At 39.2% G+C, this 121896-nt stretch overlaps 2 protein-coding genes and 1 non-coding gene across 9 annotated transcripts; 1 reads left to right on the forward strand and 2 right to left on the reverse strand.

The window, feature by feature from the left end:
• Positions 1-58020: 58020 nt before the first annotated feature.
• DIS3L (DIS3 like exosome 3'-5' exoribonuclease) lies at positions 58021-100398 on the forward strand. 7 transcript variants are annotated; one of them, XM_072614532.1, is made up of 17 exons: positions 58021-58314; positions 60229-60382; positions 68384-68512; positions 73079-73214; positions 77992-78168; positions 78937-79015; positions 80095-80274; positions 80760-80929; positions 89390-89551; positions 90562-90809; positions 91483-91575; positions 93035-93568; positions 94418-94572; positions 94668-94846; positions 98332-98477; positions 99812-99986; positions 100067-100398. In XM_072614532.1, exons 1-17 carry the CDS (start codon positions 58176-58178, stop codon positions 100373-100375), a joined length of 3165 nt encoding a protein of 1054 aa, XP_072470633.1. In that variant the 5' UTR covers positions 58021-58175; the 3' UTR covers positions 100376-100398. The 7 variants fall into 7 exon arrangements, with proteins under 7 accessions (XP_072470633.1, XP_072470671.1, XP_072470624.1 ...); XM_072614523.1 differs by lacking the exon at positions 58021-58314 and adding an exon at positions 58574-58629; XM_072614542.1 differs by lacking the exon at positions 58021-58314 and adding an exon at positions 58579-58637.
• A 2703-nt stretch (positions 100399-103101) lies between these two features.
• On the reverse strand, positions 103102-113444 carry TIPIN (TIMELESS interacting protein). Its single transcript, XM_072614587.1, has 8 exons — positions 112928-113444; positions 111982-112116; positions 111586-111673; positions 111308-111383; positions 109920-110042; positions 109146-109209; positions 105461-105667; positions 103102-103718 (listed from the first exon to the last, which is right to left on the reverse strand). Exons 1-8 carry the CDS (start codon positions 113427-113429, stop codon positions 103528-103530), a joined length of 1386 nt encoding a protein of 461 aa, XP_072470688.1. The 5' UTR covers positions 113430-113444; the 3' UTR covers positions 103102-103527.
• LOC140521885 (small Cajal body-specific RNA 14) lies at positions 108414-108551 on the reverse strand. Its single transcript, XR_011973163.1, has one exon.
• Positions 113445-121896: the final 8452 nt, after the last annotated feature.

Raw genomic sequence — 121896 nt, forward strand, 5'->3', positions numbered from 1 at the left:
GACCAGGCTGGTAAAATGGATAGAGCACTGTATTTAAAGCCCAAAGCCCCAGCTTTGGAAAGGAAAAAGGAGGAAGAAAGCTATGCCTATCCACCAAACTAGTTACTATAAAAAGTAGTTACAACATAAAAAGAAAAAATAGCAGAAGCAACACGAAATCCAAGAAAGGAGCCAGCAATAAAGTTCATAGTGTCAAATGCCTACACACAAAAGCAAAAAGCATGAGTAACGAACAAATCGAAATAGATATCCTCACACAAGGAAGCAAATTTGACCTCATGGGTATAGCTGAGATGTGGTAAGATGGGACCCATGACTAGAATATGTCTCTGGAGATGCATGGTTTATTCAAAAGGAACAGAAGAGGCAAAGGAGACAAGACAGACTGACATTTACAAAAAGGAGACATACTCATGTATTCATAAAGTATATTGAATGCCAGAAAGACTGGCATATAATAGGAGCAGATAGATACATACATAAATACTTACATATATAAATATATGGATATGGATAGATATAGATATATGTTGACTATTATTGTTATTATTTATGTGACAAAATCCTGGTACCAAAGGAGTAGAAATATGGTAGAAAACATTTGAGTGAAAAACAATGAAATAAGTAACAGAAGCAATATTGACATTGGTGTAGACTGTAGACCACCTGGACAGAAAAAGGAAATAGATGATGAGTTTGGGAAGTAGATCACAAACTAACAAAGAGGCATGACACAATAATGATGAGGGAATCTCATTTATGTGGACATCTAGGGCTTTCTCTGACAAAAGCAGAGAAGCTAATGGTTTTCTCATTTTCCTTAATGACAATTTCATCCTTTAAAAGGTAGAGAAAGCAAAGAGGGAAACTGTTTCTGGATCTGAATCAACAATAAGAAGGAATTAGTGGCTGAAGTAGAAACAATGAGAACCTGATGGAAGTGATGGGAGAAGTAACCCCCTCAATCTTGGAATTTGTAATAAATAAGAGGAAAATTGTCTGTTATACACCTTAGATTTTGTGAGAACCTATTAGAGAGTTTAGAAAAAAGATAATTGAGAGTCCCATTCTACAGGAGAAGAGAGCTCAGGAACTAATAAGCTAGCATTTATTAAATGCCTACTATGTGCCAGTCACTATACTAAGAACTGGGATACAAAGACAGGCAAAAAAAAATAGTCCCTGCTCTCAAGGAGTTCATAGTCTTATGGGGAGGCAATTTTCAAACTGTGGACAAACAAGGTATATACAGGATAAAGTAGAAGTAAACTCAAGAGAAAGACATTAACATTAAAGGGGATTGGAAAGGGCTTCTTGCAGAAGGGGGAACTTGAACTAAGGCTTCAGAAGACAGTGAACTAAGAGACAGAGATGAGGAGGGAGAAAGTTCCAGGAATGGAGGACAGCCAGGAAAAATGCTTAGTTAAAAGATGGAGTGTCTTGTTCAAGCAGCAAGGAGGCCAGTATTACTGGATGGCAGAGTACCTGGTAAGGACAGTAAAATGTAAGGACATTGGAAAGGTAAGAAGTGACCAGGTTATAAAGGCTTTTAAAAGTCAAAGAGAATGGGGTTTTTTTATTTGATCTTAGAGATAATAGGGAGCCATTAGAAAGGATGGGAAACTGTCAAGAATGGAATTTTGAAGGCACAAAAAAAATTCCAGTGAGGAAGAAAAGGAAACATCTAAAGAGACCAACATAGATGTACTGAAAACTCATAAACAAACTTGTATTTTAAAAGAGACATATAAAGAAGAGTGAAATGAGGGCAGGTCACAGAGTAGGAAAACAAAAGCATAGCACAGCCCTATAAAAATAATGGCAGGATTGCTGAAACTCAAAATGCTAAAACTCAAGATTGGTGGAAAAATGTTAAAGATAAGCGAATGGGGAGTAGAGAAGGTGAAAACCTACTGAGAAAAGAGGAAGATCAAAGAGGGGATAGAGTCCGTTTGAGTGGGCAGAATAATGTTCATGGAAGACTGAAAGAAGGAAAAAATAATTAATTCTTATTCTCTTGCTTTTTCTACCATGGAGAACAATTTATCTGTTGGAAAAGACAGACCAAAAATGACTAATAGGGAAATTCAAATAAATGGGGAGATTGTAAGCAAAGATCTAAACTGCCCTTAATGAATTCAAGTCACTAGACCCAGATGAATTGCAACCCAGGGTGCTGAAAGAAATGACTGAGATGATTCCTGAAGCATCATTAGTGATGTTTTTACTTACATGTTTATATACTGTATCCCTCAGAGAACAGCAATTATTTTTTTTAGCTTTGTGTCTCTGTGACCCAACATAATACCCTAAACATAGATGTGTTTAATAAATGGGGGACAGGGGGCTAATTGAATTGATTAATCGTGAGTTGATAGTCTTGGTAAAAGTCTAGAATGTATTATTAAAGGAATGGCTAGTGATGATCTAGAGAAGTAAGTGGGGTTTGCAAAAAGCCATCTTGGCTTATCAATAACAGGCCATGCCAGACTATCCTCATTTCCATTTTTGACAAAGTTACTGAACTGGTAGATATAGGAAATGGAAATAGGGAGGACTGGACTTGTGATTTCATGGGAACTGGGAATTCCCAGGTAATGAAAATCTCTTTACTAATCCAAGTTGGTACCACCTCTGCATCTCATAGTCTTAGAGAGTTGTCTAGAACATTGAAATGTTCAGTGATTTACCCAGGTCTACGTGGCCAGTATATGTCAAAGGCAATTCTTGAATTTAAGTCTTTCTAGCTTCAGGGCCAGTTCTGTGATTTAAGCTTACCCAGATTGAAGAGATGCATTTGTAGAATCTCTCATGCCATTTCTATGGACAAGAAAAGAGGCACAGGGACTAGAAAAGGAGAGGTGGATTTGGAATTGATTGAATAGCTGGATCCAAAGAGACCCAATGTTTCTGTGGAAGGTTGTGCCTAGTAGAATGCCTGTGAGATCTGTGCTTGCCCATGCTGTTTAATCTCCTAATCAGTGATTTGGGTAAAAAAGCAGGGAATAAAAATAGATTCTAGTCCCCACCCCTCAAATTATCTTGCATTGAATTTATGTATATTTTGTGTTTACTTATATGTGTATGTACTATCTCTACCAATAGAATATAAGTGGGAGGAGCCAAGATGGCAGAGTAGAAAGATACACATATGCTAGCTCCCAACCCACAGCTCATAAAATATCCATAAAGAAGAACTCCCAAAAAATTCTGGAGAGCCCAGAAAACAGACACCAAAGGTCCGTCGCGCACTGGAACGAGAGCGGAGCCCAGCCCTGCCCTGGCCGAGCAGCACCGAGAGGAGCAGATCCAAGCAGGCTTCAGGGATGAAATCTCCAGTGGCCACGCAGGTCCCTCCACCCACAGGCGCTGGGGGTGAGTGAGAGAGTCTTTTTGGCTCTCTGGGAGGGGAGCAGGGTGTCTCCATGGCTCAGGACCCCTCAGGAGGCAGCAGCGGAGGCAGCAGCAGACAAGGGCTCCCCAAACAGGCAAGAGCCTGGATCCATTGTTGAAGGTCTCCACATAAACCCCTTGAGGGAAGTGAGCCCCGTGTGGCAGCCCTGCCCCTACCTGAGCACCTGAACTTAATCTCACATTGAATAGCAGCCCTGCCCCACTGAAAGCCCTGAGGCTGGGAAGCAGCATTTGAATTTCAGACCCCAATTGCTGGCTGGGTGGATCTGGAGGCAAGGAGGGTGTGGAGAGGACATTCAGAAGTCAAGTCACTGGCTGGGAAAATGCCCAGAAAAGGGAAAAAAAATAAGACCATAGAAGGTTACTTTCTTGGTGAACAGATATCTCCTCCCTTCCTTTCTGATGAGGAAGAACAATGCTTACCATCAGAGAAAGACACAGAAGTCAAGGCTTCTGTATCCCAAACATCCAGAATAAATTTCCAATGGGCTCAGGCCATGGAAGAGCTCAAAAAGGATTTTGAAAATCAAGTTAGAGAGGTGAAAGAAAAACCGGGAAGAGAAATGAGAGAGATGAAAGAAAAGCATGAAAAGCAGGTCAACACCTTGCTAAAGGAGACCCCAAAAAATGCTGAAGAAAATAACACCTTAAAAAATAGACTAACTCATTTGGCAAAAGAGGGTCAAAAAGTCAATGAAGAGAAAAATGCTTTAAAAAGCAGAATTAGCCAAATGGAAAAGGACGTTCAAAAGCTCACTGAAGAAAATAGTTATTTCAAAATTAGAATGGAACAGATGGAGGCTAATGACTTTATGAGAAACCAAGAAATCACAAAACAAAACCAAAAGAATGAAAACATGGAAGATAATGTGAAATATCTCATTGGAAAAACAACTGACCTGGAAAATAGACCCAGGAGAGACAATTTAAAAATTATGGGACTACCTGAAAGCCATGATCAAAAAAAGAGCCTAGACATCATCTTTCATGAAATTATCAAGGAAAACTGCCCTGAGATTCTAGAACCAGAGGGCAAAATAAATATTGAAAGAATCCACAGATCCCCTCCTAAAAGAGATCCAAAAAGAGAAACTCCTAGAAACATTGTGGCCAAATTCCAGAGTTCCCTGGTCAAGGAGAAAATATTGCAAGCAGCTAGAAAGAAACAATTCAAGTATTGTGGAAATACAATCAGGATAACACAAGATCTAGCAGCTTCTACATTAAGGGATCAAAGGGCATGGAATAGGATATTCCAGAAGTCAAAGGAACTAGGACTAAAACCCAAGAATCACCTACCCAGCAATACTGAGTATAATACTTCAGGGGAAAAACTGGTCTTTCAATGAAACAGAGGACTTTCAAGCATTCTTGATGAAAAGACCAGAGCTGAAAAGAAAATTTGACTTTCAAACACAAGAATGAAGAGAAGCATGAAAAGGTAAACAGCAAAGAGAAGTAATAAGGGACTTACTAAAGTTGAACTGTTTACATTCCTACATGGAAAGACAATATTTGTAACTCTTTAAACTTTTCAGTATCTGGGTAGTTGCTGGGATTACACACACACATGCACACACACAGAGAGACAAAGAGCACACAGTAAATTGAATAGGATGGGATCATATCTTTAAAAAATGAAATTAAGCAGTGAGAGAGAAATATATTGGGAGAAGAAAGGGAGAAATGGAATGGGGCAAATTATCTCATAAAAGAGGCAAGTAAAAGACTTTTCAGTGGAGGGAAAAAGGGGGGAGGTGAGAGGAAAAAACATGAAGCTTACTCTCATCACATTCTACTAAAAGAAGGAATAAAATGCACACTCATTTTGGTATGAAAACCTATCTTACAATACAGGAAAGTGGGGGAGAAGGGGATAAGCGGGGGGGGGATGTTGATGGAAGGGAGGGCAATGGGAGGAGGGAGCAATTTGAAGTCAACACTTGGGGAGGGACAGGATCAAAAGAGAGAATACAAGCAATGGGGGGCAGGATAGGATGGAGGAAAATATAGTTAGTCTTACACAACACGACTATTATGGAAGTCATTTTCAAAACTACACAGATATGGCCTATATTGAATTGCTTGTCTTCCCAAAGGGAATGGGTGGGGAGGGAAGAATGAAGAGAAGTTGGAACTCAAAGTTTTAGGAACAACTCTTGAGTACTGTTCTTGCTACTAGGAAATAAGAAATACAGGCAATGGGGTATAGAAAGTTATCTGGCCCTACAGGACAAAAGAGAAGATAGGGACAAGGGAAGGGAGGGATGATAGAAGAGAGGGCAGATTGGTGATAGGGGCAATTAGAATGCTTGGTGTTTTGGGGTGGGGGAAGGGGACAAATGGGGAGAAAATTTGGAACCCAAAATTTTGTGAAAATGAACGTTAAAAGTTAAATAAATAAATTTTTTAAAAAAAGAATATAAGCTCCTTCACTTCTGAGACTATCTCTATTCTGAGAGCACAGTTCCTGGTATATAGTAGGCATTTATTAAATGTTTGTCAATTAATTGATTGCACACCTTAGCAGATTTGACAGTAGATGACATTAAGCTTGGGAGCTAACACATTGACTGAGAGAATTATTATCCAAGAACATCTCAATGATATGTCATCAGTTATACAAATATAGGATGGGTAAAATGCAGTATTTTAGCAGTTCATATGGAAAAGATGTGGATGATTCACAACTAGTCACTTGATATCTTAGCATTTAACACAGTGCCTGGCACATAGTAGGTACTCAATAAATAACTGACCAATTGATCTTTTGGGGCTCAGTTTCTTCACCTGCAAAGTAGGGATAATACCTGGTCTACCTAACTCACAGGGCAGTTGTATGGAAAACATTCAGTAATTTAAGAGGTTAAGTGACTTGTCCATGGTTTCATTGCTAGTAAGTGTCAGAGGTGAGTTTTGAGTCTGGATCTTCCTGACTCCAAGTCCAGCACTTGAATCTAGCCCTATACCGCAAGCTCTACACATGTTCAAAAACAGGGAGAAGTAAGAGAAATATCAGAACAAAACTCACAACAAATGATTTTGACAGGCTTCTTATGAACCTACAATCACCAATCAAAGCCTTGATTAACTTGGTTGTATTTATTAAATGGTGTTCAATATTTAATAACATTGAATATGTATTGAATATTTAATGAGATTGGTTTAATGGTGTTTGTGGAAGAACTTGAGAAATGCTGATTGCTTTGGATCAAGAACTGAGTTTGAGTCATTCTCAGAAACTGGCTCTGTAAATCTCTTTTCCACATTTTCACAAGTTTGTCCCAATCATAGCCAATATCATGAGTCTTATAAGTATTATTGTCATTTTTTCTATTTGCTATACAATTCATACAGCTCTTCTAGGAAATTATTGGTAAGGCACCAAGCTTCCCTGGACCCATGTAAACTAAAAGTGAGTTTCTTGGTTTCTTTTTTCTGCTTTCAACTAAAACAGGGACTGACTCAGATCTTATGAGAAGCACCACCCGTTTTAAGCCCTTAGTATTCGCAGCGGGAACAATGAGATCTGGAAGCAATTCATGGAGCAATTCATAATACTGGAGAAAAGAAACAGTAGCACTATTCCTCCTCTGTTCCATAACTACTGGTGAGTTGTCCAGGCACAGTACATGAGCTTCCACATCTTTCTCCAAAATGAAAAAGAATCAGGGGTATCATGTGTATTTATGAGGTTGCTTGGAGAGTTCAAGAGTTAGAAATCAATGAATGAACGAAGCATATCGTTATGAATATGTTTTTACATAGGTTACAGATATACTATTGATATCTTACAGCTAATAAGCAATCAGAATGCAATTTGACAATCGGCCAAAGTTAAATCATTGGAAATATTCCTCATGCCACAGTAGGATGCAACCCAGCAGGATGTAAACTGCTTACTCACAGAAGACAGCAGTGCATTCACCATCAAATAAACTCATCTTGCTGGTGCACCTTGGCCAGATTCTGATTTCTTTCGATTTGGGACCAAATCAGATGCAAATTAATGCTGCAAAAAATAAATAAATAAGGCATTAGGTAGAAACGAAGCACTTTCTTGCTGAAATCAATAGGGCCTTGCTCCTTTTTATATGCTGCTTGTGTTAGCTGCAACATTCACTTGCTGCCTCTGCCCCAACAACACCCACTCACTACCCAGCCCTTTGCATTTTGGCTTATGACCTCTCAAGTCTATGGAAGCTGCTCTCTCCAAGGTCACCAATGATGTCTTAATTGGCAAATCCAGAGGCTTTTTCTCAATATTTATCATCCTCTTTGATCTTTCTGCAACCTGTGATACTCCTGACCAGCTCCCTCCTTCTTAGAGAATCTCTTTTGTTTTTAAATTTCTCTAACACTTTTCTCTGGTTCTCTTCCCTTTCTAATTTCTCTATCTTGATCTCCTTTTCTAATTCATTCTCCATCTCTTACCTATTAAGTGTGGGTATACCCTCAAGGTTCTGTCTTTGTCTTTCAGTTCATCTAACTCTAAATTCTATCACTTGATCATCTCATCCACTCCCAAGGCTTCCATTATTGCTTCCATGCTGATGACTCAAGTTTGTACAGTTCCAGTTATTCCCCTGAGCTGTGGTACCACATCTCTAACTACCTGTAGGGCATCCCCTTAAGCATGACTTGAAAATACTTCAGATTCAATATAGTCAGAACTAAATACATAATCTTCTCCCCAAGTCTTCGCAATTTCTCTCTTTCTGTTAATGGCACTACCATCTTCCAAATCGCAAAGGCTCCAAACCTCAGTAAAATGTCACTTCCTTGAGGGTAGAAACCGTTTTGATTTTTTTTGTATTTCCAGCACAATGTATCTTTGTTTCTCACAATTTGTATCTCTAGCACAATGTCTGGCGCATTTTAGGTGCTTAATAAGTGGTTAGTGAATTGACTCTGCCCTCTCCTTCACATACCCTCCCCTTGTTGAATCACTTACCACGTCTTTTGAATTTTACCTCCATAATTTCTTTCACATATGGTCCTTTTTCTCCATTCTCATTTACTACCACTGCCATTCAGGTCTTTATAACATCTCACCCAAACTTTTCTAATAGTCTCCTAACTGGTTTCTCTACTTTCAGTCTTTCCCCTCACCAACCTATCCCTTCATGTAACAGCCAAAACAGTCTTTCAAATGCTCAGGCATGTGCACATCACCCCCTTATTAATAAGGAGTTCTAGTGGCTCCCTACTGAATGGATGAGTGAATGAATGGAAAAGCATTTATTAAGCATTTACTATGGGCCAAGTACACTGTGTTAAATGCTGGGAATACAATCACAAAAGCCAAGACATTCCTTCTCTCAATTGTTCTAAATGTTAACAGGGAAGACAACACATACAGGTGATTGGTGAATAGGAAGGGACACTTTGTTCTAGAAAATTACAGGGATGGTGAATAGGGCTGGGAATGGAAGAGATGATCATCCACGAGTGGGGATTTTCTTCTATTGCTTGTAGGATTAAAAAACAACCTCCTTAGCTGGACATTTAAAGTCCTCTATAATCTTGTTTTATCTGACCTATCTTTTTATTTTTATTTCACTTTATTAACCTTATTATGTTATATTCTAATCAAATTAATATGCTAAATATTCCTTAATATGATCCTATGCACTCCTATCCACATTTCTTCCTCACCTTTGCCTATCATAGTTCTTATCTTCATTAGACCTCCAGTTTAGGTACCACTTGTTTGAAGAAGCCTTCCCTGATTTCCTGACTCCAAATCTATCACTTTTTCCACCATATCTATGTGCAAATCAGTTATCCTCTCTCCCAGACTCACGAGAATTTGTTGAAGGAAAGAGCTCACAATAGGCAGCAGCCCATATGCCAATTTAGCTGAGGAAGGGAGTGATTTGTCCATTGGCATCATATTCACAGCGAACTTGCTGGGGATTCAGTGAAGGGAGAAAAGAACTCTCAGGGCTAAGTTATGTAGCAGCCACCGTAAATTTGCATTTACTCTCCACGAGGACACAATGGTGTATAACAGGGTGAGTACTTGATTTGGGGAGATATTGTTAAACTTCAGTCCTTGCTATATCTTCTCAGTTTGTTAATTATTTCCTTTGGTTGTTGAGTTGTTTCAGTCATGTCTAACTCTTTGTAACCCCATCTGGGGTTTTCTTGGCAAAGATACTGGACTGGTTTGTCATTTGCTTCTCCATCTCTTTTCACAGATGAGGTAACTGAGGCAAACAGGGTTAAGTGACTTGCTTAGGGTCACACAGCTAGTAAATGTCTGAGGCCAGATTTGAATTCAGGATGAATCTTCCTGACTCCAGCTCCAAGACTGTCCACTGCTACCTAGCTGGCCCTAATTATTTCCTATTTATACTATATATAGCTTGCTTTTTATGTATTTGTTTGCATTTTATCTCCCCCATTAGATTATAAACTCCTCAAGTGCAGGAACTGTCTTTTGCCTTTTTTAATATCACCATCATTTTACCCAGTGCCTGACACATAGTAGGTGTTTAACAAATGTTTATTGACTGACTGTAAAAACTAATTGATGTAACATGACAAAACAGAAAGATGATAAATGCTGGAGAAGATGTGGAAGAGTTGGAACACTAATTCATTGTTGGTGGAGCTGTGAGCTGATCCAACCATTCTGGAGAGCAATTTGGAATTATGCCCAAAGGGCTACAAAAATGTGCATGCCCTTTGACCCAGCAATATCACTTCTAGGACTGCATTCCCAAGAGAGCATAAAAATGGGAAAGGGTTCCACATGTACAAAAATATTTATAGCCGCACTCTTTGTGGTGGCCAAAAACTGGAAATCAAGAGAATGCCGTTCAATTGGGGAATGGCTGAATAAATCGTGGTATACGTATGTAGTGGAATACTATTGTGCCATAAGAAATGATGAACAGGAAGACTTCAGAGAGACCTGGAAAGACTTATATGATCTGATGCTGAGCGAAAGGAGCAGAAGCAGGAGAATTTTGTGCACAGCAACAACCACAGCATGCAAGAGTTTTGTCTGGTAGACTTGGAACTTCATTGCAATGCAAGGACTTAAAAAATTCCCTACGGTCTTTTAAGGCAAAATACATTTCAGGAAGGGTTAAATGCCTGGAACTTAGCAAATTATCCATAAGAGAAAACTTCAACATAGTACAAAAGAACCTTTGAACAAAATCTATCTCAACTTTTTTTTGCACCAGAAGTATCTAAGATTCCTTCTTAGAGAACTCCATTGTACCACTGTACTGACAATCTGCTGAATGCCCTCCAGATTCTCTGTTTCACAGTAAAGCCACCAGAATTTTACTTCCTGAATGAGGCTGCCCATCTGGTGACTATGAACTGTCTATAGTTGTATGAATACATAAATGAATGATTGTGTCTCTCTATATGGGGAGGAGGGGAGTATGTATATACATATACTAGAATTGCTAAGAAGTTGAAGTCCAGCTCTGATCAAGTTTAGGCAGGAAGTCAGATGTTCTAAATGACTGAGTCACTCTTTTGTCCTTTAAGGACTTCAATTTTCCTAACTGCATGGCAAAAATAATACTAATGATCTCCCTCTAATTGTAGGCATACACATAGGGTCTTCACAAGGTCCTAGTATACTTTTAATTTTGTTAACCAGTTTTTAAGTACGGTTTAAAATATCCATGCATGACATTTAAAAACCTGTTCTAAGGTTTAGGACAGCTGTATTACATAGTTTCATACAATGTGTTCATTTTTTAAGCTGCTACTACAAATGAAAATTTTTTGTGGTAGGCAGGAAGGGAAACTGTGTCCTAAGGCTAACAAAACTGAAGACTGTATCAATTGTGCAAAGACGACTCAAGATGTCTTTATATTTACTAGTCAGATTTTTTTTCCCTATTATTCCTACATCCTATGTTATTAAAGACTAAATGTGTGAAATTTTATAACCATACAAGGACTTTGTGAAGAGCATTAGGTACATACATATATACATACATATGTGTATGTGTACATACATATATGCTACACACACACACACACATATATATGTATGGATGTATAGGTAATACAATGGACAGAACACTGGACCCGGAGCTGGGAAGACCTGAACTCAAATCTGGCTTCAGATACTTACTAGCTGTGTGACCTTGAATAAGTCACTTAAAACAGCTGTTTGCCTCTGCTTCCTCTTCTGTAAAATGTGGGCAATAATAGCACCTACCTCCTAAGGTTGTTGTGGGAATCACACGAGATAATAATTGTAAAGCACCTAGTACAGTGCCTAGTGCACAGTAGGTAATATATAAATGTTAGTTATCATTATTATGGATAGATAAGTAGGCATAAATATCTGGATCTATGATTTTGTCAGTGTAGGGAACTCCTAGGGTTCAAACTCCCTCCATCCATGCAGATATGGAACTTGCCTGTAATTCCTACAATTCAAAAGCCGCCTGGATCAGTGAGATGTTAAGTGATTTGCCCATGGTCGTGCAGCTACTGTAATTTAAACCTAGACCTTTTTGACATTAAAGCGGAGAGCTATCTGTTTATGCCACCATCCTTCTTCTATGATATACCTATCGCATAACAAACATATATATTAACAACATCTGAAGACAGAGCACAGACTAACATATTTACAATCCAGAAGAACAATGAGCAAATTAACGAATTAAAGTTCTGCCTGTGATCATTTTTAGCTCAAGGCTTTATGCTTTGACTATAGTATGAGTAAACAAAAGATAAACTAAGCCTGGGACTCTATTGTGAAAGTTAAGAGTGTGGGATTCAAATATACTTTTAGAAAACTGAAACAATTTTCCCCTTGTTTCTGGGCACTCGTATCTGTAACGACAACAGAACATCTCACGAATATCATCTCATGATTTGCCTTGAAAACAAAAATATAAATGCTACAAATAATACAATACATAAAAGATGTAGTATATAATACAATATATTTACATACTATATAATTATGATATATATGCTATATAAAATATGTCATATAAAATAATAAATAAATAACAGGTTTACTAGTCGCTATGTTTGGTCTTAAGTTTGACACATAATCACTGCATCTTGAGACAATCTTTGAAGAAAAAGAACAAACTGGAGCCTTTGGGGCCAGCCTGTACACCTAAGCTAGCTGTCTGGATGGCCCACTGAATCCAGCCATAAGCCTGATTTCCTCTTTCACAGGAAATGGAGCTTCATTTAATAATCTAATTTGGAATAATTTAGAAAGCTTTTTGGAGAAGTTTTTGATTCAGTTGATCTCATCACACATGGGTTTAATGTATAATAATTTGTTCTCAAATGCTAAGATTTTTGTTGGCAATGAAGAAAGGAAGTGGAAATAAGTTTTCTATATGTAAAGCAGATTTATTCCTTGCTTCATATGGAATTGTTCTGGGTCTCAGCTTATGAATCACTCTGTGCTCCCCACAATAAAGAGCTGTCCATGCAGTCAGTAATGATAAATGGTTCATAATTGTGAATCTGATATTGGTTTTCAATATTGAATTTATCATTCTGTCCTCTTAACAGATATTAAATACTTTTAAGAATTTGTACATTTGCCTGATCTATCTGTGATTTTTAAATGTGTAAAATTTATTAGTTTTCTAGTTTTTGAGATTTTCAACGGCTGACAACATCATTAATAACGCTGAGTAATGGAGTTGACCTCTTTTAAACCTCGTTTCTTTCCACTAATCCCCGACGTCTAAATTAAATCAAAATATATTAGACGTAGGGACCTGAAAAGCCAATCACTGTAGTGAAGCACCTGGCTGAGGCTCGTTTGAATGCAGCTCCCACAGGCCTGGAATGGACATCATCTATGTTTCTTCCATCAATGCCCACCTTCCCCTCCCCCCACATTCAAACACACACCCAAGAAGGAGAGCATTGATTCAAAGGCAGTACCTGGCTGGATGCCTGCTCTGTCTCCCACTCTCTGAGAAAGCTTAGGCAGCCTTCCTCTCCTCCCTCCATTTCCTCAGTTTCTTCATTGTTAGGTGATTGATGATAATAATAATACTCCCTGTCTGACTCCCTCTGAGAGCTAGGGGATGTGAATTAATGAGGGAATTCTGACTAAACACTTAGCACTTTCCAGCCTCCAGAAAGGTTCTTTGTAAACACAGAGTATCATTACTTTCACTTACCTTTGCTCTGAGTAAGAGATCCATTCTTTCCTTCCTTTCATTTACCTTTGTTCTGAATGATTGGCTCATTACCAAAACAGGAAGGTGAAAAATCCTAGACACTCCTTTAAGTCAGCTTTACAAATTAACCTGAAAGAAATTAGGCTGAGTACAACAGAAATAAGGCTGTGCAGAAATAAGGAATTAGAAGTTAAATGGGGAGAGGTAGGCACGAGATATGATGTTGTATCCCTGCAATGCTGGAGAGTAGAGGGCAGTCCTAAGGATTTGGGGGCTAGAAGATTCCTTTTGATCTTCCTTACAAGGTTTGGTATCCTATGACCCCTGTGGATGAGTTAAGTAACCAAGTAGAGTAGAAAGGACATGCAGAACTGGGCTTGCAAGGCCAGGGAATGAATGGCTCTGCTGTCAGCCACAGTAGATCTCTACAAACTGCGCACACCTCTGTCAGCCATGGAAAGGGATCGATCTCCTTGTCTCTGCACATATACAGTGGGCTTACCCACCTGGGAAAGAAGCAAAGGAAATAATGAGAGGCTAGCAGGGGTGGGCAAGGAGAGGGTCGTGAAAGGGAATCGGGGGAAGCTGGCCCAATTGGATAAAGATGAACTTCAAACAGACAGAGAATCAGCCTTATCCATAGGCGAAATGGGCAGCCACACATGTGATACAGGCTGAGGAGGACCCCTGGACCCTAAACAGCTCCTGAATTTGTGCTGATGCCTGCAATCTATCTAACAATGGACTGATCACTTTATTCCATCAGAGAAAAAACTTCAATTAATCAAGTATTTATTAAATGCTTGGTATGTGCTAAACTGTGCCAGGATGAAACCACCCCTACTCACTCGAGTCTGACATTCTAATGAGAAAGAAAATAAGTACATATATCAGTATGTAAAAAAGAAAGAACAAATTCAAATAAATGCAAAATGTACATAGCTGCAGTAGAACCAAGTAACTGTGATTTACAAATGTGACCTGGCATAAAAGACTAACAGTATTCACTCTTTTGAAAGTGTTATAACTATTATAGCTTTAAAAAAAAAAAAAAGAAAGAACCTGAGACATCATTCAGGCCTCAATTTACACATGGAGAAAATGAGGGCAAAACTAGTTTTCAAATGGAAGAGAAGAAAGAACTAGAGGCATGGAAAGAGACATTCTGTGGGTAATAGAATGAAGTTGGACCAGGGACTAGAAGTACTGGATTTTAATCCTAGCTTTGACATTAATTTACTGTGACCTTTACATTTCAACACCTGAACCTTGGTTTTTCTCTTGTAGCCTAAGGATAGGGACTGGATTTCATTCGTAGAGAGAGGGAACTCCTGGGTATGGAAATTCCTTGTGCTACTCTGATGGATACTTTCTCTGCCCTTATAGTCTTAGCCTGGAGCATGAAAAGCTGACTTGCCCAGGGCCACACAGCCAATAGGAGTCAGGAGCATGACTTGAACCCAGGTCTTCCTGGCATCTCTTATGCACTGGACCACTCTACTTCTTGTCTGTAAAATGAGAGAACTGGATTGCATGTGCACTTCCAACTCCAATGTTTTGTGGTCCTATGAATGCCTGAAGGTGTATATAGACAATGAATTAAGAGAGGAAAATGATAAAAGACCAGGAATACTGCAACGTCAGTGACAAAACTCACCAACCTATTTGTTTCCCCTGGGAGGACTGCCTCTTCTGTGTAGAGAGTCAAGGCAAGCAAAACGGGATTGTTAGATTTGTCTCCTTCACTCTTCCCATACCTCTCTTCTATCCTCTAGGCAAGGGGCCACAGTCATATGAAAAAGAGCTGACCTTGTTACAGGGCTTTAAGGTTTGAAAAATAATTTCTAAAAACAGAAGGAAGGCCAGAAAGAATTATAGACAAACAGGAAGCTTTGAGTTTCATTTCGAATTTAACCACTGCAAAAAGCTACATTTTTAATTCATTATACAAGGTGTCCCAAAAGTCTTGATGTATTTTAAAATTATTAAGGCCTGAAATCGGACCAAGACTTTTGGGACACTGTTTATACCTAAAAAGAGAAAAAATCTTAACACAATATAGATTTGCAGTTCCATATATAATCTTCTGATCTACAACATATTTCCATATATGGAAATGTTTTACTTAATGTTTGCTAAGTTGAGAATAAAAATTAAGTGACAATTTTTAAAAATTAAATGCTTTACATGTATTTTTTCCCTTCTGGTCCTCTCAACAGTTCTGTGAGGTAGGTACTTCAGGTATTACTACATCCAATTTAGAGAGGCTCAGAGTTGAAGGGAATGTGCCCATGGGCACACAGCTGGTAAAGCATTACAGGAAGATTCTAAACCCAGAATTCTAACTAAAAGTGTACTCATCAATTGGGGAGTGGTTGAACAAATGATAGTCCATAAATGTAATGGAATATTAGCTTAGCATGGCTCCTGGCACATGGTATATTCTTAATAAATACTTCTTTCCATCCATCCATCCTTCCTTCCTTCCTACTATTTTTCTGTAAGAAAATGATGAAGGGAATAATTCCAGAGAAACCTATGAAGATTTGTACAATCTAATACAAAGCTAGTTAAGGGAGCAGAACAAAAACAAAACACCAAATTATACAATAACAGCATTGCAAAGACATATTGTAAAGAGGAACAACTTTGAAGGATTTAAGAACTCTGATCAACCCAATAACTAGCCATGATTCTAGAGAACTGGTGATGAAGCATGCTATCCACCCCCAGATAGAGAAGTGGTGATTTGGAGTACAGAATGAGACATATTTTTTTCCCATGGTCAGTGAGGGAATTTGTTTGGCTTGACTACGCTCGTTTGCTATGAGGATATTGTTTTTCTTTCTTTTTGCTTTCAGTGAGATACAGGAGGAGGTAGAAGAGAGATAATGAATTTTTGTTAATTGAAAAAATATTCAATTAAAAAAACAGGTTTCTCCTGACTCCGATATCAGCTCTATTTCCACTACACAAAGATACTTCTAAATGAGGCTTAAATCTGATCAACAATTCACATTTCCTCCAATACTTTAGAATTTACAAAGCACTTTCCCCACAACTCAAAGAGGCAGACACTGTAGGCATTGTTAACTCCACTTAACAGATTGGTTGGTTGGTTGTTGTCCATCTTTGAAGAGGACCAAAATGATATCACCATTGTAAAGTGAAATTTCAGTGTGTCCGACTGTGGCTGATCAGACCAATACGAACTTGGAATGCTCTACCATAGATTGAGCTCAGATAGTTCATTTGAATATTTGAGATGGATATCCCAAATTTGCATATCCTGCGTTTACTTTGTGCTGTCTCAATTCTGCTTTGCTCAAAGAGCACAGCACCCTTTCTCATGTGGGCATGCCATGTTGAGCAGTGCTGTGTCAGTGTCCCCCATGTTGCACAGTCAAATCCAAAGTTCCTGAGAAAGACCTTGAGAATGTCTTTGTATGGCTTGTTTTGACCACCATGTGATCGCCTGCCCCATGCAAGTACTCCATAAAATAGTCTTTTTGGCAAGCGTACATTTTGCATTCGAACAACGTGGCCAGCCCATCAAAGTTGCACTCTCTGAAGCATAGTTTGAATACTTGGCAGTTCAACTCAAGCAAGGACTTCAGTGTCTGGTAACTTATCCTGCCAGGTGATCTTCAGAATCTTCCAAAGACAGTTCAGATGGAAGCAATTCAGTTTCCTGGAGTGATGCTGGTATACTGTCCATGTTTCACAAGCATATAACAACAAGGTCAGCACAATGGCTCTGTAGACCTTCAATTTGGTAGTCAGTCTAATACCTCTTCTCTCCCAAACCTTTCTTCAGAGCCTCCCAAACACTGAGTTAGCTCTGGCAATGCATTCATCAACCTCACTGTCAATGTGTACATCCCTGGAAAGTACATTACCAAGGTAAGTGAACTTATCCACAGCATTCAAAACTTCTCCATTTCTTGTAACTGATGGTTCCACGAATGGATGGTGTGGTGGCAGCTGACAGAGCACCTGTGTTTTTTTGGTGTTAATTATTAGGCCAAAATTAGCACAGGCAGCAGAGAACTGATCCATACTTTGTTGCATCTCAGCTTCAGAGGCTGCATTGAGTGCACAATCATCTGCAAACAGAAAATCATGCACCAACACTACCTCCACTTTGGTCTTGGCTTGTATGAAGTTAAATGACAAAGCCAGGATCTGAACCAGGTTATTTGATTCCCGAGTCTGAAGCTCCTTCTGAGCTACCTCTTTTAATGAGTCAACTGTAAACCAAGCCAGTTGGCACACCATAGGTGTTTAATAAATGTTTGAGTCAAACTAAATCACTATACATGTGTGACTTGTCCATTTTATGGATTATTTGTGATCATTGTTTAAACCTAGCATCCTTCTGGTTCCTTTGCCCCATTACCACCATCACAGAATATTAGAGTTGAAAAGTAATATGTCTTGATCTGGACAATCCTCCCTTGGAATGAGAGTGAGGTGGGGAGAGGAAAGGGGTACCTCAGTTAGTATAAAAGGCAGCTACAGTCTGATTCTAGAACATAACTCAATCCTGGCATATGATATGTCCAATCCCTGCAGCAGGACCAGCCACAACTCCAGACCAAGATCGATGTGAACATCACACACTCACTGTAAGAAAGACAAAAGAAGAATAAACTTCAGTTGCCCGAACACCAGTAGCAGGTACCACTATTGAACAGCTCTTCCCAGACTCAGACTGGCAGGATTTCAGAGTGGGAGGTAAACTCAGCAAACAAAGAACATTGAATTCATGTCTTGGCTCTGATACTTACCATGTGATATCTTGTATCATCATGCAATAGATTCTAAGCTCTTTAAGGAAAGGAACTATTTTCATTTTTGTCTTCATAGTCCCAGACTACTCTGTCATCAGTATAGGTGATTAAGAATTGACTCTTTGAATGAAAGAATTTATGACCAAGCAAGAGATAGAGAACATTATGAAATATAAAGTGGATAATTTTTTATTACATTAAATTCAAAAGGTTTTGCGCAAGCAAAGACAATGCAACCAAGATTAAAAGGGAAGCAGAAAGCTGGGAAACAAGAGGCCTCATTTCCAGAATATGCAAAAAACTAAGTCAAATTTATAAGAATACAAGTCATTCCCCAACTGATAAATGGTCAAAGGATAGGAAAAGGCAATTTTCAGATGAAGAAATTAAAGCTATCTATAGTCATAGAAAAAAATGCTCTGAATCACTGTTGATGGGAGAAATGCAGATTAAAACAACTCTGAGATACCATATCATACCTATCAGATTGGCTAACATGATAAAAAAGGAAAATGGTAACGGTTGGAAAAGATGTGGGAAAATTGGAACACTAATGCATTGTTGGTGGAGTTGTGAACTGCTCTAGCCATTCTAGAAAAGAGTTTGGAGCTACACCCAAAGGGCTATAGAACAGTGCACACCCTTTGATCCAGCAATACCACTTCCGGGTCTATATTCCAAGGAGATCATAAAAATGGGAAAGGGACCCACATATACAAAAATATTTGTGGTGACTTTTTCTGGTGGAAAAGAGTTGGAAATTGAGGGGATGTCCATCAATTGGGGAATGGCTGAACAAGTTGTGGTATATGCATGTAATGGAATACTATTGTTCCATAAGAAATGATGAACAGGTGAATTTCAGAAAAACCTGGAAAAATTTACATGAACTGATGTTGAGTGCAATGAGCAGAACCAGGAGAACATTGTGCAGAGTTACAGCCACATAGTGCAGTGACCAGCTTTGATAGACTTAGCTCTTCTCAGCATTGCGATGATGTAAGACAATCCAAAGGACTCATAATGGAAAATGAGACCCTTGCAGATCAAAGCATACTATTTTCTCTTTTATTTTCTTTCTCATGGCTTTTCCTTTTGTTCTGATTCTTCTTTCACAATATGACTAATGTGGAAATATGTTTAATATGACTGTACATGTATAGCCTATATCAGATTGCATGCTGTCTTGGGGAGGAAGAAAGGGGGGGAAATTTAGAACTCAAAATCTTATGAAAGTGAATGTTGAAAAGTAAAAATAAATACATTTTTAAAATAAAAATAATTTTAAAAAAGAATTGACTCTTCACCTTGCACTGAGTCTAATTTCACATTCCTGAGCCAGGCAGATTTTTCAATGATTTTCAATCCAATGCAAATCAAGTACTTTGGGAACTTTGTCCATGGAAGTACTATGGACCAAGAGCCCATATGTCTAAAGAAATGGTTATCTATCAAGAGGGTCATTCAAAGGCAAAAAAGCTTAAAAATAAAACTTGGATTCAGATTGCCAAGGTAGTGATATCTGGCAGAAAGAGCCCTGGACTAACATAAACTGACACAGGGCTTCCAAACCTGAAATATTTTGGGCAAGAGAAACCTAATTAGAGGTATGACTTTGGTCAAGTCACTTCACTTGACTTCAGTTTTCTCACCTGTAAAACGGGAGAAATATAACTAGGTGATTTCTAAGATCCTTTTCAGGTGGCTAAGTGATGTAGTGCACAGAATGCTCACCTTCCTGAGTTCAGATCCTGCCTCAAACACTTACTAGTTGTGTGACTCTGGGCAAATGACTTAACCCTGTTTGCCTCAGTTTCCTCATCTACAAAATGAACTAGAGAAGGAAGTGGCCAATTCCAGTATCTTTGCCAAGAAAACCCCAAATGGGGGCATGACAGAAACAACTGCATAGCAACAAGATCCTTTGCAATTCCAATAGTCTATGATTTTAAGGTATTTAGCTACTCTGTGAGTCACTTTCCCAACATGTAAAGGGAGGGTGGTGTTACCTTACTTATCCTTATAGTATAGAACTAGAAAATGGATTAAGTGTTTTGAAAGTGAAAATATTATACAAATGCAAGATATTCATTCACTCAATAGCTATTGACCATCTATGAGCTTAGCCCAGTATTCCCAGGAACTATGGGAATACAAAGAAATATAAAACATGGTCCCTGCCTCAAAGAATATTAGAAGTAATAAATACCAATATTAATCAATAAAGCATTTCTTAAATGCCTACTGCATACTTAATTACCATGCTATCTGCTGTGGGGGGATAAAAAACAGTAATACATAGTCCCTCCCTGGGAACTTACAGTCTACTTAGGGAGATGACTTAAAAGAAAAAGCAAGATTGTGAGACAGTTTATAATAGACTGCTGAATTGTGTGGTACAGACAGCAAACGCAAAATGAGTTCAGAGAATGGACAGATCAATGTATGATTATTATCCGGAATCGTCTAAAAAGACTGCAAGAAGGAAGCAGAACTGGAAGCTGCGCCTAGAAGTATAAGCAGAATTTGGGTAGGTGGAAAGAGGAGAGGTTATTCCAAGCAAGGCAGATGTGTATCCCCGACACCTAGCACATAGTCTTGCACACAGTAGGTGCTTAATGAATTTTATCAAAAACTCAGACGCCTTATATTCTAATGATTTATGGTTACCTTTCCAGCTAAGCCCTCTTTTTCTTTATGAAAGGTAGAAACAAAATTTGGTACCGTCAGAATAGGAGCAAGAGAGAAGAGATCATAGGTCCTATTCATTCATCTTCTCTTTCCCTTTAGGCAAGCACAGTTGAGGTAAAAACAAGTTGGATACTTGAAAAGTAAGAAGGAGATTTGATTAATGTGCCTCTCAAAGAACAACTTACAACCATGAAGTGAGTTACTAAACAGAGAGAGTAACAGCAATGATAATGATGGCAATGCTGTCTTACATTTTTATAGCATTTTATCATTCAGGAAGTATTTTCATGTATATGTGATCTTCACATTGACCCTGGGAGATAGATATCAAGGGCAGATAAGACTTAGACCTTGGACAAGTCACTTAACCTTAGTAACTTGTAGAGTCAGGATCAAAACCTAGGTTTTCTGACTCCTAGCCCAGTGTTTTTCCACCCACCTTCAGGGACTTCCACAGCTGCCCACTTCTTAATCAATCAACGAGTATTTACTAAGTACCTTTCATGTGCTAGGATACAAAGAATGAAACAATGTCTCCTCTCAAGGATCCTGCATTGTATGGGGACATTACATACATACTTGTAATTTGGGGTTGTTGAGAGCATTCACAGAGCTTCCCCTTCTGATTCTGGATGACCAAGCTCAGTGCTTGGGAACTTTGAAGATGACCAAGATTTCCCTTATTGGCCATTGAGCAAGAAGAGCCAATGAATGACCCAGTGGATCTATAAAAAGAAGTGACTCAACTCTTGCCCTTCTTTCCTGCTGAGTATTTGAGCACCCTTTAAGTCTCTCAAAGGAGATGTCAGGGTAAGGGCTGCCTGAACTTCCCACTTTCCCCTACCCCAGCTATAAGGCAGCTCCCCCAATGTGGTAGCTAGTGCAGGATCTCTCAACTAAGAGAGCATGAGTTGGGTTGGGTTTCTGGATGCCTCTTCTGTTTTGTATTTCTTTTCTAGAATAAGTGAAAGACAAAGACTTTAAGAGGGAGGTATCCAGGCTTGGAGGTGCCCTTGTGAGTTTGCGACATCTGGAGATCCTGTATCCATTAAGTAGAGCTGACTGGAAGCAGTGGAAATTTCTTCATTGAAGGAGATAGCCACTAACAAAAAGAGGAACCCAAGATCTGGCCTGGTTCTCCAGTAGATACGGACTTTGAAAGGACAATATAGAGACAAGGTGAAGTGTAACAATGCCTATTCAGCAATCCCATAAGCTGCTTTATGTTCTAATGAGGTTTTATATCTCGATTTACCAGGAGAGTTTAATAATAGTTCTAAGTTAAGCTACTGAATCCTGTTTTAAGTCTTTCTGTCAATATATGCTTGTGGGTTTTGTGCTTAGCATTTTCTTTTGCATCCTATACCTGATTCATAGCGTACATTAAGCATTTTTGTAATTCCTCCTTTAGAGACACCCTGGGCATGAGGAGTGGGAGTGGAAGAAGTCAAAGAAAAAGAATCCAGCACCTCTCACTACAGACCTGACTCCCCTAGGACTGAACCAAGTCTGACTACAAGCAAAGGTCTGGGGCAGGAGGATCCTTTAAGGGAGAAGAATGTACACAGCATTCCAAGAACCATTGGGACCAGTAGCAGGTCCCATGGTTAGATATCCATAAGTACATGCAGAATAAATCCAAAACAAATACAAGGTAATTAAACACAAAGTATTTAGGGAGTAGAGCACTAGCAAGTGTTATCAAGAAAACCTGCAAGTAGAATGTGATTCTTGAGCAGCATCTTGAAGGAAATGAAGGATTTTTATAATTTCTTTCCAGGTATGGGAGGTGGAAAGTCATGAAAACACGAAATAGGAGTATTGTGTGTGAGGAATAGAGAGAAGGCCAGTTTTGCTGGATCAGAGGATTCAGGAAAGGTAGTAATATGCAATGAAACTAGAAAAATAGCTTGGGTCAGGTTGTATGTGGGCTTTAATGGACACCATAAGGAGTTTATATTTTATCCTAGAAGACAATAAGGAGTCACTGGAATTTACTGAGGAGAGGAGCGACATGTTTAATATAGTCCTCGGTGACATAATGAGACATTCCTAATTTAGGAGGAAAAAACTTCAAGCACTGATCCCTCTGACAAAATTTTACATTCCATCCTTTCATGACCACCCTCTGAGGGATCATGCATAACCACAGTTATCTCATCCCTTACCCAGGATAGGACATTGCTAGTCCTGATAATTAGACAGGGACTATTTCTGAACTCTGTCATCTTTCAAGAGGTTGGAATAACAAGCTAAAACATCAAATTATGTGATATGATTAGTAGGAAAATTAAAATTCAAAAATATGTAGCTTCACAGCAATTAAATCTGTCCGTTTTAAGCCAAGACCACTATAACTAAAAATAAGGGGGAATAAAACCAAAGGATACCCCCCACTGTCCTTAATTATAGGAGAGATGAGAAGGAAGCAGCTTTGGTACAACTTACTCAAAACACAACACTGAAAGAAATTTTAAAAAAATTATTAAAATCAAGACATCATTATTGTCTCTTTAAAGGAAGTGGTGGGCAAAGTGATTTGATTTGCACAAACACTCATGAGATTCTGTTTTTAATGTTCCATCAGAAATATGTAGTTCAAAGATGACCATGCAAGATGACCTGCATCCACCTGCTGGTTTTCTGGGTTCCCATTCTCACATTCATTTGCTCTCAGGAAAAAAGCAGTGGGGCCAAGGTCAGCCTCACTGCAAGTTCTGGCTCACGACACCCATCTCATTTCTTCACTCACCCTCAATCACATGAAATGGTTAAATTTCTCTAGCCCACTTGGCATGACCAAAATATAATTACTACATCATCATGGCTATTAGTATCATTATTACTGCTGTTATTAAATACTTATCGAACATCAGCAATGTACATAGAACAGGCATGAAGTATAAAGGAAGATACATCTCCTGCTTTGAAAGTAAGAATCTACATTTTTAACAATGCATTTATATAACAGCAGGGAATCAGTGCCCTGTGACATGGCATTCTTTTGCACTGGTGCTATCTCAGTTCTCTTACTCAACTTCCAGACTTCTGAAAATCTCTTGGTATGTTAAATCTGCTCATTGTTTTCAGGCACTACATGTGCCACTCATCTCTAAATTGATCTTGGAGTCAAAGGTTATTAGCACAGAGGAGTTACAGACATGGCAATGAATTATAGAACCTCAGGGCTGAACAGAATCACCAGAATCATCTCATCCATTGACCTTCAACTTAAATAGAAACTTCCCCTACAACAGCTCTGACCGTGGTCTGTTGGTCGGCCAGACAGTCTCCACTGACTGGGAGTTCACCACCTTCTAGAGTGACCAGAAGAGGCTGTAGTATGTCAAATGATTGAGATGAAAGAAAATTTTGCCAGGGTACATGGGCAGTTTGGTTTCTTTTAACTTCAAGGATTCATGATATGATCAATGTGGAAATACCTTCCACTGACATAAAATGTAATACACATACACACTCACACACACACACACACACACACACACACATTTTGTGCAACTTGGATGGTCTCTAGGAATTCTTGTGACTAAAAAATTCATTAACCTACAGCCAGCCTCTTGGTGAGCCTCTCTGAACTTAGCTAGGCTGGTCTATTCTCATGTGACAGACATATAGCATCTCATCAGATTCATTCCCAAAGCCTTTCTGGCTTGATAAGACCTCCTGTGGCTTGTTCTTTACCCATAACTATTAAGAACCTGGGGCTACATACATGATGATGAACTCACATCAGAGTTTATGGATGGAAGTGACTCAGATATCAACTTATTTGAAGATGTCCTGTTTTGACTATAGCCCCATTTTGAAATTTCACACTTTACAAGCCATAAACTTTTCTTAAAAGTCAAAACTAGCACCATCATAATTTTATTTGTTTGTACAATTCCTTGGAACCTCAAAAAACACAAAACTCTTACAAAGTATTCATGGCTATATTTGAGTATTATTAGTACATGTAGGTTTGTCAAGCAAAGTCCTACTTCCTGATGTCATGTCACGTTTCACAGATGCTAGGTGATATAAGAGGAAGAATATATTTTGCCATCTTGAGCTACTTTTTTAGAGTAAGGTAAAAAAAGCAAACAAACCACCATGCACTTTTATTGCATTTTACCCAACAGAATTTCTGAATGCCAATGAATTAGTCACTTTTATGATTGCTGGCTGGCCGGCTTCCCTTGTCACAAACATGACTTGTATTCTCATGAGCACAAGAGAAGATGAATGACTGACACTGCTACCAGTGAATGATGAGGTTTGTCTTTATCGGTGAAGATAAGGTCATAACTAAGCTCAGCTGTTGCCTATTATATGTACATTATAGCTATGTTTCTGTTTATAATGTAATGTGAGACAGTATCACATGTTGTGCCTGAGTCTTGCAGTGCATAAATTGTCCATTTTTAAAAGCTGCATTAAGTCTTTAAGGCCAACTAGGGTAACATTTAGCACACGGATGCCACTTGTCAATAAACTCCTTTACTTCTGATCTGTTTTTCTGATACCAGACTGGGGGAAAGATCCTTTGGAGAGATTTTTAAATGACACAATGAACTTGGCTGAGGCGGGGAGACGCAGGCTCATGAGTGCACACAGGAAACTCATCTACAACTTATAGTTTTATAGACTGGCCTGGGGCATGAGAAATTAAGTGGTTTGCCTGTGATTACACAGTTTGTATGTGTTAGAAGCAGGACTTGAATCCTTGGTTTTAACTCGATTCCAGGGTCAACCTACTATATATACCACACTGCCTCTCCTATTAAGCCATAACTGGGTTTTCTGAGAATTTAAAGTTTGCTGTCTCATTTCAATGAATTCTTTTTAGCTCTTGGGACTGGGAAGAACAGTGTCCAGTTTCACTCTCCATCCTTTTCTGAAATGTTGAAGAATGGGCTGTATGTAGTTCACACTTGTGAAGATGAGAAAATCAAGGATATTTTATAAAACACAGGATACACAGACACTAAATTCTGGGAAGAGTGATCCGTTTGGTACCCAGGGTTTTCAAGAACCACCTCCAAAAACTGGAAATGGAGTCTTTTTTAATGCTTCTCCTTGATCTGGAGTTTTCAAATTGACATGTTGTAGCAGCGTAATAAGTATACCCACCCTTAGCTGCTTCAGCAAAGACTAGTACATGCAGGTGTTTGAACAACTCAATAAAGTAAAACATTTAACATCATAATCTGAGTGGATTGGCAGGCTTTTTAGGCGCAGCATAATATAAAGGAGGAAACATGGAAAGCAATGGGTTAGGGGTGCGGTGAGGGAAAGATACAAAAGAACATAAATGTACAAAATTGGGAGGAAGGTTTGTTGTTGTTCATTTAGATCTGACTCTCTAAGGCACCAATTGGGATTTTCTTGGCAATGACAGCGAAGTGATTTGTCGTTTCCTTCTCCAACTCATTTTACAGATGAACTGAGGCAAAAAGTGACTTGCCCAGGCTCACACAATTAGAGTCTGAGGCCAGATTTGAACTTGTGAACATGAGTCTTCCTGATAGCAACTCGGTCACTGCCCCAGAAGGAAGATAGGGAGACAATTACTGATTAGTGACACAGCCAGCTAGCTAACCATATGCCTGTATTTAGCATTATTATGCAGAAGCAGTAGGGAGGAGTGAAGAGCACTGGGTTGAAGACCTGGATTTCAGTTTCAACCTTGTGACAGATTTGCTATATGACCCAGGGTAAGTGATTTAACCTCTCAGTTTTTCGCCAAGATGGTGGAGTAGAGAAGCATTCAGCTGAGCTCTCCAAACAACTTTAAAATAATACCTCAAATCAAGTTCTGGAGTGTCAGAGCCAACAAAATTCTTTCAGTCTAGAACAAGTGCTCTCAGAATCACACAGTCCTTTGGATATGGTCAAATAGCCACACTTGAGGACTTAGAGGGCTCCAGGAGTCTCAAGGCCACAGGTTCCCCACTCCTAGTCTAAGACAACGTAGGAGGTAGGAAAGAGATCAGTGGCCTACGGATGGAAGCTGACTCATCCTACATGGACAAAACACCCGTGGTAGTACTAGGTGATGGCAACAGAAGCAGCAGCTTCAGGAGCACTCAAGCAAGGATAGTAAGGGTCAGAAGAAGATTCCAGGGGACTCCCTGTGCTATCACTGGATACAGGACCATATGCTGTTTGGCAGCCCCATTGCCTATACTCACTTCTAGATCACAGAAAGGATCACTTTTGGTTGAGAGAGCAGAAGTCTTTAGAGGCACTTTCACTTCCCCTTCTCCCCCAAAGGAGGAGGGGCCCTGAGATATTGATCACAATCCCAAGGGATCAGGGACCCTTCCCAGATAAGGACCAGAGTGTAGACTAAGAGATCAGTGACCACACCTCTCCCCAGATCACACCCCCTTGGAAACACTGAAAACTTCCAAACCTCCAGAACTAGTTCTGAAAATAGATGTTTCAGGAAAAGGCTGAAGCTGGAGATAGTGTCCCTTTTCATACAAATAAAGACCTAAACAACTGGAGAAATATGAATTGATCATTGGTAGGCCAAGCCAATATAATAAAAATGACAATATACCTAAGTTAATTTAGTTATTCAGTGCCATACCAATCAAACTATCATATAATTATTTTATAAATCTAGAAAAATAGTAACAAAATTCATCTGAAAGAACAAAAGGGCAAGAATATCAAGGGAAATCAATGAAAAAAATGTTAAGGAAGGCAGCCCAGCTGTACCAGATTTCAAACTATATTACCAAGTGGTAATCATCAAAGCAATCTGGTACTGGCTAAGAAATAAAGTAGTGGCTCAGTGAAATGGATTAGGCATATAATACACAGTAATGAAGGATCATAGTAATCTAGTGTTTGATAAACCCAAAGGTTCAAGCTTTTAGGGTAAGAATTCAACATCTGACAAAAATTTCTGGGAAAACTGAAAAGCAATTTGGCAGAAATTAGGTATAGATCAACATTTCACACCAAATAGCAAGCTAAGGTCAAAATGGATAAATGATTTAGACATAAAGGGTGATATCATAAATAAATTAGGAGAATATGGAAAAATATACCTGTCAGATCTCTGAATAAGGAAAGAATTTATGACCAAATATGAGATAGTGAAGATTATAGGAAGTAAAATAAATAATTTTAACTACATTGGATGAAAAAGCTTTCGCACAACCAAAATTAAAGTAGCCAAAATTAGAAGGAAAACAGGAAATTGGGAAAACATTTTTATGGCAAGTTTCGCTGATGAAGGCCTCATTTCTCAAATACATAGGGAACAGGGCCAAACTTATAAAAATAAGAACAATTCTCTAGTTGGTGAGTGGTCAAAGGATAAAAACAGACAATTTTTAGAACAATCAAAATTATCACTAGTCATATGAAAAAATGTTCTAAATCACTATTGATCAGAAGAATGCAAATTAAAACAATTGTGAGATACCACCTCATACCTATCAGATTGGTTAACATGACAGAAAAGGAAAATGACAAATGCTGGGGGAGATGTGGAAAAATAAGGATACTAACGCACTGTTGGTGGAGTTGTGAACTGATCCAACCATTCTGGAGAACAATTTGGAACTATACCCAAAAAGTTATAAAACTATGTATATCCTTTGACCCAGCAATACCACTACTAGGTCTGTATCCCAAAGAGATCAAAGAAAAGGGGAAAAGACTTGTTTGTATACAAATATTTATAGTAGCTCTTTTCGTGATGGCAAAGAATTGGAAATCGGGGGAATGCCCATCAATTGGGGAGTGACTGAACAAGTCGTGGTGTATGATTGTGATGGAACACTATTATGCTTTAAGAAATGATGAGCAGGATGGTTTCAGAAAAGACTGGGAAGATTTTTATGAAGTCATGCAAAGTGAAATGAGCAGAACCAGAAGAGCATTGTACATAGTAACAGTAATATTATAAAGATGATCAATTATAAGGATGAAAGCCTTAGCTACTCTGATTAAGACAATGATTCAAAATAATTCCAAAGGACCCATGATGAAAAATGCTACCAATCTTCAGAAGGAGAACTAATGAACTCTGAATGGAGACTGATGTGTACTTTAAAAAAAAAACAACCTTATTTTATTGTTTTACTTTATGTTTTCTTTTGCAGCATAGCTAATATGGAAATATATTTTTCCTATACCAAACTGTTTGTTTTCTCAAAGAGGAGGGTGGAGTGGGAGAGAGAGAATTTAGAACTCAAAATTTTAAAAAATTAATGTTAAAAATTATTTTTACATGTAACTTTGGAAAAATAAAATGCTAAATAAATATTTTAAAATAATAATCATAAAACCTTATATTTGTATAATACTTCATAGTGTTCCAATGTATTTCCACGTATATTACTTCCGTTGACCCCCACAATATCCCTGCAAGATAGGTAGTGTAGATATCATATCTACTTCACAAGGACTATTATAGGAAAGCACTATGTAAATATTATCAATCCGTCAATCAACAAGCTTTTATTAAGCACTTCCTCCATACCAGGCATTGGGCCAGGTAGTGAGGATACAAAGACAAAACCCTAAAAGTTCCTTCCCTCAAGGTATCAAGGGATCCTGGATAAAGGGAAACTGAGATGTTATTTTTAAAAATTATTTTTATTTATTTCATTAAATATTTCCCAATTACATGGTAAAAAAAAAGTTTAACAATCACTTAAAAAAATAGTTCTAAATTCTCTCCCTCCCTTCTGCCCCACCCCACTTCTTGAGAAGTTTAGCAATTCAATGTAGATTATTCATGTGAAGTCATATAAAACATATTTCCATATTACTCATATTGTAAAAGAAGACATAGACTCAAAAAAACCCTCAAGAAAAATAAAGTAAGAGGGTGGAGCCAAGATGGTGGAGTAGAAGGACCCACCTGCTCTAGCTCTCCCCCCATAACTCATAAAATACCTGTAAAAAATGACTCTAAATGAATTCTAGAGCAGCAGAAGCCACAAAATGACAGAGTGAAACAGATTTCCAGCCCAAGACAGCCTGGAAGGCTGACAGGAAAGGTCTATTGCTCCAGGCTCAGAATGGAGTGCAGGCCAGCCTGGGCCATGAAGCATAGACAGGACTAGACCAGCTTTTAGGGGGAGGAATCACAGGTAGAAGCTGTGGTTTTCAGATTTCTCAACCCACAAAGATCAAAGACAGCTTCTAAGATGAGGAAGAACAAAGCATACCATCAGATGAAGACATCAAAGTCAAGGCTTCTACATCCAAAACCTCTAAAAAAAAATATCCAATGGTCTCAGACCATAGAAGGGCTCAAAAAAGATTTTGAAAATCAAATAAGAGAGGTGGAGGAAAAACTGGGAAGAGAAATGAGAGCCATGCAGGAAAATCATGAAAAGTGAGTCAACAGCTTGGTAAAGGAGACCCAAAGAAATGCTGAAGAAAATAACACCTATAAAAATAGACTAACCCAAATGGCAAAAGAGGTCCAAAAAGCCAATGAGGAGAAGAATGTTTTAAAAAGCAGAATCAGTCTAATGGAAAAGAAGGTTCAAAAGCTCACTGAAGAAAATAGTTCTTTAAAAATTAGAATGGAGTAGATGGAAGCTAATGACATTATGAGAAACCAAGAAATTATAAAACAGAACCAAAAGAATGAAAAAATAGAAGGCAACATGAAATATCTCACAGGAAAAACAACTGACCTGGAAAATAGATCCAGGAGAGATCATTTAAAAATTATTGGCCTACCTGAAAACCATGATCAAAAAAAGAGCCTAGACATCATCTTCCAAGAAATTATCAAGAAAAACTGCCCTGATATTCTAGAACCAGAGGGTAAAATAGAAATGGAAAGAATTCACCAATCACCTTCTGAAAGAGATCCCAAAAGGAATACCTCTAGAAATATTGTAGCCAATTCCAGAGTTCCCAGGTCAAGGAGAAAATATTACAAGCAGCCAGAAACAAACAATTCAAGTATGGGGGAAATACAATCAGGATAACACAGGATTTAGCAGCTTCTAAGGTATTTAAAGGCTTGGAATATGATATTCCAGAGGTCAAAGGAGCTAGGATTAAAAGCAAGAATCACCTACCCAGCAAAACTGAGTATAATACTTCAGGGGAAAAAATGGAATTTCAGTGAAACAGAGGACTTTCAAGCATTCTTGTTGAAAATTTCAGAGCTGAATAGAAAATTTGACTTTCAAAAACAAGAATCAAGAGAAACATGAAAAGGTAAACAGGAAAGAGAAACCTTAAGAAACTCATTAAAGTTTAAAGTTGAACTGTTTATATTCCTACATGGGAATATGTTATTTGTAACTCATGAGACCTTTTTCAGTATTACAGTAGTTAGAGAGAATATGTGTGTGTATATATATATATATATATATATATATACATATATATACACATATATATGTATATATATATATATGTAGGTAGGTAGGTAGGTGTGTATACATATGTATGTATATGTATATTATATATATGTAGGTATGTATATGTACATGAGTGTATATGTGTATGTACATATTTATACATATACACACATAGAGAGCACAGAGTGAGATGAATATAAAGGGAGAATACCTAAAAAAATAAAATTTACTATTGAATGGAATATACTAGGAGTAAGAGAAAGGGAGAGGTAGAATGTAGCAAATCATCTCACATAAAAGAGGGAAGAAAGAACTTTTGCAATGGATGGGAAGAGGGAGGAGATGAAAGGAAATAATTGAGCCTTACTCTCATGGGAGTTGGCTTATGGAGGAATAACACACTCAATTGGATATGGAAATCTATTTTACCCTGCAGGAAGGCAAGGCGGAAGGGGATACAAAAGGGAAGATAATAGAAGGGACAGCAAATTGGGGAAAGGGATAACCAGAAGCAAACACTATTGTGGGGGGACTGGTCAAGGGAGAGAATAGAATAAATGGAGGGCAGGACAGGACAGAGGGAAATGTGGTTAGTCTTTTACAACATAACTATTATAGAAGTGCTTTGCATAATTACACCTGTATGACCTATATTGAATTTCTTGTTTTCTCAATAAGGGTAGGAGGGGAGGGAGGGAGAGAATATGGAATTCAAAGGTTTAATAATGAATGTTAAAAATTGTTTTAGCATGTAACTGGAAATTAAGATATGCAGGCAATGGAGTGTAGAAATCCATTTTGCCTTATAGGAAAATAGAGGGGAAGGGGAATGGAAGAAGGGTGAGTAATAGAAGGGAGGACATACTGAAGGAAAGGGTGGATAGGGTGCATACTGTCCTGGGGTGGGGGTTGGGGAGAGATGGGGAGAAAATTTTGAATTCAAGTTTTTGTGAAAGTGAATGTTGAGAACTGAAAAATAAATTATATATTTAAAAGATTTTTTAAAAAAAGAAAGTAAAAAATATATGCCTCCATCTATATTCTGACACCATCAGTTCTTTCTCTGGGGATGCGCAGCATTTTACATCCTAAGTCCTTCAGAGTTGCCTTGGATCAAGGCAGTGCTGAGAATAGCTAAGTCATTCACAGCTGATCATCTTAAAACATTGCTATTACTATGTACAATATTCTCCTGGTTCTACTCATTTCATTTTGCATCTTTTCATACAAGTCTTCCCAGGTTTTTGTGAAAGCATCCTGCTCATTATTTCTTTTAGCACTATAATATTCCATCACAATCATTTACCACCAAAAAAAAGTTGCTATAAATATTTTTGTACAAATAGGTGCTTTTCTCTTTTATTTGATCACTTTGGGAGACAGATCTAGAAGTAGTATTGCTGGGCCAAAGGGTATACACAGCTTTATAGCTCTTTGGGCATAGTTCCAAACTCTGGTTTGCTACTCCTTCTCCTCACCCTAGGACTGCCATCCAAGACTGTGACCCAGATCTGAGTATGGGCAAAGCAACATATTCCTGCCTCCAGGGCCAGCAAAGAGACTCGTGTAATCCCTTTCTGACCAGGTATTTGACCCCCTTACCATCTATGGGCTGAAAGCTCCAGAAGCAGCTACTGCTCCTGCTGGTTCAGTGGTTCCCAGGGTCTGCTCTTGGTATGCCAGGGCCGGGTCTATGCCAGAGCCAGGTCTGCACAGGTACAGTCATCATTGGACTACATTCCACTCTTGCCCCAATGCACCAGACCTTTCCTGCCAGCCTTCTAAGTTGTATTTGGCTAGAAAATTATTTCATCCCATCTTTTTATGGATTCTGACTCCATGATTTAGGGCATTTAAAGGTATTCAGAGGGGTTTTGGGGAGAGCTCAGGTGAATCCTTGCCTTTTCTCCACCATCTATGATTATGTAGCTAATTATGGCTCCATAAAGTAGACCTTACCAAAAAACCAAGGTCAACTCTTTAAAAATCTGTTCTTTCCCATGTGACATAGTGATTCCCTGTTTTGCTTAAGGGAATAATCCTGGAGAACACTATTGGTATCCACTGTGAAGCTCAAGTCTCTAATTGCAATAAAAATCACATATAGGGAGCACACGAACTGATGAGTTATTTATAATAATGGAATGCAGATAACAAGTTTTTATTTGTAGCTTTTTTGACTCACTGGGGAAAAAAAACTGCTTTGTTGCTTGATTTTTAATGTCCTGGAAATCTAGAGGTAAAAGCAATGGGTCATATTATTGAAGCAAAAAAACAGCAGGAGCTGAGGAGGTAGGGAAAGAAAGGGCCAAATAAATGTCCCTTTTAGGGGGTGAATAATTGACACGTGGGGTTAGGCCACGTTCCAGAAATCCAGACCAAGGACAGAGGGAAAAGAACCACAGCATCTCAAATGTCCACAGAGAGCCTTTGGTTTTAAGTCTCATCTGAAAGACACCCACACACTAAACTGCCTGGTATTCAATTTATTCTCTGCAGAAGAATAAAGGACTGAGTCAATGCTGCAAGGATGTGAACTTGGACTTCCAGGGAGAGGGAAGCTGTTGGTTTAACCACTAAACCAGCCCCTTCAGGCAGGGGTAGGCAGACATTAAAGTATGTGGAAGGCAGTCATATCCTTTATAAAAGGAATGTTTCTGTTTTCATTATCATTTAGGACTGAAGTCAGTATTGAACAATAATAAGAATCTTGCTTGAAAAAAATCTGCCAAAATCATAGGCATACACAATAAAAACTCTATTATGGGCTTTTGTGCATATAAATAGTTTTAAAAATGAGGCTGCTAAGGCAGGCGTCTCAGAGGCAACTAGAGAAAAAGTCATGTTTATATATTCCAACAGTTGTACCAGTCACAGATCTCAGCTTTCTCTATCAAAATGAGTTGGGTATTTTTTTCAGAATGTGTATCAGCAAGACAGGTGGGGGGAAGGAGAAGCGAGATACAAATAGAAGGGAAAGGAGCACAAAAGATATAGACAAAAGACCAGATGTTCTGGGGGAGAATTGGAAAGAAACAAAAAAGGCGACAAGATGGAATTAGGGCTAGTTTACTAGACATTCTTTTATATAATTTGATTGTACATAAACTCAGGCTTCCTTTTGTGATTTTACCTTTAAATAATAATTTAATATAGCTTGGATGCCATTTTCACTGTTTTCCCCTTTATTCAAATTCAAGGCAAGGAACAATTAGTGTTCAGCTGGAACCTAACAATGTCAAAGCTATTAGTATTTCTATTGGGGCAATCCCGTGTACACAAACACATCTGGATATCTTCATCAGGATTATCAATTTAAAAAAAAAGAGAGAGATAGAATGAGTATTGCACTCATTCTATCAGATTTAAGGTTTACTATGAGGAATTTAAGATAGGCAGAAGAAAGAACTTCCTCATATTACTGGTTGTTAGACACTAAAACGAATTATCAGGGAGAGAGTGAAATCTTCTCTGCAAATCTTTAACAGAATAGTGTCATCTATCTGATGATCCTACTTGAAGATAGGAGAAAGGAATGAGTTACCTTTTCAAGGTCCCTTCCAGACCATTAGCTCCCTAACACATGTATGATGAGACTAGGACACACGGCTACCTGTCAGCTAAACATGAAAATATACACTCAAGGAAGAAATTATGAAATGAACATTTTGTTTCTTTACAAGTTTGAGCTGAAGGACTCACTTAAGTTTCCATTATGACAAACTAATTCATGGTTTCTTCGTTTGTTTTCTCTTCTTTATTCTTTATCCATATCTTTTATCCTTCTTTAATCCTCCAAAGAGGTCATTGATCAAAGCTCCGTACCTAGAAAATCTACCAGACAAGTTACCATCACTCCCCACTAACCACCCCACCCCTCGCTCCTAAGTAAGTGATTGAGGGATTCCCTGGGAAGGGGCAGGGAGAGGACTATGTCACTTAACCGAAGTACATCCTTGTGTGTGCTGTTCAGGAACTTTATTATCAGCCCTCCTTACCCTACCCTTCTCTTAGGCCCCTTTCTCCCAGTAATTTCGAGGTTTTAGTGAAATGAAAGGTACCTCTCCCTAATAAAAAACACGAAGATCCCTGCTCTGCAAAATCTCACTTTCAGAACCATAGAATTTGAGAGTTAGATAGGATCCCAGCCATATAGTCTAACCCAGGGGTGGGGTTAGCCTCGATGCCACATGTGGCCTTCTAAAGCCAAACTTCGAAGTTTGGATTCAGTCAAAGGGCCAAACTTGAGGACTAAAGGGTCACATATGGCCTCAAGGCTGCAGATTCTCAACCCCTGGTCTAACCCATATATTAATGAAATCCCCACTCTAACACATATCATATATGGTCTTTCCATTTCTGCTTGAAGAAAAAAACTCAGGGAGGTGGGCAAGTAGGCGGCGCAGTGGATAGAGTGCTGATCCCTGGAGTCAGGGTTCAAATCTGGCCTCCGATTCTTACTAGCTGTGTGACCCTGGGCAAGTCACTTAATTCCTATTGCCTTCTCCCCCCAAAAAAATAAATTAAAAACCTCAAGACAGAGGACCCAACCAGCCAATTCTACTGTTGGAGAGCACTCATCATTAGGAAATTGTTCCTATCATCAAACCTAAATAAGTCTCATTGAGAACTACTCTGTGCTCCAGGATCAGCCCTCTGGGACCAAACAGAACAAGTCTAATCCTCCTTCCAGAGGACAGCCTTTCAGATATTTGAAGACGGTTATCGTGACTCTTCCTCAGGGCAGGCTTCTCTTCTCCAGGCTTCAACCAATCCTCTATAACATGGACTTAAAGCCCTTCACCATTCTGAATGCCCTCCTCTCAACACTCTCCAGCTTATCAATGTTTTTCTTAAACCATGGTAACCAGAAAAGAACACAATACTCCAGATAATTTCCGACCAAGGCAAATGTGATAGCAATAATATTTCCTAGGACCTTGCCACTTAGGATTAGCTTGTCCTAACACCTACCCCATGCAGGATTAGGGAGGGGAAAGGGGGATAAGCATTTCCATAGCACCTTCTCTATCCCAGGCACTATCCCAGGCAGTTGAATTAAAACTAAATGCTTTAAAAATAATATCTCACATGGGAAAATTGGAACACTAATGCATTGTTGATGGAGTTGTGAACTGATCTAACCATTTTGGGGAGCAATTTGGAACTATGCCCAAAGGGCTCTAAAAATGTGCCTTTGACCCAGCAATACCACTTCTAGAGCTATATCCCAAAGAGATCATACCAATGGGAAAAGGACCCATTCATAGCAGTTTTTTGTGGTAGCAAAGAATTGGAAATTGAGGGGATGCCCATCACTTGGGGAATGGCTGAGCAAGTTGTGGTATATGAATGTAATGGAATACTATTGTGCTATAAGAAATGATGAGCAGACAGACTTCAGAAAAACCTGAAAACACTTATACGAATTGATGCTGAATGAGGTGGGCAGAATCAAGAGAACATTGTACACAGTTATAGCCACATTGTACGATGGCTATCTTTGATAGACTTGGCTCTTCTCAGCAAGGCAATGTTCTAAGACAGCTCTAAAAGGTTCATGATGGAAAATGCTATCCCCATCCAGAAAAAGAATTAAGGAGTCTGAATGCAGATTGAAACATATTATTTGCTCTCTCTTGTTTTGTTTTGTTTTTCTTCTTTCTCGTGTTTCTTTCCATAGGCTATAATTCTTCTTTACAACATGACTAAAGTGAAAATATGTTTAATCTGAATGTATATGTAGAGCCTATATCAGACTGCACACTGTCTGGGAGAAGGGGAGGGAGGAGGAGAAAACTAAACTAAAAAAAAAAATTTTCAAAAAAGTAAAGAAAAAAGAAAACTCAAACAAATTTTTAAAAAGATTTGCAAAGCAAAATAAAAATATTATCTCATCTGAGTCTTACACCAACACTTTGAGGTAGGTGTTCTTATAGTCCCTATTTTACAATTAAGAAAAATGAGGCAAACAGGTTAAGTGACTTGCCTAGGGTCAAATAGCTAGAAAGGAGGTCTAATTTGAACTCAGGTCTTCCTGCCTTCAGGCTCTGTTGGGCCTCATAGCCACCTCTAGCTAGGCTAGGCTAGTTTTTCCTTAAAAGGCATCAAAACTGTCTTAATTGGCTTAGTGGACTAAGGCTCTACCCACTCATACAGTTTTCTGGTGGCCACAGGCATGAAGAACTTTAGCTGCTCCCTCAGGCAGACAGATCATCATTGACAACTCCAAGGGAGGGAAATGGTGTTGATCTGAATTAAGGCTCTACCTTTCTTGATTATCCTTTACATTTTATGCAAGTAAAAACCTCCTTTTGCTAACTGTTACATGCTCCACATGTGCCTCATTTCATTCGAATCTTGTGTCTGAAGAACCAGTCTGGCCTGATTCAGGCCTGATTTACTGTAGCAGAGTTATTGTTTAGTCTTTTTCAATCTTATCTGACTCTTCGTGACTCCTTTTAGGGTTTTCTTGGCAAAGATACTAGAGTAGTTTGCCACCTCCTCATTTTCCAGAGGAGGAAATTGAAGCAAACAGGGTGAATGAAGTGACTTGTCCAGGGTGACACAGCTAATAAGTGTCTAAGTCCAGATTTGAACTCAGGAAGATGAGTCTTGCTGACTCCAGACTCAGCACTCTTTCCACTTCACCACCTAGCTGCCTCTCCTGTGTGTGTTTGTCCTTCATTGCCAAAGAAGACCATGCCATCAGAGAAATAATGACATGACTTGCACTTGACTTTGTTTTGAGTGAGAGAGGGATGTGCAGGTCATCGGCCTCACTTCTCCTCCAGAGCCATCTGAATCCAGTGACCAGATATTCACCAGGATGACTGGAGATGACCCAGGATGAGGCAATTGGGGTTAAGTGCCTTGCCCAAGGTCACCCAGCTAGTGAGTGTCAAGTATCTGAGGTGAGATTTGAACTCAGGTCTTCCTGACTCCTGCACTGGTGTTCTATCCACTGCACCACCTAGCTGCCCCAGATGTACTATAGCAGAATAGAATGGGATTATCATTTCCCTATTCCAGGAAGTTATGCCTCTCTTAATTCAACCTTATATTGAATCAGGTTTTTTGACTGCCACATCACTCTGCTGACATATTAAGTTTATAGTCCACTAAAACCCACAGATCTTTTTTAGAACAAATGTTCCCTAACCATGCCAATGTTCTAATCTGTCAAGATTCCTTTGGATCCTAATTCTTTTATCCCATGTGTTAGCTTTCCCTCTCAACTTTGTGTCCCTGAAAATTTTAATGATCATGCCATCTATGGCTCTATCCAAGTCACTAATATTATTTAAGTAGTACAGAGCCAGCCCCGGATCCCTGAGGTAGTCCACTAAAGATCTCTTCCATGCTGACATAGTACCATTAACAATTTCTCCTTGAGCCTAGGCACATGACCAATTCTGAATCCATCTAGTTGCGTTATCATCTGATCTGCATCTTTCCGTGTCCACAAGGATAGTATAAGATACTTTCTCAAAAGCTTTGATAGAATCTAGGTAAACTATAGCCATAGGATTCCTCTCATCTCCTAGTTTAGTAACTATCAAAAAGAGGAAATGAGGTTAGTTCAGCCTAGCCTGTCACTGATGAAGCCATGCTAACCTTTTCGAATCACCACTTTTTCTATCTAGATGCTCACTAACCATTTTTAACAATCCATACTAGAATTTTTCCAGGGGTCAACATCAATCTCATTGGCCTAGAGTTTGCATACTCTGTTCTCATCTGCTTTATGCAAATTAAACATTTGCCCTTCTCTAGTCTTGTGTTACCTACTTCTCCTGTTTTTCCTATTTTTCAACTATCACTGAAAATGACTTGGCAGTCACATCTTCTAATTTGCACAGCCCCCAAGAAGGTTGTTTATCTGGGCCAGGTGATGTAACTTCATCCAGGACCAATAAGTACTCTCTTACTGTCTCCTTACCTTATACTAAATCTCCTTACTACCTATAGGTTGTTTTGGTTCTATCATTTCTAGAGCAAAGGTCATTGTCCTCTACAGATAAAACATTCAAGAATTGAGTAGCCATGTCTTCTCACTGTTATCATTTATCATCATCCCATTCACCTCAAGCAAAGGTCTTATCCTTTTTTTTAATGCTCCTTTTTTTCCCCAAAAGAGTTGAAAAAGAAAACCCATTTTTATTAGCTTTGGCTTTCCCTGACAGCCCCAGCTCATTCTGAGTTGTAGGCCCCTAGGACCTAAAGCTCTTAAATTCACTCATTATTACCTGGCCTTACTTCCATCTTCTGTAAATATGTCTTTTAAATCTATGTTGGTGATTTTCTAATAAGATAGCAATGTGAAAAGTTGTACAGGAGCCCAGTTGTCCCACTCCCTGCCCCTATTCCCAGGAAAAATCTGAAAAATCATCCCAGCTAGAACAATGATAAAGAAAACTGAAGAGAAACAGAAACTCCTTCATCCAGGCCAAAATCACACAAAAGGGTTGCCAAAAGCTGGCAGAGGCTTGGAAAATCAGCATGAGCTCCAGTGAACAGGTCTAAAGTCTATAGGCTCTGGGAGGCAGCTCCTAGAAGATAAGCCAGCACAAGCTCCTGTAAATGGACCAGAAACCTGCAAGTGCTGGGAGAGAGGTTACACTGAGGAAGCCAATGCAAACTCCAAAACTGGGGCCTAAAGACAGATGCCAGCCATGGTGTATCTGAACTCCTACAGAGTACTGTGCAGTGAGATACATCCACTCATGCACTCCTCAGAACTGTGTGAGCCACAGCAGAAGACAAGATCAATTTAGCCCCTTCCCCTTCTCTGATTTTTGAACTTCTACTTATCTTTTAAAACCCAATTCAAGGGGTAGAGCCAAGATGGTGGAGTAGAAAGACATATATACTCTAGCGCTTCCCCCATAGCCCACAAAAATAGCTGTAAAAAAATGACTCTCAACAAATTCTAGAGCAACAGAAGTCAAAGAACAACAGAGTGAAAGAGGTTTCCAGCCAAAACTAACCTGGAAGGCTGACAGGAAAGGTTTACCTCACAGGGTGTGGAGCAGAGCAGAACCCAGCCCTGGCTGTGCAGCACTGAGAGGCACAGGACCTGAACAGACCTCCAGGGCACAATTCCCAGCAGGGATGGTCCCAGATTCCTCAACCCACAGGTGACAAAGAAAACTCCAAAGGTCAGTGTGGGAGGGCTTTCCCAGCTGGGTGAGAAGGGAATGGGGTCCCCCCAGCACTGGTCCCAGGCAGCAGCAGAAGCAGTGGCTGCAGCAGCAGCAGTGGGAGGACAGCAGCTATGGTGGCCTGTGGAAATAGCCTGGGTCCATTGTCCAGACAGCTCAGCTTAAAGCTTCTGGGGGAATTGAGCAGCTGATCTGAATCTCAGCCTTAAGCATGGTACTGGGGGGAGGAGGAGCACTAGGACCCTCCTCTTGACAAAGGATTCAGAAGTCAAGTAACTGGCTGGGAAAATGCCTTAAAAAAGGGGGAAAAATGAGACCATAAAAAGGTTACTTTCTTGGTGAACAGGTGTCTTCTTCCATCCTTTTGGATGAGGAAGAACAAGGCATACTGTCAGAGGAAGTCAAGGCTTCTGCCTCCAGTACCTCCAAAATGAATATGAAATGGACCCAGGCCATAGAAGAGCTTAAAAAGCGAGTCAGCACCTTGCTATAGGAGAACCAAAAAAATGCTGAGGAAAATAACACCTTTAAAAATAGGCTAACTCAATTGGAAAAAAAGATCCAGAAAGCCAATAAGGAGAAGGAGACTTTAAAAAGCAGAATTAACCAAATGGAAAAGAAGGTTCAAAAGCTCACTGAATAAAATAGTTCTTTAAAAGAGAGAGTAGAGTTCAGGGAAGCTAATGACTATGAGAAAACAAAGAAGTTAGAAAACAAAACCAAAAGATTGAAAAAATAGAAGACAATATGAAACATCTCATTGGAAAAACAAGTGACTTGGAAAATAGATCCAGGAGAGATAATTTAAAAATTATGGAACTACCTGAAAGCCAGGATCAAAAAAGAGCCTAGACATTATCTCTCATGAAATTATCAAGAAAAACTGCCCTGATATTCTAGAACCAGAGGGCAAAATAAATATTGAAAGAATTCACCAATCACCTCCTGAAAGAGACCCAAAAAGAGAAACTCCTAGGAATACTGTAGCCAAATTTCAGAGTTCCCAGGTCAAGGAGAAGATATTGCAAGCAGCTAGAGAGAAACAATTCAAGTATTGTGGAAATACAATCAGGTTAACACAGGATCTGGCAGGTTCTACATTAAGGGATCAAAGGACTTGGAATAGGATATTCCAGAAGTCAAAGGAACTGGGATTAAAACCAAGAATCACTTACCCAGCAAAACTGAGTATAATACTTCAAGGGAATAAATGGTCATTCAATGATATAGAGGACTTTCAAGCATTCATGATGACAAGACCAGAACTGAATAGAAAATTTGACTTTCAAACACAAGAATCAAGAGAAGCATCAAAAAATAAACAGGAAAGAGAAATCATAAAAGACTTTCTAAAGCTGAACTCTTTACATTCCTACATGGAAAGATAATATTTGTAACTTGAGACTTTTCTAAGTATTTGGGTAGGTGGAGGGATTATACGCATACACACACACACACACACGCACACACACACACACACACACACACATAGACAAAGAGTACAGGTTGAGTTGAATCAGAAGAGATGATATCCATAAAAAAATAAAATTAAATTAAGGGGTGAGAGAGGAAAGTACTGGAAGGAGAAAGGGAGAAATGGAATGGGGCAGGCTATCACTCATAAAAGAGATAAGAAAAATCTTGTTCATGGAGGAGAAAAGGGAGGAGATGAGAGAGGAAAAGTGAAGCTTACTCTCTTCACATATGGCTTAAGGAGAGAATAACATTTGGTATGAAAATTTATCTTACACTTCAGGAAAGTAAGGGAGAAGGGGACAAGTGGGATGAGGGGGATGATAGAAGGGAGGACAAATAGGAGAAGGGAGTAACTAGAAGTAAACACTTTTGGGAAGGGACAAGATCAAATGACAGAATAGGAAAAAAAGGTGGGGGACAAGGTAGGATGGAGGGCAATATAGTTAGTCTTACACAACATAATTATTATGGAAGTCTTTTGCAAAATGACACATATATAGCCTGTATCGAATTGCTTGCCTTCTCAGTAGGGATGGGGAAGGAGAGAGGAAGGGAGAGAAGTTGGAATTCAAAGTATTAAAAACGAATGTTGAGAATCATTATTGCATATAACTGGGAAATAAGAAATACAGGCAATGGGGTATAGAAATTTATCTATCTTGCCCTACAAGAAAAGAGAGAAGATGGGAATAAGGAAAGAGTGGGGTGTGATAGAAGGGAGGGTACATTGAGGCAAGGGGTAATCAGAATGCAAGGTGTCTTGGGGTGGGGGGAGGGGAGAGATGGGGAGAAAAATTGGAACTCAAAATTTTTTGGAAATGAATGTTGAAATCTAAAAATAAATAAATAAATATTTTTTAAAAAGATCCTAAAAAAAATAAAATAAAATAAAACCCAATTCAAATGCTATCTTCTCCAGTAAGCAGTGATGGCTAGTGTGCTGGACTTGAATGAAGTCCTGAGCTTGAAGTCTGCCTAAGTTAAGCTACTAGGGTTATGACTCTGGGCAAATAATTTAACCTCTTAACCTCAGTTTTCTCATCTGTCAAATGGATTTATATAATAATAGCACCTATCTCAAATGGATATTATGAGATAATGGATGAAAAGGACTTTGTTAATCTTAAAGAACTGTATAAATACTAGCTATTTTTATTATTAAGCTTTCCATGATTCTCTACTTCTACTGAGTAATGACTTTTCTCCCTGTCAGATATCACACAGCACTTTGTTTGTACTTTTTTTAAGCTATCATTTATTATCTTATATGATTATCATTTTTGTATGTCACATCTTCCTACTAGACTACATATGAGCTCCACATAGGCAAGGACTGGGTCTTATTTATACCTTAAAACTCCTCTGTGCTTAATATGTGGTAGGTACTTAACATAATGTTGATCAATTGAATCAAGTTACTAGTGCCATTGATTCTTCCTTTGAAATATAGCCATCTCTTCCTTTTCATTTCTACTATAGTCTTAGTGACATGACAAGGCTCCTTTCTAATCATCTTATTATTCAGCTCAAAAACCCTTACTGGCTCCCCTAGGCCAATAGGATGAAGTCCAAAGGACTAAACCTGGCACTCTAGGCTCCATTATCTGGTCCCAATTTTCCTTTACGGCTTTATCACCTACTACTTCCCTACTCCAAGCCAAATCAGTTGACTTTATTGTACTCAGAACTCAATCAAAGCTTTCCTTCTTCAACACTTTTGCCTAAAACCTTTCCTCATCTCCTAAGTTTATATAAATCTTCACCTGCTTTTAAGAACTAGCTCACCTCCCAACTCCTCAGTAAAATTTTCCTGGAAAATTTCAGCCTAAAGTGATCTCTCCTACTCTGAAGGCATACGACATTTATTATCTATATCATGGGGTAATTTCTCATCTTCTACCTTGTGACATTTCTGCCACTGTTGTCTTATGTTGCCATTTAAGTATCATATCATTTAACTTTTCATGTGATAAATAGATAAGCCTGAACTAGGGGAGGAGGAGCTAGTGATCATGTAGTAGGGATCATGTCACAAGATTTAGAGCCAAAAGCATCCATATCATATTTCTTTGAACCCCCACATATCTAACACAGTATCTTACACAGCAGATACTCAATAAATACTTGTTGATTTAAGAGTGGGAGAACAACAGCGTTCTTTTCAGCTTGTCTCTTTACGGCAATCTCTTCCGTAGATTGCAGGAAAAGGCTGTCTATCAGACACGCTCTGGGGCTCAGGCAACCTAAATCCCAAGGAAAACCTTTCAACCTCTTTTTTTTTTGCCTCCTTCGTTCAAAATTCAGATTAGAAGTTCAGGAGCCTCACCAAAAACAGGAGATTCTAAAGAGGACTTTGTTCAGTCCTTTCCGACTCTTTGTGACCTCATTTGGGGATTTCCTTGGCAAAGATACCACAGTGATTTGCCATTTCCTTCTCTAGTTCATTTTACAGATGAGGAGACTGAGGCAAACAGGATTAAGTGACTTGTCCAGGATCACACAGCTAATAAGTGTCTGAAGTCAAATTTGAACTCATGAAGATGAGTCTTCCTAACTCCAAGTCCAGTGCTCTATCCCCTGCACTACCTCGCTGTTCATTAAGAAGTCCTAAGTTCAAACCAAAAGAGGATGAGATTAGTTTTAACAGATCACATTTATCCTCAAAACTGAGATGAGAAGAACACAATCTAACTTTTCACTGCCTAGCACATATGAAGTACATAGCTGTAGGTGCACACAGGCACACCCTAACCCATCTGAAATAGCATTGACTTTATTGGGCAAAATTCTCAACTTCATTCACATGGTCTATGGAAGGCAATATCTTGATGAGCTGAATGAAGGTGAATATATGGACCTTAAGTTCCTGTACTTGCTTGGACAGAAAATGACACTGTATCATTTAATTTTTCATCTATTAGATTGTAAGATCCTTGAAGGCAGGGCTCATACCATATGATATACAATTATCAAGTTATGAAACAGTTGTGTTCCATGACTTCACTTTTATATTGATCATCTAGAACTTGTAATACATATTTCCATAGGGATAATGCTATGATTTTATGGTCAAGCTCTAATTAACTGTAATAACTCATCTCAGTCACAGACAGAAGATGAAGCATATCTCCCTCCCCCTATTAGAGAAACAGTGCTGCATATATTGACAGTGTCATTGGATTTTACTTAACTGTTTCTCTTTGCTACAAGAAAAAGTTTAAAATGGGGGGAGGAGATTGAGGGATATCAGAAAATAATGAGACTGTAAAAACAAAAGGTATCAAAACTTATTTTTAAAAAAAGAAAAGAGTACTATGATTGTTAGGTTCCCAGTCTGGCTCACAAAAACCATCATAAACCATCCCATGCCTGCACAATGTAATAAAGTTACTTCATCTCTACCTAATTGCCCTTTATAATATTGTTTTTATGCAGCTTTTCTCTCCTCCCTCTTGGCATGATGGAAGGGAAGTGCTATAGATACTCCTAAGTACTAATATCTTATTAAAGCTCCTCATCTGCATCAGAGAAAACATCCGTGAAGCACCAAGGCTTCACTAGAAGTTCTGAATTAATAATTTTTTTTAAAAAGGCAATTGCCCCTCAGATAGTATGATTTTCAGACTCAGCCATCTCTCTAGTGCATGACTTGTAAAGGTGGCTGTTGATAAATTAGGGACCACTTAGCTACATACTAGAGGCCCTGTTGTTCAGTGATGAATGCTGACTTTGGATTTTAGAAAGAGTTTGGATTCTATCTCTGGCACTTAGCAATTCTATAATCATGGGCAAGTTACTAAATTTCTTTGAGATTCAGTTTTCCCACCTGTAACATGAAAATAACCTGGAATTTGTTTTGTGGGTCAAACAAGATCATGTTTATGATGTGTATAATGTGCGATTTCATTGACACAGAGAACTTATGGATAAGGAAGTGCCCTGTGCCAATATGGGTTGGCCCCCTGTCAGTAATTTAGAGTCTTGGACTAAGAGGTCAAGAGACTTGCCCAGGGTCACGGAACCTGAATATATCTGAGTCAAAACTTGGATCCAGATCACTCTGGCTTCAAGGCTAGCCCTCTCTCCTCAATGTCATGCTGCAGCTAACAAACTTTGAAGCACCATAGACATTTTAACCATTATCTGTCAATCATTTAAACCTAGTTACTGAACATAATAATGTTCTTATCACTAGAAGTTTGCAGTCCACAACTGAAATGAGAACAAAACAACAACAAAAAGTAACTGAAAGCAATGTAATTAAAATGCCCAAGCTCAGCATTGAAGAGAGGATAAGACAAAGTAATTCCCTCTCCTCTATGCATAGGTGGGGGACTGTGTGTGGGGTACATTGCATATACATAAGATTCTGGTGATACATGGGTTAGTTTTGTTGAATTTTGTTTTTTGTCTTTTCTTTCTATTTTATTTTTAATCACTTTAATTAATTTTAATTACAAGCAGTGTCTCACTGGTAGTGGAAAGGGGAAAGATATTGGTATGTGAAGATGACCTAAAAACAAAAGATAGCAGCAATTTTTAAAAATTTCATAGTCCTTATTTAGCTGTTACTTGAACTATTTTTTATTTATTAATCTAATTTTTTAAAACATGTACTATGGGTAGCTTCTAAAACTCTGGAAAAATTAAGAAAATTATCCTGAAGGGGAAAAGGTATGGTTTAATATTGCTTACTAAATATTTAATTATCTTCAGTATATAACAATTTACCTTCTGTTTAATAACTTTTCTTACCTTTTATGTAATCTGTTAAATAACAAGTATTTATTAAATGCCTTCTTTGTTCTAGACACTATGTTAGATGCTGGAAAATAGTCTCTGCCTTCAAAGGGTTTACATTCTAAGGGGCAAATTCACAATAGCAAAGAGCAGCTCATCAGAGATATAAGTAGATGGGGATGCCTTGAAAAGACCAGAAGAAAATCTCAACAGTGGGAAAAGAACCTGTAACCAGATGACATCACCAGACAAGTAGATTATGCCAGTGGGACTGTGGATTAATAATCAGCAGCATTAGAGGCAGAAAGATGTTACAACAAGGATGTTGCCCGAGAAGCATGTTACCCTGGCTATGCATGTTCTTTGGCTACATGTTCTCCAAGTGTGAGGTATTTCTTGAGGGAATATATACATATACATGTCTATATTATTTATATATATTATATACACATATAATATATAAACAAATATATAATGTAGGAATTATGTAGATAAACAAATACATGCATGTATAAATCTATTTATTATGTGAGCATATTACATACAATACATATATATGAACATATATACCCTTGTAGGTATAGGGGACTTTTCTTTGCCATTTACTTTGCTATGTTGATTAATTAAATGTCTTTTTGCTTTGAAGTAGAGTGTTCTTGGAGACATCAGCAGGGGTTTATAAACTGTGATTTTAAGTGTATGCTTTGAACTTGGAGTTGCTTTCAAGGAATCTCAAACTACATATAACCATATGTAGTAAATATATGAATTCATGATGCCAGAAAAAAGGGCTAATGCTACCTTTTCCAGCTCTTGGTCAGTGGACCAATTCCAGCTCTTGGTAGACGATTCTACTGAAATATTGTGGGTTTTTTAAGCTTTTACAGAAAGATATTTACTTCAAAGACATAGCAAGAACAGATGTGCAAACATTTCCCCCAACACCTCAATGAAAAGCATTCTCCTCTCTCTCATCTCAGTCTCTGGGGAAAGTGGGATGAGACTTAGCTTAGTTCCTACACAGCACTGGTACCACCAAATTAATGTCCAAAGGCGAAATCACTGCTGAAGGGATCTTACACTCAGTCACTTCTGGGAACAGGGCAAGGATGTACACTGGTAGGATCCCAAGACCCAGGTACTTCCTGGGCTTTCAGAAGCTTACTCTCCAGACCTTTTGGCACTCACAAAGTTAGAGCTTCTGGATTAATTTCCTTTACCTAAAGTGAAAGAACAAAAGGCCCATTTTCACAGGGCTACATGTTAGTCTCAGAGGGAAGAAGACCCAAGGCCTCTTCTTTTACAGCACTCTCTCACCAAATGCTTTCAGTGAAGGTGTCAAAGCAAAAGCAGAGATATACTGAGAAAGCAGCAGAAAGAAAGGCTGAGGGTCTCATTAGCTAGTGTCCCCAGTTCTGGCAGTATACCCAAATGAAAAAGCTTCTCCCAACCTTTTAGTTAGTAGACCAGAACCAGGTACAGAAGATCTAAACATGCTCCAAAGTCTTTCCAAGGCAACTCCACTCCACATTATCGCAAGTATCCCAGAAGCAGGCTCCTCATGCTCTCTCACATAGGAAGACATCAAAGGTTCCCTGTATACATGCCAGTACCCATTCACTATCCCCTGTTTAAAAAACTTATAGTTCTCACCAAATCACTAGGAATAGTTAAAATTGCCATCGTCCACAAATACAAAGTTATGCAGATTCAACAAGGAATATTTTGCAAAGCTTACCAAAGATTACTGATTGCTTAGTACCCAATATGGGCTACCTCGGTGCTTGAAATGCTCTCCTCAACCCAAAAGCAATAAAGCAAATAACAGTTAAAGAAAATCAGCTGCCTGTCTCAGAAGGAAACCTAGTCTTTAACAAGCTTCCCAAGACCCTGGCGTACACAGGAGGGCCTACTGTACAGGTTCTTAGATCTGCTTTTCTAAAAGGGAAGCAACTTTTGAGGGGTCAACAATCTACTTTAATCAAGCACATATATCATTCCCTTAGTTCAAGGGGAAAAGTCAGCACCCTGAACTTCAGAGAAAATACAAACAGAAATTACAAACAGAAAGACCAACAGACAGGGCTTCCAACTGTCTGACCATAAACAATACATACATCATTACCAGAGAGAGAAGCTCCCACATCTGGGTTTTCAAACTGGGGGGCTCCTTAGCAGCTACTCAGAGTCTCATCTGGCACACCAACCTTCACAGGAAACCCTATGTAGAATTTTTTTTAATTAATTAATTTGTTTTCAGTTTTCTACAATCATTTCCGTAAGTCTTAGATTTTTCTCCTCCTCCTTCCCCCCTCCCTCCTCAAGATGGCATGCAATCTTATATGGTTTCTATAACATACATCCTGATTTAGCACATTTTCACATTAGTCATGTTGCAGAGAGGAATTAAAATGAATAGGGGAAACTATGAGAAAAAAACAAACCAAAACATAACACAAGAGAAAATATTCTGCTTCATTCTGCAATTCAATTCCATAATTCTTTCTCTGGATTGGGATGGCATTTTGCCTCAAGAGTCCTTTGGGAATATTTTAGGTCCTTGCATTGCTACGAAGGGCCAAGTCTACCAGAAAATTTCCTCACTCACTGTGAATGTTACTATGTACAATGTTCTCTTGGTTCTGCTCATTTCACTCAGCATCAGTTCATATAAGTCCTTCCAGGCCTCTCTGAAGTCTTCTTGTTCATCATTTCTTATAGTACAATAGTATTCCATTACATTCATATACCACAACCTGTTCAGCCATTCCCCAATTGACGAACATCCTCTAGATTTCCAGTTCTTGGTCACCACAAAGAGAACTGCTAGTAACATTTTTGTACATGTGGGGCCCTTTCCCATTTTTATCATCTCTTTGGGATACAGTCCTAGAAGTGATATTACTTGATCAAAAGATATGCACATTTTTGTAGACCTTTGGGCATAGTTCCAAATCGCTCTCCAGAATGGCTGGATTACCTCACAGCTCCACCAACAGTGAATCAGTGTTCCAGCTCTCCCACATCTTCTTTTATCACCTTCCCATTTTGTCATGTTAGCCAAATTGACAGGTGTGATGTGGTGCCTCAGAGTTATTTTGATTTGCATTTCTTTAATCAATAGCGATTTAGAGCATTTTTTCATATGACTATAGATAGCTTTAATTTCTTCCTCTGAAAACTGCCTATTCATATTCTTTGACCATTTATCAATTGGGGAATGACTTGTAGTCTTCTAAATTTGACTCAGTTCTCTATATATTTTAGAAATGAGGCCTTTATCACAGATACTAGTTGCAAAAATTCTTTCTCAGTTTTCTGCTTCTCTCCTAATCTTGGTTGCATTGGGTTTGTTTGTGCAAAAACTTTTCAATTTAATGTAATCAAAATTATCCATTTGGCACTTCAAAATGTTCTCTCTCTTATGTTTTGTCATAAATTTCTCCATTCTCCATAAATCTGACAAATACACTATTCCTTGCTTCCCTAATTTGTTTATGGTATCAGCCTTTATACCTAGATCACGTATCCATTTGGACTTTATTTTTGTGTATGGTGTCAGGCTTTGGTCTATGCCCAGTGTCCACCACACTATTATCCAGTTTTCTCAGCATTTTTTGTCAGACAGTGAGTTCTTATCCCAGAAGCTGGGGTCCTTGGGCTTATGAAACAGTAGATTGCTATATTCATTGACTACTATGTCTTGAGTACCTAACCTATTCTGCTGGTCTACCTGTATTTCTTAGCCAGTAGTAAGTGGTTGTGATGATTGCTGCTTAATAATAACTGGTAGAGCTAGGCCACCTTCCCTTCATTAATTCCCTTTATATTCTGGACCTTTTGTTCTTCCAGATGAATTTTGATATTATTTTTTTCTAGATCTAGAAAATAATTTTCTGGTAGTTTGATTGGTATGGCACTGAATAAGTAAATTAATTTAGGTAGAATTGTCATTTTTATTACATTGGCTCAGCCTACCCATGAGCAACTGATGCTTTTCCACTTACTTAGATCTGACTTTATTTGTGCAAAAAGTGTTTTGTAAGCTTCAAGAGACAAGTAAGAAGGAAATAATAAATAAGGCCAAATGAGCAAGGTAGGCAAAGTTTTGAGAAAAGGACTTGGGTTTCTAGGCTTGCAAGCAAACCTAGCCCTACATACTTTCAAAAGCAAAATGATCTCACAAAAAGGAAAGTAGTCTAATCTGTTTAAATGCAAAAAGAAAATATGAACATTTCTCAACTAGGCACCAGCATTTTAGCAATGCAAAATTCATACTTCCCTAGTTCTCTTATTAGTCTCAATATTAGTATGTGTACAGAATTCAGTAAAACATGAGATATCACCATATAAACATTGAGCAAATCAACAAATTCCAGTTTGCAAATGACATTTCAAATGGAATTGACTTAAAAGGGAAACACACACTGGAAAAATAACTGAACATACACAAAGAGATAAATTCTTTTTTTTTTTTTTTTTTGGTTAATTTCTCTGTCTAGAGTGAAGAATCTGCCTATAGGTTTCTGCAAATGTAAGGAACCTGATTTTGCCCCCAAAGACGGCCTCAGGTGTAATAGGTGTGTTCTTATTCTTACTATCCCAGAGCCAGGCTGGCTACATCTCCTCATAGAGGTACCCCAAGAGGTTGGGGGCATCTCTTGACCAATGCCATTAGCTTAAGTCCTGTCTGGATTCCCCTAGAGCCAACAGTGACTAACACCACAGTTCTATTTAGTGATTGAACATCTATTAGCTTTCAGAAAGAGATATTCACTTCAAAGATATAGCAAGCATTCAAATACAAACATTTCTTCCTAAGCCTCTGGGGAGAACTGGCTCAGATTTAGCTCAGTTCCTAAATGACATTGCCCCCACCAAGTCTATATCCAAATGTAGTGTTGCTGAGTGCTTGCTGGGTTGGATCCCAAAGATCACTTCTAAAGGTCACTCCATGCTCCTTGGGCCCTTAATACTAGCAAGATTTCTACAAAACCTGGTGTGGACTCAGACTCCTGGAATGCTGAACCAAAGGTAGCTCCCAGACCTCCCAAAGCTCATTCTCCTGACCTTTTAAACCCCTTTAAGCTGTAGTTACTGATCCCTTCATCTAAGAGAGAAAATGAACACAGAACAGAGGATCAGCTGTAGCCCATTTTCATGAGGCCACATGTCAGCCTTAGCGGGGGAAGAAGATGATAGCCTCTTTCTTTATAACATTGTCTCACTAGACACTATGGGGAAGGAGTCAGACCAAGAGCAGAGATACATGAAGAGAGAGCAGCCAAAAAGAATGCTAATCTACTGTTTTCAGTCTGGTAAAAGTTGGCAAAGTTCGTATCCATTAAGTAATGGATTTTAGGATATTTTCAATATTTGCACATAGTTAGAAATGATAGCAATCTTCAGTGGACGGTATAAATTGTGGTCTCAGAGAAGTAGTTTCCTTCTTATCCCCTGGACAAGGGAAAAAAGAAAGTTATTTTCTTCTCCTAACTGGGATCCCTCAAGCTGATTAAGGAGCATAATTTAAAATTTTGAAAATGAACCAAATGCTTTCAGTTCTCTCAGGTCTGGAGAGATGGGGCCTCAAAGGCCAAAAAAGTAAATAGAGCTAGAACCTCATGGTTCAATAAAAAGCATGTAAGCTCCAAACTCTTTTACATTCTAGAAAGAATATTTATTAATGGCACCTCTTAAAATGTCAGATTTAATAAAAAATACAGAAAGAAAAGTCTTTTTTAAATGTTACAAAGAGTTTCTCCATCATGCCTTTGACCCTATTTGAATTCTTCACAAAAACTAGTGGTTTATACTAGCATTCTCTCAGATTTTATCACAGTAACCATCTCTCAATGAGACTAGCCTATAATGATGATATTTTAAACTTAAAATTAATATCTTTTAAGACATGTCTGGGACTCCCGTCATCTGACACTGTGGATCTGCAAAGGTTTCTTTCTCTGAATGAGACAATTCTCCCTCATTCTTGGTGGGCGTGGGAACAGTGAGACAAGGGGTGTGAATCCCACGACATTTTTTTTCTGTGCATATTGCTTTAAATACAAAGAATGGTGGGCTTGAGTCTTTGCAATGTCTTCCTGACTATGTTCTGGGTACAAAATAAATCAATTCTGCTTAAAATGAACATAATGTGGGTTGGTGTAGGTAAGGTTTTGTTTTAACTTTTCCATCAGCCTGGACTAACCAAGCTAATTTGGCTTACATGGACATCATTACCTCCAACTTCACATTGGTATGGTCTCCTGATGAATGCATTGGCACTCTGATTTCTTCTTAAGGCCATTATTTCTGCTGCTTTACATTTCAGATACTCCAACAAATGTGATTGTCTTAAACATATTTTATGAAGTTCAAAATGTTTATTTTAAATCAAATTATGAATTGTACAGGCTGTTTCCTTAGGCATGAAGCTGTTGGGGTAGAATCTTGCATATGTATCAAATTCAGAACTTTCAATATTTACTCCTTCCTTTACATATAGAGACAGCAAAATTATTTAAAGGAATGACATTATTTGATTAAAATTGAACTAATTTGTGAAAATATCCCTCCTGTTTTTTTGCATTGCAGCCCTCCGAGGTTTCCAGGAAGTCCTCTGTTCTTTTCATTACAGCATGCACTTCTTTGTAAGCCACAAAGACAAGAATTCGGGGACTAAAACACAATATCCATCTTTTCCATTTCTAATCTCTCCATTATCTTTCCATTACAAGGTTTTAAATGCATTAGCTGTCATTATAAGATAAGAAATGGAATGCAGGTTTCCAGACAGCTATATTCAGTTATAAAAAACTAAAATGAGTTAAGAAATTCTGTGCAGTATAATCATCAAATTAAATTTAACTATGCATAGTGACCATGTCATAAGACTGACAAATGAAAACTTAATTCTGTCAAATAACACCAGAACAGAAAATGTAAGTAAAAAATAGAGATGCTCATATTTTAAATAATTTTCAGTGGCTAATCACACAACTGCATTTTCCCTGCATGGTAACATGTTTCAAGAGCATAAGACCCCACCCCTCTCACCATTTTCCTTAAATTCAATGAATGAAGTTTAGTTCTCATTAATTTTGAAGCAGCAATTCTTCTGAGCTTCTTGTCAAAAGTCCCAGTCAAAATATGAAAGGTTTCTGAAAAAAAAAAAACAAAAAACAACTGAAAGCATTTTGATAGGAATAACCTACAAGCCTGAATGCCTTCTCCACATGAGGCAGTAGGAGAGTTAGCAATATAACCTTAAAAAAAATGAAATAGCATCCCTTAGTGGTGTAGAAAGAAATTACGTTATAGAAAGAAAAAAGTAAACCGCACAATAAAAATCCTGCTGAGATACACAATTTACACACAGAAAATAATTCTTTTTCTCTTTTAACATACCCGCCCCCCCCCCAAAAAAAAACCCTCTTAAGCAGAACATTTTATGGTAATCACTGCAAAGTGGATTACGGGGATTCATAGTGCTTTCAGAAAGCAAAAAGGGAATTATTATATCTGTAACAAAAAGTGAAAATCAAGGATTAACATCTTTTAATGTATATGAAATTAAATTACCCTTAATACAACAGAGTCATCTTGGCAACCATTTCTCTTTAAGCGAATTTTCTACTGAGTTGGGACACAAATGAAAATAACCTTGTTTTCGGATAAATTTGGTTATTTTAGCTATTTACATGGCATTTAGTCACTGACTAGTTGGTGGTAATACCCAACAAATTCTGAAACACTAGCTAGAGTAACTGAGGCCCAAGAAAGTTAGAGCAGCCATATAGTGTGTGCTATAGAACCCTTACTTGAATTCTGTAGGTCTTAATTATCAGTACTTACAACATCCTGCTGCTGGACTTCTTACAAAGATAATATTTTCATGCCTCCCTTCTTTTGTGCCTCTATACCCTTGGCTACCTGTTCAAAATATCTTTGGCTTGGGCATATCATCAACTTTGAAAAATTTTCGAGAAAATTCCACAAGCTTCTTCAATAACCCATTCAAGCATTGGTACCACCTGAGAAAAGTGTTTTTCCAAATGTGCATCAGTGATATTTGGCCCAGCAGGTTCCCAAACAGGGGTTCTTAACATAGGATTTATGTGAATTGAAAAGAAAATCTTATAACTGTATTTCAATAGTTTCCTTTATAGTTCTCTATTTTATTTTATGTGTTTAAAACCATTATTCTGAGAAGGGGTGAATATGTTTATTTGACTACCAAAGGGATCCATGAAACACTCAAAAAAATAATAAGAATCTCCATTCTAAAAGAAGCTGCCATACTTGGAAGCCTAACTCTTTTCCTCCCACAGATTCCTTTCTTAGAATCAAGATAGAAGAGTGGAATTGCCAAGGGCTGAGCTAAATGAGGATACCCAGAGATCCAGTCAAAATGGTTTAGCAGTCTTCAGCTATGCAAAGGGTTACTGAGGGCTGGAACGTTCTACCATCTACTATTAATTGATTTACAATCAAGAATACAAGAAATATATAATACAAGGATACAAGAAATTGTGAGTTAAAGATTGTCAATTCTGGTATCCCATGAAGATGGCAAATTTAATGTAAATAAACCTAAGTCCCTCAGGAGCAATAAGTTCTATGCCTACCCTTTGAAAAACTGCACATCTGGTCACCACTCATGGTATCACCCTTCATCAGTAGAAATTCAGAAGTTGTTGTTTGCTGATGGCTGCACTCTTGAAACACATGCAAGTAAGCATGCAAATGATTAACAACTCTTTGCAGAATAAGCACACTGATGCTAAGCCTGAAGAAGAAGCAAGTCATGCACCAGGAGAACCCATTCCTAGTCAATTATTTTCATCAGCAATATGGAGTGAAAAGCTGTCACTGAATTTGCTATCCTGGCATCACGCTGTCCAACGATACACTAACTGACAATGAAGTCAAAAACTGAAAATTGAATCAAGATGACCAGCCAGTATGTCTTTTGTAGGGGCAGACAGATCATGTATTGACATGGCGCCATGCTACGGATCAGACTAAAAATGTGCAGAGTGGCAAACATGTCCAACCTCTACAGGACTATAGAACTTAGATCTATCACAGAATTCAAAATTGGTTTCTTGAGTAGATTAATAATATGTAAACTATATTTAACATACAACAAGACTGGAACTTGTGCTAAAATGCTGCTTGAGAGTGAACTGAAGTGAAGGTGATTATAAGCTGGGACAACAAAAGACACCTTGTGGTTCAGCTTTAAGCAGACATAAAGGCATGAAATGCTGACTATACAGACAGACCAGTCTGAAACTAAGGGAGCAGAGACAACAGGGTAGTTTATTTTAAGAAAAGCATTGGGCAATCTTTGAGAAAAAAAAAGAAAGGGCAATATTTTCCATTTTAGATTGTAAATTCTTAGAAAGCAGGGATTTTCCTTTAACATACTCTGCATAGTGCTTATTGGTGCAATGAATGCACAGATGCTTAAGAAGTACTTAAAATTAATGAAGTCGTTTCTCTTTACCTAAAATCATGAACAAAGTATTTTGTACTATGTTCTATCACCAAAAAAAGATGATGAAACATAAAGAAGCATAAAACTACATATAATACTACAAATTATTTTGTTAGGTTTTGTCTTGTCTTTTTATTCATTTTTGCCTCTCCTCGTATGCCTAGTGTTTAATAAAATGCCTATTGACTTGACTTAGTGATTTCAGGTACAAGGAAACTCCAATGATTTTGTTAATCAATCAACAAGAAATTATTACACACCTACAAAAGTACTATACTAAGTGCTGTGGATACAAACACAAATAAATAAATAATCCCTGTATATCAGAGAAACAAAATGTGTGTGCATATATGTTGTATATATATAGTGTGCATATATATATTATATATGTATGTGTACCTTTTTACTTACAGAATAAGTATGAACAGAATTCAAAATAAATACAAAGTTGCATTTATTTTGGAGGCCACTAGAAATTAGAGGAATTATAATAATAGCTAGTATTCATATAGTTCTTTAAAGTTTGCTATATGGTGTATATTATCTCATTTGGTCTTCACAGCCATCCAAAGACTGTCTTATCTGAAATTTCGATCAACTCCATGCCTGAAAGAATTCTACATATAGTAAGATTTTAATAAATGTTTGTTGAATCAATAAATGAATGGAATCCACTGATGATGAAATACTACCAAGCACATCATCTAAGCTCCAAACCCTTAAGGTCTTTTTAAAAATTAATGTAGTATCACCCTCACATGTAAACATCTTGCGCTAGGACAAAGTAGGTGCATAGGCACACATGCTACCTTACTATGCACCCTTTTTCACAAACAGGGCACCACTGAGCAGCCCTTCCGTTATTCCAAGCACAATGAGGGAAGGATCTTCCCCAGTTGCCTAGTGACAAAGCTCAGTTTAGATTCGTGGTGATGGGAGGTTTCAGGTAAGGTGTCCCTTAGAGTCCTACGGTGTATTCTTTGCAGATCCTAGCTACAAAGTTACAGACACGAGAAACTCCATCCCCTCTGTCTCCCAAGCCTGGAACGTTCTGAACTCCCACCCCTGGCTTCTTTCCAAGTCTCTGCTACAGTATCACCTTCTGCCAGAAGTCTTTCATGATCTCCGCAAGTGTGTGTATATAGATAGTCTATATATGTGTATGTATGGAGAAGGCAGGCTGTACATATATACACACATGTATATGTTTATACGGAGAACAGACTATACGGACACACACACACATACATCTGCGTGTACGTAGCTCTTCTAACCTGGTCCCCCCCATTAGAATGGGGGCTCCTTTAGGGAAGGGATTGTTTTTGTCTTTGCTTCTCCAGGGCTTAGCGCAGTGCCTGGTACACAGCTGGTGCTTAATACATGTTTGCTGCCTGACTTCAAGTGGAAAGGAAACAGCTGTGGTAATTAACAGCCACAGTAATTAACCTGCTTTCCCAAGAAGTGGGAGTCTTTCATGTATTTTCTCCTCCCCTCCTTTGTTTCCATAATCTCTTCTTCAGGCATGGGTAGAGTTTTCTCGCCCTGCCCTCCGAGCGCGCACACACACACCCTCTCTCTCACTGCAGGGAGGGTAAACTGAGGCACGGAGCTCCCTCGGGGTCGGCCAGTGACAGAGCTCTGACTCGGACCCCGACTCCGCACGGAGGGAGTTTCTCCGCGAGGCCCCGAGATCGAGGAGGGGGCGGCCGTTGGGCCCCGCAGCGGGGCGGCCCCGGCAGCTGCAGCAGCCCCAGAGGCAGCTCCGGCCTCGGGCCGGGGGGAGGCGCCCCGCCGCGCTCAGGGCCCGGCCTCCAGAGGACGGAAGGGGGCGGGCTCCACGCCGGGGCCTCGCCTCTTCCCGCTGCCGGGCCTTTGCCGCCGCCATGCTGCAGAAGCGGGAGAAGGTGCTGCACCTGAGGACGTTCCAGGGCCGCACTGTGCGCATCGTGAGGGAGCACTACCTGCGGCCCAGCGTGCCCTGCAACAGCCCGCTGTGCCCGCAGCCCGCCCGCTGCCGTAACGGTCAGAGCCGGGGAGGGAGCAGGAAGGGAGCTGGCGGGGGCGGGGGCGTAAACGCGGCCGAGGTTTCCGGCCCTCCCGCAGCTGTGGCGCCCCCTGCAGGGAGGGCCGAGGCGAGGCGTCCAGACGGGGTCTGCGCCTCCTCGTGGCGGCGGGGACGCGGGATGGCCCTGCGGCCTACGCCCGGCCAGGGCTAGGTGGTAAACACTGGGCGTGAGTCCCCGCCTCCCCCCCGGGGGCGGGGCTAGAGCCTGGGCCTGGGCGGGCCTGCGAACTGCGGCCTCCCCCGACTGCCTTCCGATGGGAACGTAGACCCCGGTTTGTGGGTAACGAGGCGTCCTCTGGAGGCGGGGTGGGGGGCGGCGGGAAGCAGGCATGGCCACACTGCGCCTGCGCGCCTGCGGTCGGCGCCCCTGCAGCGGGGGAGGTGGGGGGTTTCTGCTGCTTACCGCGCTCTAGAAAGTTTGCCCTGTATTTCAGCGTAAACGGGGTGGGGCTTTGGGGGTAACTTTTAAATATTTTTTATACGTATATATTATATGTAACGTATTATATCTAGAAACATCAGTCTGAGGCGCAAAAAGATTAGGACCCCCGCTCGTAGAGCTCATTCCCATCTTCTATCTCTCTCCCTTCCCCCTCCCGGCCGTCCTGCCCCCCACTTTCCCTCGGCCTTGTACTGGGGACTGGAGGTACACGTTGCTGCCTCATTAGAAGGTCGTCCTCCCCCCCTCCTCCCGTGTCTGGCCCGCAGTGAGGGCTTAATGAGAGCTTGTTGATTGATTGATCTCAAGTTGATTGATCTGCTTTGGGTTCCAGATTCGTGTTCTTAAAGATGATTCTTGTTTTGGAGCTTAGCACCCTGTAGTCTTATGAAAGGCGATGGCCTGTTGTCCGCCCCCTTAGGAACCGCCTGGCTCCAATGATGACTGGGCTGGAGACCATAGGAGAAGTGCCCTTGCTTTCTAAAGGCTCAGGGACCATTCCTGACTGGGGCAGGGTCTCCCAGAGCAGGCGAAAGGGTGGATTCTAATGGAAAAGTCCCATGGCCACCTGGATGCCCCCTTCCTCATGCTGTGCATGGATCCATACCTTTACCCACCATCATGGTGGCAGGAGACTTGCAGAAGCCATGGTAACCCTTGCTGTTAGTTCTTCCTGAAAAAACTTTGGCCTTTGGTGTGCTCTGCAGGGTCTTCTTTAAGACCACCCTCCAGTTCATACTGCTGAGTTTAATAATAGGTTTTAGAGTTGAAGGAACCTCCAGACTGAGGCCCAGAGGTGTTAAGTAACCAGCCCATATTATCATTCCTCTAGTGGAAGGTGGGTTGCGGAAGTCCTGTTTGGAATCCTTAACTTCAGGGCTTGGTGGAACATGAATGGTCAAAGTTGGGTAGACCCATGAGCTGGATGGAAATTGTATCATTCATTGCCATCCATAATAGTTTATTCAATTAACACCTGCGTTATAGATGACTAGCATTACTCTCTGAAACATAAGGAGAACTCCTGGCTTGAAATTATATTTAGAAATACATGATTCTCTGGAAATTGCCTTTTTCACTCAGTCTTCAGATATGAGTTGTTAGGCAGTAATGAGTTAACCCAGAATATCTAAGTAATCCTAAAAATGTGGTTTTTTTTTTCAGAAAATCCATCAACTTCCCCCAGTGCAGCTCTGGCACCATAATAAACCATGTTATGCTTTTATTTATCCCACCTTTAGAAAAATGAAGCTGCTAAGTTTACCTGGTCTTTGGCCCTCTACCAAAGTAGATCTGTCTTGTCTTTTAAAAACCATGCAAGGTAGTTAAGGTTGTAAGTTATTTTGTACGCTGGGACTCTGCGACATGGCAATGGTAATAAAGCAGCCTTGGAACTGTTGTCTCATCTCTTAAATTTTGCATTATGTTCCAGATGGGAAACTTTTGTCCAGTGATGTGACTCATTATGTTATCCCTGACTGGAAAGTTGTTCAAGATTACCTTGAGATTCTTGAGTTTCCTGAGCTGAAAGGTATTATTTTCATGCAAACAGCCTGTCAAGCTGTACAGCATCAAAGAGGACGAAGGTATATCTGTTTTGCATAATTTTTACTTCTGATTTGAACTTATTAAATAAGAAAGGTCCTGGAGGGGAAAGGGCAGGATAAGAAATCTATTATTTTGGAATAGGGAAAAGGAATTTTGGAACTAATTTGTTATTTACTTTTTTTTAATTTACTTGGAAATAATCTGTTATTTCTTCCTTTAATAAGGGATTATGGAAGGCATTTTTGAAGTTGTTCTATTTTATGGTTTTTGTTTTAGCACATGATCGAAGCATATTCGTTTGGCTCCGTAGCTCATATCCCAGTAGGTTGGTGTTTTAAGGTTACAACCAGCTCAACCTTCACATTATTTTGTTTTCTCTCTTGTGGAAGAAAGCTGATTGGTGATTTCTTTTTAGAGTCTTTAGCACGTTAATCTTGATATATACGTACATGTATACATAGAACTCTGTACATGTATGTGTATATACATATCCATTCTTTCAGAAACTTGCAGCAATTTATTGAAGGAAAACAAGTTCAGTATTTGCTGTAAAATCTATGCTTCTCCATTGCGAGTGCTTACAGATCATACCATCTAATAATTTACTGAAGGAGGCCTAAAATAAACTCATGTTTTGTTCTAGAGTCTCACCATAGCTGCCATCCACAATAATTGTATTTGCCAAACAAAGGCCTTCTGACAAAAGCCAGTCTCTTTCCTTATAAAAATATTTAAATGAAAAAAGTAATTGGCAGACTTTTAAAACAGAAATGCTTTAACAATGTTTTTGCTTCATTTAATGTTTTAAGAGGATTCTGTGATTGAACTCGGAGACCATACTTTGTTGAGAGATAGCATATTAGAGTTATATATCCAACCTAATACCTAAAATCATTTAAATACAGGAGTTATTTATTCTTATTAAACATTGACGTTTCCTCATGACTTGACAGTGAAGGGTGTAAAGTGTTTTTATTTGTATATTAAAATGATAAATTGCCTTTACTACATGTCCTGTTCATAAAAATGTGCATTAAGTAGATTGTGTGCAGGTTTTTCAGATAGAATATTATTAAATGAGTTTGAAGATGATTTTGTTCTGACACTAAGATAGAAATGTTTTTACATTTCCAAGTTTAAATGCAGCTCCAGGTGCCATATTTCACTTTCTCCAACAAAAATCAATTTGTTGTGATCATTTGGATTGCTGACACAGTGCAGAACCTGATAATCTTTTGTTTTTTAAAAATATTTTTATTTTGAAGGATTTTTAAAGCAATACCAAATCCTCCACTTGTAAAGTGATGAGTTTTAAATATAGTTTTCTCCGAAACGTTTCTAAACAAATCTGTCTGTTGAAAAGCTGTTTTGGTTTTCCAGTGCTTGATGTAGTTGTGAATTGTCTTATAATTAGAATTTATGCAGTAGTCCTGTAGATACACCATGGTCACATCGTAGTCAGTAGTCCATATTGAGCCCCTCCTGTGGTACCATTTTTGGGGAGGTATAGAAGGAAGATGTGGACCTTACTTTAGTGACCTTAAAATTCGAGTTGGGAAATGGTGGCTGGGAAGCTCCTAGCTCGTTCTCCTTGTGACTTGGTTAGTGTCTTCTCCTTCGATCCAGTCCAGAGGCTTTCTACTGCCTCCAGGATAAAATAGAAACTCCTCTGTTGAACTTTTAAAGCTCTACACCACCTGGCCCCCTGTTTTCCAGCCTCAGTAGACATCACTCATCTCTTACACGTTGTGATCCAACCAAAGTAGACTTTCTCTTTGTTCTTCCCTCCCAGCGCGCCCTGTCTTTGCTTCTGCACTGGCTGCTCCCCACCTGGAGTGCTTTCGGCCCCTCTTTATCATAGCCTCATAACAACCTTTTCTTCCTTTAAATACTCAACTCCAGTACTGTCTTCTGCATGATACTTTTCCTGATGCCGTCCTCCTCAGCTACTAGTGCCCAACCTCCCAAACTGCCTCATGTTAACTCGTGTGTGTGTGTGTGTGTGTGTGTTTAACTTTATGTTTATGCTGAAAGCTAATCGCCAATGGGAATTGTCTCTTCCTTTGTACTTGTACTCCACAGCAGCTAGTGCGGAGCTTGGAGCATAGTAGGTACTTTATAAATACTTAGTGATTGATTGATTGTTGAGGTAAAATCCAGCTTCTCAAGTTCCCATGCACATGAGCCCCACCCCTTCAGAGTTTCTATGCTGACTTCCCGTTCCTTTTCATTGGGTTCCCTCAAACAAAATTCTGTTCCTTTTAGACCTCTTCCTTCCACATTTTTCCATCTTCTTGCACCTATGGAAACCTGGCTCTGCCCCAAAAACACTCTATCCCTGATCACCCTCTTCAGTATGGGAGGACTCTGCTTTTCTTTTTTCACCACCTCTCCTGTCCATCAGTCTTGGCAGTTCTACATCTACAATGTCTATTATATTTGTCTCTTGCTGTCCAATTCAATTCAGTTACCATTTATTAAACACCAGCTAGGGATGGCTAAAGTACTGAGCCTGGAACCAAGAAGACGAGTCTTCCTGAGTTCAAATACATCTACAGACACTTACTAGCTGTGTGACCCTGGGTGAGTCACTTAACCCTGTTTGCCTCAGTTTGCTCATCTATAAAACTAGCTGGAAAAGGAAATGGGAAAACCACTCTGTTACCTTTGCCAAGAAAATCCCCAAATGGGATCGGGAAGAGTGGGATGCAACTGATAAATGACTGTCCAAGCTTAGCACTTGTGCTAAGTGCTGGGGGTACCAAAGGACAGTCCTTGCCCTCAAGGAAGTTTCTAATGGAGAGGAAACTGGAAAGGACTGGAGGTAGAGGGCAGGCCAGGATGCCAGGAGTGACCCTCAGGCAGGAGCAGGACAGGGGCATCTAGTTCCATGACTTGAAACCAGGCAGGACCACAGATACAAAGTGAAGTGCTCTGGGAGTCCAGCTTCTGCCCTCCACAAAGGAGAACTTTGGGAGGAGTTGAGCCTTCCCCTGTTCTGCCCTCCAGTCAGAGGGGAGAGGAGGCCACGAATCTGGAAGTGACCAGTTTATCCTGGGAGGGGTATCCTGGAATGTCCCCACACCCAGCCACCACTCTAGTTTTTATTACCTTGCCTGAGTTTTTGCAACAGCCTCCTAATTGATCTCTGCTTCCAGCCTGTCGCTTCTCCAATCCATCCTCTGTACAGCTCTGACCATGTCACTCCTCTGCTCAGAAATCTTCAGTAACTCCTTGCTGCTTTGAAGATAAAGTGCCAGCTGCTGAGCCTGGCTCTTAAGGGCTTTCACAGTCTGACTCTAGCCCATTCTTCCTCCCTTATTTTAGCATTAGTCTCCTTTCCATATTCTGTATTTCTGCCAAGTAATCCTGCTAATTGTTTGTTATACTGAACATTCCCTCTCTTGCCTCCATGCCTTTGTATAAAACTGTCATCCCCACCAGCAATGCCCTTCCTCCTCGCCTTTGCTTCTTAGCATCCTCAGCTTTCTTCAGGCATGGCAAAGGTTCCGTAGCTGACTACAGCCTTGCCTGCTTCTCTGGTTGCTGAGTGATCTCTTTCTCCCCAAATCATCCTTCATGTAAAACGAAAGCCCCTTGAGGGCAGAGACAGTTTTTAGTATTCATCTTTGTGTCCCCAGCACCTGGCACGTAGTATTTAACAAATGTTTATGGAATAGAATTGGACTAAAGGACCATTCCACAGCAATTTATAAACAAATACAAGCCAACATAACAACCTCTAAATGCTCCAGAGAGTGATCAGGGTGGGCTTCTCAGAGGAGGCCAAGTTTGAGCCAGACTTTTCTGCTCTGTTGAAGTAATAGATGTGTATCAGGGGAAAGGAGGGAAGGATGAACCTTGGGAGAAATGGCCGGAGTTGAGGCCAAGAGACTGGTGTCTACAGTGCTTCTGTAGCTGTGTTGCTTATTAAGCAGACTTTGAGTTTTTCATTTACTCATTGGTTGATATTACATAGAACATTTAGCTTTGCTTAAGTTTTAGAAAAGTTAGCAGATTGAATGTTTATGGAAAGATGTTGAGTCCCAGATGTATATACATATCAACATACTTAAGATATACTGAATGGGAAGACAGACTTGAAAAATTTTAACTTTTAAGATTCCAACTACAGATTACCTGTACCTTTTCGTATTCCAATTTGGAACAGCTAAGGCTGTGGGTATGTAAGTATTTTTTATTCTTAATGGATGACTCTTGTGACGCTTGTAAATAATGCATGTCATTTGACCTACTTTGGGGAAGCTTTTGATTCAGGGCAGAGAAAGATCTGTTAATTATACAGAGTCTAGTATGAAGCACATTTAACCAGAAGTCAGGAAAACTGGATTCTGCTTTTGTTGTCTTCCTGACTAACTGCACCCTTGGCTGAGTCTCAGCATGTCTGTGCTCACGCTGCCCAGTTCATTTCTTGGGGACTGGGCAAGAAGAGTTTAAATAAAACGTCAGCCCATCCTTTCAAAGGAATGGCACCGAAATAATACTGATAGGTGGTAAAGTATGCTGAAGGACGTCCCAGGTGAAATAAGGAGGGCAAGGAAAACTTCCCCTTTGTTGCTTTTATTGTAGAATTTTAATTTTTTTCTCAATTACATATAGACAAAAATTTTCAATATTTGCTTTTTAAAATTTGAAGTTCTAAATTCTCTCCCTCTCTTCTCTCCCCTCTCCTTGCGGTGCCAAACAACTTGATATAGATAATATATGCACAGTCATACAAATCATTAGGGAAAACTTCCTTGAGGAGGAAGCGTTTGTATTGGGCTTTCAGCAATGGGTGTGAACCACAGATAAGACTTTCCAGGGATGGGGAACAGTGCCAGCAAAGCCCAGAGGCAAACTTTGAAGTTGGGTCTTCTGACTGTGAGTCCTGTGTTCTCTTCACCATCACATATTGGTTAAATGTATTGGGAAGCCATAGAAAAGGGGATGGTCTTGGGATATGAAAATGACACTTGTCCTGGAAGTCAGAAGGCCTCAAGTCTCCTACTTACTAACTGGGTGATGGGGATGACTAGAGGCAAGGCAGGTCAGTCAGGCTCTCTGGAACTCAATTTCCAAATATGTCAGAGGGTGTATGATAACATAGGGTTGTTGTGAGGAAAGCTCTTTGTACTGTGTCAAATGGAAGATACTGTTATTGTTATTATCTTATTAGAGGAACCGGCTGCCTCAAGGCCACATGTGGCCTTCTAGGTCCTCAAGTGAGGCCCTCTAACTCGATTCAAGTTTGGATTCTGTCAATGGGCCACATTGAAGACCTAGAGGGCCACATGTGGCCTCAAGGCCGCAGGTTCCCCACCCCTGATATATAGACCTTAAATATCCTATGAATCTATAATTTTTTGGCTATGGTTGCTTGTACTGCAGTCCAGATCACAGCCACTCTCTAAGTAGGTTGAATCACCAGGCCTGTCCTTGAATCTTTGCCAGGTTTGTGAGAACTTTGCTCCACTGCCTTGGCCTTTGAAAACCATAACATAGAATCACAGTGGAGATTTAAGGCACTAAAAGTGTGTGGTCACATATGAGGCCTGTGACTTCCTTGGTTTGTCACTTAAAGCCCTTTGCAAACCAGCTCCTGCCTGTCTTTCCAGGGTTATTATACTTTATTTCCTTTTCTGTACTCTGCATTCCATCCAGAGCTTCTCATTTACCAGTTCTCATACGAGATATCTCATCTCTCCTCTCCATGCTTTTGCCTAGGTTGGTTGATCGGCCCTCTTGGAATACACTTCGTCCTCACCTCTATCTCTTCAGATCTCTACTTTCCTTCATAACTCAACTTAAATTCTGTCTCCTGTGTGAAGTCTTTCCCAGTCCTTCTGACCTACTAATGCTTCTCCCTCCTCTGAAATTACTGTCTATGTGTGTATGTGTAGGTATATATGTATATGTAATGTGTGTCATAACATATATATGTATAAAACCACAACATATATAGAAAATAATCTGTATGATCATCATAATAATATGTAACACATGCATCTTACATACACACACACACATATACTTATATGTGTACATGTTGTTTTCTTCTATAGACTGTAAGCTTCTTGAGAGCAAAGACTTTGATTTTTGTCTTGGTATACCCTGTGACTCACCTAGGCATGCTGTGCCCTGTGCCTAGTCTGGGTATGGTAAAAGCTGAATCAATGAACTTCAACTGAGTAGATTGTGTTCTGAGGATGCTTAGTCAGCATTTATTTGCAAGGGAGACGATAAAGCGCTTCATCTTTGCTTTCAGAAAAGCTTTTTGTTTTCCCCAGTGTGGATTAGTTGAGCAGTATATGACTCCAGTGTTTTTCATACTGAACCAAGAGTAAATGCTAATTACCTGCCTTGTATAATTTACATGTTAATTTAACATCTGGTTTACTATGAACAATACTTACTTTTTTTCAGAGAAATAATAAATTTTGTTTAAATAGCTATAAATGTCTCCATTCTTCTGTGTTGCTATCTTCTGAAAAGGACTTTCTTTCTTACGAACTTGATCCATTCATCCATGGCTGCAGGCTTGACTTTCAGGTCTGATTGACATGTTCCTCCTTCTTAGGGAGGAAAATCTTATAACCCTGTATTAATGCTCTGGAAAATGTAATTAACTCCCTGTTTTCCACGCACTGAAGCAACAATGTACTGGAGAAAGAGTCCGCCCTAGAGCAGGGAAGACATAGGTCCAGGGTCCCACATCTGACACATGCTAGCAGTGTGACCCTGACAATTCATTTAACCTTTTAGTACCTCAGGCACTACTAAGATTTATGATCTTAGTCTCTAAGACTAAGTTGCAGAACACTTACCAGCCTGCAAGTTTCTCAATGGAAAATGAAATCACAGATCCAGATCAGAAGTCGTGTTTTACAAGGATGGGCCTGCTGACAGACTCTGTGACTATCAGAGGGCCACCTGTGGCAGGAGAAAGATGAAATGACTGAAAAAACAAAGGTTTAATCTCCTAAGTATAATGAATTCTTAAGCAGTATGTGCCAATTGACTAACCAGGACCAGACCTCCTTAGCTTAGAGTTGGACCCCAAATACAGGGTGAGACAGACTTTTATACATTAAAAACAATCAAAGAAGGTCAATTAATTAAAAGGAAACAATAGAGCATTAGGTAATCTGATTTCTAATTGGATGAAAGATTAGGGACTTTCCAAGTGGGGAGGAGAAAAGCAAATAGCTACGGTTCCCTAAATTCAGAAAAAGAGGTATCCCACTCCCCCCAAGTGTCTATAAACAACCAAAGGAACATGGAAACTAACTGGCTGATCAATACAGGGCCAGTTTTCAGATAAAACATACAGGTTACTTCAGGTATACAATAGTGAGAAAACCTCTCGCATCAATCTTTGGATGTGACTGGGTTTCTGGTCAGCTAACCAAGGTCTTGAGTTAAAGGTCTCATTGAGTAGCAGCTACTCTTACTTAGCCAAAGGCCTTTTGAATTGACGAAGAATTCATTACCCTGTAGCCAATATGGTGATGAACCTCTGAATTTAGTTATTTAATGATGGATCTAGTCTAAATTCTGTCTTGTGAGAAAAGTTTATTTAGCTGTTTAGCCCTCCCTCACTTAAAGTCAAGTGCAAGTCATGTCATCATTTCTTGGATTTCATGGCCCTCTTCGAAAACGAAGGACAGACACATCAACAATTCAACTGTGGGAACTGGGAGAAAACCTTGCCTAGTTATTTGTGTTTTGTTTTGTTTGAGTCTACATCCTGTGTGGCCTGGAAACTACTTGCTGCTTAGAGACCTTTAACTAAGGACCTAAAGTCTCAGGAGCTAGAAAAGAGAAAAACTATTGGAGATAAAAGGGCAGATATCACCATGAAACGGTAGCAACACATGTGTAATCAAAAAATGCCAATCTAAGTAAATATTTGTTAATTTAAAAATAATTAGACATTTTCTTTGAAGTGCTTTTTTCTAATTTGATTTTCAGCTAATGTAACCACACTAGGAAAGCACCTGCTTCATTAGATTTTATTTTTCTTCTTTATGTCATAGACAGTATAACAAACTTCGAAATCTCCTAAAGGATGCCCGCCATGATTGTATTCTTTTTGCTAATGAGTTCCAGCAATCCTGCTATCTTCCAAGAGAAAGAGGAGAGTCTATGGAAAAATGGCAGACCAGGTACAGTATGGAATCTCTATGAGTTATCACTTTTTGGTATGATTATTATTTGCAGCTTTGTGACCTTTTAACATTAGGATTTGACTAGAAAATATGACAGGATGAACCAGCAGTTATTCTGCATCTGCAATTTCTACTAAAATGCCTGAAACCTAAATAAAAACAGATTTTTTAAAATACTATTTCAACAATTAATTTCTACAAACATTAAACATCTAATATCTACAAAGTGCTGTGCTAGGTGCTAGAGATATTAAAAAATGGGAAATAGTTTTGCTCTCAAGCAAACTTTTTTTTTCCTGGAAAAGTACTTAGAGATGTGAGTAAATGCAAAGTAATTTGAGGAGGGAGGGGCCACTAACCAAATGATGTAATAAGAAAAGGATTCAGGTAGAAGGTGGCAGCACTCTTGAACCTTGAACAATGGTATGGTTTCTGTTTTGTGAAAGTCTACAGATGTGGGATGTGGCCTGTTGAGTATGAGAAACAGCTGCTGGGACAGTTTGAGGGGTAAATAGAGGGTGTGAAGGAGAGCATTGTGAAATAACACAGGAATAATAGATCGTATCCAAATTGTACAAGACCTTAAATTCCAGGCTAAGAAGTTTGAATTTTGTCTCAAAAGCAAGGGGGAGCCACTGAAGGTTTTGAATAAGGAAGAAACCTGTGCTTTAGGAAGATGATTTTTGGCATCTTTATGAAGACTGGATTGAGCAGGGGAAGAGAATGGAGGCAGACAGACCATTTAAGAGACTCAGGTCAGTGGGCAGGAGGATCTGAACTGAGGTAGTGACAGTGTGAATGGAGCTGTGGAGCCAGATAAAAGAGAGGTTGTCAAGGTAGAAGCAAGAAGACTTGACATCTTGATTTGAACATGGTGGACAAGGGATTGAGACAAGTCAGAAGTGGCTCACAGATTTCAAACCTAAGTGACTAGGAAGATGGTGGTACACTTAAAAATAGGGAAATTTAGAGAAGGAGCTGGTTTGGGAGGTAAATGATGACCGGATTTGGACGCGATCAGTTTGAGATGCTAATGGGGGAACTATATGAAACAGGTAGTTAGGGATGAAGCCTGGAATTCAGGGAAAAGGTTGGGTTTGAAGAGGTAGATTTAAGACAACAGAGAGATGATAATTGAACTTATTTTCATGAAACTAGATGAAATTATGGGAAAAGTGTAAGAAAAAAAGGGAAGGGAGCCTGGGATACCTTCTAGTAGGAGATAGGATGTGAATACTGAACCAACAAAGGAGACTGAGAAGGAAATGGTCATAGAGGTAAAGAAAGAATATTCAGGAGGAGTGGGTGGTCAACAGTATCAAAAACCAGAAAGATTAGGGAGGATAAGAACTGAGAAAAAGCAACCGTATTTCACAATTAAGATGTCACTGAACAAATGGTTTTAGTAGAACAATGGACTTAGAAGCTAGATCGTAAGAGGGTGAGAGTGAAAAAGTCATGAGAAAAGGGGGGTCGTAATTGTAGACTGATCTTCCTAGAAGTTTTGCAATAAAAGGTAGAAGTTAAAAGGGATCATAAACTTGATAAGGGACATTTTTAAGTATGAAGTAAGAAGTAAATAAAAAGCCAGTGGATAAGGAGAGATTGAAGATGAGAAAGAAATGATCAGTTGGGCAAGCTTCAAAAAAGGAATGGGAATGGGAGAGATTAGGAAGAAGACACAAGTAGAGGGCTAACCTTGGCAAAGAGAAGGGCTGTCCTCTGAGTTAAGTCCTTAGAAGATGACTTGGCCACTTACCACATGCTTAACCCTCTACCCAGAGGACAAAATTATAAAAGATAATGTAGCAATCACAGTGAAGGAGAAGAAAGATGCCATTGAATGGAGGAAGAAAGGGAGTTAGGCCCATAGTCCTTTTTTAGAGAAAGAAAATGAAAAAAAAATTGATGAAACATCACAATAATAGCCGATATTTATATAGAACCTTAAGGTTTACAATTATGATCTCTCCATCTAGTCATAACAGCTCTATGAGGAGACATATTGGGTAGATAAATTAAATTGTTGGTGATACTCAAGGTTTTGAAGCATTGAATAGTGGAGAAGAGGGAGCTCACAGTGGATGGCTTCTGTTTTCTCAAGTAGGATTTTGAGGTAATCTGTTCTGAGAGGGTGGGCTGGCATTGAGACCTAGAGAAGAGATGAGGTTTAAAATGACTGCTATAGAGACAGTGGTAGAGAACCAGTTAGCAGTGAATAACATGAGTGCCACATAGCAGTGAGGGCCCACTTGAGGTTTGATAACAACACTTCGTAGTGGGTCTAGTCAGCATGATTGTATGACTTCCTTCAGAACTGTTCAGAATCTTGGGAGTCAGAGCAGAGAAGGCGGGGTATTACCTAGGGTTTGAGAGTGACAGGATGTGAGTGGCAGAAAGACAAGATAGTGCCTTGTTGAACTGGTTAACAAGGCTGTGTAGGAAAGAGAATGCGATTAGAACTAGGGTAATAGATTGGGAAAACATGGAAGGAGAGAGGGACTGAAAGATGTCATTAGGACAAAGTGAGATAATGGGAGAGGTGGAATGATAGAAGACTGTGATCAAAGAGGTGAGTTTTTTAGGTCAAGATCATGAAGATTCAACCAGCTAGGGTTCAACAAAATGCAGTTCACCATCGTGAAGTGTAAGGTAAGACCTTGTCATGACCTGGCTTCTGTTTTGGGGGGTGTTTTTTTTAAACTGTACCTGTGATTTCATTGGTTTAGGGAATTCCCATTGAAGAAACTCCCTCTACCAATGCATATCAGCACCTGCTCTACAACTTAACATTTTAAAGAATTTACTAAAAGCCCTGAGAAGGGTCCCAGGATCACCCAAGCCAGTACGTGTCAGAGATAGCATTTAAACCCAGGTTTTCCGGGCTCTGATTTATAGCTGAATAAGTAATTTAAAAATTTCATCCTCAGAGTCTTTGTAGCCATCTCTGAGAGTTGAGGTTTCTGTACTGGAGGCACATCCTCAGAATTTCCATTACACCAGGTAGCATGGCAAACGTTTCTTCTGATCCTGTCACCATGTGAGCAGATGAGATCATCACCATCAGTATGAAAATACTGCTGTAAATCACAAGTCAGATCTCTCTTCCTCTGTTTGACACGAGTTCAGTGACTGAGACCAAAATGTGTTTCTTCATACGTGAATATAGCTTGGCTTACCGATCCTTCGAGGGTGGCCTGGGTACTCACCACATGCCTAGCCCTCTGTCCAAAGGACAAGGTTATGAAAGGTACAAAAAAGCAGTCACAGTGAAGGAGAAGAAAGGGTCTATTGGATGGAGGAGGAAAGGATATTAGACTCATAGGCTTTTATTAGGGAAAGGAAATGAAAAAAAATCTGATCCAGCATCATAATAATAGCCGATACTTACACAGAACCTTAAGGCTTACAACTGTATGATTTCTCTGGCTACTCCTAACAGCTCTGTGAGGTGGTATATTGGGAAGACAAATTCAGTTGTTGGTGACACTATACCCTTACCATATGCAAGCTTTTGCTACTATTCCTGTGACATTCAGATAATCATTTTAGATAATGGAGGAAACCCACCTAGGCATTGCCCTCCTCTTGCTTGTTTGGCTCAGGCTTATCGCTAGGGTTTCACACACTCAGTTAATCGATTGGTACTGCTAATAAGTATATTCCACAAGCATAGCATGAATTTGGGTAACAAATGGGCATAGTGCAGCATTTGAAAGGACCTATCAGATGTTACCACAGTCTCCAAGTGTACCATAAGAATTCAGTTCCACAGTCACTCAGTGAAGCTGTCCAGCATGTGGTCAAGCCTGCCCTTGAATCTCCACCAATCAAGCAGAGTCCAGGGATGACTGCACAGGAATCCCAAAAGAGGACCATCTGAGGGGCTGCCAGCTTGGGCACAAGAGCTCTTTATCGCAGTACATGAGCAGTATGCTTTGAATACTATCTGAGCTCTTTGGTGCCTTGTGAAAACTATATAGCTTTTAAGTCATGTGGACAGTTTTCTTGTTATATTTCCACAGCCCATCCTTGTGGTATTGATTGTTTTCCAGTGTTGAGTAGTATCAGTGTGCATGCGTGTGTGTGTGTGTGTGTGTGTGTGTGTGTGTATCAGGTTTTTTTTAAAGACCCTAGTAAGTGCTTTTGGGATTTGAATCATAGATTTAGAATTGGAAGGAAGCTTAGAGACTTTCTAAGGCCCCTCCTTTTATAGATAAACAAACCAAGGCCCCATAAGTCACTTATTACTTTTTGGAAACCTAAATAAGAGTTAACAAACAAAATAAGGCAGTGACTACAAGTGACTTGCCCATGGTCATATGACTGGTTGGCTTTGGAGGCAAGAGTTGAATCCTGAGCTCTCATCTCCAAATCAAGCTGTTTTTCTGCTGTACAGTGCTATATGGTGGTATTGCTTCTCAATTCAGAACAAAATTCAGAACACAATATCAATCAGAACAAAATCAATTCAGAACAAAATATGAAATTGTAAGCAACAAGCTGTATTTTCTAACATCTCTGTGTTTGGGGGTGGGGGGTGCCCATGGGTTGTTTTTCTAGGAGCATTTACAATGCAGCTGCGTGGTACTATCACCACTGTCGAGATAGGATGCCCATTGTGATGGTGACAGAAGATGAGGAGGCAATTCAGCAATATGGAAGTGAAACTGAAGGTGTATTTGTGATTTCATTCAAGGTATTTCAGATTGTTATTCAGTGAGTGTGCATGTGTGTGTGTATGCATGCATGGATGTGCAAGGTGTCCTCCCTGAGCCACGCACAAGGCTCCAGATGTCTTTGGTCAAGGGGTGACAGGATAGGAAAGAATGGGGAAAGACACTTGGAGATTTTGTGTCACCCTTGCCCTCGTTCAGCCTGACACTGGTGATTCTGAGCAAGACCACATAGCTCCCAGAATCTTGCCCAGTTTGAGAGTCCAGGCCAGCCCCACTATGTCAGTGTCAGCACCCTATACGCGCATCTCCAAGGAGAACCCAGTGTTTTGGATGCCAGAACGAAAGGCTGAATAAGTTAAAATGTTAAAGTCTAGACTTGTGCTTTTCAGCTGCCCTTCACCTTTGGTTGCACACAAATGAATGGAGAGATTTGTAAGAGTAAATAATAGAATTGCAGTGTGGCAGTATTTGTTTTAGTCCATCCCATCAAGCCATGGTAGAGAGTATCATTGACCTTCTGTCCTGGGCTGCCCTTGTACTATAGTGCTATCTCCTGGGCACCTTTGGAGGCCATAAAAAGACAATGCATTTGTTAATAGATAATTAATCTGCATTTTCTTGTCAAGATCTTCAACCAAAGGACATCTGATTGCTGTCATTCTTGATGTAGAGCCTTGAACAAGACCACCCATTTCTCCTTGTCAGTTCTCAGAGATTCTTATTGAACCTTAATTAGAGATTTTATAAGAGCTTCTAGTTATCTTATGTTTCTGTTGCTGAAATTTGCCAGTTGAATTTCCTTGCACTCCACAAAACAGCGTTCTCAGATGCCAGAGGATTCTAGGGGCCCTGGATATTAATGTTGGTGTCACCTCTTTTTTCTTCTGTAATGTATCATGACTTGTTCCTGCAGAGGACCGTTGACTAAAATTACGATTTTCTCCTCATGTGAAAAATCACTTCTCTCTGTAGCCAAGTGTTACAATGCAGTTTCATTTTGTACAACTTTTCTTACACAAACCATGTGACCAAGGGCTTCACAAAGTTGAACTAGAGCAGAAGAAAAAAGTAACATGGGCTCAAGGTGAGGAGGCTGATAAGTTCTTTCTGGAAGGGGATTTGGACCTAAGTCCAAAAATAATGAGGAAGAAGACTGCAAAAGCTTAGAAGAAGGTTTGAGAGGTGGATGTGTTTAATATACTTGAGGATTGAGGACCAAGAACAAAGAAGAGTCATGACTTCTGGGAAGACCAAAAAAAGAAGAAAGCAATTTCAATCAAACTCCCAGATGGTTAGAAGAGATGCTGGCATAAATTCAAAAGATAATATGGTTTGACTTCCTTATGAATTTGAATAGAGACCATATTGGGAGTCCAAAGATTTTGGCTCAACTTTGACTAAAAACTTAGACAAAATCACACATTCATTGAACAGAGATAAGAATGTACATAGATTCTTTGTGGAAACTGAAAAATATCATATTGGTGGGTCAGCCAGGCAGTCTGTAATTATTTATTAAGCCCCTACTTTCTGCCAAGCACTGTGCTACACTCTGGAGATACACAGAAGAGCAAGGCCACTGTCACAGCCCTTGAACTCTCATTCTAATAGAGGAGGCAGCATGAATATAACTACGTATATTTGACATACAGGGAGAGTAAATGGAAGGCCATTGAAGAAGGAAGGCAGGAACTAGAAAGGCTTCCCTCAGCAGGTAGCATTTGATCTGAGTCTTGGAAGAAGCCAGAGAAGCTAAGAGCCTGACCATAAGCAATGATCACAGATCAACAGACAGATAACTGTCTGACCATTATATACATAACATAGTTACCAGAGAGAGAAGCACCAATGTCTGGGTTTTCAGGGCGGGGGGGCCTTTAGTGGCTCCCCAGAGTCTCGTCTGGCCAACCAAACACTTCCAAAGAGTAAGCCCGGAAGTAAAACCTCACCTCAGAGTACTTATACACTTTTCTGAGCCAGAGGGCATCACTACGCTTGAGAACCAGTGCCTCATTAACAAAAGGTGTGGGCCTTCCTACAAATCTCCCCTAAGCAAATTCCCCTTAATGGGCACACCCATTAATGGGTGGGGAAGATCTTTAATCTTATTAACATTACAGACTGCTGATGAAAAGGCGTGGCGTCTGTACTGGGAGCAGGGGAGCTGGATCATACTATGTAAGGATGGCAATAAAATGTTAGCAAACTGGGAAGGTAGGAAGGAACTAGAGTTTTAAGTGCCATACAGGATTTTATATTTGAACCTGAAGGCAATAGGAAGCCACTAGAGTTGACTGAGTACATGGTGGTTTGGGAGGTGGGAAGGGAGTGATGTGGTCAGGCCTGCACTTAGGGAACATCACTTTGGCATATGTGTGGGGATGGATTAGAGTGGGGAGAGACCTGAGGGAGGGACGCCAACCGGAGGCAGTTGTAATAGGCAAGGTATAAGGTGATGAGGGCCTGCACCAAGGGCAGCTATGGGGGCAGAGAGAAGGGGACCTATTTGAGAAGTGATAGGAAAGTACCACAAAGGAGACTTGACAAAAGATTGACTACATGAAGTGGCTGTGAGTGAGGAATCAAGCATGATACTGAGGGTTTGAGTCTGAGTGACAGGGAAGATGGTGACAATAATAGAAAAGTAGGAAAGACAGAAGAGTGCAGAGAGAAAGATAATGAGTTGGTCTTAGACATGTTGAAGCTGAAATGCCTGTGGAATGTCCACCTCGAAATGTCCAAAAAGCATTTTGTAATTCAAGACTACAACTCAAGAGTGAAATTAGGACTGGATAGAGAGAGGTTCCCATCAGAGCTAATGAAATCCCCAGTTGAGATGGTGTAGAGAAGAGGGCTTAGGACAGACTTGGGTGAAAGTAGTCAGTCATGGTTACGGGGCATGACCTGGAGGAAGATCTAAGAAAGGAGTGGTCATGTAGGTAGGAGAACCAGGAGAGAGCAATGTCATGAAAACCTGGAGAGGAGAAGGTGACAGTCTTCAGTGTCAGAGATAACAGAGAGGTGAAAAAGGATGAGGACTGAGAAAGGACTGCCAGATTTACCAATTAAGAGATCATTGTCCACTTTGGCAGTATCAGCTGAATGATGCCAGGCAGATGTAGAGGACCTAGAAGAGAGTGAATGAAGGGGAAGTGGAGGCACTTAGGATAGACAGCTTCCTCCAGGAGTTTAGCCAAGAAAGGGGAGGAGATGTGTAGCCTAATAGCTATTGAGAACAAGAGATCAGGAACCTGGGCATACATTCCAAAATGGTGCAAAAATTCAAAGAGGAGCCATGAAACTCTGGGGGTTTAAGTGAAGGTGTACGCGCTGGTGATCTCAAACTCAACATTAACACTCTTATTTGCCTTCTTTTTTGGATGCTGCCATTTGTCTAGAGAAATAATCATAGTGAGTATACCAGCAATGGTTCTATGCCCAGGATCTCTGTGAAGAATTGAGAGCTAAATGATGCTGGAATTCATCAGTTGCCTCTTATGGATTACTGGTGCCCTGGCCACTTCTAAAGATACAGTTTGAAATTAATTTAGTTAACAATATTTACTGACTGCTGTATGCAGAGCATTGTATTAAGGAAAGAGAATTCCTAAGGAGCTTATGGTCTATCCAAGGAAGAAAGTCCCAGTGCAGATATGTAAACCCAGGTAGTCATTCCCCCACTTTTCACCTTCTTTCATGATAACCACTGAAGATCTATATTGCTCTCAGGACCAGGAAAGCATTGTACACAGTAACAGCAACATTGTGCGATAGCCAACTTTGACAGACTTAGCTCTTCCCAGCAATGCAATGATCCAAGACAATTCCAGAGGACTCATAATGGAAAATGCTAATGAAGTCTGAAGGCAGATCAAAGCGTTCTCTTTTTTCCTTTCTTGTGGTTTTTCCCTTTTGTTCTGATTCTTCTTTCATAACATGTCTAATGTTTAACATGATTGTACATGTGTAATCTATATCAGATTGCATGCCATCTTGGGGAATGTAGAGGTGATGGAGGGGAAAAATTTAGAATTTTCAGTCTTATAAAAGTGAATGCTGAAAACGAATAAATAAATAATTTTTTAAAAGGGGGAAAAAGATCTATATTGCTCTCCCTGTCGCTTTTACTGAATCAGTCAAACATTTTTCACCGCTGACCCCAAACATGGCCAAACTGGGCCTACACAGCCAGATTTAGCTATATGATGATCCTTTTTAAGACAGTCTCCAGAAACAGGATGTTCTGTCTCCTACCTTCTGCCTTTACTAGCTTTGGAGATAGTATGTGCACATTTATATGCATGAAAATGCAAAGTAATCAAGTACGCAAATATTAAGATATGAAGGAGCCTCACTAGTCCTTCTAAAAAGACTTTGTGGAATAAGAGGAAATCCCTGACAACCTGCATGACCTTGAATGAGGTCTTTCACCTCTCTTAAATCTCAGCTCTTTTATCAGTAAAGTGAAGGGTTGCACTCCAGGATAATGAAAGTCCTTACAGTTCTAAATGTCTGCTCCTCTTAGAATCACCTTCTCACTCACTCCCCGGAACCTTTCTAGACTAACTAGGAAGCTCATTCATCCATTGAATAAACATTCATTAAACGCTTCTTATGTTTAAGATCCTCTAATGGGTCTTGGGAATGCAAAGACAAAAACAACAAATGTCGGCTAATATGTCCTCAAAGTGGTGTACTAGCAGCTTTTGTTTAAGAAAATGAGTTTTTAAAATGGAACTGAAATGAAGGTTTTTATAGGTTGTCTGGTTGTTGTTTTTTGTAATTTTGACTACACAGAATTATCTGGACAACTTTTGGCCCGACTTAAAGGCTGCCCATGAGCTGTGCGATTCTATACTTCAGGCTCGTCGTGAGAGGGAGCTTGAGAGCCAGGAGAACAATGGGAAAGAATATCCAGAGCATCTTCCTCTGGAAGTATTAGAGGCTGGAATCAAGTCTGGGAGATACATCCAGGTAAGGAAAGTGACAACGACATCGTCAGGAACAAGCTGCCAGACTCTCGGTTGTTTTCTTTTCTTCCTTAATGGCCTATGACATCCCCAAGAGAGCTGGATAGATGGACAGTCGGTCTAACCAATGAGTAGCTGTCACTGTTGACAGCTGTTTGTTGATGGGGTATGCAGTCAGACATGACTCTACCTATAGAATCTAGTCATCGAATCAAAAGCCATCATTCTGGTGATGATTTTTAGTTGTAGGGTTATAGTTGAAGAGGAAGTTGGAAATGGCCTTGCATATGTCTCCTCACACTGAGGAAGAAACAAATATTTGAAATCTAGGTTAAGAGGCTGGGCTGGTCTTGTATGTCCTGTTCTCACCTTCCTCTTTTTATTTCTGCCAGGGTTTCTTCTATCAGAAATGGATATGATCAACTTAATCTCACTGATATATTAAGAATTTAATAATGTTATACCTTTCAGTGATATCTACGTTTTCTGCATAATTTAAAGGAATATGTCACAAATGGTAGCATTTTAGGAGTAAACATATGGGATATATTTGGGGATAGGAGCTTTCCTGGGCTCTTTATGCTACGTAGTTAAGGCTGACTCAGTCCAGTCAGGAATAATGTCATTATGCCTAGGAAGAGCCCTACTGAGTCATTTCCTTTTAAGGGAAAAAAAATCCTCATTGTCACATCACTCTCAGATTACAAAGCTAAACTGAATTTTCTTCCTCCACTATCATGGCCATCTCATTGACTGTTAATTTTGATTTTAGGGAATTCTCAATGTCAATAAACATAGAGCACAAATAGAAGCTTTTGTCCGACTCCAGGGAGCCAGCAGTAAAGACTCAGGTTCCGTATATTCACTTTCTTTCGGGAACATTTGTACCCTTATTTTACTAAGGTATTCCAAAGTGGAAAAAAGTAGGATTTTTATTCTGTTACCCTTTTTATTTGTCATCTCAGCCAGTGATTACATAAAATAGAAATTGTGGTAGGTTCACTTTGTTGTGGACCAGACTGTCAAGGTTAAGAGATGATAGACTTTTATGGTCTTTTCCTTTTGAAAATGGTCCTTTCAAATCAGAGGATTTAGAAGTGAATGAATGGAGAGGAAGTGGAGGCACTTAGGACATGTGCCACATCCACCTGCCCTTGAATCTCCACCAGGCCAAAGCTGATTCTGTCTCCAGAAACAAGCAGAGTTCAGGGATGACTACACAGGAATCCCCACAAAGGACCATCTGAGGGGTGCCAGCTTGGGCCCAAGGATACTTACTTTATAACAGTACATGAGCATTCATGGAAGACTGTCTCTAATGCAGCTGATTGATATGCTGGAGAGTGTGATCAGAGGATAGTTACATTTAAGTAGGATGGGTTGCTTAAATGTGTTTGCAGAGGTTCTGATGTAGACTTGTGATGTTAAATGAAGATAATAATGCCTGTGTACTTTATGGGCTTATTATAAGGCTACAATAAGTGCTGTGTAGTTGTGATAATAGTTTGGGGTCAGACCCCATCTCTGACATTCACTCTTTGACCATGGGGAAACCATTTAATTTCTCTGAGCCTTATTTTCCTCATCTGTAAAATGGGAGAAATAACAGCACCTACTTTAGGTGATTATTGATGGTAACAAGGAAGTATTGTATATGAAGCACTTTTCAAACCTTAAAGGAATATCATGTTATCTATTATCATCATTATCATTATTACAATGAGATAATAGTTCTGAAATTATTTGATGCTCTGTCAAATAGTGCTAAAGAAATACTAGTTGATAGTTAATAACTTTCCAGACAACGCAAGTTTGTCTTCATCTTTAGAAGTACAAAGCTACTGAGTGCAGGACTATTGCATTTGAAATGTCTTACTGATATGGAAGAGCTTTGGGACTTTCTGTGTATCTTTGCCTCCTTAAAAAACAGATTTAATTAGTGACATCCTTGTTCATGGCATGAAAGCTCGCAACCGCTCAATTCATGGTGACGTGGTAGTGGTGGAACTCCTCCCCAAAAATGAATGGAAAGGAAGGACGGCTGCATTATGTGAGAATGAAAATGATGACAAAACACCAGGGGAGTCTCCCAGTGAACCTATGCCCACAGGTAAGTGATAGAAAGGACAACAGACTTAGTAAGCGGCTTAGTGAGCCTCTGGGAGAGTTTCTCTTTTTAGATACATGAAATAACATAACTTTTCTTCTGGTAATTCTTCTGTCAGAGTTTCACATAGGTATACATATGTATACCCCACATACTTATTAACTCTGAATTGGTAGATAGGGAGCAAAAGAGAAGAGAGAGCAACTGTATGCTAAATACACACCTCGGATATGGCAATAGGAGGGCAAAAAGAGTGAGTTAGGGGATTTCCATCTTGTAAATTGAATGTTCTTGATAAATGAGATTTTGTGTGCAATTATAACTACTTGAAAATAGCAGAATGCTGAGCTAGCCCCTGAATTCCTTCTGTGCCACTTTACAAGTAATATTAGCATTAATTGAAACATCATTTGTTCATATGGTAGACTGTTACATCTTAGCCCCTGGGTGTACCTACCTCAGTAGGCAATATTGTTTCTTTTTCAAAGGCAGAGTGGTAGGAATTCTTCAGAAGAACTGGCGGGATTATGTGGTGACCTTTCCATCTAAAGAAGAGGTTCAGTCCCAGGGCAAGAATGCCCAGAAAATCCTAGTTACCCCTTGGGATTACAGAATTCCCAAAATCAGAATCAGTACTCAACAAGCAGAAGCACTACAGGTAACTAGTAGACATTTATTTGATTTTATCCGAATTTAGTTATGTTTGTTCAGTAGCAGTAGACACAAGTATTTCCTTTAGCGAAGGAGGCAATAAATAATGAATGACTCCAAACCATACATCTGGTGTTACGGATACTGTTTTTAAGAAGTTCTGAATATAGAAGAAGCCGCTTTTGAGTAGTCTTCAGTTAATAAATGAAGGGCAGAAAGAAGCTGTCCTAGATAGAACTGCGTAGGACAACCAAAGAGAACATACATTATCCAACTGTCCAAATCAGAAACTAGTGCCGTATGTGTGTGTATGTGTATACACACATACATAAAAATCTTGTTAGTATTGTTGGCAAAGTATAGGTATGTATATTTATTTACATACATTTGTGTGTGTATGTGTGTGTATGTATGTATACTTTGCCAACAACCCTAACAAGCTTTCAACAAATCATAGATAAAATAATTTTCATGCCCTGTAATAATGATTTGATTTAATATTACTTCACAGAATCAGTTGCCTAGAGAAGAATGTAGCAGTGAAGAAAGACATCCTAGGGGGAAAATCAAAAATAAATTCCTCACTTGACTCATAGACTTCAGGCTTTGCCTTGCTTAGTTGTCTGCTCTCCACAGCATAATGAGGCTCATCACCAGTAGGTTTGGCCACTAGGTGATGTTGGCTATTATAGCCCATGAAATACAACTTCACAATGGCCCTTTAGTCCTGTGTAGCTCCTTCTGTCTCTGTAACCTGGTGCATAATGGCAGAAAAGGGGACAGATGCTACTAAGAATCACAATTTTTAGGCCCTTGATAAAAATTAATTCATCTTTCTGAAAATTAATTAAAAAATTTATTTATTGGTATTCTAAATATAAAATCCTTGTCTAATGATGAACAAGTTGACATTTTATTAAAGAGAAATAAAGCCGTATCATAATTGACATTCTAAATGTGAAGCCTCTGTCTATTGATTAATGGCCTGACATTCTATTAAAGAGAAACAGAATCATATCAAAATTGACATTCTTGATAAAAATGAAACTGAAAAACAAGGAAATTGAAGCTAAGTGGTAGACTTACAGTGTGTCCTTGGAGAAACAGGTGATAGATTTGGCAGAAAGGGTTTTATTGTTCACACAGGCAAGAAGAATCATCATTTTGTAGAACGACTGTACTCGTGATCAACAATTATAGTCATGACCACCAAAAAAAACCAAAACAAAACCCTGAAGATCGTTACACCTAAAATCTGTTGCAGAAAGGCAACTAGGGGACTCAGTCGATAGAGCACTGGCCTTGGAGTCAAGAGGACCTGAATTCAAATCCAGGCTTAGACATTTGACACTAGCTGTATGACTCTGGACAAGTCACTTAACCCCAATTGCCTTAAAAAAAAACCTATAAAATAAATAAGAATAAAAAAATAATCTGTTGCAGAAAACAAAATCTTATACACCAAAATCTGTTGCAGAGAAATTTAATGGAGACCTTAATAAAGTCCTCTAATCTAAATCAGCATTATATAGTAATGCCCAGTGATTTCATTTCAAAGGGAAGGTTGGTTTTAGAAAGTGTGGTTCAGGATGAAGAAATGAAAGAGACCAAAGATTTGTCCACTACTTAGAGCCTCCTACCTGTATATCATAAGTCATTTCTTCAAGAAACTACACAAAAAATGAAGCTGATTATATTATTAATAAACAGAACATAACTGGTTATTGATTTGGGAGTCAGTTCCAGATCAGCTGTGTTTCCTGCAGGTGATGAGTTAATTAGAGCAAAACCAATGCCAAACTAGAAGAAAATATAAAAATTAGAAAATGACACTGTAAATAACTACAGTAGTTCCAATCTGACACTTCCATACAAGCTAAAAAAATGGGAAATGGATAAAAGAAAAGACATAAGCCCCAGTTATCAACTTACTGGGTTTCTTGTTTTTAAGAAATTCAACTAGTACAAAACAGTCTTCATAATTATAAGGCCAAAAGAGATTTCAGTATTCAGTAAGCACCTGTTACATGTAAGATACTGTGCTGAGTTCTGGGGACACAAATGCAAAACCAGAAAAAAAAAATTCTGCTTTTTAGGAACAGCAGCCAGCAAAATTTGATTTTGCCAAGAAAGACATAACAAGCATAATTTAGAATATAAACACATTTGAAAACTATTGTAGTGGGAGGATACTGGAGGTTATGAGCAATATCACTTCAAAAAACAGGTAAGAATGGTGAAAGAGAAAATGATTTTGTAACAAGCTTGGCAGGAGACCTAAGTAAGCCTTATCTTCCTGAAAACACTAATCAAACAACAAAGAGAAGAAAGAAAATTAGAACAGATGTGCCAGTGTTTCCTTTAGCAATATTTTCATCATTGATGATGGAATCATCATATCTGGACTCTTAAATAACTCATTCTCTTGTGTATTATGTGAGGAAATGGAATTGGTACATTAGACCAAATACACACGAAGTAAATCTGTGCTGGAAGGAATGCAGTTTTGAAAGCATTAAGGGATTGATTTTCAAGATCTTCTGAAAGTGAAGATAGGAAATGATTTCAAAAAATAAGGGATGCCATCATTGCCAGTGGGCAAGTAGGTGGCAGAGTGGGTAGAGCGTCAAGCCTGAAGTTAGGAAAACTCATCTTCCCAAGTTCAAATCTGGCCTGAAACATGTACCAGCTATGTGACCCTGGAAAAACCACTTAATCCTGTTTGCCTCAGTTTCCTCATCTGTAAAAATGACCTGGAGAAGGAAATGGTAAACCACTCCACTATCTTTGTCAAGAAAACTCCAAATGGGGTCATGAAGAGTCAGCCATGACTGAGCTGAACTGAACTGAAAGAATCTTTGAGAGTGATAAATATATCTATTGCAATTCCTCTTAAGGAATGCATGAGAAGCCAACAGTTTTGAGGATGTTGTAGTCATACAATTGATTGGAAGTTCATCGCAAGATCCTTCTGTGGGTTTTGATTGTTGATGTAAGAAAATATTTTTAAAAAGGCGTTTTACTCAGTAAAGGTGAACGTAACATTAAAGGTCCTCCTCCAGCAAGATCAAACGAGGTAACAATTGTAAAGTGCACGTTGTCTTGCACGTAGTAAACACCATAAAACTGTTAGTGATGATGGTGATGATGTCTAACAGATTTATTCAAATGTGAGCTTCTTTGGTAAAAGATAACCCAGTTCAGTGATCCTGTGCCAAGCAAGGCATAAAACGGGGAGATGTATTCTTACAAAGCCAGTGTGCCACTGGCATGAGTGTCCTTTACCCTTTAGAGTAAAATGGAGAGTGAATCCCTATGGAAAGTAAGTTTCTCGAAATTTTCTATGTGCAGATGACATATACCAGTCTCATTTGAGTCCCAGAATATGCAGGACCTCCTTGATACAATCCATGACCTTTCAAAAGAAATCAGAAAAACCAAAGGAATGAAAAATGCCTGTTGCCCTGATTATGACATAGGATCATAGCATTTAGATCTGCAAGGGACTTTAAAGACCATCTAAAGGGTTGGAGCCAAATTGGCAGACAGAAGGCAAAGACTCACCTGAACTTTACCTCAAACCCCTCCCATAGACATTTAAATAAATTTAAATTAAATTTGCCACAAAGCAAATTCTGGAGTGGCAAAACTCATGAAAGGACAAGATAAAACAATTTTCTGGCCCAAGAGAACTTGGAAGTTTGGCAAGAAAGGTCTGCTGCACCATGGTGAGAGTGGAGTACAGTCTAGAGCAAGGCTGTTCCCAGTGCAGACTGGGCCCCAGAAAACTAGGTGCAGTCCTTAGGAGTGAATGAATCAGCAACAGGGGCTGCTTCTGGAGCTTTTGGTCCACTGACTGTAAGGGGATCAAACAACTGTTCAGAAGGAGATTGCAGGGCTCTCTTTCCTGGCGTTGGGGGCAGGACTGTGTTGCTTTGCTCATGCTTGGATCAGGGTCACCGTCCTGGGTAGCAGTCTCAGGGCAGGAAGGAACAGTAGCACACCAGAGCTTTCAGCTACAGGAGAACAGTGGGACCCTCATCAAAGTTCCAGGGCATAAAAGAGTACTTGTGATAGTTCACAGACCAGAGCATTTGCCAGGACAACAGTAAACATACCTCCCCTCAAATCATACCACTTTGGAACAACTGAGAACTTAAAGGTCCCTAGAAGTATCTCTAAAAACAGTTGCACAAAACCCCTGAAGCTTAGGACAGTGTGTCCTCCACACTGAAAGCAGAGACCCACTTTAGCGAAGTGCTAAAATTAAGAAATAGGTCGGGAAAATGAGTAAACAACAGAAAAAAATTCTGACCATAAAAAGTTACTGTGGTGACAAGGAAGATCAAAACACATATTCAGAAGAAAACAAAGTGAAAACTCCTACATCAAAAGCCTCAAAGAAAAATATGATTTGGATTCAGGCCATGAAGAGCTCAAAAAGTATTTTAAAAATCAAGTAAGCAAGGTAGAAGAAAAATTGGGAAGAGATGTGAGTGATTCAAGAAAATACTGAAGAAAGAGTCAACAGCTTGGTAAAGGAGACAAAAAATACTGAAGAAAATAACACCTTAAAAAACAGAATAGGCCAAATGGTAAAAGAGATTACAAAAATCCAATGAGGAGAAGAATGCCTTGAAAAGCAGCATTAGCCAATAGGAAAAAAAATAAAAATTCACTGAAGAGAACTCCTTAAAAAGCAGAATTAGCCAAATAGGAAAAGGCACAAAAATTCACTGAAGAAAAGAATTCATTAAAAAATAGAATTGGCCAAATGAAAAAGGAGGTACAAAACCTCACTGAAGAAAATAATATCCTAAAAATTAGGATTGGGCAAGTGGAAGCTAATGACTCCATGAGACATCAAGAAAAATTTAAAAAAACAAAAAGAATGAAAAAATAGAGACAGTGTGAAATAATCTCATTGGAAAAACAACTGAAATATAACTGAAAATACATCCAGGAGAGATAATTTTAAAATTATTGGACTTCCTTAAAGCCATGATTAAAAAAAGAGCCTAGACATCACCTTTCAAGGAATTATCAAGGAAAACTGCCCTGTGATATTCTTGTGTCAGGGGATAAAATAGAAATTGAAAGAATCCACGGATCCTCTCCTGAAAGAGGTTCCCACATGAAATCTTGTAGACAAATTCCAGAGCTCCCAGGTGAAGGAGAAAATATTGTAAGCAGCCAGAAAGAAAACAATTCAAGTATTTGGAATCACTGTCAGGATAACACAAGATTTAGTGGTCACTACATTAAAAGATCAGAGGGCTTAGAATTATATTCTTAAGGGCACGGGAGTTAGGATTATTGAGTATAATCCTTTAGGGGGAAAAATGGACATTCAGTGAAATAGAGGACTTTCAAGCATTCTTGATGGAAAGACCAGATCTGAATAGAAAATTTGATTTTCAAATACAAGACTCAAGAGAAGCAGAAAAAGGTAAACCTAAAAGAGAAGTCATAAGGGACTTTAATAAGGTTAAACTGTTTTACATTCCTACATGGGAAGATGATACTTGTAACTCATAAAGAATTTCTCTAGTCAATAGGTCATCATCTACCTGTGTCCTCAATTGCTGCATCTGTTAAGTTCTCTTGCTACTACCACACTCCTCCCCTGCTCTAGGTTGTAGCACTTTCTTGGTAAAGAAGGGAATATGTGGTTAGCAATGGCAGCCTCTTCCAATTCAGTGACTCCACTGTAATAGCATCCCCAAATCTTGAAAGAAATAAAAAGTAGCTTATCCTCACAAAGTTTGGAACCTCTGTCCTATAATTTTACTGAACTACTGAAAAATATGTTTTTCTTCATACATCTAGAAGAGTATTTACTATGGTATATCATAATCAAGATGATTTCTAATTGCCTGTTTACAGCAGGTTGTTATGCCTCACCTCTAGAATTGGAATAATGGTCTCATACCCACCTGGTGTTTCAGGAGCCTATCAAGAAACAGTGTTGGTAGGGGACAGAGCCAAGAGGGCAGAGTAAAAGCAGGGATTTGCTAGAGCTCTCCCCCCAAACCCAGCCAGATACCTGTAAAAAAATTACTTTAAACAAATTCAGCCAAATACCTGTAAAAAAATTACTTTAAACAAATTCTGGAACTGCAGAATCCACAGAATGATGGAGTGAAGCAAATCTTCAGCCCAAGACAGCCTAGAAGATTGACAGGAAGCATCTGTCAAGCCAGGCTAGGAGCAGAGCGCAATCCAGCATGGGCCACACCAGCACAGACCAGATTTGAGCAGACCTCGGAGGGGAGGGAGTACTGAATCACTGTCACCTATGGTGGTTTTCAGACTTCTCGACCCCAAAATGCTGAGAGAAAATTGGAAGGTCAGGGGAAAAAACCTGTCTGATCTATGTGAGAGAGTAGAGTGGTCCGACCCCAGCCCTAGGATGGCGGAGGGAATGGGGGAGCCTATAGCAGCCACAGCAGCAGCTCTGGTGCTCTAGGCCCACAGATTGTGAGGGGATTGAATGGTTGACAGTACACCCCTCCCTCCCAACTCCACTGGAAGCAGAGAACTGCCTTGACAAAGAGCTCATAAGTCAAGTAATTGGCTGGGAAAATGAGCAAAAACAGGGGGAAAAATCAGACTATAGAATCTTACTTTGGTGACAAGGAAGATCAAAACATACAATTAGAAGGAGACAATGAAGTCGAAACTCCTACATCTAAAGCCTCCAAGAAAAATAGGAATTGGTCTCAGGCTGTGGAAAAGCTCAGAAAGGATTTTGAAAATCAAGTAAGAGAAGTAGAGCAAAAATTGGGAAGAGAAATGAGAGTGATGCAAGAAAATCATAAAAAACAAGTCAACTGCTTGCTAAAGGAGACACCAAAAAAATGCTGACAAAAATAACACCTTAAAAAATAGACTAACCCAAATGGCAAAAGAGAGTCAAAAAGTCAACGAGGAAAAGAATACCTTAAAAAGCAGAGTTGGCCAGATGGAAAAGGAGGTCCAAAAGCTCAGAGGAAAATAATTCCTTAAAGATTAGAATGGAGCAAATGGAAGCTAATGAGTGAGTTGAATATGAAGGGATGATATCTAAAAAAATAAAATTAAAAGGTGAGAAAGGAATATATTGGGAGAAGGAAAAAAGGAGAAATAGAATGAGGTAAATTATCTCTCACATAAAAGAGGCAAGAAAAAGCTTTTTCAATGGAGGGGAAGGGGGGGAGGTGAGAGGAAAAGAGTGAACCTTATTCTCATTGGATTTGGCTTAAGAAGAGAATAATACACATGCTCAATTTGGTATGAAAATCTGTCTTACACTACAGGAAAGTTGGGGGGAAGGGGATGAGCAGGGTGTGTGTAGGGGGTATGGTAGAAGGGAGGGCAAATGGGAGGAGGGGGCAATTAGAAGTAAGCACTTTTGAGGAGGGACAGGGTCAAAAGAGAGAATGGAATAAATGGGGGGCAGGACAGGGTGGGGAGGGATATATAGTTAGTCTTTCACAACATGACTGTTTTGGAAGTGTTTTGCATGACTACACATGTATAGCCTATATCGAATTGCTTGCCTTCTCAATGGTGGTGGGTGGGGATGGAGGAAGAGAGAGAAGTTGAAACACAAAGGTTTAAAAACGAATGTTAAAAATTGTTTTTACATGCAATTGGGAAATAAGACATAGGGACAATGGGGTATAGAAATCTATCTTGCCCTATAAGAAAATAGAAGGGAAGGGGATAAGAAAAGGCAGGGATGTGATAGAAGGGAGGGCAGATTAGGAGAAGGGCTAATCAGAATGCATGCTCTCTTGGGGTGGAAGGAGGGGAGATATGGGGAGAAACTTTGGAACTCAATCTTGTGGAAGTGAATGTTGAAAACTAAAAATTGATTAATAAAAGAAATAGTGTTGGTAAAAATGCCATTTTCTTTGGATTGTGGTACTGCTTCATCCTGCTCCCTATCTGTGGTATGACATGGTGTTTATGCCAATTCCATCAGCTCTGAAATTTCAGAATACCTTGAAGGAACAAGTAGTGTCAATTGATGCAGTGCCATTTTGTTTTTTAATAATTAAGGCATAGAAAGCAGATTGGATGAATTTTTTTTATTTATGTCAAAGTAAAATTTTTGTATCAGTTGACACACCTGGTCCTTCAAGTGCTGGGATGCCCTGTGGTGGGAAGAGCACTGGACTTGGAATCAAGAAAGATTTGGGTTTGAATCCTGCTTCTGACACTACCTGTGTGATATATAGGCCAGTCACTTAACCTTCAGTTTCATCATCTGTAAATTGAGGATACTAATACCTCCAGTATATACTTTGTTGGGTTCTTGTGAGAATCATATGATGATGTAATATATGTGAAGCAATTTGCAGACCTCCAAGTGCTATATAAAGGTCAGCTATGATTACTTTTTGTGTTTATTTAAAGTGCTTCTTATTGAACAATTTAACATCTAATCCTGGAATGTCTGTACTTTTTCTTCTAACTTCAGGACTTCAGGGTGGTTGTACGTATTGATTCTTGGGAGTCAACATCCGTCTATCCAAATGGACATTTTGTACGAGTTTTAGGAAGAATACGAGATCTTGAAGGGGAAATTGCAACAATCCTGGTAGAGAACAGTATTTCTGTTGCCCCTTTCTCAGAAGCCCAGGTTAGTTTATCTTGTAATTCTATGTTCTAATAGCTTCTAGTGTTTCTTTTTACTTTTTCTTTTATTTTGCTGTGAAAATAAAACTCTGGAAACAAAACTTCTTGAACCCATAAAAGGAGAAAACTCACATTTCCCTTTGTTTGGTATTTGAGACAGCTCATCCTACTTCTGTTATGGAGTCATTATTTTATGATCTGTGTTCCTGACAGTGATCAGTTTTGAAATTTTTCCATGTAGCTAAAAAGTAGCTTCCTTAAAGGGCATGTAGTGAGAATGTAACCTTCCCCTTGTATTTTCTGGTTGCATTTCTGACCAAACCACACCTTCTACACCAACTTAGAAGTATGTGAATCAAGCTCTTCCAAAACCCAAAAATATGAGAAGATTCTTCTGCTAATTTTCACAAGTGTCTTGTCTCCTCGCCAGACAAAGGAACATAACACAATCTGACTTAAAGAGACAAAATGGTTTCTGTAATATTATGGTATTTCAGAATACTTTACATTATAAAATCAGTGTGTTGATATAAATATAGATCTTAACTTGAATGCAGTGAGCCAGGCTTGACAAGACTAGAATGTTTTTCATCTCTTAACAAAATTAGCTGAGATTTGACAGGTCTAAACAGATGATAGCAGAGAGAAAATAATGTACAGGTCTTGGTCTAAATGACAGTGTTTTAAGGGACTTTTAAAGAATATTAGCCTATCACAATGGTGAGTGACGTTGATTTTTCACTACTTGAACTTTGATCTAAAATTCTACAAAATCTGAAAAAAAATATAGCTGCTTTTGGGAACAGTAGGTAGGGGAGGAGAACACACATTAACCATCTGTTAAAAGGAGCAATTGGAAGGGAGTAAAAATGACTATGGGAGGTAATCGGGGAGATACAGAATTGGAGTAACGTGTGAAAGGATAGTTGGAGTGATATTTAATATGAGAAAGAGCAGGTGGATGATTCTTAAAGCCTGAAGCCCCCAATTGCTGACTCAGGTCTCCTCATACAGATGTGTGAAATGCCAGTCAACAACCCAGAGAATCCCTGGAAAGTGAATCCTGAGGAGGAACGAGAGCGCGTTGATTTGAGGAAAACGCATCTTGTGTTCAGCATTGACCCTAAAGGCTGTGAAGATGTGGATGATGCTCTATCAGTCAGAACCTTAATTAATGGCAACTTGGAACTTGGGGTTCATATTGCAGATGTAACTTATTTTGTGACAGCAAATTCTTATACTGATATTGAAGCTAGAACCAGGTAATACTCTTAGTTAGGTGTGGATCAGGAAATTAAATAACATTTTAAGTAAGCATTATTATTGAATGTAGGTGAGGCTGCACTTTAATCTTTCGGATCTGGTAACTGTGAAAGTTGGATCTTTACAAAAAAAGAATATGCATGAGGGAAAGAGCATTAGGTTCCCCAGTTCTGAAAATCCTTGGAGAAGGAGTTGGAAGTCTACTTCCCCCTTTTCCCTTAGGAAAATAGGATCCTTGATAATCCTACCTTTTATTATACATGGCTAACCTCTTCATACTTTTTTATAGTAAATTAAAATTAGTTTAATATTCCACAAATTAATATGGAATTATTTTACATAAATATCGGATTATTACATTCTAACTTTTCCTGATATTCAGAATTTTAGTAAGATTCACATCAGCAAAGAAAGCAATTTTCTGATTTCTTTATGCAAAGTGAAAAATATGGATACCAAAAGTACTCACCCACAAGGTGGTATGCTCTGGTATAACAGACAAGCTTTGTTACGGGGCATGCCACCTTGTATGAAAAGCTGCCAGGCTGTGGTGGGTTGCACTGGTCCTTTGGTCCTTTGACTAACCATAGACTAGACTGTTTCCTAAAGCAATAAATTCCTTGGTATTCCTGTACTTACTGTGTTATGTATGTATGTGTATGTTATTTACAGGGCAACCACATACTATTTAGCAGATCGTCGTTATGACATGCTACCCTCCATCCTGAGTGCTGATTTGTGTTCCCTGCTTGGAGGAGTTGATCGGTGAGATTTACTCAAACTACTAAGACTCCTCTGTCTTCTGCTCATCTCTGCACTGCTCTCTTTTCACTTGTGCACCAGTCTGTGCTTTTAACTCCTACTTGTTTTTTATATATATATATATATATATATATATATATATATATATATATATATATATATATATATATATATATATATATATAGGTAATATATATGGGTTTCTGTGCATGTATACATTTCTTTGGAGGACTCAGTGAAAACATTTTTTTTTTACAACAGCCATGTATCTTTTAAAAATGCACTACCAGGATTGCTTTTTGCTTACTGTATGTTTCTGGTTATCATTCCCTCAAAACTAGTGGGCTGTCACAAACACTGTGGATCAGTATGATTTTGCATACTTAGTTTTGCTTTCCTTTACTGTGGAGTCAACATTAACAGATTGATCTCAGTTGGAAGCTGTTCTAATCAAGATGAAAAACTGTAAGCTAGAATTTGTACTCCGCCTGCAGGTTAAATATGAGATAACCAAGGGTTACCACTCATTTCAGTTACATTAGGGCCTCATTGAAACCAAGTTTGACTTTGTTTTCTTCATTTAAAAATGGCTGTTTTCAGTAGTGCACTCAGCGTCTCATTGTGGCACAAATGGAACCCTGCATTCTGGAAGGCTCTGCCCATAGATCACAAGCCCTAGCAGGTCCTGCCCAGTTAGAACAGAGAAGAGGTTAGGTGATAGCAGAGAACAGAGTGTACAAGCCTTGATCTAGAGGACATTGTTTAAGTTGTTTTTAAAGAATTAGCCCAAATGCAACAATCCAGGACAGTCCCAAAGGACTCCAGATGAAAAGTGCTGTTCATATCCAAAGTACTGATGGAGTCTGAATGCAGATCAAAGCATGCTATTTTTCAATTTCTTTATTTTTTTGTGTTGTTTTAATTTGGTCTATTTCTTCTTTCACAACATGACTAAAAACATATTTTACATGATTGTACATATATAGCCTATATCATTGCTTACTGTCTTAGGGAGGGAGGAGATAAGGGAAGGAAGGAGAAAATTGGGGACTTTTAAAAAATTATTTTTAAAGATTGAATTTACATGTAATTGGAAAAAGGTAAAATACTATTTAAAAAAGAAAGAATTATCCTATTATGATGAAGGCATGTTGATTTTTTTTTCCCTACTTGGACTTTGATTTAATATTGTACAAAATTTGAAGAAAATAGAGCAGTCTTTAGGGGAAGGAGAATACTCATTAATCATCCAAACATTCACATTCTACCTTATGTGTTGAAAGTATCAAGTTGGAATATAAACCCAGCAGTGATGGACTATGTGCTATTAAAGTATAGAGCCGATGGGGTGAGAAACTAGACCAGAATCTATAGAAATGACATCTATCCTAAATTTTGAATAGCAGAATTTGTAATTCAACATAAGCTGATACTCTAAAAAAACGGTAATTTTTTTTTTCAGATATGCTGTGAGTGTCTTGTGGGAACTGGACAAAATTTCCTTCGAAATAAAAAAAGTATGGTATGGCAGAACCATTATTCAGTCAGCATATAAGCTGTATTATGAGGCTGCACAAGACTTATTAGATGGAAACTTTAGTGTTATCAATGATATTCCAGAATTCAAAGAAATGGATGAGAAAAGCAGACAAGCCAAACAGGATGAACTGGTGCAGGCAATTGGAAAGCTGACTGATATAGCCCGTCATGTGCGGGCGAAACGAGACAGTTGTGGTGCCCTAGAACTGGAAGGTGTGGAAGTCCATGTACAGCTGGATGATAAGAAGAACATTCACGATCTCATTCCCAAGCAGCCCCTGGAAGTTCATGAGACTGTTGCTGAATGTATGATCCTGGCCAATCACTGGGTAGCCAAGAAGATCTGGGAGAACTTCCCTCATCAGGCACTGTTGCGACAGCACCCACCTCCACATCAGGAGTTTTTTTCTGAGCTCCGGGAATGTGCTAAAGCCAAAGGCTTTTCCATGGATACACGGTATTCCTCTCTTTAGGGGATGGGATGCCCTTAGGAGTTTTGTACCCATTTCAGTTTATGGGACTGCAATACGTCCCTAGAGGTTTGGGCGAAGCTGGAAGGCTCACTTTATGGTTGAGTCATTCCAGTCATGTCTGCCTTTTCATGAAGGTGAAGGTCCTTGTATGGAAGAAAAGTCCCTTGCTTCATCACAGGGAGTAATAATCTTAAGAAATGTTATATTCGTGTCAACAAGTATTTATTGAATACTTAGCAAAGAATTGAGAGCTTGAATGGGGCCAACCTCTCATGATACAGATGAGAAAAAAAGAGACCCAGATGTTTGAAATGACATACCCATAGTACCACCCTAATTCATGAGAGAACTGTATCCAGGACACAGGTGACCTGATTTCTAGCTGAGTATTCTTACTGTTTGCTATGCTGTACTGTTTTTCATGCATACAGTTCTGGGTTAGTTACAAGAAAGAGAGACCTTGCTGTAGAAGAATTGAAATATTTAATTTTAGATTTTTCTTTGAGGACCATCATTTTGACAAGTTTAGTTCCAGAAAGTATACATGTACTTCTTTGTTAAATTAAGTATTAACTTTACCACCATATCAACACATTACTCCTTCCCAGATGGCTTATTTAGAATCTGGTCCAATTTCTCTATTTCAACCATAAAGAAAAATTAGATTTTTCTGCTTTCTTTTAAACATTGCCCCCCCCAAAATGAGGACATTGTCAAAAAATGATGATAGCTATGCAGACCAAAGCCATTAGAAAGACAAGTCGTTTTCATCTTAAAGCTCTGATTTGCAGACTCATTTGAGCCCTAAGACACTTTCTTTTTTTGCTTGGTAGGTCTAATAAGACTCTGGCTGATTCCCTTGATCGTGCCAATGACCCACGGGATCCCCTGGTGAACAGAATACTGCGCTCTATGGCTACCCAGGCCATGTCCAACGCCTTGTACTTCTCCACTGGTTCCTGTGCAGAGGATGAGTTCCACCATTATGGTAGGATACGGACATCTCCCTGGCTTCCAGGATATGTTCTAACATCCATTTTAATGTTCTTTTCTCATCATTCAAATCTTCTTTTTTCTCTTAAGGACTTGCATTAGATAAGTATACCCACTTCACTTCTCCAATTAGAAGATACTCAGATATTGTTGTGCACCGATTATTAATGGCAGCAATTTCAAAAGACAATAAAACAGAGATTAAGGAAAATTTGTTCAGCAGCAAAGACCTGGAGGAATTATGCCGACACATCAACAACAGGAACAGGGTAAGAGTGTGTATTGGATGTCCTCCCTGCACTGCTTTCGTTAGTGATGACAGTGACCAGGTTCTACTCATCACAACTGCATTCACGATGACAGAAGCAGCACAGTGCTTTGCAGTTTGCAGAGCTGGCCTTTGTTCTCTCATCTGACCATCGCCACGCCTCTGTGACACTTGGAGCTGTTGTGACCCTGGTTTTACAGATGAGAAAATTAAGGCTCAGAGAAATTTAGTGACTTGCCTGTAGTCACACAACTAGCAAGTGTCAGAGGTAGGACTCAAACCCAGGGCTTCCTGATTCCTTCACTGTCCCATGCTTCCAATTCAGCTTTACTGTACAATAGGATTAACAAATAATTGACCTTTTTTTTTAACAGTATTATATTCCAGCAATTTAAAATTAGAATTTTTCGTAACAATGAATTCATATTAAAGTTCTATGAAGTAATTTAATAGATACACAAATGTTCCCTAGTAGATGTAGTCAATAGCCTGTGGAAACTTAGAAAAATTTTCTTTGGGACACTGCTTACAGTAGAGATAAGATCAAGGTGTTTCTCCTCTGTCTGCTCCCTTCTTGGTTTGGGCTATGCTGGCTTATAAGAGGTCACGATACCACATTTTATTTGTAAGTCAGTTCAGAACTTGGAATATATTTTGTCATGGAAACAGTGTTAATAATGGCTAGTTCAGTTCTCTGGTTGCCCACAGAAGGCTTTTTACTCTGAAATACAGCCTAGCAATTATATTAATATTTTGTTATATGCATGTATATGAATATGTAAAGCATGCATATGTATAATTTACGACCTGGGTGCATGTGTGGGAATGTTTTCCATGTACACATTTATAAAAATACGTATACTGATAGGTAAAGCATACACGTGCTATTTCTTCCTGAATATTACTGTGGTTATACTATTTATATACATTTGTATGTGCATGTAAAATCACACTAAGATTTTTCAGACACTCTTTGTTTACATATACATGTATGTGTCTATGTAAGTCAGTTGTAGTATGGATTGAACGAGTCTTTTAGAGGCAGCCAGGTGAGGTAGTAGAGTGACTGCTAGGCTTGGAGTCAGGAATTCTTGAGTTCATATCCAATCTCAGACCTAGGTCTGTGACCCTCAGCAAATCATTTAACCTTTGTTAGCCTTGATTTTCTCAATTTTAAAATGGAAATAATAATAATAGTGACCTCTCAAGGCTGTTGTGAGGATAAAATGAGATGCTCCCTGTAAAACTGCCAAAATCTAAATGCCATGGACTTACCAAAAAACCCAACATCTGAAAAGTTTTCTTGTTAAAATTCAACATAACCACCATCCTACTTAAGCATCGCTCTGAACATTGCCGCTCAGTAACTGAGGAGATTGTATTTGTAGTCCTAGCTTTAAGATCATTCAGAGGAACAGGGTTGTGATGCACACCAGACAAGAAAAAGTCTAATGGAGCTAGATAAGGTGCCAGGGGTGGGGAAAGAAGAGGACCTCCTCTACCCATACAGCTGAAAAAATGTCATCCAGAAATGGTCGCAACATGCCATCTTAGCGAAAGGGTGCTGCAGCTTGTTAAAATTAAAATGAAACATTCATTAGTCAAAATTTACAAAACTAAGAATACAAGAAATTTGAATTATTCAACTTTCAATTCATGGTTTTTGTAAGTTTGTAGCATTCACACTTCTGAGACCTTAAAATTGCACTAAGGCTTTTGAGACACAGCATTGGCTTTCTAGCGGGCACATTGCAGTAAATAAGTGAAGTGTCGTCCGGTGGAAAGATCACTGGCTTTGGCGTCAAAGGACTTGAGTTCAAATACCAACTCTCACACTTATTACTCTGTGACCTTAGTCAAGTGAGTTAATTACTCTGGGCCTCAGTCTCCTCATCTGTTTAAATGAGGGAATTTGACTAGATGACTTTTCTTTAAGGGAAAATTTTTATATTTTTTGCCAATTATATGTAATAATAATTTCTCACACCTTTTTTTAAATTTTGAGTTTCAAATTCTCTTCTTTGAGAAGGCAAGCAATTTGATATAAATTATACATGTGCATTCATGTTAAACACATTTTTCCATATCAGCCATGCTGCAAAAGATAACACAGACCAAAAACGGCAAGATAAACAAAGGAAGAAAGCATGAATGCAAATGGAAGCATACTTTTCTTTTTAACTTCCTTTATTTGGAGGTAGATGACTCCTATCGTCCCCTCCAGCCTCCTCACTTGGGCTGGAACTAAAGAAGCTTGACTACTGTATAAACACAATATTCCATCCCACTTGGAGACTTCTTTTAATTCCCTGGATAGTAACTGGCCAGGGTGTGGGTGAAAAATGCTTCTGATTCCGAGAGAGGGGCTCTTTCCTGGCTAACTGAGAGAGGACTATGAAAGTTTAAGATTGATCTTTATAGAGATGGACTGAGTGACTAAATTAGATACATTAACTTCTCTAACACACCAGATCATTCTAGGGATCCCTAAGGTTTGAGGCAGAGGAGTGGAAAAGGTGGTGGTCGGTAAGGAAAGAAGTCAGTAAAATCCAGTAACAATCTGGAAAAGAGAGAAGACAGTCAATTCTTTACTCCCCAGAAATCCTCTAACTTCTAGTATTAAAATCTGCTGAGAAATGACAACTTTCAGATAAGCTTGAATGTTGTTGCTGGGGCTAAAAAATCCTGAATGGGAATTGGGACCTGGTTGTTGAGGTGCCAAACTCCCCTGACTTCCCTTCCTCAGAAGTCTAAATTCCCATTCTCAGAATGAGAATTCCCATTCTCAGAAATCTAAAGGAGAAAAACAACTTACAGAAATAGATGGAAAGTTTTAAAATCTCTGGGCTTTTTTTTTTTTCCAATTATGTTTCAGAAGCAGCTGAGCTAAGCCGAATGGAACAGTTTTGTTTGATGTGGTTTTATTGTGATTGTGGCTGTTTATATAAAAAAAAAGAGATACATTATCTTCTCACTATGATATTTAACAAACCAAGTAAAGAATAAAGATTCAGACGAGGTGTCAGGGCTGAGCTGGGCCAGCCTCTGGGCATTTGTTGAAAGGTAATATTAGCCTCAAGTTTAGGTTGGAACTTGCTGAAAAAAGGCATTGATTATGTCTATTTTTATAATGACTATGCATGCCTGTAGTAGAACTCAGTGAATTGTCAACATATGGCATCATCTGTCTCATGGAGTTTTTGTAAGGATCATATGAACATATACTTTGTAACTGTAATAAAGGATGCACTTATCAGTTATTATCATCGTAAACTCTACTTGTTAAAGTGATCCGTTAGAAAATATTGTTTTCCATTAGACTAACTTGCGTCATCATGACTGAATGAGTTTGATTAGGCGTTGCTTACTGTTATTTAGTGTTTTTTCTACGAGTCCAGTACTAATGCTAAGAATATTTTAGCTCATGAAACATCTTTCTCATTCATTTTTAAAAGCTTGCTTTGGGGATTGTCCTTGTTCTCACAGGCAGCCCAGCATGCCCAAAAACAGTCTACCGAACTTTTCCAGTGTATGTATTTCAAAGACAAAGATCCCGAAATTGAGGAGCGCTGCATAGCAGATGGTGTCATTTATTCAATTAGAACAAATGGTGTGCTTGTATTTATACCAAGGTAAGTTATATTCACCAAAATATTAATACAGAATTATATTTAAAATAAAGTCTAGAAGATCTGTATTCAGTACTCCTAAAGTCATTTCAGACTTTGGCTCCGTTTGATTTGCTCACAAAGCAGAGTACTTTTGGTGGGGAGGAAGATAGAGCAGTGTTTCCCATCTTATTCTGCTGGGTAAAATATGTGTAAATTATGGTTCATATTTATAATAAACGATATATGAACAATATGACATTTGGGCATTTACAAACACTATATGTGTACTTTATCTCTTTTGATCCTTGCAATAGAAATATAGTGAAATAGCAGAGAAAACAACGTATTTTGTAGCTTACCTGACTGCTGCTCCATGTGTGATCTTGGCTTGCCACTTTTTTTCCTGGGATGTAGTTTCCTCATTTATATAAAGTGGACTTGGAGTCAAATAATCTTTATGGCCCCTTCCAGCTTGTAGTGCAGATGTTGTTATACTTATTTTACAGGTAAGGAGACTATAGCTTTGCTGAGGCTGTGATTCCCCTAAAGTCTGGGGGTGTGCTAGAGCTCCCACCAGAGCTGGTTATTAAATCTTCAGCGTGAGCATTTACACCTTGGAAATCAGCAAACACCACAAATCAGGGCTTGATCATTTTGCAATTGTCTAGGCTTAAGCAAAAGTGGAGGTGGCAGGGTGGAGTGCAGAGAAGAAATGTTAATAATGCAGATGAAACTTAAACATGTGGTGTATTACACTTTTTTCCTGGAGAGTCAGTTAAGCATTTACTTGCACACCTCTGCCAAGGTCATACAGAAAGTGTAAAAACCAGGATTCAGACCCATTTTTACTGAACTTGTCAGAATTCCTTACATTATTCCATGGTGGCGCTACAGTCACAAAAGGTACTCCTTAAAGAATTTCAGGTCAAAAGTATCCAGTGAGGCTCGTGGGTCACATGTGGCTCCCAAGTACAGCCTGAACCAGATTAAAATGAAATGTTAAGATTCAATATTAATATTAAAATGAATTCTAGGGGCAGCTAGGTGGCACAGTGAATAGACCCCCAGCCCTGGAGTCAAGAAGATCGGAGTTCATACGCTTGACACTTACTAACTGTTTGATCCTGGGCAAGTCACTTAACCCCAATTGCCTGAATCCTAACACTAAAATTAAAATACAGTAGAATATATGTAATAATAATGTGTGGTTTTCTCAGCCATTACGCAGCTCACAGGCCTTCTTCTGTATGGTTCAGTGGCCCCCATGTCAATTTCAGTTTAACGCCATTGATCCGAAGGCTTGCCTGTGTACAATGTGGCACCTCTGAATTTGTATTCTCCATCTGTGATCCAAGGTTTGGGATTAAAGGTGCAGCCTACCTGAAGAATAAAGACGGCCTGGTTATCTCATGCTGTCAGGATGGAGGTTCCGAATGGAAGCCTGGATCACTTCAGCGATTTCAAGACAAAATCACTTCCACCACAGCTGGAGGAGAAGCAGTCACATTTAGCTTGTTTGATCATGTTACGGTAAGTGCAGCTCCGTATCAGGTATTTAATGCAAAGAGCACAGAAGGCAGTAACATGACATGGCCCTTCTTCTCTGACAGGTACGGATATCCGTGCAGGCCTCTCGCTGCCACGCCGACACAGTCAGACTTGAGATCATCAGCAACAAACCACACAAGGTATCGGAGACGGAACTTTCTCAGCAGAATTCTCTTTTAATGAAAAACGAGCTAGTGAAAGAAGTGACCAGGTCTGTTGAAGAAGCTCAGCTTGCCCAAGAAGCCAAAGTCAAAATCATTCAGGAAGAATATCAGGAATATTGCCAAACAAAAGGGACTAGCTTGTACATGCTTCTAGAGGAAATAAGGGACTTGGCTCTTCTGGACTTGTCCTCCAATTATGGAATGTAAAATATACTTCGTTATTCCATCTACGGAGTTTTGCCTCATGAATTTCTTTTATGCTTTTCTTGGAACATAATTATTTTACATAGATGGTATTATAGATTATTCTAGTTAGAATTAGGTAAACATTGTAGTTTCATTTTTAGATTGAACAGTTTATTGACAGAGGGAAATCCCCATGAGTCATCTGTTCCATTATTTATAGAGTAGCCTGGAAAACAGAATTTAAGCTGAGGTTTTTTTAAACCTGTTTTGGGTCACAGGCACCTGTGGCAATCTGGTAGTCCATGGATTCCTTCTTGGGATAAGGTTTTTAAGTAGAAGTACACAGGGGAACAGAGAAAATCAATCATATTGAAATAATTATCTGTCCATCCACCTATCTATATCTATTGATTTTTTTTTAAACAAGTTCATGGACCCCAGGTAAAGAACCCCTCGGGTTGAATGATTTGCTTTTGCTCATACAACCAGTACGAGACAGGAATTCAGGTCTTCCTGCCTTAGAATCTAACCTTTTCCCACTATACCACCAGCTACCTCTCAAATACTCTTTGAATATACAAATTATTTATTAGTGACTTGAGTTCCTATTGAGTACAAATAAATCTTTTGTAAAAACAGTGAACACATAGAAAATGATAGCTCTAAAAGCCAGATTATCAACTACCTTTTTGGAAACTATCAGTATCAATTTCCTGTGTCCTGATTCACTATCCATCTCTCATTATTCTTCTAGAAAGATTTTCCTAGGAGCAGAAAGAACAAAATCTTACCTTTTGTATAAGAATGGTCAATTCTTAACATTCTAGCCAAATGGGGTCAGAATCTTTGAACAAGATGTAGGGATATTAGCTCATCTCATAAGTATGAACTATTGCACGTAGACTAGTGGCTGCCACAGATAGAGGACACAGAAAAACATTAGATACGATCATCAATCCCTGCTGTCTTGGAACTTATAGTAGAGGGATATTCACAAATAATTTATTTATAACAACTTTGGATTCACAGACTATTCAAAGTAGGATATGTTTTAGAACATAAAATGTCTCTAAATTGGATCAAACCCCCATCTGGGAATCATTTCAACTGTTTATACCTTATTAGGTAACATGTAATCAGAATTCAAAAGTTGGCAAATCTACAGGATTACATACTCTAAATTCCTAGGAAGGGATTTTTTTAAGAGGGACAGCGAGGTGGTACAATGGATAGTGCTCTAGGCCTGGAGTCAGGGAAACCTGAGTTCAGAACTGATTTTGGACACTTACTAGCTGTGTGACTGGACAAATCAGTTAACCCTGTTTGCCTCAGTTTCCCCGTCTATACAATAAGAAAATGGCAAAGCACTCCACTATCTTTGCCAAGAAAACCCCAAGTGGGCTTACAAAGAATTGGACACGATGGAAAAACAATCTGACCCTCATTTTATCAGTCAGGACCTAAGGCTCAGGAGATTTTGACTTATCCAAAATCAAGTACATAACAGATGACAGAACTAGAATTCATCCATAACCAGGTTCTTGATTCCAAATCCAACATGCTTTCCTCTGTACTAGACTTTCAATACACACATATACATTTCAGGGTTTAGTCTCATCCTGAGTGAGTGTCCTTCAAGAGAAAAAGAGGGGAAAACTCAGGGGGCAGTATCCATACTCGAGATAACATCCTTCAAAAGAACCAATTTTACATACATACCCAACACCTAACAGGCAACTAGTTGGTGATGTAGTGGATAAAGTCAGTCTGGAAGAACTGGGTTCATTTCCTAAATGTAAAAACTTTTGACTTAGGATGACCTGAGCAAGTCACTTAAGCAACTCTTTAAAGACTATAAACTGCAGAACTGAGGGTGGAGCCTCCTCCATTGATGAAATCCCGGGCTCCAGTTTGGAGACAGCCAGGTGAAAACTAGAAATGAGAGGCGTCACAGGAGGGAGGTTGATTCCTAAGGTACGTATTCTACCAAATTCTCACTTATTCTTAGCAACAGGCTGTTCTGTGCTGCCTTCCCTTTTCCTATATTAGAATGGACATTGAGAAGGAATGACCTGGGACCTCAAGAGAAAAATTGCCAAACAAAATGTGCTCCATTATATCAGTTTATGAAAATGAAATGGTTATTCCCCTCATGAGTTAGAAATTACTAAGAAGTTTCTTGGCTAAAAAATGCTGAGGAAGCAGTTTGCCCGGAACTGGAGGTTAACAAAGTGGGCACTACAAGAGGCCTGGGGGTTGAGATCACAACAAAAAGACTGAAATGGCTTATGATGAGAAGGGATCAGGTGCTCAGGGAAATAAAACGAGACAGAAATAGACTGAAAGACTAAGAGACTATAGGACAGTTTTACAAATTAGTAATCTAAGATTTTAACTAGAATACAATTTGAGAATTCTAAATCATGGAGATAACGTTTCAGCTCAAAATGTGGTTGTGCTTATGGGTGGCTGAAGAGTAGAAGTAAAGAATTTTAAGTATAAATTATCAGATAAATCATCAAGATTAATTCACTGATATTACTGTGTAATTTCTAAAAATCAGTCTGAAGTTTAGATTCCAGGCAGTGTTGTCTCTTGTGTTTGTGTGGTATGCATGTCAACACAACTTATCTCTGACCATTTAAATGTTGAGAATCCCATTAACTTTCAAAAATATAAGAAAATCACCAATGTATGCAAACTAATGTAAAGAACAATTTCTATTATTATATTCATTAAAATGTCACTTCTGTAAAAGAGCTTTTATTCACATTTTACAAAAAAATAGATACTAGTGTACAATCATTTTTACATCTTCAAATATTAATTACTTTTTATTAAAACATAGGATCTTTTTGTGTAAAAGAGACAAGAAGCAGCAGCTATGGAAGCTATGACAAGTTAGGCTAATATAAATAAATATTTGAGACAAATACAAACAAGTAGGCCAGATCTTTAAAAAGCTAATAAAGTTAGCCGCTTAAATGTTTTCACTCACTATGAAAAAAACATACAAGAAACCTACTTGTTCAAGTGGAGGACAAGCAGCTTATTAAGACTTTTTTTTCCAGTCTTAACTGGGGCTAATCCATATTTTTGAATGAGGCAACCCATTGTTGGCACTTAAGTGCTCTTAAATAAAAAGATCTGTTGGCTAGTCATGGTTGCATATTTTAAATGGCTTCACCTACTCCTGAGTTTTGTAAGTCATCATCTATATTTGCAGTACTAGCAGCACTGTCCAAGATTTCTGGGTTTTCTTCATTGAAGTTCTCTTCTTGAGCTCTTTGTAAGTTCCCTTCTTGAACTTCATTTGTAATATCCTTTTCAGATGTCTGCGTGCTGGGCACAATAACTGACAAATCTGGAAAAAAAAAAGCGTCATTATCCACTGTTACTTTAACCTGATTGTCTTATATTTTACAAAAACATACAAAATCTAACAATTATCACTAAGACAAAAATATTTTATTAATGTGAACATCTTCCTAAATAACTACAAGTCCTTTGGATTTCTCAGTCCTTTTGGACTTGATCAATGGAGGTTTAGTCTTCAAGAGAAAAGAAAGCTGTAGGGGGCATTAAACTGAAAGACCTCTAAGAATCCCATTCAGAGGCTATATTCAAAATCAGAATAGAGAGCTTCATTTTGAATCACCACACAATGACAGCACTGTTACAAGTATTTAATTATACTTGTAACATATATAGGTTAATAAGGTAGTTTTATAAAGTCTCTTCAAGTTGGAAATATTTTAAGGGGTGTACGTGTGTGCATGTGTGCACACTCTCATGCACTCAACTGTCTGCTAGGCTGCAATAATGAATGATTATCTCCCACCACTCTGCTGTTTTAGAAGGGACAGAAATGGGAAGGGGACAAGGGAACAAAGAAACCACCATATACTGGCTATATTCTATATAGTTCTTTTCCCTAAAAATCACTTTCAATACATTCAACCAGTGTAAACAAATATTTTAATGACATATAAGTTGATTGTTAATTGAAGAAGAGCCTGGAGCAACTTCATGATTCTACCAAATGAAAAGTCATGGGTCTGAAAGAACACTTGTATTTCTCATACTCTGCCATGACACTGATATTTTTACTGCTTGCAATAACCATAGAACGATAGAAAGAGCTCTGAATTTAGAGTCAGAAGATCAGAGCTTGAATGTCAGCCCTCTACAACTTTACTACATGTGTGACTTCAGCTAAATTTATTTTCTTATTGGCCTTTCTGAGTTTGGGTGTCATTCTGGACCTCTGCACAATCTCTTCCAACTTTAGAGCTGTGATCCAAATCATTCTTTCTCACTTAAAAAGATGAAAAAAAAAAACCAGACAAGAAGCCAAAAAGGGCATCAAGACAGTGAAAAAAAAGATGTCAAAATCTCTGTATTAAATTTATATTAGAGAATGAGAATTTTATAAACTTTTCATTCATACTAATTTATACAAAATTCTAACAAATTTATTTATTTAGCAAGGTAAATGGAAAGCTGGAAAGCAGTTAACAGTAGGCATGCTAATAGCTGCCAATGTTAATGGCAAAAAAATGCCAACAAAGAAAACCCTTAAAATCAGAATCCAGAGTTTAAACACACAATAATCAGGGGCCTTAGAGGAAAGGCAAACAGCCCTACAGCCCTCACTAGGTTCTGAAGACATCACTGCAGTATTCAGTACAATAACTTCCATTCATGAGGATGACCCTGAATGACCAAGAAAAAGCTAAACTGCTATGAGTACAATATCTTACCTTGCAGGCTATTTTATTTTTATCTCTGGATCCCTAGTATCTAGTATTGTTCTTGGTTCATCGGTACTTGATTAATGCTTGTTAAATGAACAAAATTTTTCAACGATCTCCAAAATGGCCAAAATTTTAAAAAGCTCTTGGTATAAATCCATTCCCGCAGCCCTAAAATTGTGAGGTTTCCAAGAGTTCCAGCTATTCAAGGTTTCACTATCTTTTAAAATTGAACCTTTATCACCTTTTCTTAGATTTGTTATTTTTGAGGCCCTGGAATTACTTAGGTTAAAAATTTCTAATGTATCCTTGGTGCGTCAGTGGCAGCACCCTAATGAAATCTGTAACTTACCCTCTTCTTGGGGCTGACTGTTACTTGACCGTTTCGCCTGTCTCCTTTCCAAGGCCAGCTGTTTATTCTTCTCAATCCTTTGCTGCTGCTCCTCTGTTAGACTTGTGTTTGACTGAGAAGCAAATATTCCTTCCTCAGCCGGACTTGCAAATACAGCATCGAAGTCTGTGTTAGTTGTATCTAGTCCATTACTTTCTGCTTTACCACCTAAATAAAAAACAAAACTAAACCAATATAGGTATACTAACTGTATAAATGACTTATTAAAGAACAAAAAGAGTCACTAAGTGAAAGCGAGTTTAAAAGTGTACTAAACGCAGTAATTCTGACCAGGACAGAATGAATGCATTCCTAAGACGATTCAGACTGCGGATATTGTAGACTTGAAGGTTCTCTAATTTCACTGACACAGCTACTCTCTCCACTGACTCAGATGAAAACCTCCCTGACTTTGAGCAAATTCATTACCATGAGACCATACTTATTAAGCAACGTGAGTTCTCAGACAGACAGAAAGACATAGTGTTGGTCACTAGATTATCACTCAAAGCCCCTAAAACCTTCCAAGTGGCCAATCAGAGAGATTTCAGCCATCCTTCCCTCTCCCAAGAAAGGAGTTCAAAAACACAAGGTCAGATCAAGAGTCTCAAGGGTAGTAACGAAAACAAGAGGGAAAGAACAGGATCTATAAATCTCAAACTGCAATACAAAGTAGTAATCATGAAAACACTCCATTCCTGCTTTAAAAAGGAAGATATGTCAATGAATATATACCAGATTAGGGATGCAACATGTAGAAGAAAATAAATACAAAAACAGAGTAGCTTGATAAACCAGAGACTCAGTTTACTGGGGGAAAGACTCACTATACGAGAAAAACTTCTGGGAAAACTGGAAAGCAACTGGACAGAAATTAAATTTAGACTAACCCTTCACATCACACACCACAATAAGACCCAAAGAGAGAATAGGACCTAGATATAAACGATAACATCGTGAACAAAGAAGCGAGGATGAAACGACCTCTCAGAACTTGGACAGAGGAGTTCATGATTAAACAAGTGACAGATCACAAAATAAAATGGACTATTTTAAGGACATAAAATTTCAAAGGTTTTGCAGAAACAAATCTAACGTAGTATAAATTAGAAGAAAAACTGAGGGAAAAACTTTTGCAGCAAATTTCTCTGATAAAGATCTGATTCAGACTTATTAAGAGCTATTCATTCCCCAACAGATAAATGGTCAAAGGACATAAACAAGCAGTTTTTTCAAAGAAAGAAATCTAAGCTATTAACAAGTATATGAAAAAATGCTCTAAATCAGTGATAATTAGGGAAATACAAATTAAATGTTGGAGAAGTGACAGGAAAATGTACCATTTTGACAGACCTTGAATTATCTAGCCATTATGGAAAACAATTTGGAACTACACCACGAAAGTTACCAAACTGTAAGTACTCTCTTAATAGAAGGAAAGAATTCATATGAACAAATATATTTATAGCAGTTCTTTTCAGAATAAACTGGAAACTACAGAAATATCCTCTTATTGGGTAATAGCTTATAAGACTGATGAAGCACAGTTTCAGAAGAAACTGAGGTAGAGTGAAATGAGAAGAAACTAGGATCATCAATTTTACCATAACATAGAAAAAAACAAATTTGAAAGCCTTGAGAATTCCAATCATTGCAATGATAAATAATGAGTCCGAAAGAAGATGCAACACAATACTTATCTCTGGTTATGTACGAATTTAAAATGCAGAAAGACATAAATTTTCAGACATGCTCAAGGAGGAGGTGGTAATGGGTACAACAGGTCAATTTTTAAAAGTCTAACTAAAAAATAAAAATAGTAATTTTTAAAAAACACAAGGTTATATATTCACACGAAAGTGAGGCATCAGAGACCTTGTCTTTAGTGGAGGAATGTTAATTACGATTATTTGACAATCAAAAAAGCATTTTAAAAAGATTTTCAAGTCAAAATTGCTACACTGACTAAAAAGGCATAAGGTAAAGGATCAAAAAAGAGCAAAAATTCTTACTTTAAATTCTAGAGTCCTGGTTCTCTTTACTGAGAGTTCAGTAACTACTCCATTCCTTAGATATGAAATTTACTCCTCTCCCGCCCCTTCCTTCCACTCCTCGACTTTCCTCTTTGCTTTTCCTAGGTCCACATGCAGTATCATACCTTTACCCTTGGCCTGCAGGTGCTCTGGCCAAAGGAATATAAATTTTGATTGCTGAAACCAAGAAAAATATCTTGGTGTTTGAGGTTATATTTCTTTCTTAAGCACCATGCCTTAAATCCAAATCACTCTGGCTCTCACAAATTGGCCAACAACAGGTGCCAGACCAAATCCCACCGGGTCACTGTTTGGGTTCAGATGGCTCAGAGTGAATGTAAATAGCAATTGTTTCTGTTCTGTCCAGAAACCCTAAGGGTCTTCCCCTCCCAAATTGATTTTTTTTTGACTAGGTAAAAGAGGCCATTCCTTGCTTATCACTTACTTAGCCTTAATCACTGAATGAGTGTTGCCTCAGTCAAACTGAGAACCGAGAAAGACCTTAGGTTAAAAAAGGTCAAGATCTCCCACTATACCCAGAGCCATCTCCTGTCATCCTGATCTGTATCTTGCCACTGGATCCAGATGGCTCCAGAGGAGAAAGCGAGGCTGGTGACTTTGCACAGCCCTCCCTCACTTAAATCCAATCCACTTATAAGTCATGGCATCACCTTCCTGATGTCATGGTCCTCTTCTGGAACAAAAGACAACATATGAAATCCTACTGTATGTCACATTTCTTGGCAAGAAGTCCAGTTCTGGTATTGGGTATTATTCTTATCTTAAATTCACTTTACAAGTGACCTTGGGGAATTCTGTATCGAGCCCATTGTTTTCCACTATATTTCTTAAAAACAACATAAATTTGTTAAAAAGAGACAGATGTGCAGAACCATCGCACAGGAAATCTGATAACTCGACAGACCCTGTCGGCAGGAACCACTTGTATTGATATACGTGACTGACTGTGTGGTTACATTGAGTGACTAACAAATGTAACCAATACCAAGTGCAGTCACTTTGGTCTTGTTGCAACCCTGCCACCAGAACGACCATAAGGAAATCATTTATCCTTCCTGGGCTTCAATAAGGGGCTGTCAGTCAGATGGCTTCAAGTCCCCTGTCATGTGATGCTCAGCTCTAAACTGGGTGGAAGGTGAATTATTTCATCACCAGCTTGTTCTACTTGACCTTCTAAGAAGCAGCCTTTCCAGATTCAGTCACTAGAATCTAGATATCAATACTTATCTTGACTTATCATCCTTTTGCTCACTTCCTAATCTTGACTAAATTGTGAATTAACCAAGGATAAACAGTGTCAGCAACTCCTAGGGTTTTTTAACATCTTCTGCAAAATGGCAGTCCAACTCAAGGAAGAACACAACAGACTTTACATAAGCCTCTTATTGAGCTAGTCCACTACATTCTGGATTAGCAGTAATTTGAATTTACAAGGATATTTTAACCTGATTCCTTATTTGTTAGATTGTCATTTTTTTGCTTTAAAGATATATCCATTATTTGCTTAAAAAAAAAAAGCCCCAATCTGTATTCTAAAAACAAAATGGTGTATAAAAACTTTTCCCTCAACTGTAACCATAACAAATACTTACCATCATTACTAATAAAATCCTCATGTACAATAGGAAGATCAAGTCGAATTCGTTTTAAGCAGGTCTGAAAGTAAGAAGGTAATATATTTTTACACTTCAACACCATCAACAAAAATGTCAGTGTAGTAGAAAAACAATAACTACTTAAAGTTAAACATCACTCATTCTACTCTAAGTTTCATGGGATGACATTTTATTTCTATTATTATTCCATATTAATATGGATGCTTTTGTTCCTTACTAGGCTTAGCCAATTCAAAATATGGAATAACAATAGTAGCTCTGTTGTGCTTTAAAAAAGTTTTAAAACAATTCTGTTTAAAAGTTCTATGATGCTTCATGTCTGAAGGTTGTTCTGGGATTCTTGAAGTATATCAGTACGGTGCAAACTCTCACAGACTCTACACCTACCTAGAAAAGCCTTGACTCTGGAGCCAAGAAAAGACTGTAAAAAGTCTAACATATGAGGGTCACCCTAGTTAATTTTGGAGAGACTTCTCAGAGCACTCAGTATCAGTAAACTAAAGTTTGGGGCATAAAAATTCATAAAAGGCATTGAAGGGATTACAATTTATATTTGTGGAAAAATCCTTGAAGTTCTTAAAATAGTTCTAAAGTGCTCACCATTACAGTAATTACAAATGCCTTCTTAAATCACTTCCAAACATTTTAATTTAACAAGGGACTCATAAAATATCATTTCTTCCTTCCAGTAAGTCTTTGCTCGTACTATATAGGATTGAGAAGGATACCTATATCATAGTTAATACTCACCTGAACTTCCTTCTTATTTCCCAAACGTTCTACTCTACCAATAAAATCCTCAAATTGCAGTTTAGGGAATAGCCTATGTGCCCAGTGCTCCATGTGTCTGATTAATGTCTTCAAATCTTCAGCCTAGAACATAGAAATAAAATTGCTAAACAGAAGTTTCATCCAAACATTTGACTACACCAGCAGACTTCAGAATAAGGAGTGTTGCCAAAGACACTGGTGTTACTATTTTCAGAGCTGAGAAACTTTTAAAAGGAAATTAGTCAGGGAAGAGTTACTAAATCTAAAAGAGACTATATTTATTCATATAAAGGTAAAATACTGAATTATATCAGATAAATATTCTAATAAGCATTTTTAAAAAAAATATCTTGAATTTATTAGCTTAATAATTTAGCTTATTATTAATTATTATTGCAATAATTAATAATTATTAAATAATTAATAGCTTAATACTTTGGATACAGTTTTATATAGGCCATGGAAAATTCCCAAATAAAATTTATTTCAAATGCTACAGCAGTTACACATGGATCATATTAAAACCATATAGATACATATAATTACATAAATGTTTATGTCAATGGAACTCTTAGCTGTAACTATTCACATAAGGCCCAGGAAGCATTCAAGACTCAAGATTCTAAGGGGCAAAACATTCAAAATTCTTAAAGAGTCAAGAGTATTCTACTGCAAAGACTTTCAGAATAAGAGTGTTTTAGCTACAGTCTAATCAAGGCACTTTTAACTTGGGGAAGGGGTGTGGGTTGGGAGGAGAGTGTCAGATTCATGAAACTTTAAAAAACTTTTTGCTAACTATGTCAACATATTTGACTTCCTCTGTTAATTCTATTTTATGCATTTAAAAACAATACTGAGTTAAATAAGCTTCACTAGCATGCCAAAAGGGTCCATGATACAAAAAAGGCCTAATTCATCTTCCTAGGCCCTTTTCATATCTGTATTCTGTGTTTTCATTAAGAGATCAGGACTTCTTCCTACTCAAACCTTCCTAGTTTCTTCATGCTTGAATATACACTGGCACAAAGGACTTGCTGAAAAAAAAACTAACACTGTCATGTTGACTTACTAATAATGAATAATAGTTATAATTAATCTGCAGGAATCACTATGAAATATTTCACTTTCCATTTAATGCTATTTTATAACAAGGACTAATCTTGAAGTCAAAAGTCAAGAAATCAAGTTCTAACAATGGCTAACTAAATAATCATAAGTGACTTAACCTATTTCTCAATTTATAAAGTGCAGATTACAACCACCTTCCTAACTAACAACAGGAAAATGACGCTATTTGAATTCAAGATATTATTATTATTGCTGATAATAACACGAAGGCAAGTGTATCAAAGTTGGCTGTTTCTTACCTCATGGCCTTTACCTTTGAATTTTACTTTATCAAACACATGCCTTAATGCTGGAAGTCCTCTTTCTGAAGTTAATCTGTGAAATTATAAATATGTCCTGTGAATACCACTGAGTTAAAAAGTATATATGCATGGTAAACATGGAAAGTTATTTCTTAATAAATCAAAATCTCTCTTTTACACTAGGCAAATTAAAATTTGATCAGTAAAATGAAACGTTTCCAAAACTACCCGAACAAACGCAAACTTTAACATGATCAAAAAAAGTTAGGAAATACCTCTGAGCATCTAACTTAGGCAAACTTCTTCTCGCAATTTTCTTTGGAGCCACGGGCATGTCTCCCATCTGTTCATCCCTCCTTGTATCTGAATGAAGACAAGGACATTTAAAATTATTAATTCAATTAATTAGAAGATAAGGTGGAAGGTGGTATTGACCGAAGTTAGCATCTTAAAATCACTGCCCTGTGGATAGCCTCGCTTCTATCTACTCTACTTATCCGCTGAAGTTTGAAATCAGAACATCCCCTTTATTGCGCTGCCGTTTCCTCTGGATCTGTTAGGGGTCTAGCTGTATGGTTTTCACCAGCACGTCACCAAATACAGTTCATTCTCCAAACAGTATCATTCACACGATGACAACCGCTCAGGCCTTTTCGGACGCTCCTCCTAACCTGCGGTGAGCGCATCTTCTCCGGCTTCGTCCCTTCCCGGGGAGGCTGGAGGAGGAAGAGGCGGGAAGGTCTCGTCTTGGATGGCCTCAAAGTCAGGAAGGGCCGGCGGACTGTCCTCCTCGGGCTCCATGGGTCCTGCCGGGAAGAGGGGGTGAGGGAAGTGAAGACGCTTCTTCCTAAATAGAAGCCCATCCCCTCCCTAGCCCTTGTCGGGATGACCCGTTTTAGGTGGCCCGGAAGTCCCGGATCCAACCCTGCCTCTGACCCTCACTGCTGGGCGTCTCTCCCTGGGCCAGTCCAGAAATCTCTTTTGTTTGGTATACCTGCCTGTAATAAAGATTTTCTTTTTTTTTCTGGAGGGGGAGAAGAAGGGAAGAGAGTCACAGAGAAGGGGATCGTTTATTGGAAAAGTCACATTTTTAAAGATGTTTTCACACGGACTATCCACTCCGTCCAAGGGGCAGAGCGGCAGGATCAAAAACCCAAACCCGTTCTGGCCTAGGGCTATCTTAGAAACGGCCGTCGTTCACGAACACGTGCCCTCATCAGCTCCCTCCACGGACGAGGGTGGGCTCTTCCTCTAAAGCTCCCCCGGAAGGCAGACGACGACGTGTCCAGGGTCACACAGCCGACGAAAGCGTCGGAACTACACCTCACCGCCGGCCTCCAGCTGCGTAACCACGCAGTTACACCAGAAATATCACACCAAACAACGACCGTCCCTCAAGTTCACAAAGGCAGAAACGAAGGCGGGGGTGTAGCCCGAGCCGTCCCGATGGTGTTTCCTACCGTGGGACCAAGGTCCAGCGCCTTCCCGGCCTGGGGCCTCTTCGTACCCCCGAGAGGAGTCCCCCCGAGGTGTTATCTAGCCGTGATCTGCACGTATAAAGCAATGCCCCCTGCGGTGCCTCCGAGGCCGTGGGCGAGGCCTGCGTGCGGCCCTTACCATTCCGCTCCTTCACCGAAGCCGCGCAGCGAGGGAGGCCGAGGCAGGGTGCCCCGCTTCCCGCCTCCGCGCCAGGCCCAGCCGCGGCGGACTCACCGCCCCCTCGGAGGCGTCTGCTGCATGATCCGCCAGACCCCACCCCCCACCCCAAGCCTCTCCCGAGGACCACCCCCGTTCCGCTTCGGGCCCCGGCACTCCTCACCCGGGCTCCGCCGGACCCTGACCAGCTAGGGAAACCGGATACCCCCGCGTCCCGCGTCCAAGCTCCTCTCGCGAGAGCTGGCCGCGCACAGGCGCAGAGACGCAGGGATTCCCACCTTGGCCCCGCCCCTAGCTTCGTAATTTGGCGCCAAACGAAGAAAGGCGGTGCACTTCCTCCCGGAAGAGCCCTCCCTCCTTTCTTCAACCACTTCCGGTGGCCCTCAGAGCAGACCTGAATGATAGCTTTTTGGCAGTTTATGGTTGTAAAGCCCTTTGGAGAATAAGTTTCCAAACTGACCATATCCAAAAAAAAAATTATAATGTGACTAGCCCAGGGATACCCAGCAAACAAACGTCAGAAGCACAATTTGATCCCAGATCTTTCAACTTAATAAGGATCCAGGGTTTGGGGCCAACCCCTTATTTTACAGATCGGTAAACTGCGGTCCGTCGAGGTCACACCCCTGTTGAGGGGCGGAGCAGGAAGTGGAAGCCAGGCCTTCAGATTGCAAAACTATACAAAGAATGTTAGAATGGGGGTCCACATAATGCCGTTCTTCCGTAAATGCGTTTTCCTGTTGTAACCGGAAGCAGATTGGCCCCTTCCCGGGCGTGGAGCCCACCTCCCCACCCCCGAGATCTTCCCCTACTGAGGGTCTATCTGGTACGTCCCTATGTAAGTATCTCCATCTGTCACGTGATCTCCCGGAGGGCGGAAGCCGGTGAGGCCCGTGCGTGTGCATCCTCCCTGGGCTTGGCACGTGGTAGGCCCTTCCAGACCGCGCGGACCGGGCCACACCGCCCCACACCGTGCCGCCCGCGGGGCTTTCTCGGCGAAGATCCTGCGCGGGTCTGCCATTTTCTTCTCCAGCACGGGAGTAAAGTGACTTGTCCGGGGTCACACGCGGCCGGTACGCGCCTGAGGCCTTACCTGAACCGACTCCAGCCTCCGCACTTGGCCACCGAGCTGCCTCGGGGCCTCCCGTTCTAAGTGACCTGCTGACCATGCAGCCCTGTGGTCAGTGACTGAGAAGAAGCCGGGGACGGACCGAAGTTCGGAGCCCAAGGAGCCCCTTTGCTTTCCAGCGTGGAGGAGCCGTGGCGCCCTGGGGAGTGTCCGGAGCCCAGACTACCCCGTGAGCTTGCGTCCGTGGACTAGGGAAGACAGCCTTTAGAGTCCAAAGGCGTGCCAGCGGGTACGAGGCCACTTGAGTGGGAAGGTGCCAACCCCAGGGCCGGTCAGGAAAGCTGGTGGAAGGTTTGAAGGAAACCGTGATTCTGAGAAGCGCAGCGGAGCTGGGAGAGCGTCCCAGACCCCGGGCAGTGCCCAGCTTGGACGGTGCTGCCAGAAAGGGCCGAGGTGTATGACAGCCTGGAGAGGCCCAGCCCCTGATGTTTCCTGGGCAGGCTTGTGCTTCAGGGAGCAAGGAAAGGCTGGGAAACCCACGAGCAGGCCCTGGCCTTCCAGGGGAGAGGGGACGAAGGCCTGAGCTGAGCTGGGCCTGATGGGATTGGAGGGAAGGTCAATGGAGGAGACCTGGAGAATTAACTGGTTACGTGGGGTTACGTGGCAAGAGAGCAACTCTCCCAGTAAAAGTTGCTGTGTCCAGCAGAGAACAGACCCAGAGAGTCCTCCTGTGGAATTGAGTTGAGCTTCAAGGAGAAATAGAGCCAGAGAACCCAGATGCTTGTCCTCCCGAGCAGAAACCTAGGAGGAGCAGTGTAAGGATGCCATGCGAAAAGACACCAAAGACATAATAGCCCTTTTGTTCTGGGGATGTGAATTGGCTAAGTGTGTTCCCTAAGTATCTGTCTCTCTGCTTGTGTACAGTATATGAGTGCGCACTCTTCCCACTAACACCGTGTATTTGTAGGACAATAATCCAGATTTATGGGGGGAATGCTTTGTTACTACTGTTTATGCTGTGCCATTTCACTGAATGCCTTTTCTTTGAGTTAATTGTGTCACCTGGTTGACTATTAAAGGTGATTACAGTGGGAAGGAGGGGCTCATAAGCAATAGTTTTAGAAGTATATACTTACAAAATACTTTCAATTTGCAGTAGTTGTCCCTATTAACACCTACAAGCTATGAGTGGCAAGTTGGTGAAGGGGGGTCGGTGTACTAAAATGAGGAAGACCTAGACATGTTTTTAAGTTGTACAGAAGGAACCAGTGCATGAAGAAAGACTGAAAATTAGGGAGAGAAAAGGAAGCAAATAAAGGAGCAAGTTTCTAAGGATATGAGATGAATAACATAGGTAGGGAACACTGATATTGGCAAGAAGGGCCATCTCTTCCTCTGAAACTAGCGAAATAGAGTAGAAAATGGGAGATGATACTAAGGTGGTTTGAAGTATAGAACTGCGGAGAGGAAAGAGCTTTGGATGGATGGCCTCAAGAATGAGGTGAGGTCCATAAAAGAGGTAAGAAAAAGCTTTTACAATGGAGGGGGATAGCAGGAGGTGAGAAGGAATGAATGAATCTCATTGGATTTGGCTTGAGGAGGGAATAATATGCACACTCAATTGGGTATGAAAAATCTGTGTTACCTGACAGGAAACAATGGGGGAAGAGAATAAGAGGCGGGATATGATAGAAGGAAGGGCAAATGAGAGGAAGGGGTAATCAGAAGTAAACACTTTTGAGGAGGGACAGGGTCATAAGAGAGAACAGAATAAATTGGGGAGCAGGATAGGATGGAGAGAAATATAGTTAATCTTTCACATCATGACTGTTACAGAAGTGCTTTGCATGACTACACATGTATAACCTACATTCAATTGTTTGCCTTCTCGGTGGTGGTAGGTGGGAAGGGAGGAAGGGAGAGAAGTTGGAACACAAAAGTTTTAAAAATGAATGTTAAAAACTGTTTTTACATGCAACTGGGAAATAAGACATACCGGCAGTGGGGTATAGAAATCTGTTTTGCCCTACAAGAAAATAGAGGGGAGGGGGATAAGAAAAGGGGGGATGATAGAAAGTAGGGCAGATTGGGGGAAGTGGTAATTACAGTGCATGCTATCTTAAGGTGGAAGGAGGAGAGAGATGGGAAGAAAATCTGGAACTCAGTCTTGTGGAAGTGAATGTTGAAAACTAAAAATTAATAGAATGAGGTGAAGTGTTGAAGGTGCAAAATAATGACTGTTGATCTAGATTAATAAGCGACTTTAGTTGCTTGCATTATTTTCTTTATGGTTTGCAATATCATATTTGTTAAGGTATAGTATATTAAACTCTTAACCAAAAACAGAAAATTAAAAATCCAATCACTGGATAATTAATTATTCATGAGCCCTTGGGGATATAGTGACTAGAAACTGTAGTCTAGTGAGTTATCGTAAATGACTAATTTTCTTAAATTCTCCCCTTTCGTATATGGGAGATGTTAGAATTAATTGATCGTACTTAGCAATTTCTCTAGAAATATATATGAGACATATATCTATTTTCGTAAGGTTTGTAGCAATAAGCCTCATGCATTACATTGACATCTTATGTCATTTCTTTTTTAAAAGTTTTTATTAAAGCAATAAACAGCTATGAATCATAACTTTGGAGCAATTCCGAAAGTATTAAAATTTTGAATAGCTAGCAAAAGCATTAGAAGCCTACTAAACTATTTTATTCTTCCTAGGTCAGCCAATGTGAAGTTATTCCCTATACTATATAATAAATTTATTTTTAATTTATCAAATAGATGCCTAGAACTTTTTGTCTGGCCTTTATTGTTGGGGAATTGTTCACAATATTTAATCAGTAATTGATCTTAAATTTTAAAACTAGAAGCAGTCTTGCTGAGAATGCCATAACTTTTCAAGTACAAGAGCCCCTTTTTAAGACGACAAGATTTTCTGAGCACTTACATAACAGGAGTTGTACAATTAGCATCCAATGATTGATAAAATATATAATTAAATCATACAGTTAGTTGGTTTTGCTTAACTGTTTTAGAGCAACATGCTTTGGATGTTTGTTGGGAAGTGTTTGTTGCAACAAACAGAATGTATGAATTACAAAATTTTTTAAAAAGAAAATACATAACCAAATACTGATCCATTGACAGGATGAAATCACTGATTGTGTTCAACTCATTTTATCAATAAGTATCAAATGCATACCATATAGGTTCAATTACTATTGAAAACATGAGGCTTATAATCTACTGGAGAAAGTACTTTAAGAAAAATGAAAACATACGATGCAAAATAATATGTAACTATATGCTGTGACAACCATGTATCCTATATTTTCTAAATATAGTATCTTTTTCAATTGTGGGGAAAAAAAGGCCTACACCACCTCCTGACAGAGGAGTGATGAACTCAGGGCACAGACTGAGACAAATTTTTTGGACACGGCCAGTGCACAGAGTTGTTTTGCTTGACTGTGCAAGTTTATATTGTATGTTTTTTGCCTTTTTTCTTTTTCAGTGGAGGATGAGGGAAGAGGAAAATAAAATAAGGTGGATTTTTTTCATTGAAAAATTTTTTAACTAAAAAATTAAAATTCCCCTATTCCTTCCCTAAAAAGGCCTGAGACACAGGAACTAATAGATAGGTAAGAACTTACTCTTCCATAATACTGTGGACCCAAAGCACAGTTGTTACTGGGAAAGGAGCAGGAGTTTCTAGGAGAAAGAAAACAAATGATGGGAAAATTTTCCAATAGTCATTGGGTCTATTAGGAATAAAGAGCCAAGCAAGCCCAATCAGCTGGCAAAATCTGGGCACCAAGGAGAACATAGGAACTGCAACAATTTGCCTGTGTTGGACTATGACAGATGCTATTGTAACAGAACCTGAGGAAACTAGTCAGCTAATGGAATTCCTAGGGGAAGCAAGCAGAAGGTAAATATAAACAGTCTTTTCAAACAAGTTCTCAATTCCTCTCTTATGATTGGGACTTTTACCCTATTAATGTTGTGAATTTCTTTATACAGGGAAAGGGACTGACCCTCCATTTCCTCATCCCTTTTCCTTTGTTATCTGGGACTTAGATGAAAATTCCATTTCTGTTCTTTAAAAGTTGTAAATATGTTTTCTATCCAAATGTTTATTAAGTAAAGCTGTCAAAGTATCGCCCAAGGGCTGCCCCCAAGCCTAGTTTTGGGCTCTGATGACCTGGGTTATATCTTGGACACCTGATCCAGTAAGAGGTCAGTTTTTCTCTCACTCTTTAGTGCTCCTACCTGAATTTCTCTGGGAAAATCTTTAAGCCACAATTGATTTCTAGGGTTTTCCCATATGTGGGTAACAGTGTCTCTTCCTGTAGACATACTTAATATATGATATGGGTAGCAAGTATGGGAGAGGTTTTTTTTTAATTTTCTATACCACAGAAACTGCAAAATACATACAGTACTCACAGGTGTACATGAAAAAACATAGGGCACAGCTGGAAGGTGGATTATATAGAGTGATGGATTCAGAAAGACCTGAGTTTGAGTCTTGTCTCAGAATCTTACTAACTGTGTGACCCTTCGCAAGTTGCTTAACCACCAAGCCTCAGCTTTTTCATCTGTAAAATGGGGATAATAATAGCACCCACCTCACAGTGTAGTTGTAAGAATCAAATGAGATAATATATGCAAAGTACTTTGTAAAACTTAAAGTGATATATAAATGTTAACTATTTTTATTACTATCTATTATTGGAACCTAAAACACTCAAATAGTCCATTCTATTCAATAGACTGTTCTGTAAAAGAAAAGACTATTTGTGAGACTGCCAAACAGATATTTCCCTTCTAACTCAGACCTGTACTGTTTGAGTCATTCATAATAGTTAATTCTGAAAGATTGACGAGGTCTGCATGTCCTAATTGGCCATTATATGGCTTTAGTCCTCCTGTTGTAGAATACTCCTGTTGATCTGAATGACTAAAAGAAAACGAAAGAGCAATGAAAGATAACATTGTAAACAAGGCTCATGTGCAGTGCTACCACAGTTACTTAAAAGTAAATCGAGAGAAAAAGGAAGGCAGAAGTAATAATGGAATCAGTTTGATCCAGTTTAAAAATGAGGGGGCATAATTAGAGTCTTCCAATTAACCATATCATCACTGATTTTCCCCCATACTGACACATGGAGAATCTGGCTCCAAATTCACCCAATTGACCTTGGTTTGGAAGTCATGCACTGAAAGAGCTAACAATTCTCATCAGTTTATGCTTAGTAGCTTACTTGCCCCCAAATAGTTTGATAAAGAAAATCTCTATGCACGAATGAAAAAATATTATTTAAATACTTACTGTCTGATACTGAAATATTCTGTGTGTGTGTTCATCCTTCCTTGCCGAAGAAGACCATGCCATCAGAGAAATAATGCCATGACTTGCACTTGACTTTGTTTTTTGAGTGAGGGAGGGCTGTGCAGGTCACCAGCCTCACTTCTCCAGAGCCATCTGAATCCAGTGACCAGATATTCACCAGGATGACTGGAGATGACCCTGGATGAGGCAGTTGGGGTTAAGTGGCTTGCCCAAGGTCACACAGCTAGTGAGTGTCAAGTGTCTGAGGTGAGATTTGAGCTCAGGTCCTCCTGACTCCTGCACTGGTGCTCTATTCACAGCACCACCTAGCTGCCCCTACTGAAATATTAGACATGTCCTCAAAGATCTTATGATCTTGTTGGGGAAGCAAGATCTATTCAGTTACTGAAAAGGATCTTGCTCCATTCATGTAGATCTCAACCCATCTATGGGCAAGTGATCTCATTCCATGCTGATTCCTCCAGCAGGTTGCTACCTCTAAAATTCCCCCTTTCTCACTTAATTTCAGTCTTTCCCAGTCTACTGGCTGTTTCACTACTGCCTACCAAAATATCTATGCCTCCTCCATCCTCAAAAAACTCTATTTCATCCTTCATTTCCTGCTCCCATCCTGTATCTCTTCTGGCTTATATGGCTAAGCTCCCTGAGAAGACCATCTGTATAAAAAGTGTCTCTGCTCTCTTCTCATTGTCTTCTAACTGTAATAAGACTTCTACGCTCATCATTCAGCGAAAACTGCTCTGTCCAAAGTTACCAATGATACCTCTTTTTTTCCAATGAGATCTCTTTTTTAAAAAATATATATTTATTTGTAATATTCTTTTTTTTTAAATTGGGTTCTAAATTCTCTCCTGCCCATGCTCTTTCCTTACCCATTGAGAAGATAAGCAACATGGTGTCAATTGGACATGTGAAATCATGCAGACTATATTTCAATATTAGCCATATTGCAAAAAAAGAAAGAAAAAGAAAGTGGAAAAAATATACTTCAGTTTGCTTTGAATTTGTCAGTTCTTTGGGGGTAGATAGCATTTTTCATAATGAGTCTTTTGGAATTGTCTTAGATCATTGTGTTGATCAGAGTAGCTAAGTCTTTTATAGTGGATCATCATGACAACATTGTTGTTACTGTGTACAATAATCTCCTGGTTCTGTTCACTTCATTCTGTGTCAATTAGTAGAGGTCTTCCCAGGTTTTTCTGAAACCATCTCCCTCATATCATTTCTTATAGCACCATAGTATTCTATGACAATAACATACCACAACTTGTTTAGTCATTCCCCAAATGATGGGCATCCTCTCAATTTCCAGTTCCTTGCCAACACAAAAAGAGTTGCTACATATATATATATATATATATATATATATTTGTATGTATAGGTTCTTTTCCTTTTTTATTTGATCTCTTTAGGGTACAGACCTAATAGCTGCTTAGCTGGGTCAAAGGATATGCAGTTTTATAGCTCTTTGGGCATAGTTCCAAATTGTTCTCCAGAACAGTTGGACCAGTTCATAACTCCACCACCAGTGTATTAGTGTCCTATTTTTCCCACGTCCCCTCCAACATTTTTCATTTTCTTTTTCTGTCATGTTATCCTATATGATAGGTGTGGGGTAGTGCCTTAAAGTTGTCTTAATTTGCATTTCTGTAATATTTACAGTATTCTTTCATATGACTGTGGTTTTGATTTCTTCTTCCAAAACCTGCTTGTTCATATCCCTTGACTGTTTTTCCATTGGGCAATCGACCTTATTTTTATTAATTCGACTCGGTTCCTCATATATTTCAGAAATGAGGCCTTTATCAGAGAAACTTGCTGTAAAAATGCTTTCCCAGTTTTCCTTCTAATTTTGGCTATATTGCTTTCATTTGTGCAAAAACTTTTTAATTTCATGTAATCAAAATGATCCACTATACTTCCCGTGATCTTTTCTGTCTCTTGTTTGGCCATAAATTCTTCCCTTATTCATAAAAGTGACGGGTAAAAATTTTCAAGCTTCCCTTCATTTGTTTATGGTATCATCCTTTATGTCTCAATCTTGTACCCTCATTTTGACCTTTGTTTAGATCTTTATTTGTGTGAAATGTTTTGTAATTGTGGTCATATAATTCCTAGGTTTGCCTTGGCAGGTAGACTTCCAAGTACATGGTATGAGATATTGGGCTATGCCTAGTTTATGCCAAACTACTTTCCAGTTTTTCCCTCAATTTTGTCACATATTGAATTCTTGCCCCCCAAAGCTTGGATTGTTGGGTTTCTCAAACGCTAGATTACTATGGTCATTTACTGTTGTGTATTGTGTAGCTAGTCTATCCTGCCCACCATTCTATTTCTTATCTAGTACCAGGTTGTTTTGGATGATTACTGCTTTATAATACAGTTTAAAATTTGGTCCTGCTCCACCACCTTTCTTCACATTTTTAAACATTTATTTCCTTGATATTCTTGATCTTTTGTTCTTCCAAATGAATTGTGTTATTATTTTTTCTA

This window comes from Notamacropus eugenii, chromosome 1, assembly GCF_028372415.1.
Source record: "Notamacropus eugenii isolate mMacEug1 chromosome 1, mMacEug1.pri_v2, whole genome shotgun sequence".
Taxonomy (NCBI): Eukaryota; Metazoa; Chordata; class Mammalia; order Diprotodontia; family Macropodidae; genus Notamacropus; species Notamacropus eugenii.

What these genes read in the sequence shown, in the direction of transcription:
- DIS3L (XM_072614532.1), top strand. Translation starts at nt 58,176, where the DNA reads ATGCTGCAGAAGCGGGAGAAGGTGCTGCACCTGAGGACGTTCCAGGGC. An exon ending in CAGTGAACCTATGCCCACAG is followed by an intron (nt 80,275 to 80,759) that starts GTAAGTGATAGA and finishes TCTTTTTCAAAG; the next exon opens with GCAGAGTGGTAGGAATTCTT. An exon ending in CTGCTTGGAGGAGTTGATCG is followed by an intron (nt 91,576 to 93,034) that starts GTGAGATTTACT and finishes TTTTTTTTTCAG; the next exon opens with ATATGCTGTGAGTGTCTTGT.
- TIPIN (XM_072614587.1), bottom strand. Translation starts at nt 113,429, where the DNA reads ATGGTCAGTTTGGAAACTTATTCTCCAAAGGGCTTTACAACCATAAAC. An exon ending in CCTAAGTTAGATGCTCAGAG is followed by an intron (nt 111,384 to 111,585) that starts GTATTTCCTAAC and finishes ATAATTTCACAG; the next exon opens with ATTAACTTCAGAAAGAGGAC. An exon ending in GAAATAAGAAGGAAGTTCAG is followed by an intron (nt 109,210 to 109,919) that starts GTGAGTATTAAC and finishes TCTTACTTTCAG; the next exon opens with ACCTGCTTAAAACGAATTCG.